The 119,493-nt window shown below is 33.8% G+C and overlaps 13 protein-coding genes, 2 long non-coding RNA genes and 2 other non-coding genes across 29 annotated transcripts; 9 read left to right on the forward strand and 8 right to left on the reverse strand.

Moving 5' to 3' along the window:
* Positions 1-3,525: 3,525 nt before the first annotated feature.
* On the reverse strand, positions 3,526-6,183 carry LOC114179333 (uncharacterized). 2 transcript variants are annotated; one of them, XM_028065648.2, is made up of 8 exons: positions 5,680-6,183; positions 5,427-5,606; positions 5,232-5,297; positions 4,985-5,053; positions 4,813-4,899; positions 4,493-4,690; positions 4,117-4,225; positions 3,526-4,031 (listed from the first exon to the last, which is right to left on the reverse strand). In XM_028065648.2, exons 1-7 carry the CDS (start codon positions 5,959-5,961, stop codon positions 4,136-4,138), a joined length of 972 nt encoding a protein of 323 aa, XP_027921449.2. In that variant the 5' UTR covers positions 5,962-6,183; the 3' UTR covers positions 3,526-4,031; positions 4,117-4,135. The 2 variants fall into 2 exon arrangements, with proteins under 2 accessions (XP_027921449.2, XP_027921448.2); XM_028065647.2 differs by having other exon boundaries at positions 3,526-4,028; positions 5,680-6,125.
* Positions 6,184-20,925: 14,742 nt separating this feature from the next.
* Positions 20,926-26,749, forward strand: LOC114178797 (uncharacterized). 2 transcript variants are annotated; one of them, XM_028064896.2, is made up of 14 exons: positions 20,926-21,118; positions 21,219-21,312; positions 21,414-21,527; positions 22,133-22,230; positions 22,502-22,585; positions 22,728-22,861; positions 23,007-23,079; positions 23,171-23,216; positions 23,313-23,422; positions 23,507-23,614; positions 23,691-23,750; positions 24,305-24,366; positions 25,313-25,625; positions 26,098-26,749. In XM_028064896.2, the coding sequence occupies exons 1-14, from the start codon at positions 21,041-21,043 to the stop codon at positions 26,308-26,310; spliced, it is 1,587 nt and encodes a 528-aa protein (XP_027920697.1). In that variant the 5' UTR covers positions 20,926-21,040; the 3' UTR covers positions 26,311-26,749. The 2 variants fall into 2 exon arrangements, with proteins under 2 accessions (XP_027920697.1, XP_085527623.1); XM_085671497.1 differs by having other exon boundaries at positions 25,313-25,512.
* A 1,312-nt stretch (positions 26,750-28,061) lies between these two features.
* Positions 28,062-30,268, reverse strand: LOC114179904 (mitochondrial phosphate carrier protein 3, mitochondrial-like). The gene is made up of 6 exons (XM_028066400.2): positions 29,842-30,268; positions 29,141-29,502; positions 29,013-29,056; positions 28,654-28,868; positions 28,432-28,556; positions 28,062-28,332 (listed from the first exon to the last, which is right to left on the reverse strand). The coding sequence occupies exons 1-6, from the start codon at positions 30,133-30,135 to the stop codon at positions 28,293-28,295; spliced, it is 1,080 nt and encodes a 359-aa protein (XP_027922201.1). The 5' UTR covers positions 30,136-30,268; the 3' UTR covers positions 28,062-28,292.
* A 2,426-nt stretch (positions 30,269-32,694) lies between these two features.
* Positions 32,695-35,003, forward strand: LOC114177151 (acyl carrier protein 1, chloroplastic-like). Its single transcript, XM_028062407.2, has 4 exons — positions 32,695-32,937; positions 33,160-33,255; positions 33,340-33,468; positions 34,585-35,003. Exons 1-4 carry the CDS (start codon positions 32,869-32,871, stop codon positions 34,738-34,740), a joined length of 450 nt encoding a protein of 149 aa, XP_027918208.1. The 5' UTR covers positions 32,695-32,868; the 3' UTR covers positions 34,741-35,003.
* Positions 35,004-38,105: 3,102 nt separating this feature from the next.
* Positions 38,106-41,639, forward strand: LOC114177262 (serine carboxypeptidase-like 45). 2 transcript variants are annotated; one of them, XM_028062536.2, is made up of 10 exons: positions 38,106-39,002; positions 39,193-39,294; positions 39,374-39,469; positions 39,823-39,915; positions 40,042-40,121; positions 40,217-40,504; positions 40,649-40,773; positions 40,951-41,043; positions 41,183-41,300; positions 41,393-41,639. In XM_028062536.2, exons 1-10 carry the CDS (start codon positions 38,747-38,749, stop codon positions 41,540-41,542), a joined length of 1,401 nt encoding a protein of 466 aa, XP_027918337.1. In that variant the 5' UTR covers positions 38,106-38,746; the 3' UTR covers positions 41,543-41,639. The 2 variants fall into 2 exon arrangements, with proteins under 2 accessions (XP_027918337.1, XP_085527353.1); XM_085671227.1 differs by having other exon boundaries at positions 38,891-39,021.
* Positions 41,640-44,135: 2,496 nt separating this feature from the next.
* On the forward strand, positions 44,136-49,292 carry LOC114176410 (dual specificity protein phosphatase PHS1-like). 3 transcript variants are annotated; one of them, XM_028061451.2, is made up of 11 exons: positions 44,136-44,545; positions 44,844-44,933; positions 45,033-45,175; positions 45,418-45,628; positions 45,819-45,995; positions 46,075-46,235; positions 46,308-47,388; positions 47,526-47,672; positions 47,776-48,003; positions 48,362-48,519; positions 48,656-49,292. In XM_028061451.2, the coding sequence occupies exons 1-11, from the start codon at positions 44,525-44,527 to the stop codon at positions 49,014-49,016; spliced, it is 2,778 nt and encodes a 925-aa protein (XP_027917252.1). In that variant the 5' UTR covers positions 44,136-44,524; the 3' UTR covers positions 49,017-49,292. The 3 variants fall into 3 exon arrangements, with proteins under 3 accessions (XP_027917252.1, XP_027917253.1, XP_027917254.1); XM_028061452.2 differs by lacking the exon at positions 44,136-44,545 and having other exon boundaries at positions 44,559-44,933; positions 45,007-45,175; XM_028061453.2 differs by lacking the exon at positions 44,136-44,545 and having other exon boundaries at positions 44,559-44,933; positions 45,064-45,175.
* Positions 49,293-59,868: 10,576 nt separating this feature from the next.
* LOC114178377 (uncharacterized) lies at positions 59,869-60,086 on the reverse strand. Its single transcript, XM_028064240.1, is given in 2 exon segments — positions 59,869-59,963; positions 59,966-60,086. Coding segments are annotated over 2 exon segments (216 nt in total).
* Positions 60,087-60,422: 336 nt separating this feature from the next.
* On the forward strand, positions 60,423-60,994 carry LOC114174975 (cytochrome c biogenesis CcmF N-terminal-like mitochondrial protein 2). The gene is given in 3 exon segments (XM_028059711.1): positions 60,423-60,481; positions 60,588-60,621; positions 60,623-60,994. Coding segments are annotated over 3 exon segments (465 nt in total).
* Positions 60,995-64,460: 3,466 nt separating this feature from the next.
* Positions 64,461-64,534, forward strand: TRNAP-UGG (transfer RNA proline (anticodon UGG)). Its single transcript has one exon. It is a non-coding gene; the product is annotated as a tRNA-Pro (tRNA).
* Positions 64,535-69,423: 4,889 nt separating this feature from the next.
* On the forward strand, positions 69,424-69,497 carry TRNAP-UGG (transfer RNA proline (anticodon UGG)). The gene has a single exon. It is a non-coding gene; the product is annotated as a tRNA-Pro (tRNA).
* Positions 69,498-70,858: 1,361 nt separating this feature from the next.
* On the reverse strand, positions 70,859-76,375 carry LOC114174976 (chaperone protein ClpC, chloroplastic). The gene is made up of 10 exons (XM_028059712.2): positions 76,218-76,375; positions 75,269-75,850; positions 74,811-74,926; positions 74,589-74,714; positions 74,306-74,491; positions 73,760-73,975; positions 72,839-73,056; positions 72,606-72,681; positions 72,432-72,521; positions 70,859-72,166 (listed from the first exon to the last, which is right to left on the reverse strand). The coding sequence occupies exons 2-10, from the start codon at positions 75,831-75,833 to the stop codon at positions 70,988-70,990; spliced, it is 2,772 nt and encodes a 923-aa protein (XP_027915513.1). The 5' UTR covers positions 75,834-75,850; positions 76,218-76,375; the 3' UTR covers positions 70,859-70,987.
* Positions 76,376-80,381: 4,006 nt separating this feature from the next.
* LOC146887428 (uncharacterized) lies at positions 80,382-83,017 on the reverse strand. 4 transcript variants are annotated; one of them, XR_014993715.1, is made up of 5 exons: positions 82,965-83,017; positions 81,768-81,851; positions 81,510-81,603; positions 80,917-81,144; positions 80,382-80,644 (listed from the first exon to the last, which is right to left on the reverse strand). It is a non-coding gene; the product is annotated as an uncharacterized LOC146887428 (long non-coding RNA). The 4 variants fall into 4 exon arrangements; XR_014993716.1 differs by lacking the exon at positions 82,965-83,017 and adding an exon at positions 82,808-82,845; XR_014993717.1 differs by lacking the exon at positions 82,965-83,017 and adding an exon at positions 82,136-82,702.
* Positions 83,018-85,737: 2,720 nt separating this feature from the next.
* Positions 85,738-99,513, reverse strand: LOC114174979 (chromatin modification-like protein). The gene is given in 8 exon segments (XM_085671346.1): positions 85,738-86,095; positions 86,216-86,337; positions 96,940-97,012; positions 97,082-97,110; positions 97,113-97,210; positions 97,212-97,249; positions 98,530-98,588; positions 99,510-99,513. Coding segments are annotated over 8 exon segments (510 nt in total). The 3' UTR covers positions 85,738-86,008.
* LOC114174978 (chitinase-like protein 1) lies at positions 92,054-95,697 on the reverse strand. 5 transcript variants are annotated; one of them, XM_028059715.2, is made up of 5 exons: positions 95,407-95,689; positions 94,880-94,960; positions 94,506-94,639; positions 93,359-93,768; positions 92,054-92,709 (listed from the first exon to the last, which is right to left on the reverse strand). In XM_028059715.2, the coding sequence occupies exons 4-5, from the start codon at positions 93,586-93,588 to the stop codon at positions 92,295-92,297; spliced, it is 645 nt and encodes a 214-aa protein (XP_027915516.1). In that variant the 5' UTR covers positions 93,589-93,768; positions 94,506-94,639; positions 94,880-94,960; positions 95,407-95,689; the 3' UTR covers positions 92,054-92,294. The 5 variants fall into 5 exon arrangements, 3 of the variants coding, with proteins under 3 accessions (XP_027915516.1, XP_027915515.1, XP_085527583.1); XM_028059714.2 differs by lacking the exon at positions 94,880-94,960 and having other exon boundaries at positions 95,407-95,697; XR_003602790.2 differs by lacking the exons at positions 93,359-93,768; positions 94,880-94,960 and having other exon boundaries at positions 95,407-95,697.
* A 676-nt stretch (positions 99,514-100,189) lies between the features above and the next one.
* On the forward strand, positions 100,190-102,125 carry LOC146887429 (uncharacterized). Its single transcript, XR_014993531.1, has 3 exons — positions 100,190-100,377; positions 100,486-100,556; positions 101,851-102,125. It is a non-coding gene; the product is annotated as an uncharacterized LOC146887429 (long non-coding RNA).
* A 1,181-nt stretch (positions 102,126-103,306) lies between these two features.
* On the forward strand, positions 103,307-106,615 carry LOC114179976 (transcription factor ICE1-like). Its single transcript, XM_028066493.2, has 4 exons — positions 103,307-104,454; positions 104,615-104,836; positions 105,860-106,027; positions 106,314-106,615. Exons 1-4 carry the CDS (start codon positions 103,540-103,542, stop codon positions 106,398-106,400), a joined length of 1,392 nt encoding a protein of 463 aa, XP_027922294.2. The 5' UTR covers positions 103,307-103,539; the 3' UTR covers positions 106,401-106,615.
* A 788-nt stretch (positions 106,616-107,403) lies between these two features.
* On the reverse strand, positions 107,404-112,248 carry ARF2 (auxin response factor 2). The gene is made up of 15 exons (XM_028066492.2): positions 111,769-112,248; positions 111,572-111,684; positions 111,292-111,387; positions 111,140-111,196; positions 110,893-111,048; positions 110,708-110,792; positions 110,520-110,610; positions 110,272-110,436; positions 110,043-110,162; positions 109,836-109,911; positions 109,576-109,747; positions 108,552-109,477; positions 108,264-108,454; positions 107,957-108,163; positions 107,404-107,858 (listed from the first exon to the last, which is right to left on the reverse strand). Exons 1-14 carry the CDS (start codon positions 111,908-111,910, stop codon positions 107,992-107,994), a joined length of 2,562 nt encoding a protein of 853 aa, XP_027922293.1. The 5' UTR covers positions 111,911-112,248; the 3' UTR covers positions 107,404-107,858; positions 107,957-107,991.
* Between the last annotated feature and the right edge of the window lie 7,245 nt (positions 112,249-119,493).

Consider the following 119,493-nt stretch of genomic DNA (forward strand, 5'->3'; position numbering starts at 1 on the left):
TTAAGAGATCTCATTGCCAATCATATATATAAAAGAGTTAAACATATAAACATAATTTCTCATCAATAATTCTGAACTTAACATTTGGATATCTTGGTATGTATGTAGTCCGACACTGTCAGTATACACACACTTTCTTTAAAATATCTCTTTATTGACGCTTTTTAGAGATATAATAGTTATAATTAATAAAAATACATCATGGTTTATGTGTTTGTATATTTGAATTTTCATAGATATTTAAATTAAAATTAATAAAAAATATATAATTAATTTTTAAAATAGTTGTTAAATATAAAATTAAAAAATAATATATGTATATAAAAGAAAATTTTAAAATAATCATTAAAAATAAATAAATAAAATTAAAATAACAATTAAAAATAAATTATTTATAAAATAATTAATTTACAAAATAATAATTAAAGATAAAACTGAAATACATATCTCAAATAATATACAAATGTTGTGTTTCCTAGAGAAATAACAGACCGAGACGTGAGTATTTGGAAATTACTGGAAGTATAATATATATATATATAAGCCTGCACCTTTCTCCTAAAGAAACAGGCAGTACCAGAAGCTACCAATTAAAAAGTAAGAAGCTAAATCATAAACACTGGCTGTTCATCTTTAGGATTTTGACGTGTCATACATTTGCAAAGTGGAAGAGTCTAGGAATATGTACGTGGTTGGTCATGGACTCATGCTCATGTCTTGCAGACTCGAAAGCCTTTGATGATATAATGATGATGAAATGAAATTTACTTTATTTGGAAACAAAGTCGTAAATAACAAGAACTTCTGAGTAGTATGATATGGTTTTGGTGTGAAAGCATTGTTTTTGTTATGTATGGTTGAGTAAAAGTGAAGTAGGGTTTGGACGGTGACATGGTGTGATAGGGTTGTAGACACACGGTTAATAGACGAGTCAAAATTTATTAAATGGATGGATGTGTCTCTGTGTCTTGTGTCTGTTGTGTTGTGACATTTTCTTGTGTTTTTGACAGCAAAACTACATTTGTTTCTGTCACATCACAATTCATATTTTTGATGAAAGATTCCTTTTGGTTTTGGATCGGAGCACTTCCCTTTCCTTCCTTCTATTTCTACAACTTCATTACCACACACACTTTCTACTTCCCACAAACAAAAACTACTGCGTTATTAACCAATAAAATCGATTTATAAACGATTTATGATATACATGGCTGGTGATGATTCAATGAAAAAGTTGAAATTAAAAAAAAAAAAATGTAATCCGTGGAAAAAAAGTGTTGGGTGAGGAGAAAGCAACATGTGGGTGGAGAAATAGATAACACAGAAACACAGGGGACAAAAAATTTCCACATGGACTGTTTATATCCATGACTCCAAAACTAAAAGTGAAAAACAAAAAAAAATTCTTTTGTTCCTCATTGGGGAAGGGTGAAATGCTTTATCATTCCATAAAAACTTTATACCTATATTCACTTTGCTTGTGAAACCTAATCCTAACTGTTAGGGTTACCGTTTGTAATATTACACGAGGAAACGTCTTGGCCATGATTTCTTGAATGTGTTTTTTTGGTTCCAGAAGTTGTTTCCCCAGAAAACAACACTTTTGTTAAAAAGGACACCATTAGGGGCAACCATTGTTGTCTCATACCATTTGGAAAGCAAACAGTGTGAAGGGAAATAAATAAAGGTTGTCGGAAAGAAGATAGGTTCACTGGATCACCCACCATTCCAAACAAAATCTCTCACTAATACATGTAATCTAATAATATCAACCATTGAAATAAGAAAAATTATAATATCCAAAATCATTGTAGTTATTGTAATTTTATTTAACTTTACATAATGGACAACTGTGATATATGATTTTACACCAACCCTACCTTCACGGTCACCGTAACTGTATGACAATTTAAATAAAAATATATCCGAACCTAAAAGTCTATGTTGATTAAAAATAAGCTCAATTTATAATATATAAATATGTAAATCTTACTTTATAAGCTGATTGATTTTGTAGGATTGAATTAAGTTAAAGATCAACCTAATATCATAATCATATGTCAGAGTTTATTATAAAATTTGTTGTTTGTTGCGTCTATTATCCATCTATTATTAAATTACTCATTAATATCTAATTTTATTATTTAAGATGTTTGTGCATCAACGACGCAAAATGGTGCATTGAAAGTACTATATCGACCAGATATAAGATTAATTTATAATATATAAGAGAGTACAAATCTTAACTTACAGACTAATTTTGTAAAATCCGGTAATAAAATCTTTTTCTTAACATTTAATGTCTTTATTTTGTTGGTACATGCTTATATTTTTTAATCATAACTTTATAATATTATTCATGTTTATAATTTATTTATGATAAAAGGATGATACAACTTCTAAGTTTACGAGAATCATTCTTGCTCGTGTTTTGAAAAACCTTTAAGAAAAAGTCTTTATGTACATGTTTGGTTTGATACCGAATTAAATTACATATGGATGTACGATACACACTTAACCTATTTATAGTAGTTTCTATTTTTTTTATGTCTAAAACGTGAAAAGAAAAAAAAGTAAAACCAAATAACTTTTAAAATGATTTGAAAACCATAATAACCCTCTTAAATAAACAATGCAGATTAGTTACTATTTTACATTTTTCCTAATATAAACAAAGTAAAAAACTTATTATCTAAATTAATACTCGTGCATATATATATATATATATATAAAGATTACTCGTGATTCAGAATTATATATTAATTAAATTGAACGTACTATACATTTGGAAATTGGATTGAAATCTTTTTTCATGTAATATTTTAGCTAAAAAATTTAAAGCGAGCATTTTACTTCTCATTAAAACCAAAATATGAGGCAGCGAAATTCAACGTGTTTGCTTACAGGGACATCACAACCACTTTCGATATTTTTCTTTCTTAAGAAACAGTGACATCTTTCCTGAAAAAGACATCACAAAGAACTTGCCTTCACCTGTCCCAAAATAAAGTAACATTAATTTAAGAAACTTCTGAAATGAATTAATTTTCTCTCGTTTTTTTCTTCTATTTCAGTTACATAATTCTGATAAATAATTTACAAACAAAACTAACAATCATTTTGATCCAAAATATAATACTGGAGTACATTATTGTTAGCCAAAGTGAATTAATTAGTAATTAAGAGAGTATCATGTACTGCTAATCCAGTACAAAAGTAGATGTATATCCTTGATAAGGCTTTCTAATAAAATATAACACAAATTTAAAATAAACATGATAAAGGAAAAAAAAAACAAAAAACTCAAGTGATCATAAATTAGCAATTGTTCATTTTTTTTGTGTGTTCAATCTTCATGAGAGCGTTGTGACTAGACCATAGTTAGTGGTACCTAGGATCTGTCTATAATGTCGGAAAATCGAACGGCCCAAATAACTAAATTGGAAAAAAAGAACCATAATGATGCCAAAGCTCAAAAGATTCTGCAAATTTAGATGAAATGAACTACACCAGAAAATGCATGCATTGTCTTGTCAAGGGTGATGAGTAGCATCAGCCTTTCATTTCTCAATAACGGTGAAATTAACTGTATCAACAGAATAACTGCCACCACAAGAATCAATTTTCTTCTAATAACTCACATATAATTAATTTACATGACATAAATTTCAATGTCTGCAGGATTGACATAGAGTCTCTTGGAATTTGTGCATCACATATATGTTGGACAGGAACAGAACAACAGATCTAGCAAAAGATATGGTTTTATTTGGTCGGCATTTTCTGTCCTTAGTGTGTGTTCTTCATCCATTAATTTTGCTTCCACTTTATTCATCGTCTTCAAAGGTCTCTCTTTACTTTGGTGACAAGCCAAGACCCAAGCAAACAAAGTCACCAATTTTCTTCAAAATACGATCATATATTCGTATATATGATGATACTGTGATACCAACCATAGCTTTCATTTTTCATGCATGAGAATATTTCTTTTGCACTGAGATACCCATACTTGTTTTGAATTTGCCAACCTGCTATAGCAACAAACAATAGTTTCTTAAAAAATGATTAAAATATAAGGGTCAGAATTTAAGAAGACCAAAGTTATTGAAAACTTACCACATGAGAAACATAGATATTAATTGAAAGAGCCAGTATTATTGGCATATCCATATGGATGAAGAAACTTTTGTCGCTGGTCTACTTCCCAAATCTGACCACCGTTATACTGAAAATTATGTTTTTGTCAGAATACAGGAAAAGAGAAAACCCTTCTCTCAATTATTTATTATCTTGTAATTATCTGATGCCAGTATGTGTCCAGCAAAAAACAAATGAGAAAAAGTTAAAGACAAGAGAGAAAAAATTGAACTTTTATATATATATTCACACTTAAAGCTAATTTCAGTTTACGTTTAAACAAATTAAAATAAATTATTCTAAATAAAAAATTGGAAGAAGAAAAAAGAAGTGTGGTTTGATTGATCTAAGATACCTCAAAGAAGAGATTTGGCCTGTGGGGTTGAAGAAAAGATGAGGATGAATAATCCAAAAGATAGTCATCATTATTAGCGGTGGGGAAGGTGGTAGTAGTGGTGGTCAGGGTGGTTGTGTCAGCAAAAGCAATGGCCTGGTTTGGTCTGCATTGTTCCACACATGCTAGTAGTGATGGGGATGCTGCATTATTTAACTTCTGAAATTCAGTGGGACAAACTTTCATCATTACTCATATATTTCACACACCAACAACAACTATAATCTATCCTTATTACCACATCAAACAAATCAAAAACCTTAATTTTCTATTTCTCTCACCTCATCAGGTTTAACCGAGAGGCTGTCTAAGTCCGTTGCCAAGTCAAAGAACATGGGATTCACAGAAGCAAGTTTCATTGACAAGAACTGCACAAAAAATCACAGTTGGTTCAGACATTATATATAAGTAATGAACAATGTGGATTGGGTTAAAAATGAACTTCACTGCTACCTCCACTTGATTCTGTAAGGACTGAACATAATTGATTATTTCGTCCAACACAAGGGCCTTTCCAGTTACCTAATAATATTTATGAAGCAAATCAAACGTAGCTGTCAACAAAGGTTGATAGAAATAACAATGAAGATATATATATATATATATATATATATATATATATATATATATATATATATATATATATATACATATGAATAATGCAATTCAAACATGTAAGATCAAAGAAGTGAAACTTCACCTTATCACAGCCTGGCACAAGTCGCTGCAACGTCTTCATCCTTTCACTTATTTTCTCTCTTCTCACCTGAAACAATCAAAATTTTATTATTTACTTTTGCAACATTCAAAATGAAACATGACACCTAATATTGAAACATACATAGACATAGACACAGTGGTTCATAGTTGTTAAAGAGTGATGTATATATTGTACCCTTTCAGCAAGGCTGTGGCTATCTGTTGCTTGACCCCTTCTTGCTCTAACGTGGATATACCCAGTTGGAGGATCTTCTGAACCCTTTTTCTGATCCTTCTTCACTTCTTTTTCCTTGTTTTCTCCTTGATCACCGCCATTGCTGTTCTTTTGTTTCTTGTTTGCTCCTTCTGCTGAGTCCTGTAACAATTAAGCAATTACTAACATGTGTTTGAAGAAAAGTAAAACACGAAAAATGGTCTAAAAAGTTTACCGAGGAAGGTCCATTTTTTGGTCTTCTCTTCTTGTGCAGAGAGGTGACCTTCTGAGTGACCTGTTCACCGTTTTCAAGCTTGTCCACAACCATGGATGTCTGAGGACTATGGTTTTTGATGTCACTGGTAGAGTCTTGATTAGTGAGAGTATTGAGAGATGTTTGGTTGTGAAAAGAAGGAGAAGGGGTGTTTATAAGGGGTTGTTGTTGGTGTTGGTCCCCCAGAGAAGAGATTGAGTGAAGTAGAAAGGGATGGTAGTATTGGGATGAAAAAGCTGCCATTTGATGGTTGGAAAATCAAAGATGAGTTGTGGTGAGGAAAGTGATGGAAGAAGAAAAGCAAGTGTGATACTCAAAGGTTTGCAGAATGCAGGTGTCTCAGAAGTTTGGACTCAGCAAAAGTTGGTCTGTGCAAAACCCAGAAGCCAGGCCTATATATAAAAGATCTTTGCCACATAAAATGCTCAAATCTTTTTATGCAGTAACTCATTCTCATGCAGAGACGGTACATTTGACCGGTCTAATCTTATCGACCAAATCTAATTTTTATTTTCATTTTTTTATAATACTGTCATCAACTCAAACTTTTTCTCTAACGTGATTGTCAACAATAAATGAACCACAATAGTAATTACTATTCATTCATTTTTCATTTTTACGATAATAAAATTACAATCTTCTCCATATGCAAAAGTCGTGTTTCATTTTTATTTTACTTTAAATCATTTATTATTCCATTTTTGTATATTTTACTCGGTCTCCACATTTTCCTCGTACCTCTTCATATTTACCTATATTTGAAAGTTTCTAATATATAACTAATGAGAGTCAATAAGAGTCACTACATAAAACAAATGTTTACCCATTGAGTATTATTGATAGAGATATATCATTAATTTAATCTTTATTTTAAAATAGATAATAAATAATTTTAATGTTTTTTTACAAGATGAGGACTTTTTAATAGAGAAACCGTTGCTCTCATTTTCTTTAACTATTATATATATAAAGTCTCAAATTTGTCAAAAGATTAAATAGTTTTTTTAGTAGTTGATGCATGACTTTTGTTTGACTTACTAATACCATATTAGAGACAGTATAGTTACACTAATTTTTAGCAATAAAGTGCACAGAAAATTCTTTGGCAAAAAAAAAAAAAATATATATATATATATATATATATATTTATATTGAAAACACACACACATAAATAGATTGTGCAGTACTTTTTCCTTGTAAAGTGTCCTTGCCCAAAAAATTAGGGGGTTTATTTACAGGAAAATTCAGCTACTAGAACAGTACTACGAAATAAAGGAGTGCCTATAGCAAATGAGGTACTTCCCAGATGTTTGCTTAGCTTTCAATCTTTTATATATAAAGACTTTCATCACATTACAAAACTTAAATTTGTCTCCCAACTCTTATATAATTAATTAATAACCTACCTTTCATGTACCAGATATAATAATTGTTTAATTTATTATCAGAATTATAAATAATTAAGTTAATTGAACACAACAAAAAATTCTTCAATTATTCCAATCATTAATTTGCCTTGAATTATTCCCATCATTAATATTTCTTTCTTTTTCTTTAAATGTTTTCTGAGCACATTAATTGTGTTTTCTAAACAGAAATTAACGATTAGTGACACGGTTAAGTATAGAATCACATGAAAAGTGTTTGAGAAAGGAACCAACATTTTAGACTTTCCAATGAAGTATGTATGGTTGAGATGTGTTTGGATTGTTATGGAAAAAACTCGTGTAAACAAACAGGAATGTGTAGGGTCGTGATTAAAAGCGATTCATCGAAGAAATTAATAATAAAAACAAATATTGAAAGTCCCACTCATGTATATAACATCTCAACAAATGAAATAATTTATATATATATATATATATATATATATATATATTATTTAAAAAAAATTAAATTGATTGAAATGCCCGTGTCTTTTTATACAAACAAGTATTTTTCATTGACTTAATACTTGTCCATAGGTTATTTTATTTTATTTTTCTTTTTTCAAAAGAATTTGCAGAGAAATTTGTGAAAACATATGGTTAGGCATATTTAATTAGATAAATTGAACATAAACGTGAAAAAAAAAAGAACAATTGTTTTAAAAAGTGGAATATTTACCTTTCTATACCCAGCTTGAAAACATAGCATTAATTATATATACTGCCATATATATGATTTATAATAATATAATAAAAGTTTAACCCTAACATATTACTAATTAATAGAAAGGTTTTTATTTAATTTTGATATGTTGTGTAATAATAATTTTAAATTTTATTTGAAATATTTTTAACATTTCCTGATACACAATTATTTTATATTTTTTTTAATAAGTGAATGAAAGATACACAAGACACCTAAGGTCTTAAAAGGGACACACAAGCTTCGTCCGCGTGAAGCAAAGGTTATAAAAGTGACATATGGATATGAAGTTTGAAAATTATTTAAAGAATACTTTTTATATTGTTAACTACTTAATGATTATTTAAAATAGCTTTTTTAGTTATATAAGAATTAATAATTATAAAACAATATTAAATATCTTTATACTTTAATGTGTTTTAAATTAAATTTTTTAAGGATTAGAGCTTTAGTCAAAAGTTAAATGTATTTTAGTTTATGTTATTCAAAGAATGTTATTTTTTTGTCATATGGCAAAAAAACTTATTTAAGGAACCATCTCTAAAATGTCAAGTAAAAATTAAGAGTAAATTTATTGTTTAAAAATATTTTAGCTATCTTCGTAAAAAAAATTGAATCATTATCTTTACGGTCTTTGACAGTTATATAACAGTATGTTACACTGATTCTTGATATTATTAATTTTAAATAATTAAAAAAAACTAATGTTATAATGTTATATATTCTAATGTACTAAGCTCGTGCCACAAGTATACAAAATTCAATCCAAACACAATATGAGCAAAAAGACAAAGAAAAAAAATATAACAATCAATAAAAATTAAAAACTAATTGAAAATGTTTGGATATTGCTTCAAAATTCTTTTAATAAAAGGGTAATTTGATTCCATTTATAGTTTGAATTTTTAAAATCAACTCAAAATAATTTTAATTGGAATAGATTTTTAATATATTTATTATTATTAGTTATACTTTTCAAGTTAAATTTTGAGTGTGAATTTCTTGATTTTTCTTCACCACGTTGTCAATTGTTTTTTAGGGTAACATCTTCAATTTTACACTATCACTTAACCTATATTTTTATGATTTTTAAGTTGGTATTAGATTATTGCTTCGTATTTATTGATAATAGACTACAAAAATATATTCTTTTAGGTTTAATAATAGTAAATATTTAATCTTACAATTTTATTAATTTATTATTTAATGTATTTATTAGATTTTAAGTAACATATTTTATTATTACATTTGATTTAAAATATGAAAATAGAATTATTTAATAAAAGAAAAAAACAATTAGAACTATAAATTAAAATAGTAAAAATTAATCCGAACTAAACTACACAGATTGGTTTGATTTGATTGATTTTTTAAAAAAACTGAATCACATATATTTTTATATTTGATTTAGATGTTTTTTTTTTTCAAAATCAAACTAAATCACACCGTGAACACTTCTATCTATCACAAAGTTATATGTGAAATTTAAAAAATTGTGCAACTCAAGAAAAAAAAAACAACACTTAGAACAACTTGCAAACACGTTTCTAATTGAAGTGGTTCCTATCATATTCTAACGATAAAGGATATTTGCTTGTAAAAGAAAAGAGTTCCATAACTCATTTCTTACCATCCAAATGTTAAATTTTTATTATTCTAAGCCACACCATCATGCACAACTTTGAAAATTAGATATTTAATTAAACTAGAATTTTATTCCATATAATTTCTTATAAATGATATTTACTTGATAGTAAAAAAATATAAAATAGCTAATTTATTAACGGGTAAGAAAGAATTGAGGTGGATTAATCCTTTTTGAACTTGTTTTAAATTAATATAACAAATAAAAATTATTAGTAATTATAATAATTAATTTAGATATCAATTCATCCAACTAAAAATTATTGGTTACTAAAATAGTCACTATTGTGAATAAACAATTATAATTGGTCACTAAATTAGTCTTTAAAATTAATTACACTAAGGTTTTGGCTACCAAAGAAAATTGGTCACTAAAAATTAACAACTCCAAGATTTTGGCTACCAAATAAATTAGTTTATAAATTGGTCTCTAATTAATTAGTGACAAATTTAGTGACTAATTATAATTTTTTATTTATAATAGTGACAATTTTAGTAATCAATAATTTTTAGTTTCATAAATTAGTATCTAAAATTGGTGACTATAGTGACTAACTATTTTTAGTTTCTAAAATTTGTTTCTAATCAAGGTTTTTTTATAGTGAATGTTTGGTTCATTATTCTAACAATATTTGTATCACTTTTAGATTTTTTATTGATTTGAGTATCAGAGAGTCTTTACTTTTTTAAAATTTATTAGTATTTAAATATAATTTTAAAGAGTTTATATCTTTAAAGTCTAAAATTCAACACAAACAATTTAACACAAAAGTTATAGTATATTAATATTTTGTTCAAATACTTTCTACTTTTAAGTAGGAGTTCAAAGTCGAGCTTATTATATCTAGTTTACTTCTAGAACTTTTTTAGCCCAACTTAATCCCTTGAGCATATCTAACTCCATTCCATATATTGAATATCTCTACTTTGACCTCATACTTTGAATACCTTTAATTTGACTCATTCCTTGAGAATCTCTAACTCAACTACATACCTTAAACATTTATGACTCCACTTCAAAATTTGTATCTCAACTTCGTTCTTTGAACATCTTTATCTTGACTCTACACCTTAATCTTTTGTATCTTCACTAACACATTAAACATCTCTTACTCACCTTTATACCACTAACACTATTATTAACGTTGTGAATACTACTAAAAGAATTCAACTAGATACTTTTAGTCTTAGATAATTAATTTGTAAAGTTTCTTCTAATCATTCTTAAAATACATGAGATGTCATGTTATGTGTTTATTCCTTATATTATGTATTATTTTCTAATGCGTTTCAGAGGGTGGAAGAAGTATTAAACTGCGGACATGATAGAGAGAAAAAAGCACAGTTGACAGCTATAGTCAACAGACTAATACAAAACAAGTCAATGAAAAATGCACAGCACAAAATAATACTTTGGAGACTTGATTCTAAGGGCACTATTAATCTTGTGTGTCTGTTGATCCAGACCTATATATGGACTGCTTTTTTGATATGTACTAGCAGCCAAAAACCTCATGTCATCAATGGAATCAACCCAAATCATATGACAAATTTTTAGAACAATGTCACGTTCCACCAGGAATTCAAATTTGAAAAATCAAATGTTTATCTTAGTATACATGAAATCGATCTTAAATGCTTTATGTGACGTGATATATGATTGATATATGCCGAATTATGAATCCTCTTCATGTGCGCAGAGACTTCCAACACTTTTCAATTTTCCAAACATTTTATGTGCACACACTTTTGAAATCTCACACCTACATCTTACGAACTATATTTGAGAATTCGAACTCATTTTCTGCCCTTAAAAGGCATAAAAAAATGAAATTTAATTCATTCATAATACCAAAACAAGCTAGAACACAGTGTATAGAAATACCTACTTCAATTTGTTTGTGTGATACACATGATAACTTGGTGTTTCTGCTAATCTCACTGTGTAAATTCTTTGTTGAAGTTTCAGTATTGACAAATTTGACTACGGAAGTAATGGTGCATTTAATCACTGTCTATATTTATAAGGTATAACCATTGTTGAACGTGATTTGTTACTGTCCACCCTTTGACCAGTTACAAACACGTTCATCTGTTTAGTACAAAACAAAATAAGTGTTAAAGTTGTTTCTGTCACTATAATCTGTAATGAAAATTATGTTAGTACTATAGTACTGCAGATGTACAACTACAATTAATATATAAATTTTTATGAAAATATTATTGTTTCCCAGCTAATATTATACCAGTAGAAGTTTTCTTTCTTTTTTTTTTCTTAGTAAAGGTTGGAGAGTTAAAATATTGTGTTAGTAATTTTGTGAGTAAATGATCACGATGTTTTGTTGATTTTCGTGAGTCAATTAAAGAAAAAATTTTGTTTTCACCAAAGTTCCATATCTAAGTAATATAAAAAAAATATTATAAAAATGAAGAGTAAATGAAAATTTGGTTTAAGATCAATTATCACAAACTTGTAAGTTTTTGGTTCTATAGAAATTTAGATAGTTGTGTGTTATTAAAGCATTTTTAGTTTTGTCCTTAAATAGAATAATACAAATTATTTTTCTATTGGATATCTCATAATATATTTATTGAGATAAATGTATATGTCAATACAAAAATAATATATATATATATATATATATATATATATATAAATAAAAATAAAAAGTTTACTTGTCGAAATAAATTGAAGAGCATGATATTCATTTCAATACTAATCAATTGTTTAATTTATTTGTTTCTTTCATAACTCGTCAATTTGTTTGTCAATAAATTTATCTCAGTAAAGTTTCTACTTGTTTTGAATTTTAAAATGTACTTAAAGTTTACTAGTTTATGAAAAAAAAAATTGTATAAAAACGTATTTACTTTATTAAAATCACGAATGAAATATATTTTACTCTATATCTAAAAATTCCAACTTTTTAAAAAACTATATATTAAACAATTTTACAGATATAATTTGTTCACCCATTTTATATTTAAATTGAAAACTTCTATAAATTAAAATATTATAATTCTATCAAGTTAATGCATAAAATATTTCAGACATGAACAGAATACTATAGTTAACCTATGTGACCCAAATTGTTATAGCTCTTTGACAAATCAATTAAATATGGACAGATTAACTCACAACATTCAAATATCATGTCATTTGTCTGTAAATCATTAATTCTTAAGAATAAAGGTTATGATGTAAATCAAAACTAGAAAATGTATTTTTTATACGTCCAAATGGAGCCCTTCATATAGGATAACTTGGTCTACTTGAGACCAATCAATATAATAAGAAAACGATATTAAAACAAATCAATTATTTCAAATAAATCACACTTAAAAAGTTGTCGGGAAATCTCATTTCTGTAAAACCAATTTACATTATATATATAGAAATAAATCTCATTTTACTTACGAGTTTAACGAGGTTAAGTTACTTCTAAATTTTACTACTTTGATATGAAATCTATTTCGATTTAAAATTTATATAGCTTCTAATGAGAACATTTAAATGTCATGACTTTGGGCTATTCTTTTATTTATAGCAAATTTGGTTCTTGATGACAGTAAAATAATAAGATTATCTTTCTCAATACTTTATGAGATTTTGCATATATTTCTTATCTGAAGTTGGAATTCTACACAAATATTTTCTTCATGTTCATATTGTCCCAACTATAGTTTGCCTATATAATAAATTAAGACTCTTTTTTCAGCAACACACATCCATCAATAGTTATGTGCGGTGCATCCAATGTCATAACCTAATTTGTATTTTTTATGTATATGTTACGAATTCAGTGTATTGTTTTAAGTCTTTATATAGAAAGTTGTGAAACTTAATAATGTGCATACGTAGATAATAGAGGTATACCGATTTATGTTGTGAAGCGGACCAAACGACCACGCGTGACCACACTCAGCAACCACTTTGTTCACTTATATTTAATTCTCATTACCCTATACTACATATGTGGTTTATAGCTTCTATATCACCTCACACGCTCAATTACTGATATAATTTATAACACATACACTTCATATTTAATTTCACGTATTTCTCTGTAAAACACACAGAGAAGTATACACAGAAGTATACGTAAATTCTGTCATGAAAAGGTTACCGTTAGAAATCCAAGTGTGAGTCTAAGTTTCACATTGGGTAGAAATAAAAAAATAAAACACTATATAAAAATGAAGACCCATAAACCCATTACCTCTTAAGGTTTTGAGTTGAGAGTGGTATCAATGCTTTATATGGTTGGACTCAGCTATTAATATTTGTTATCCCCGATTAAACTCTCTCCTTAAAACCTAACAGTTACATACATGCATGTTGTGTCCCTTTTCTCCACCTTTTGGGTGTTTTACTCCAACGTTTGTCTCGCACTGCGATTTCCACCATGCACGTTGCAATATACTACATGCATGTACCAGTACTGTTAAGGTTCAAAAAGTATATTTTCACGGTTTTTTTAACGTGATGAAAACTTTTAACACATTTCCTTTTCTATCTTTCACAGAATGAGATTGGTTAGGCATGCTTTTTGCCAGCTAAATGTTGCAGTGTATGTGCTTCGTACGAACCAAAATTAATGCATTGAAGTCTTTTGACTCGTAATTGGTATGAGTTTTTCATACACAGCTAGCTACTGCAATAGATCAGTGTTGACTATAGACAATGATTTATATGCTTTCACACAACAATTTCTTAATTCTAATCAACGTATATATCATAAAACTTACACTTGTTAAGTTTTCATTGAAAAATAGTGCCAAAATAACTTTTGAAATAGTGTGCTACTTCTTAAACTTTTGTCCTTCATTTCATTGCCTACCTACACAGCTACTTTGATTTGTCGAACCAGTCATTTATCAGAGATAATGACAAATCAATCACTCTCTAACATTTCATAATTTCTCTTTATCTATCGTTTTTTTACCATAGTATACCACTTATCACACTTATGATGAGTCTTCAATAGCCTTTTTGTTTGTGATGTGATGCATGGAGAAAGCACGTACGATGGCCCCCAAGGCCATAATGAAAAAGGTGGAGGTACCAATGGAGAAATAATCAGTTTCTAAGAGTTTATCCACAAGTCTTTTCTTATAAAACTAAATTTCTTAAAAACTAAAAATAAATAAACTAAAGAATTATATATTGGAGTTTCTACAAATTAATCAAGTTTTTTGAGGAAGTGATTAGAAAAAAGGTTAGCTTAACTACTACATCATGTTTAGAGTGGAGACAAGTGAGGTAAAAAATAACTATCAAGTAATTGTTAATCCATGTATTTCTGTATTTGTTACATTTGTATTAAAATTAAAATTATTTATTTTCGAGGCTTTTAGTACATAAGTGAATGTTTGTTTAATATCCTTAAAATTATACCCTCTTGAAATGTTATTATCACAGCTGTTGATTCGTATTTATGTAACAAAATTATTTGTATTTATTTAATTATAAAATAAGGTATTAAAAAAATAAAGATATGTAAGGTATATCCACTATCCAATAGAAATAAAAATGAGACAAAATTTTTATTCCATTAAATATGAATAAACTTTTATTTGGGTATAAATGTAACATCCCAATTTCAGCAGCTTAAAACTAATAAAAAAAAAAGGGAGTTTCATCATAGTTCCAAAACAGATAATCCAGTGTACCCAATATATTAATACAGTCTTACAAAAGGTATGACTATAAAAATATATCACTTATACACTTTAACTAAACTAATACACTCTGTACTACTGACCACTGCTAAACCTCCTCTTCAACACTAACACGATGACTTTTCATCCTCCAGAAGTGCCTTTGACAACTGCAACCACATCTGCTCCCACCGAATAGGTGATCATTGCAAAAGGAAAACATACAACACGAGACAGACACACAACAAGCAAGGGTAAGCTAATCTGATTAAGGAATCATGCAGTTCATTTATAAACAGAGACCATGCAATCTTTCTCATTATCACCAGAATCATATAGACCACCACAACACATATACATAACTCTAGACTCGATATCCGGATTATGTAAGCGACATTGGATCTCTGGGTGGCTTGCACCTGTGACGGTTCCCAAACTCTGCAGAGTTTGGACACATGGAGTATTCACCCGACCGTTCCCAGGGTAAGTCCCCTCCACGTCTAGACTGGATCAAGTCCAACGACGAGGACCTCCTGCTACTCCTCACGACATAATCCATTATGCTCCATCTGAGCGTGAATGATTATTGGAGTTTCAGGATACCAACCCATACGGAGTCCTTATGTCCTTACATACACTAAAACATTCCTCTTAGAATTTCCCTTGAAATCCTAATTCAACCACATCTTCTCATATTCCAACTTCATGCAATTTCACTCCACATATTACCAGTCATAACAATTCATGCATATCATAACTAAGTTCACATTTTAACATTTAAACATAGCTTCATTCATTAGAAACAGAGAAATAACACTCAGTTGCAGAGGTTCTCGCTCAAGCTAGAAGGTCTCGCCCAGGCGAAAAGGGCTCTCTCGCTTAGGCGAGTCATTCTCGCTTAAGCGAGGCTCGAAACAGAAAACAACCCAAACTCTGGGCGAATTCTCGCTCAGGCTAAGCTGTCTCGCTTAGACGAGAGTGACTCTCGCTCAAGCGAGACTGGCTCGTCTAGGCGAGATCTCGCGCAGAAACAGGAGATGAATTTTTGGTGTTTTCGCTCAGGCGAGAGCTGCTCGCTTAGGCGAAAATACCAGATTCTCAATCTGTTCTCACATGCAACAGTAAAGAAATCTAGCACAATTCAAGCATACACTCAATTACACAGTTCAAGCACTCATACAACAATCAATCATGCAATTCAAAGTCATCAGAATGATTTCTATACGAAATTCAAGTAAAACAGTTAGCTTCCCTTACCTGTTATCCTATTTAGACAACTTTATAAACATCAACGCCTTAAAAACGTCAACACCTCTAACTCCACAGGATGCTCTATCTACACATAGAAACATCACAAGAACGATCAGGACATACCGTTATGATCACTGATCAACAGAGACTCATACTGATGATTAAAACGTCGCATGCAAGCGGAAGAGGGCCTGCATGCAACAGAAACAGAAAAAGACTAAAAAGAGAGCGGAAACTCAACTTACGCGAACGGAGAAACTGATCGGTCCAATTTGAAGAGCTTGCCGAGAGGATCAATCCTACGGTCTCGGTTCTTCAATCAGATGACCAGAGAGACAGAACCTCTAGAGAGAAGTCAGAGAACTCTAGAAAAGTGGTTTCTAGAGAGATGATGTGTTTTAAAATAATGAAACTCGTTTATAACAATTCTATTTGTACTAAAACCTTTTAATATTAAAATAATCGAGTCTCACTATTTTTAAACCACTATCACTTTTAAAACGCCATTTTCTAGGGTCTTACATTCTCCCCAACAAGAAAAATTTTCGTCCCCGAAAATTCACTCGTCAGATAGAAAGAAAACCATGCTATCCTCATGTTCTCTACAACAACCACCTAGACATGACTAACTTAACGATTGCAACAGCTAAACTGACTGAAAACTTTGCCTCTGTGCTAAGCGATATATGTTTAACAGTATAGATTGGATTAGTCACTACTTTCAAAGTAACTTTCCACCTTCCACCTTAAAACTTGAATGATCATTGACACCTAACCAACTCACTTATGTCTGATATGCTGACCCACCTTCCATATGTTCTCCACTACTTCTAGTAGGTGTTTACCAAAATGTAAAGATTTGCAACCGATCTCAACCTAGAACGCGATTGTTATCACTTCTCATTATCTAGTTTCTTCCTTGAGGTACCACTCATCTGACTTGGTCACACACGACTTCATAACATTCTTGACCACCCTATCCACCACCATCCTCATGACATCATGTTTCTCATACTGACTTCGACTAGGGCAACAAAGTCCATAATAATGCTATCCCACTTCCAGAGTAGACTCTTCACTTGCGGCAACAACGACCCCAAATTCTGACACTTTCTCAGCATTTTATTAAACCCTTTAATGTTCAACCATCTCTCTACCAATTCTTACTCTTCATTGTCGAACCAACCACTGCAATTCTCTTTCCGCTTAAAACACATACTAGCACTTTTCCACTTCTACGGTGATAGCACAACTCAATAACTTGATTTTGCTCTCTCGTTTCCTATCCATTTCCCTCTATGCAACTCCATACTTCTAGTTGTTGATGATCACTAAACATCTTTAACAAATCTTCATAACACTGACACATCTGTTGTTTTAGAGAACTCACTACCACATCAACCACCAGGTTAAGAGTAAGATACCCCCTCTTTTTCTGTTTTCCCACTATTGATAAGTATATCCCACCATTATTCCGCTGCGTCACTCTGATCAACAACCATTTTCACATATGATGTGTTTAACCACAATAAACCGCAAAAGAATAATCAATCATTAAAGCGCTGATCATGTTTTTCTTCAACGTCTTGACGACTCTCTTCACACTTGAGAAACTTGTCACGAAACCTTGATAATAATTTGCTTGTAAAACCTTACTTAAAGTCACTTTTAGAATTTCCTTTCCCTCAACACATTTTCCACTCATCTTAACCACTTACAGTCGTAGATCTTAACATATAATTACTTCCCTTTCCAAACTTTGTTAGACTAGATTACTAAAGATGATACACTGCGATTAAACCATTGATATTCCTAATAATATGTTTTTGATGCACATTTTGTATTCCTATATAAATCAATTAATCACTTTTTTTAATATTATAACACACCACAATCAATCCCTTTTATATTATGCATCCACTACTGTCACTTTTTCTTAATTTTATTGTTCTGATACACTTAATAAATTTCACATTATTTAAGGGTCGAGATCAAACACAAGTTAAATATTTCTTTCTCCTTCTATTTTCTAATGTGTCAATAAAACCATGACGAAGTTCCATGTTTCAAAATGAAAATGAACAATATCTTAAGAGATTTTATATAAATCTTAATATGAAACTTATTCACATTTTGAACTGTAAGAGAGTTCCACACTTCAAAATAGACAATATATCAATATATCAAGAGATTTTATTATAAATTAAATCTTAATATCAAACTTATTGAAACTGTAAGCTTTCACCTCGCCTCTCTAATAAATGCATTTTGCAATAACTAAACTCAATTCCTTTTCATGTGTATTACTAACTAAACCATATTCATTCTATCATACTCATCTTAATTATGTCATACAATATAAATTCGTACTAACAATAGTAGTTTTCATAGAAGAAAAACATGCATTAAATTTTCAATTTTTTGCAATAAAGAGGTGAGTATTAAATATACTCTCCTTTTTTTCTTATCACATTAAAATAAAATGACTTTTCTTTCTATAGATATTTTTCCCCAAAGTTTATAGATTTATTTTTTCCTTACATAATGAACCTTTATTATCATTACCCTTATCTAACCCACCAAATAGAAATATACTGATAATTACGTGTATCTAGGAATAAACCCATGTAAAGAGGGTGCGACGGTGAATTTCACTATTTTATTTTCATTCTCATAGTAAAGTCTCATTCTTATTCTTATCTTTATGATGTGTGTGAAACTTTTGTCTGAAATTAATGTATACTTGCACCTATACTGACTTATTTAGTAGTTTTAATATTAATTAAATAAATTTTTATAAGAAAGTAAAAATCACAGAAAACATAATATTATAAAAATTTTAATAGTTAAAATGATATACAATTTTTTCTTTAATGTCAAATTTTAAAAAATAATTATAATTATATAAATATGAGTAAATGTCAAATAATTATAAAAATATATAAATAATGAAATGTGTGCCTTAAATATTAATTACAAAACTAAGGATAAAAAAATAATAAAATTTATGAAACAACTTAAATATTTAAAGATGTTTTAATAATTTAAAATGAAAATGATTACGAGGATAATGACATATGTTGAAAAAAGGACAAATAAGTGAATGAATATGGATACAAGGGTGAGAGGAATATGTATATACTCATTCTAATTTTTATATTCAATATAGAATGTAGTAAAATAATACCTTATACTTATAAAAGAGTATTCAAAGAAAATATATATTATTTCACGGTGAAATTTGATTAATCTAAGTTTAACATATATTTTTACTATTTTATTCAAAAAAAAAATTCTATCTCTTTCAATGTGATTTTTTTTCTTCTACGTCCAAGATAAAAATGTAAGTATTTTTTTTTTACGAATTGTTCGATAATTTCCTCAATAATTGTTGAATTCCACTTAATTAGTCGGATCTCAAAGGTTCTCTCAAGAACAATTTTAAACTACAATTGACTAACCATCGTCTTTGAGGTCTTTGAGGTTTAGAGATGATGTGTGCTCTTAAACTTTTTAAATTATATATATATATAATAAAAATTAGGATGATACTCATCCTAATTTTTGTTGAAATTAAATAAAATAAATTTTTATTTTTTTTATAAAAAACGTCACTTATATTAATAAATAGTAATACATAAAATTTTGTTCATCTTTTTCTTTTATTTTTTATTTCAAGAAAAAAAACACAATTATTTTTTTTACTATCATTTCTCACATATTTTGTTTTATTTTGAAGAAAAAAAAATTCTCTTACCACTTGATATTAAAATATTAATTTCATATTTTTTTATTTCATGAGTTTTTTTATAGTATTTTTTTAAAGTAAAAGAAAAAGTTAAATATACATTTTTTTTTATAATCCGAGTTTTATTGTGACTTGATTATCATCAATTTTTTTTCTTAATAATTACATCATTCAATATATAATTAGATTCTCATAGTTTATTTTTTAGTGTATAATTTTTTTAAAATATGTATAAATAAAAGAATATATTTATTTTCTAAATGTGATAAAAGAAAAGCAAAGATAAAAATAATCCAAATTCAATTTCTACACCTAATTTGAAGTAATATGAAGTATGATGCTAATGATCAAATTGTTTATTTATATTATATTAATAAAAATGATGAAATATATAATTGAGTATATTATTTTAACTCTTCTTCTCATACATCTCCATTTTTTCAAAACAAACTTTTCTTCTTTTTTCTCTTAAAGAATGCAGCGGATATGGAGAATAAAGATGTAATTGGACATAAGAGCTATGGTGGCAAAGGTGACACGGTAGAGCAAGGACGGTATTTAATATCAGTAAGGAAGTGGTATTGATGGGGTTGCAGGGAGAAAAAGCCGAATTGTGAAAAGTGTGAATTTTTTACAACCGGTCCAACCCAAGTAATTGGGCCGGCAAATTCATTGATGAAGATAGGTTTTTGCTTTTTGCATCGTCCTAGTTGCTTCTTACACCTCATATTACAGTGTAATGGAACTCCAATTTCTTATTGCCTTGTAACCGCCTACGGTATGTATGGTTGATGAAAACAACTGCTTATCCTTAAACCCCTAAACCCTATCAACAACGTTGGACCCTAATTGACCAAATCTTTAACCTGCTTGGTTCACCCATTCTCCATGGTCATCGCTACATTAAAATTCGCCTGCAAACCCAATCCCCTTCTTCGCTCTGCTCCCTTCCAATGCGTTCGCAAGGTTTCACCTTTTTTTCTAAAACCTTACCCACCATTCTCATTTTTCTTTATCTTCTTTCCCTTTTTCAATTCTGTCTCAGTGTTCTTTTTTATTTTCCTAGGTTGTGCCAAAATCTCTCCCTGCGCTTCAGGTAGAGGAATGTAAGGCCTCAACTCGTGGACGAAGCAAGGGGACAAGCGAGCAACTCATATTAGGTTTTTCTTTGTTTCAAATGCCTAATTAGATTTTCCTGTATTGATTTAGTGAACCTGGTGGTTCTGAAATCTTCTTTCTCACATGTGTTGAATTGGTAAAGAAAATAATAGCAAGGTCCCGGCATGGAAGAAATTGGATTCCAAAGAGCTTGGACTTCGGAATTCCATGATAGCAGTTCCAACCATGAAGGTTCTGAGTGTGCTGAAGAGAAAGGGTTCGTGCTAATCTAACTCCTCATGTAGCTTTCTCAACCTGGGTTTTGTGTGAAAGAGAGGAAGAGCGTTTTCTTGATTTTGTCTTTTCTTATAAGAGGAAAACGGCTTATTTGCGCGTGTATGTGAGTCGTTTGTTGGGTGCATTATTTTCTCTGAACATCTTACCTTTTACTTGTATGTGAATGATTTCTTACTTTTTTCAATTAATGGCTGTATCGAATGATTCAAACTGAAAAAAGAGCTGGACTATAGTTCGTTCTTCCTGAACATCTCCCTGACCAGTGCATGATCTATGACATAATTAGAAGCCACTTACTTATGACTGCGCAAGACATTGTTTGCTCTACGCTTTTAACAAGTGTAGGGCATTTTTTTGTAGGCGTTGTTTTCTTGAGTTATTTTCTGCCTGCGCCAGGCTATTCGATTGGAGCTATCCATTTTACCAAGTAACTAATAGGGGTCTGGAAATATTAATCTTTACATTTTGTTGTGTTCTTGGTGTCTCTGTGTGCACCCTTTAAGATAAGATTCAATGGTTTCTATGTTTGTCTCTGCAAGGGGAGGTAAGTGCATGACTGGTAGTAACCCCTTTTTCTTATTGTAGGGCATGATGTATACCTTGTAGGAGGCTGTGTTCGAGATCTTATACTAAAGCAAACACCAAAAGACTTTGATATTATAACTTCAGCGGACCTTAGAGAGGTTACCTTTATTTCGACTTTCATCTTCAAATTGTTGATGTGTGTACATGGCAGTTTACTAAACAACTCTGTGGACCAAGAGATAAATTATTTGTAATTAGAAGGGCAACATGTGTTTTTCATGTTGGCATCCTGAGTTTGTAACATGTGCATTTTCTGTAAAAGCTAATTTATACAATCTCATTTCAGTCATTTTAAAGTATACATTTCTATATTGGGATTTGTGTGTTCAGACTTTAACATTGCATGTTGAACATTAACTCAATTTGTAGGTGAGGAAAACATTTCCATGGTGTGATATAGTTGGTAAAAGGTTCCCAATATGTCATGTTCATATGGATGGTACCATTGTTGAGGTTGGTACAGTTCGCTTTTGCTTTAAGCATTCTACATTTTATTTGAACTATCTTCGGTAGGTGATTGCTATGATTTTTCCTTAAGGGCAGTTTTCTTTTCTTTTGCGCTTTTCATGATAGTTTTATTGTCCTTTCTAATTAGGTTTCAAGTTTTAATACTGCTACATGGAAGTTGAGGGTATACTTCACTCATGATATTGAGGCACCTAAGAACTGTGATAAGGGGGACTTACTTCGGTGGAGGAATTGTTTGAATCGTGACTTTACAATTAACGGGTTGTGCACTGGTTCTTGCCACATATAAATGGAATTCTATTCCTTTTTCTCTCTTCATTTGGCCACAAATCTGTTTTCTGTAACATGACATATCCACTTTGTATACAATACAGCTAGTTAGTTAATCAATGTCTTGCTCTTTCAGGTTGATGTTTGATCCATATGCAAGAATTGTCTATGATTACATGGGAGGAATGGAAGATATCATGAAATCTAAAGTATGCATGGATCTCTTTGAAGCTGTTGTTTCTTATATTGCCCTTTCTAATCAGAAATTTGAACTTATGTAACTTAATTTTCTGTGAATAGGTGAGAACAGTGGTTCCTGCAGCTACTTCTTTTCAGGAGGATTGTGGTGAGTCTTTTGTGGAGGGATTAACGATGTTAAAAAAAAAACTATTTCATTCTCATACCTCATGTATGACTATCTGACTCGATTTATTTTCTTCAGCCCGCATTTTACGTGCAATTAGAATTGCTGCTCGCTTGGGGTTTAGTATTTCAAGGGAAACGGCTCAAGCTATTAAAAATCTTTCATCTTCAGTGTTAAGACTAGATAAGGTATTTAAAGGGATCTTCATGTCTGCTTTATTATATGAACATGTAAGAATATTCTGGCTTAGTTACCCCTGTTAATTGTTGTAGAGCAGGCTTCTGATGGAAATCAATTATATGTTGGCTTATGGATCTGGTGAAGCTTCTTTGAGGCTATTATGGAGATTTGGACTTCTAGATATACTTCTTCCATTTCAGGCAGATAATGATTCCCTATTTTATTTTCAGAATCTCAGTCATGGAATGCTAGCCTAATTCAGATTTGATATTACAGGCTGCTTATTTTGTCCGCGGTGGATTTCGAAGACGGGACAAAAGAACCAATTTGCTTTTGGTAACTCCGTCCTTCTTTAGGAACTTCAGACTTTATAACATGCGGCAATTTAAAATTTTTTACTGGCATTAGTCTAGTGGGGATAACATACAGAATATAACTTTGCTAAACTTAGAACATGTATCATATTTATCAAGTTGTGCATTAAAACGTATATATTTGTTTGGAAACTAATAATTTTTATTCTTTGCTTTCGTGGATACTTGGAAATAACAATTAGACTCTAGCATGGAGAATTCCTTGTTTCCACTTCGTTAAAAATGCTTATTTGTATCAAAACTTGTGTATTCTCATCACCAGACGCTCATTGTTATTCAAATATTTTTAGGGTATGAACGTTAAAGACATCCATTTCCTTCTATTAAAAAGAAAAAAGACTTTCAAGTTCTGAACAACTAATGAAGGGTTGGGATTTTTGTTTTCAATATGAATGTGGTTTATTAGATTATCTCAGGATAGTTGCACGTGTTACTTGAGTATTAATTTGAGTTGATAGATTCTTAGCATCGCATTTGAACATATTTTTATTGGATCTGCTTGAATTTTTTCTGCAGTCTTTCTTCTACAATGTGGATAAACTTTTGGCACCAAACCGTCCATGTCATAGCAGTTTATGGTAAGATCTGTGGAACAGTGTGGTCTGTTTATTGCTTTACTTTGTTAGCCACATGTGATAAACGTAATGTATAATGCTGAAAAAACAAGGGAATGACAGCGTTGTACCTATAAAGGAATTTTCTTTTTTGATCTTGTCCTAGGAGGGCGTGGCCTTGAAGACATGAATATCAAATTTAGAAGTCCTTTCTCCTTTTTTATTGTCGGTGAAATTTCTCAGAAAGAATGTTATTCTCCTGACTCTTTTTCCAGAGTTAAGCTCGTAATCCGCATCAGTTTTCTTGTTTTATGAAAGCTTTTCAAGTTATGTAACTATCCCATTGCTTTGTTAAATATTTCCAGTGCCTATGGTTGCCATGAATCCTCTATAATATCTTTGCCCAAAATTATTTTTGGCATGTGTCAATGGGGCTTATAACTTGGAGAGAGTTCTAGAGCAATTGGAACACAGTTTTTTTCCCTCCTAAAAAGATGTCCCAAGTAGGTTCAAGCCCAATATCTCAAACACTACCATGTTCGAAGAGATCATCTTTGACCATTAGGTTAAATGCCCATAATCATCTATTCCATCTTTTGCCTCAGGTGCACCATAGCTATTATCGGACTCTTATATTGAGATTATTTCTTAATGCCATTAGATTAAGTACAAGATGAATGAATTTGCACCTATACCTGGGAAATTTCTTCTCTTCGTTGATGAACCTTTTTAATTTTTCTTTCTAAATGGAGGTTTTGGCTCTTCAAAAATTTATTTTAAAACTGATACTTTGAGAGCTTTTGATTGAACTCAGCTTTATATACTGTAAGTATTGGGTTTTTTCTTCTCATATTTCTTCAATTGTAAGATTAGGTTCTAAAAACTATCTGATAGCATGATTAGAAATCTTTATAGGCTGATTGCTACTTAGGTCCCCAAAGCAAGACTCATAGGGAATCTGTGCTTTCAGGGTTTCTGTCCTAGCATTACACAAGGCGTTGAGTGATAAACCAAGAGATTGCTCGGTCGTTGCTGCATTTAGCCTGGCACTCCATAATGGTGGAAATTTGTCTGAAGCAATAAGCATAGCAAGGAGGATAAACAAACCACATGATACCAGATTTCATGAGTTGTTAGATCCTTCAGGTCTGGATGAAGAGGATTTCGAAGGTGAGATTCTGGATCTTGCTAATTCTGTTAAAGAGTCATTGTCGCAGATGACAAATGGGCATTTGGTCTCTGGGGCTTTGGCTGGCTATCCTCAAGCTCCTTATTCAGATCTGGTGAGCATGTGTGTGTGTGTGTGTGTATATTCATATAGATTTTATACATGCTTCTGGATAATGCCACCCAGTAGATGAACTGAACTAGGATAGAAGCCATTAGTTCATAATCCATAAAAAAGAAACTCATTGTTTCCCTAAAATAGCGCGCACACACACCCTCAAATGCAAGCATGCAAAGAAACAAAAGATAAAAAGTGTAATCCTTGTATAGCACAATTGACATCAATGCGCTGCTAAATAACGAGTAAGAAATTGAATTATATTCTTGGAAAATTAAACTATTTTGTTTGTAATTCCTTGATTGGCAATTTGATGACGTTGGTAGACAAGTCAATTAAACGCATAAACCAGATATTGGATGCTAATTAGATTTTTGGTCAGCAATTTAAGGCTTTCTCTATTTATATTTGGCTAATTGGTCCTGGCTATCATCTTTAGATTATACTGTTAATCGTTCACAATTTGACAGGTGCTTATCCCATTAGCAATGCACCTAAAAGCTCTAAACTTTTTTGACTGTGTGAGAGTAAGTGCTGACGAGAATTATTCGTCAAAGCAAGGTAGAGAAATAGATTATGATTACTTAGCTCGTGGAGACTTGCCAGAAGTAAGGCATGTGTTTGCAAGGATTGTATTTGATACAGTATATCCACTGCACTTAGACCGAAATCAGTCCAAATAAGGCTCTGGATTTTGATGAGGCTAGTTTGAAGTTTTATTTGAAGTTTGAGAAATTTGATGCTCAAGTAATAATCGTTGAAAGTTGGAATAATGTGCGGTGAAGGTGCATTTCACAGGGTAGTTGCAGGAATTATCATGACTTTGTCAAGAGGAAGTCAGCGGATACAAGAGGGACAAACAGTTTCCACCCGCAAAAAGATTTTCGCCCTTTTCTTTTTGTTCCCGAGTGTCTCATTATTTTTTAGTTTTACAGATATCAATCTTACATTTAGTTGTCTTGTGAGGTGTGTGTATATATGACAATTTTAGATTGCCAAAAGTTCAGTAACATTGAATTTATTCATTAAGTTGTCATACGTGTCTTGTCCTGAAAAACAAAATTGCGGGCATCCCTTTTTTGGCTCAACAATGCAAGCCAATACCAAGATAATTGAGGTTGACTTCTTTTCTATTTTTATTTTTTTTCTGATTGATTTTTGAAGCTTCAGGCATAATGGATTGAAATGAGAATTCTTGAACTATTAGGTGTAAACTTTTCTTTATACAATATATCATTCACTGTATATCAATCTGTCTATATATTATTATTACTATTATTCTACGAAGCAATACGGATACAAGAATACGGCTAAACGGTCATATGCGGTTAAATTGTAAAATTTTAGGATATGCTTATGGCTATATATATATATATATATATATATATATATATATATATATATATATATATATTATATTCATAAATTAAAAAAAATTAAGGGAAACATTTATAACAAAAAAACTTGTATAAATCGTAATATATAACTCTCATATTATGAAAGTTATATGTGATATTTTTAATTTAAAAACAAATAAAATAAAAATATATGATTCAAATAAAAAAATACAATATAACAACAATTATATAATTCTATAAATCGTAATATATCATCTTTGGGATTTAAACTTTTGAATAAAAATTAGCTTATCTTTTTATATTATTTGTTACTAATAAAAGTATAATTTATTATTTAAAAAATATATTATGAAAGTTATATTTGATGTTTTTAATTTAAAAAAAAATGATTCAAATAAAAAAATACAATATAACAACAATTATATAATTATATAACAAATTATATTTAAATTTAAATTAAAAAATGTGATAACAGAAATATGATTTAATTTTTAAAATTAAATGAAAAATAATAATTTAACTGAGAAAATTACGTAAATTTTTTAATATTTTGTTTATTTAAAATAAATAAATAAATATTTAAAATGAAAGTGATTTAATTAAAATAAATATAAAAAAACTTTTAAAAGAGCATTGAATTCAAGCGTAAAGGCACAGAAGCTCTGCATTCCCTGCATTTTCCAGAATTTTCAAAGAAGAGTCTTTCCATCACAGAAGATGCTTTGTTATCAGCAATTTACAGCAATAGTAAAAACATGTTGGCTCCTCTTTCTTTTCTTAAATAAACCGGATGTGCTGATGCTTTTATTTATTTATTTATTTTGGATCAAAGAAGAAATAAAGATGATCCATGATGTAGTTTACGGGTAGATGTTCAAGACACGTCGCCTCTTTCTTTTGCTACCATCCATTTATCTTTATTGTAATTGTTTTTTCAAATCCTTTTATGGAAACTAGCTTTCATATTTATAACAAGTTTTAGATGCTGTGGAGTGAAAATATTCTATGATCAAGACAAGTTTCCTTTTTTCTTCTTTTCATAAAACCTTCCTTCATTCGTTGAGATATTTGAGTAGAGCTTTTGTATTGGAGCAGAATGATCCGAAGTTTAAATTAGGAAAAATAGTTGCTACATTCCATAAAACACAATTCTCATGCCCGTGGAAACAAGATTCTCTCTCTCCTTTTCACAACCGAGCTAAGAATCAAATACAATTTGAAGAAAAATAAACGAAGAACAAAATCTGAACATAGATTATTTTTGACAAAAAAAATCCCCTTTCGCATTTCCCTAGTATCTGTGATTTCTACTTAACCGGTGCAGGAGCACTTCCTCCAGTAGTAGGCCTGGAAGAAAAGGAAACAACAAAAAATATCATTTGACATTTTCGGAGAAAGATATGATGTGATAGAAACTAAGGACATAGTACGATAATAGCTACTTACAGTCCTACGAATACTTTAAACGAATCATAGAGTCCCCACTGTGCTCCGGTTAGTGTTCCGATCATAACTATACGAAGAGGAAGGCCACGAGTGAAAAGACCAACCACCCCAATCTTCTTCACAGCCTGAAAATCCAGCAACAGTTTAAAGACAATGAAACATTACATTACATTACATCACAGAATGTGTTATGTGAATGTGGTGTGTTATTTAAGGACTCACATCACCAATCGTGGCTCCCTTGGCATTGTTGAGAAAAGAAACGAGGTTGTCGGCAGGATGTGAGACAACTGCACACAGCACACCTGCTATGTACCCAGCTGCAAAACTCACTCCAAGCTGCTTATTTTTGCTGCACTTCTCCTTCGGGATTGGGATCACGTTTTTGTAAATCATCTCCACAACCGTCTCAAAGGAAGCAAATTTCATCATCGTGTCTGACACCATCACCATGAAATCAAATAAATGCATGCAAGCTTCAAACTTTTGCGTCCCACACAAGTTTAATGTGTGTTTAGATACATGAAAATTGTCATAGACTAATCAACTGGTAACACAAATATGGAATTGTTAAAACTTACATGGAATTTGACGGCCCCAAAGAGGAACTATACCTTTATACAACCTGGATATGAAGTGAAACTCATCAAATTTGAATTCCAAAACCTAAAACTACTGATACAGAATAGTTAAAGAGGAAAACGCATACCCAGAAAAACCCTCAGCCTTGATAAACTTGGGCAACCCATCAGACAAACCTCGAGCAAAGCCAGGCTGAGTTTGTACACGAACTTTGACAGCCTCCATAGGGCAAAGGGCAATATCAGCAATAACTTCAGCTGAAGCAGAACCAGCTAGATATATGATCGTTTTGTACTTCACTGCATTCTCGGCTCCTGCAAGGTCTGAGTAATACTTCTTGAAGAACTCATAAAACCCAAACTTGCATGCTCCTTGAGCACTGTACCCCAGCAGAGTAGGCACCCATCCCCTGAAGAAACCTTTAGCACCCTGCTCCTTCAGTAACACTCCAAATCCTGATGTGATGTTCTTGTACTTTACGGGATCAATCTGAAAATAGCGTCAAACATTAATGTCTACAATACAACTTTTTCTTTCTGCATTACTTTGAAAGCACAAAATCTAAGCAACATATTGCAGAACGTAGAAAGACTCATATACGCGACATTGCAACAACAAATGAAAATTGCTAAATGGATCACAAAGTCTTAACTTGGTTAAAGACCAAGGTTTCGGAGATGTTATTTACAAGAAATTTCTCTTGACAGTGTTTAAGAAAATACAAGCTTCTTATCATTTGGACCAACATTTTTGTTTTCATCCCTGTGATGACATCTTTTGAAATACCGTTGGAATGAAAGAGAGATCCGAAAAAGGAAAGAAAATAACCTGCATGTTGCACTTGACAAGATCGAGAGGAGTGACAGCCATGTGGGTGAGTCCACAACTGAAGACCCCGCCGGCACTGCATGCTCCATAGTAAGCAGGAGAAAACATGCGGATTTTCTCTTTTGGTGAAAGGATCACAGGATTCTTGGCCCCATTTTGCGCTGGCAACGATGATGATGATGATGGTAGCAATGGTAACCCATGATTGGTGTTATTACTCAAATGGGACAGTGTTTTTGATGAGTATAAGAATCCAGGAACAAGAGAGTGGCGAGATTGGTCTGAGGGAGCCATTGAGACCTGACAAGAGAGTTTTTTTTTGTGTTTTTGTGTGACTATGTTTATGTCGATTGTAAACAGAAATGGGAAAATAGAATGTTGTTGCCTGAGATGGGCGACAGAGTGGGAGGGTTTGTGGTTAGAAAGGGTGTGTGAAGGGTGAAAATGAAGTAGAAAAAACGTAAATCATGTGAGTGTGATGCTTTCATGTCCCTTATTTTCGCAGTCTTCTTATACAGAGGCTATTTCTGTTAGCTTTTGACTCTGTAACCTTTCCATTTTTCATGCACCACTTTCATTCTTCACGATTATTATATAAAAAATGTTTTTTTTTTTTACGTAACACATATTTTAGTCATTAAAAAAAATAACTTTTATATATGTACAAAAGGAAAAAAATGATAGATATAAAGTATGTATAAAAATTTATTGTATTACAAAATAATAGTTCCCTTGCTTATATTTCTTTTGTATCAACCACTCACATCTATGTTTTTATACTTAAACAAAGTGTTAGCGAGAGTTTTATCTCCTTATTAACTTTATTTAATTCTACTTAAAATTATTTCAAATGTGGAAGGTCAGCAAAAAAACACTATGTAATTTTAACTCAACCACACTTATATTATAAACTATTTATTTCCATTGAGGATTTTTTATTAAATTATCTACTTATTTTATTAATAAATAAATAAAATAAAGGGTTAAATATGTTTTTGGTCCCTTAACTTTCAGTGAATTTTAGAATTAGTCCATTTTGAAACTTTGGACCAATTTAGTCCTCCATCTTTTGAAATGCGTGAATTTAGTCCTTTTAATCAAATTTTGTTAAGTTTATTTGACATTTCAAGCGCGTTTCATAATAGTATTTGACTTAACATTAAAGCAAAAATGTGTCAAACAGTATAAACAACTCAAATACAATTCTGAAATGCGTACAAAACATCCAATAAACCTACCAAAATTTGATTAAAAGGACTAAATCCACGTATTTCGAAAAATCAAGGACTAAATTGGTCCAAAGTTTCAAAATGGACTAATTCCAAAATTTACTAAAAGTTAAGGGACCAAAAACATATTTAACCCTAAAATAAATTATACTTTGCCATTGATGTACACGTTTCATCAAGTAAGTTTGTCTTATAAACTTAATTATATTTTGTTAGCTCCTTCTCTTCCTAGACATAAGGTAATATATTTGGTTTCAAAATATGAACATCGATAGGTTATGTTTCACACATGCGTTATCATCATCGAAAGATTATATATATATATATATATATATATATATATATATATATATATATATATATATATATATATATATAATCAATTTTTGTTAAGTTTGGTTCACTAAGGAGATACAATATTAATGAGATATAAGTTAAGTAAGGGATTGACACATCTTTTAATCCAAAACCTTAAGACAATAAAATTACGAGTCTTCATTCTTATATGAAGCTCCACTTTCTTATTTCTACCATATGTGGGACTTAGACCCTTCCACATTAGTACAATCATGAGTATCTCGTTTATGTACTGTTGTTCTTCTTAATGGGACACGTTTATCTGAAATTCTTACCAGTAAGATTTTCGATACAGGGATCATACTGCATTTGTTTGAGTCGATCATTAACTATCAACTCTAGTACCACAGATAGGTTTTTCATAAAGGAGACACCGAAAGATTTGGTACCAATAAGTCGTGACCAAACCCATATAAGAGACCAAGACACTAATTCTAACCCAAAACCTTAAGGCAATGAGACACCTCCCTCTCAAACAAGTATCTAGTGCGACTATTATTTGTACTGCATTCTACAATTAGACACGCTTTCCTGAAATAAAAGACTTTTGATGCAAGGAATCCTTAAATATTAGGGTCCTTCACCCACTTTGTACCGTACTCTTCTAAACCGTCCCAGGATGAACTATTGACATTGATACCACTATGAGGTCTTTCAAGTGACAATTGTTAAGGAAAAAATGTTGCAGGTAGTATCAATTGTTCCATGATGGAACTCAAGTGGGTCAAATCACAATCAAATCGTGGTGCTTGGACCATTATACTTAAAAAAAAAATCGTCTTTTACTAATAGTTATAGTTTTTGGTTTAATAATGAACACTTGATCCATCAATTAGTATCAAAATCAAGGTGACAAGTTCGATTTCAATGGACAATTATTAAGAGGGAGATTATTGCATACTAAAATTATAAAATTAAAAAATATTATGGGTATAGTTTTTTTAACTAAGATGAGTTATTTTATTTTGATACAGAGCAACATTTATGTATAAGTTTAAATTTTTATATGAAGTAAAAATGTGCCAGATAAACACGATGTATTGTATAAATTTATTCATAATTATTTTTTGTATGAAATGAAATAACTTGTTCTCTTATAAGACATAAGACATGTAGCATGGAAATTGACTCCAGTATGTTACTTCTTTCCATTTTGCTGCTAAATTAGTAAGATGATGATTCACACAGTATAAAGTAACTGATAACTGCCACCTCAGTTATGGATAGAATCTTCATTGAAAGAGCAACCTCAACCACTCCTTCATTCCCCTCTCTGATTTCATCCACTATACACCAAAACACATGCTTTACTTTCCAACTAAGCACAAACTACACACAAGTTGCCTCAAATATTCAACACTCTCACTTCATAAACCCAAACCCTATCTCTTATCATTTCCCTCTCTCTGCACCCAAAACCTTACCTTCAATCACAAAGGCAATGGCATCTCTTTCAGCCACTTCTCTCACCTTCCAACCCTCTCTCAACTTCTCTACAGCCATCTCACAGGTTCCAAAACTTCAATTTCTTACAACTGCTAACAACAAAACTTATAACATCATATTTCTCTCTCACTCTTTTCAACTCACTTCTTTCATATTTCATTCAATTATTCTAGTATAAAGTACCTTGAAAAACCCAATTCAAATTTCTGAATATCAATGCAAGTGAAAGTTTGAAATGTGTATAAAGGAACATGATTTCATTTGGGTACTGGAAATTAACATGCAGGGGTGCTACAAAACTTCACCTTTTGGTGCAGTTTGTGTGGGATGGAACAGGAGAAGCTTCCCTTCTTTGAGATCCTCCCGTTTTCGCATTTGTGCAGTGAGTTTTGGTCCCTTCTGAGTACTCTTTCCCTCAAAATTTGCAATGACAGAAGTTAAAGGTTGAGTTTTGTTAATTGGGCAGGTGCAGGCACAACCAGAAACATTACAGAAGGTGTGTGATATTGTGAGGAAACAACTTGCTCTCCCCAAAGAATCCGAGCTTACCCCAGACACCAAATTTTCAGATCTTGGTGCTGATTCCCTTGACACGGTAAGACACAAAACTTTCATAAAACATTGTTTTCTGCTACATTTGATTCAGAGGCTTTACTTATAATATTTAGCATGAAAAACAAAACTGTGTGGCTATATGCCGTTGCTAAGATATATTACCTATCTTTTGTTTTTAATTGTAGGGTTAAATATGGTTTTGTCCCTTAACTTTTTGGTGAATTTTTGAATAAGTTCATTTCGAAATTTTGGACCAATTTAGTAATTCATCTTTTGAAATACGTGGATTTAGTCATTTTAATCAAATTTTGTTAAGTTTATTTGACATTTCAAACGCGTTTTATAATAGTATTTGACTTAACATTAAAGCAAAAATATGTCAAATAATATAAACAACTCAAATACAATCCTAAAATGCATACAAAACATTAAATAAACCTAACAAAATTTGATTAAAAATATTAAATCCATGTATTTCGAAAGATGAAGGACTAAATTGGTCCAAAATTTCAAAATGTACTAATTCCAAAATTCACTGAAAGTTAATGGATCAAAAACATATTTAACCCTTAATTTTATTCACAGATATATAATATATTTTATTCTCTTCTATTATTATAAATATTATGTATTATGATGATATTTTATATTTTACTTTTTCTTTTATATCATGAGATATTGTATTTTATATATTCAACAAGTCTCTGATAAATCAATATGAGAAGTAAGAAAGTTCTCTAAGTTTTTTTTCTTTTTCATGGCTTATACATATATCAGAGTTAGGTTAGAGTCTATCCTAACGAGATTTTTTGGATATTTTGTTTCATCCGCTATCGGACCATTAACCGACCATCCACTAATTTCTAGTCCCACGCGAGATGAATATATCTCTGCGTGAGAGAGTGTGTTGGAAGTCCCATATCGACTAGAGATAAGTCCAATTCACAATATATAAGTGAGTGTAATCCTCGCTTTAATAGCTAGTTTTGTGGGATTGAGTTAGGTTTAAAACTCACTTCTAATATATTAGATGAAAAAAAAAACACCTTCCATCTTGTTGGGAAATTTGTTGTGTTGTGATGTGTGAGTGAAAGAGTTGAATTTGTATTATAAGTCGGTAGAATGAATAATTGTTGTTGTTGTAATGTTGTGGTAGGTGGAAATAGTGATGACTTTGGAGGAAGAGTTTAACATCAATGTTGAGGAAGATGGGTCTCAGAACATCTCAACAGTTCAAGAAGCAGCTGATTTAATAGAGAAACTGGTTCAAGAGAAAAAAGTGGACCAGAACAAAGCAACTGAAGCAGCTTAATATCATTTCTTTATTTTTCCATTGTGATTTTCTTCAACTTCATAATTGGTTTGCCCCAAAGCCTTTTATTTTTGTTTCAAAGCATAAGCGTCTCATTTGGTTTTGTAGGTAAAGATGTTAGGTGATGTTACCTTTTTCTCATATTCAAGTGCTTAATTTTCTTTCTGCTTTTCTTTCAAATTGGAAATTAAACAGCAGCATGCTCTAACTTAAATTCTTGTGTCAACAACATTCTTTGTTATGAAATTATAATTATTGTGTTATCTTTTTCTGAATATTATTATTCAGAATATTACATTAAAAGTAAAGTAATGTAATTATAATTATTCAACCAAAATTGTACTCATTGAACCATTAGCTTAGAGACAAAACCTTGAAATATTTCATTATTATAGATTTACTAATAGTTCAACAAACAGTACTGTGTGGTATTGTTTGTAGAGAAATTATGGGGTGATATTCAACCATCACATTTCTATAGTTTCGATCAATATTCATGTAACATATTTAGGTTTAATTGTTTAATTAGTACCGTGATCCTTATGTTTAGACTTTTTAATTCATTTTAGTCAATATATATATATATATATATATATATATATATATATATATTTATTGTGTTTTTGTGTGACTAATACGATGATGTTGAAGTGCTGTTTGAGACATTAGATAAAAGGTGAAGCTATTGCTTTTAATGAATTTTAAGGTTAATTTATGTATGAACTTCAATTATATCATTTTCCTTTTCCCAACGTGTTTTTCTTTTTTCACACCATTCTTTCTCTGATTGAATGCAAAAGGAAGTAAGAATTTTTCACACTGTAGTCGAGTCATATCTCAATTTTAGGATTTAATGTAATTTTGCCTTTGTAGTTACCAACTGAAAACTTAATATGCCAAACCACAAACTATTCCCATCCTATTCAATTAAAAACCTTAAAGACATTTTTCTATCTCTCCTCTTCTTTCTAACTTATTAACATAATTTTATCAAGCTAAAACTACAATGGAAATGGTGGTTAAAACTGAAAGATTTCTTGCTTTATAAAAATTAAGAGTAAATAATTTTTTCATTTACTTAAAACTTAATTTTAGTATGCTTGGTTTGGTTCGAAGGTTTTGGTTTCTATACGTCTTTTTGGAGCATAGGAGGAAACAAATTCCTATAAAAAATTGTAGAAAAGTCATAAGACTATAATCGAGTTCAACTCTATAAGAATTTAACATTACTTCTAACTCAAAATTTGAGGTACTCCTTTATGTCACTCAAAACAAATTCCTATAAAAAATTGTAGAGAAGCCATAAGACTATAATCGAGTCCAACTCTATAAGAATTTAACATTACTTCTAACTCAAAATTTGAGGTACTCCTTTATGTCACCCAAAGATTTCACATCACTTTTTAACTTATGTTTGGACGAGGAATTTCAATAATTTCAAGAAATTAAAATGTCTCATTCGATTCGATTCGACCCAGGCTGACCTAGTTTGACTTTTGTCTCGACCTAGCTTGACTTTCGTCCCGACTTGACCTAACCTAACTCAACTTTCAACCCTACTAGACCTTTGTCCTGACTTTGCTCAATCTTCAGTTTGGCTTGATCTTCGACCCAAATCGACTTATCTTAACCAATTAGCAATTCCACAACTTGAAAAATTTCAATTTCTTTCTTTTTTCGGTGAATTTCAAACTTATTTTAGTTATTTGAAATACTTTCTTTTATATTTCTCAATTTTAATTTCTTTATTAATTTTTTCATCCAAACATGTTATTTTTCTTAAAAAAATTTTAAATTCTTTAAATAAATAAATTATTCTCTTGAATTACCTCGTTCATACGCATCACTAAATCAAATTTTCAAAGATATTTAATTTATAGATTTTTATTCTTTTATGTTGTATAATTTTATTTACCAGCCAGACATGATACTTAAACTCATATTTTAATTATTTTCCAACATTGGATTATTCTCAACATGATAATACTCCGGATATAAAAAAAAAAGGAATTTGCACTTAAAAGTGCATCAGCTTTTTTTTCTCCACTCTTTATCTTTTACGCTTAGAAAACCAAAAGATTGAACAAAGTAATAGCAGTTTCTTTTCTACTCAGCAACACATTATCATGCTCCAAAACACTACCCAACCACTTCCACCGTTTCACGTTATTATAATATTAAGCCATGTTGATGTCACATAAATTTCCCTAAGCATAGAGAACGAACATTGAATCGGGTGGGTGTTAGGTGGGAGTAGAATTTGTGTTTGAGAGTTGAAAGAAAGTTGACAATACACATACACCAGTGACGCTATAGTGCATCTAATCATGAAAAATCTGAAGCCTTCTGCAAAAGCTATGAAGGTAGGGACCATTTTTTTCTCCTTTACCAGTTCTTTGAGCTTCATGCATATACATAAACCCCACCATATGTACATCATATTTGTCTTTTTATACCTTGTTTGTTCTATAATGCTTATAGCCCTTTCTCATCTTTTTTTCTTCCTTAGTTTGGTAAATACAGTGGTTCAGTGACTAGACTTGGTTGCAATTACATTATGATTCGAACATGTTTTTTTTTTCCTAAGTTATAAGTGTACCTGGAATATGTTTTCCAAACCATAAAGATCCATAAATTGATTTAACACAGCTGGTGAAGTGATAAATTGAGGGAGGCCCCCCCTGAAGAATGAAAAAGTTGGCATGTGAGTTTGTATATGAAAAGAAAAAGAGAAGTGATTTATGTTGGAGGGTAGTTGCTTTGTATCAGCAGGACAAAAAGGTTTGGAAGAAAAAGGAAAAGAAAAGAATCAAGGTTTACCCTATTATTATGAGAAAAGCCTTTTCACAACTGGTCAAAGGAAACCAGTTCATCCCCCACATAACAACATAAAGAAAACTCCTTAACCACCTCATTTCATTTTCCCTTTCCACATTCAAGTTTCAAATCGGTAAAATAAGTTCATGTTACACATCACTTTCTGAACTTTGATATCTCGACTATGCTGATATCCTAAAACCTAACACAAATCTTATCATCATTGAGCTTACTATTGCTAAGTACTCAAATATGACATAAAACTCTTTGCATGGAAGACAAGTAGAAAAGAAAATAAGTGGGAAGTATAATCCTTAAAGAAAAAATTGATGGTCAATGATGTATTTGAGAACACTATATCACTAGCTTCTCTGACATCCTACGATATAGTGGTCAATTACAAGAGTAGGATTGTTAAGTTTTTCTTGGAATCTCCATGCTGTAACCACTTTGTAGCTGTGCAAAATCTTGCCCGTACTTTGCATCAAGAAAAAGTTCATCAATCAAACAAGCTTTCGGGAAAACCAAAAACAAACCGTGTATCTCTCTGCATACAACCTGCAATATCCCCAAGCTGCTGAGTACTCATATTCTCTGGTGACTCAGAATGCAGAAAAAATGAGTTACTTTTTTTGTAATCATAAAACATTAGTAATTTTAACACTACCATGTTGGTGTGTGTGGTGAAAAAAACAAAAAAGGTTACAACTTACAAGGTATTTATGCTTGATGCATCAACACTAAAGAGAGGGGGAAAACGCAAAAGTAGAACTAGAAGTCTAAAAGAACATTCACACACTGTAATTCTCAAGGTAGCCCACATTCCAATAGCTAAATTCTTTTTCATAGCAGAAAACTTTATAAACAGACTCTTATTCTAGTATTTGGAGGCCCAACAATGTATACAACTTTTCTTTTTTTGCTTCACAGTATAGACAGACTCGATACACTAAGATTTATACCCCTCATACATCACTTTCAACACCGTTTTCTAGCAAGCCTGCAAGGAAAAAACATGATAAAGCAAGAACTGTAATCATAGAATGAATTTAAAAGCAGCTCCCAATCACTAAGTGGCCCACAATTAACCCTCATGCAGTAAATACTGAGTAACATTGTACCAATTTAAAAGCAACACACACCTCTCTCTCTTTCTGGTGCTGCTCTGCCTCTCTTCATTTTGTGAAAAATGAAGAACTTGCCAACATGGAAAACCATGGCAGTGACTGTGGTGTTGCTTCAATTGAGCTTTTCCTTGGAGATTTTCTGTCTCTCTAATCATGCAGATAGAATTGTTCGGCTTCCTGGACAACCCAACACACGCTTCCAACAGTTCTCAGGATATGTTACAGTGGATGATCTCAAACACAAAGCTCTCTTTTACTATTTTGTTGAATCAGAAACTCATCCATCTTCAAAGCCTCTTGTTCTCTGGCTCAATGGAGGTCTGCAATCTCTATCTTGGTACAACTATATTTATGCAACACAACCTGAAAAAACAGAATAAGTTCAAGACTTTGGATAAGAAAATATATGCATAATCAGTGTAGAATATAGGCCATTTAGTTTCAGAATATGCTTTTAAAATTTTCTAGAAAGACTTTAAATGTATAAGCTAATTTCTGTTTTGTACAGGACCTGGGTGTTCTTCTCTTGGAGTGGGTGCATTCTCTGAAAATGGACCTTTTAGACCAAATGGGAAAGTTTTGATTAAAAACGAGTACAGTTGGAACAGAGGTAATCCATGGAGGCACTGATTATTCCATTATAAGTGCAAGAATTGCTGCAATATGATAAGAGTTGCATTGTAATGCAGAGACAAACATTTTGTATTTGGAGACACCAGTTGGGGTGGGGTTCTCTTATGCTAAAGGTGGCTCTTCCTATGAGACTGTGAATGATGAGACAACAGGTAATCTACCTTCCATTATCAATTGCTTTGGAAGTTTGTTCATTTTATTGTTTTTTTAATCTTTTGAGACAAATAAGCTCTTCTTTAGAAAGCTTCTTTAAATCATATCTTCTGTCAAAAAAGGAACGTACTCTACATATGATGTTTAAGCTTTTAAAAAGTTGAGACAAAACAGCAATTAGTGCTAAAAATGCGACACCACTTTTGCATGCTATGATGTACTCTCTTTGATTATTCATCCCTTGTCCTTACAATAGAATGCTATTGTTCTGATTTCAACATCACAGTCCTTGAATACACACACAGCCATTATTCCTTTCTGTCTCCTGAAGCAGTAATTTTCATTTCTCAAGCCAGGGACAATCTTGTATTCTTGCAACGCTGGTTCAACAAGTTCCCTCAATTCAGGCACAGAGATTTGTTTCTAGCAGGTGAAAGCTATGCAGGTATGCATGCCACGTCACTGTTCAGTCATCATTTCTAGAAAAAACTCAAACTTCGAAATGCCAGTTACACATGAAACAATCGCTATTATCTGTTATCACAAACTTTTCTTTGTCAAAAAACATCAGGGCATTATGTTCCACAACTTGCAAAGCTCATGATTGAAATAAACAAAAAGGAGAAGTTATTCAATCTGAAAGGCATAGCCGTAAGTAACATACACACCATTTATTTATCAACCATGCTTCTTTCTTAGGACATTTCTAACAATGTATAATGCCAAGGTTGTGTCTTTCATTGCAGTTGGGTAATCCAGTTCTAGAATATGCCACTGACTTGAATTCAAGGGCCGAGTTCTTCTGGTCTCACGGTTTGATATCTGATTCAACGTACAAATTGTTCACTACAGGCTGTAACTATTCCCGATACGTCAGTGAATACTACAGAGACTCCATTTCTCCGCTTTGTTCAAAGGTTTTGAGGCAAGTAGCCAGAGAAACCAGTAAGTTTGTGGATAAATATGATGTCACGCTTGATGTTTGCATTTCATCAGTGCTTTCACAATCCAAAGCAATTTGTCCTCAAGGCCAAGTGAGTTTGTTTTTTTTTCTCATTTTTCTTTCCTTATGGATGTTTCTAATATCACTTTTCAGCTATGATACTTCTGGTTATTCCGATTTTCAAATTGTCTTGTTTCATTATATCTTAAAGAACTTTACACCTCTTGCCAAACAGAAAACAAATGAGAGCATAGATGTATGTGTAGATGACAAAGTTACTAATTACTTGAACCGAAAAGATGTACAAGAGGCTCTCCATGCCAAGCTTGTCGGAGTCCAAAAATGGGATGTCTGCAACAAGTAATTTCTTCAAAACTCAACAAATTGGAAAAAGAAAAAGTTTATCATTCATCAATCTAGTTGGTTACCCTAATGGATTTGCTTAATTGGTCATGAAAGATAAGTAATCATAGTAAAATTGCTTTGAAAATATTACCAATCCCAATAACATGCATTGTGACATTGTGTTGGCAACAGCATTTTGGACTATGATATGCTCAACCTGGAGAAACCTACACTCCCTATTGTTGGATCACTCATAAAATCTGGAGTTCGGGTCTTAATTTACAGGTATAATACACCAAAACTATTTCCTTCTCCGTGTTCATTGTAGTTACTTCAGTTACTTGAACTTCAACTTTCATATGTATGCTTTTCAAATTCAAATACCATGTACAAATTAACATAAGCATGTTATTGTTCATCACAGTGGAGATCAAGATTCAGTGATTCCACTGACTGGAAGCCGCACCTTAGTTCAAAAGCTGGCTAGACAACTAGGACTGAATACAACAGTCCCCTACAGAGTCTGGTTTGAAGGCCAGCAGGTACATACTAATACTGCTTAATGAAATATAATCCAACTTTTTTAATATATATAAATCATGAACTAATGAAAGTTTACAATTTTTTTGTTTAGGTTGGTGGATGGACTCAAGTTTATGGCAGTATTCTCTCATTTGCTACTGTGAGAGGTGCCTCTCATGAAGCCCCTTTCTCACAGCCTGAAAGATCTTTTGTTTTGTTCAAGTCATTCTTGGAAGATAGGCCTCTGCCTGAAATCTTCTGACACCACTTAGTTTTTTCTCTAATCTAGTTGAGACATTGTAAGTAAGCCTAAATTTGTACTATATAACTATTAAATTTAATGTAATTTCAAAAGAAAATTAAGGGGAGAGTTGGAAATATGAGTCACATTGCAATTTACTTCCATGATGCAGTGCTTGTTTGTTCATTTGACTGTCAAAATGTAAAATGGATCCTGTAAGAGAATTCAAAATGTCTTTTTTTTTTTTTTTCAGTAAAATGCACATCTAAATCATACTTATTACATTCACATACTGGTGTTTTGCTTTGTCCATAGACAACATTGTGATTTTCAAGAATGAAGAGAAAATGGAGTGTCTGATAAGAAGCTTTCCAACTGTACATACTTTAATCATGGCCCTTAACAGTGCCAAACAGCTTCACCATGGTGATGACCCTAAACTAGGGTTCTATCTATAGCCTCTCAGGCGTTGACTTTTATTCCATCAACCTTTGACTGTCACATAATTTTTACAACCAAATGTTGTATAGATGTAGCAAAATTATCTTTTGACAACCACTTCCTTTTCTGAACTATTATACTGTTCTTAGTAGTATGAAGTATCAGAGTTGTAAAAATATGATAAAACTATGCTTTGTTTGTTCTCTCCCATGGAAATCCATGTCATCTCTGAATTGTTGGTTCAGCTAAAGACAAAATCATTTCTTGAAGAGAGCTTGTAAAAATTCATTGGCCTCACTTCTGATTCTGATCCTATTTCTCTTCTGTGCAAGAAACGTGCGCTGAAATGGTTTGCTTTAATAGCCCTTTATCGTACAAAGATGTAAAAAAAGTAAGACCTATCAATTTAGTATTCGAATTTGATGTTTTTGCATGCTGAAAGCAGCAAAGTGAGTGTCTTGTTTGTGTCTCTCATCCTTTATAGGTATAGCTGGTATTGATGGTTTCTTTAGTCCTTTAATTTGAATTTTTTTTTTCTACATCCAAAGAAAGAAGAAAAAAACTATAAAATAGTGAAAGATTAAACATTTTGAACGAAAAAATCATCTATATATTTTTTGTTTGGGTCCTATTTCCGACAACATTGAGAGAAAAGATTACACTGTCTTGTTAAAATAAGTTGTTGGAGTGACCACATGAGCAGAGGTTGCAAATAAATGTATGTTTAGGCTGCTAAAATTGCTCTGAGTGTGATATTTTCAAATTAACAAACATAGTAGATTAAGATTATTGTAATATTATTTGGAGTTGATATTTCAGGCTTCGTTTATTTAATAAATTATCGTGATTATTTTCGTTTAGTTATTCTTTTTTAAACAATAATTTATTTCCATAGCATTAGTTTCATTTTAAAATGTTGTCTTATTAAGTTTTTCAAATGAGGGGCATTCCTCCTCATTTTAAATTTTAAAATAATGGCTTAAATATTTTTTTGGTCGTCAGTGTTTGTTGCGGATAGTCCTCATTTTGAGAGAATATTTAAAATGGTCCTTATTTTTACCGAATATTTAAAATGGTTCTCATTCTCGCAATTCGTGTTTTATTTGGTCATTTTCTGTGACGCTGTAATCATTAAAGGTTAAAGGAGCATTGTACAGGTGGCACGTAACACACCTTAGTACAATCTGTGTCACATGTACAATGCTCCATTAATGATTCAAACGGTGTCACAGAAAAAAAAACAAAAAAAACACTAATTGCGAGAATGATTGCGAGAATGAGGATCATTTTAAACATTCGGTAAGATTGAGGATCATTTTAAACATTCTGTCAAAATAAAGACCATTTGCATCAAACACTATACCATGAGAACCAAAAAAATATTTAAGCCTAAAATAATTAAACATAATGAAAATTTGACAATTGACATCAATTAAGCAACTTATTTAATATTATAGTCTTTTTAATAGTATCAATGGACTTTTCAAAATATAAAATAAATATATTATGAGTATACTATTTTTATTTTAAACCTTTAAAATACATTAATATATTTTAAAGTGTATTTTAAAAATGTAAGTAAAATAACAACATTAAAAACTATATATATATATATATATATATATATATATATATATAATATTTGTATTATAGGTAGCGGTGAAAGAAAATCTAAAGGAATGACGGTGTAATTCATAAATTTTCTTAATAAAAGGGTGGTGCAAAGAGCAGAAGAACATTCTCTTCTAAATTAGTAAAGTTATGATTTTTGAATATGTTGGCTCCCCACGACCCAAAAAAGAAAAATCACCTTTTGATCTGTACTTTGAAATGAAACTACATCAACACAGATTTTAATTTATAATGATTTAGATAATAATAAAATCCATATTAATATATATACCTTACACTAAAAAAAGAATTGGTCCCTGCAGCACCGAGTTGGGGGGACAAAGAGGACCGTTGGAAGATCTGAACACCGATGATAAAACTTCATCAGTATGTTAAATAATTAAATTTGTTGATTTTTATTATGGGAATTATTTCAACATATGTGAGTTTCAAAACTTTATTATGAAAAAATAATTTATTTTAAAAAGAATGAGGAAAATATAAATTAAAAAAATGAATGTGAAGACATCCCTGTTCTGTTAACTAGATAGTGCAGAGTGGAGTGGTGGCACATGATCTGGTTGCTGAAAACCTTAATCTTCCATTATCAATCCCAACCACACTCAGCTTTTTCTCTGTTCAATTAACTGACCCACCACCACACCACACAACAACCAACTCAAACTTTTCAAAGTTAACAACTTTGTGATTCAAAGTTTGTTGTAGAACAACTTTGTGAAGTGTGTTGAGTCTCAACTCAAAAAGCTATGTGCATGAAGTGCCCATCATCATTATCATAATTCACAACCCTCCCATTTCTCTCTCTGTCTCTCTCTCTCTCTCCTTAAAAAAAGCAGATTACTTTGCCTGCTATTTCGTGCAATTTTTCACTTCTAATTTGACTTTACATTCCCACAAAAACCATCTTTTAATACCCTATACCAATACCATATGGCAAAACAGCAAAACCAGGTTAATACCCTCTTTCATCTACGCAACATCTTCATTCACAATACAAAAATACAATATTTTTGGAAAAATGAAAAATGTTATAACCACCATTGATATAATGTGATTCTTTCTATTCTTCATCATGGCTTTCTTTTAGATCTTACGTTACATTACATGATTGCATCACATGCATGTTTTGCATTTCATTTCATTGTGATTGTGATCTGCACTAATCGGTGGCGGTAGATCCATGATTGGATCTGATTGGTGTTGTTCATGAACATTGTTAACGTTTTGCATGTGGGAGTGGACATTGCAGGGAAAAGGCCAAGAGAGGGAATTGGAACTCGAAAGTGACGATTCTGAGACTGAGATTGAGGCCCCATTGCCTCTAACTGTGACTTCTCGGGTATGATATTTATTTATTTTGTGGGTGTTTTAAATTTGTGTGATTATGATATTTGAAACTGCGAGTGCAACAGCATGGATCGATCATTGTGTAATGCAGGCTTTGTATATGTTGGGAGATATCACTGCAGGGCCTGCGTTTAAGTTCACGCAATGGCTCCAATTGGTTCGTAAGCGAACTGCAAAACATCGTCCTTCTGGCTTCCCTCACCGCAATTCAATCAGAATGTCGTCTAATTCTTGGTTAGTATTGTAACTTTGGAGGGGAAAATTTAGATACAATTTTCTTTAGGTGTTTTTGGTGTTCACCTGTGTTAACTTTAATAGAAACCTTTATTGGGCTGATTACCAAAGTAAAACTCTTAATTTTTTGGAAGACACCACTCAAAATCTAGGGAACTTTTGTTGTTTTCTTTACCTTTTGGTGGGGCGTGGTTAAGAAGTGAAGTCTGTGACTGTTGCTAATGTTCATGATTGTGGTTCAGCGTTATAGAACCATTGGAGGTTGTGGAGGATCCAAAACTGGAGCTGCAACCTGATCAGACAGAAATTAGATTGTGGGAGAGGCTTGGGAAGGCTGCAATGTTGGACATTGAGTCGAGCACTTTTTCTTGGGACATGCTCTCTTCACTGCACCACACTGAACACGGTAGTAGCAATGAACAATCCGAAGATGAGATGAACAAAGCTCTCGAGGTTAATTGCTTTCTATAATTGTTGTGCACAAGCACCAGTACGCTAAATACTTTTTGTGGTCAATTCTTGAGGATCACATACCAAACAGGGTTGACTTCTTGTGGATTGTTAACATAAGTTGTTGCACATGTAAACCAATGTGTATTCTCTTAATTTCTGGATTAATGTCTCCTCAGTTGTGTGCACATAGGTAACTGTAAATTCTGGAGGAGTTGTCTTCTTTGCCTTTTTCAATCTCCCTGGGAATGCTGATATTTGTCCAAAAGAAGCTGCAGCAGTTATAAAGATATCACCATCAAGAATGGCAACACAGTCTGAACGCCTTGGCTACGAATTTGCCAAGTGGTTGGGAGTCCAAACTCCACAGGTTGTTCCCTAAGGTTTCATAACACAAGTAGAGTACACTTCTTCCATATTCATTTTCCTCTATTAATTGGAAGATGCAGGGTAGAGTCATTCACAATACCAGTCTTGAATGGCAACAAATAAAGGAAGCTGGAGAAAGAGCTAGAGAAGCAGCAAATTCTGAGGGTGATGAAATTGGCGAGGTGACATGTTTTGAACTTTTGGAAGCACTCGAGCTAAGCCGGTGTCTCTTCTTTATGAGGTATGATCCAAGTTTTGGAAGCACTTGAACTATTATGATTATTATTTCTCAATGTTCAGCATGTTGTTGCAGTTATGTACACGGTTCACCATTGCTTGAAAGCTCTACTGCATTCAACTCAAAGGAATCTGCAGAAAGAACATCAGAAGGTCTTGGGAGGGTGCTGATGCTGGACCTTGTGATCAGAAATGAAGATAGGTTGCCTTGCCGTGAGCTTAGATGGCGTGGAAATCCAGCGAATTTGTTGTTGGCTGGAAAGACTATATGTGCAAATACAGATATGCTAGAAGCCGCTGTTGATTCTGCAATTGACCGATATAGACCAAAGATGATATCGGCTTTTCAGAAAGAAAGAAGGTCAACTTCAGTAGATTGCAGACTCGATTCTCACGATCCTGGTTTCATATCACATTCCCCTGATCTTTCAGATATCTCAGAATCTCCAATATCTCCTCACATCAAACTTGTAACTCAAACATCCGAAGAATCACTCTCTCCAGACATCAACATAGTAGCCATTGATTCTGGTGTTCCTCGGCGACCACCTGCTGGAAAACGTGCAAATGATCAGGTGAATTACCCCAAGTTGATTGAGTTGTTACTCAACAGTTCTGAATTTGCCTCAAACCTGATATTTGATGTAACTGGAGGGAAACTAGGATGTCCTCCATCAGAAGACACGGACAAAACTGATGTATCTACGAACGACGTAATGTTTGTTGTTCATGCGTTCCGCGCTGGTTTCCGCGCTGCTCTCAGGGATCTGCAGGGATTTCACATATTCCTACTCACACTTCACCAAAGACTTGATACTTTGTTACGATCATTTATGAACATTATGAGCAAAATATCTTTGGGAGAATTTGACAAAGAAGATGCTGTAGTTCCTGACTCACCTTCAGTAGCAGTTGGTGGGCAATTTTGCTCGCCATCATGTAAAGAGAGGGTTGGTAATGACAACCATCATGATTTGGTTGATTCGGAATCACAGAAAACTGCTTCAAAGGCATCACCTTCAGGAAACAGAGATTGCACTGACTTTACTCCTACCCCAAAAGAATCTTGCCATGGAAAGTTCTATAAAGGAAATGGGGAACCACTACGTAGTCTCCGTTTGACTACTAAGCTCCGTGACTTCCATAAATTTGCCAAGGTTGGTCTCCGAACAAAACATGACCTTGTCTCGTAGTCACATTAACACATTGTTTTTGTGCTGTATAAGACTAAAAGCAATGTAATTCGCTGTTTCTTTATTTTCCCACTTTTTTGAAATTGTATCATGTTTTCCAGGTTGATGCTGAATCCAGTAGAGAATTGGAACAATGGAATGAAATGCTTAAAAGCGATGCCATCAAACTATGCCAGGATAACAATTTCAATCCAGGATTTTTTGAGGGTAGTGATAATAACTGTGTTGTTGACGCATATGAACTTAAGGTTATCTTCACTTTATTGCTTTCAAATCTGAAATATAGTAGACTCCTTTCATTTCTGAAGGATTTTATTTCCATTCATGGTGCATTACCCTTTTAACTTTCAGATAAGACTTGAGCATATTCTTGAGAGAATTGCATTGATATCAGATGCTGCAAGTACTGAGAAACCTTCAGCAGTGACAAGTAGTCTGTTCATTGGTGGAGCATTGGCTGCAAGATCTGTTTACACACTACAATACTTGGGAATCACAAATATTTTGTGTTTGTGTACCAATGAAATTGGACAGTCAGAAACTCAGTATCCTGATCTATTTGAGTATAAGAATTTCTCTGTAAGTGTTTACTCGTATATTTTACCTTCACTCACTCTAATGTCTCATTTGCTAAGATTTCTTTTATGGGTGATGATATTTTTACTCTTTTCTTTTCTTTTTTTCTCTTTAAATTGTTAGTTTCTTCTGATCTCCCTTGGCTGATAGCTTATTCTAAACAGAAAAAATGTCAGCCTAGCTCTAAAGAAATAGGTCTAAAATTTTCTTGATTAGAAGTATGATTTGTCATCCAATATGATGTGATGCACTCTAGTTCTTGTGCTTTTTTTAATATTTTTTTCTATTAAAATTTACTTCTAATTTTATGTTCGTTTTGGAATGTCTTCATATTTATTTTATTCATTGCTCCTTTGAGCAGGTATGTGACAGTGATGATTACAACATCAGCGGCATATTTGAAGAAGCATGTGATTTGATAGATCATGTTGAAGAAAGAGGTCAAAAAGTTTTAGTTCACTGCTTTGAGGGGAAAAGCCGAAGTGTAACATTGGTCCTGGCATACTTAATGCTCAGGAAGTAAGTAAAAGTTGAAATTATACATGTAATAGTACAAAATAATACTTAATTCTTCCATGGTTAAATGGTATGAAACAATCTAATTTGGCACCTAACAACCGTAATGTTCTTTGAACTGATTTTTTTGATGGTGCAGGAAGAATACTTTATCAGAAGCATGGCAAGCTTTGAAGCGAGTTCACTGTCGAGCACAACCCAATGACGGTTTTGCAAAGATCTTATTGGACTTGGATCAGAAACTACATGGAAAGGTTTCGATGGAATGGCATCAGCGAAAACCATTGATGAAAATTTGCCCAATATGTGGGAAGAATGCTGGACTAAGCAGTAGCTCACTTAAGCTCCATCTGCAGAAATCACACAGAAAGCTGTCCTCTGGGAGTGTAGATAGCGCCATGACCATGGAAATCGAGAAAGCTTTGACAGCTTTGAAGATTAACCGTGGAGGGAGTGTCAGCCCCACACAAAGACAATCTCATCCAATAATAGATCAATAGAAACTGTAAATCCATAGATCTTATACTACGCAGCCAATTATCAGCAGGTTAGAGTATCGCCCAAAGGGTACCAAGTGCAAGTTCACCAGTTCGTAAATCAGAATCAAGCATATCCCATTGGGAGAATTTGTACTATTGCAATTAAAAAACATAAAACATACATTTGATGATTGATCCTTTGTTGTCATACAATTATTTTAAGTTAAATTAAGCTGTAACACCTTAAGAGTGTGTTTGGATAGAGTATTTTAATGAAGTGTTCCTGCTGAATACAAATGTACCCATGTACCCGAGAACACAAGTTAAATTGGGACCAATGACTAATTAGATGCACGTGTCCACCTACTGGAACCTGAGTGTCTTCTCCCAAGCGCCTGGTGTCTTCTGCCTTTGCCTCTTCGATACTTACCGCAGTTCACTTGGTAGAGGTGTCTTCTGCCCCAAATGCAGAGGTTATTACGGCTCCTTCATTATTCGTGTGCTATAGAATCTCCTGTGCCAGAGTATACTTGGACCTCATATTGGTACACTTCGCATGCTGGGGCATATTCGTCACTTCAAGGTGCCTACTTCAATTAGAAGTATCCCTTCCCCCCAATATGTACACTAGTCCCCCAAGAGTTGAGACTAATATGTCGAGAAATCTTTACACTATTATGCTTTGAGCAGAGGCGACTTCGGCCATAAGAGTTTATGTGGCGTTGGACATACTTGCTTAAGTGGCAGCGGAGAAGTTTTTTGCATGCGCATGCTGATGGCTTCACGTGCCAATGCGCTTTGGGGAGTGGAAAAGGCCGCATTACTTTAATGGGCCTGGGCCTTGTCATGATGTGATGTTGCCTCGGGAATTGTGACAGGCGCTGCCTGTTGGTCGTTGGATTATTTTGATCGAACGGATGTCACGCACGCTGCACTGTGCTCATTGCCCTGCTATAAATAGGGTAATTACGTTTTTGGCACCCTCGTTGATCTCTTTTACTGCTTTAGACGTCTCGTTTGTTTGTGAAGCTTGGCAGGTATGTCCTCGTCCTCATTGTCTGATAAGTCAACCTCTAGGATTCACTCAGATAGGGTAGGGACGTCCTCGGCCCAACCCTCTAGTAATAGCACCTCCTCTGACGAGGAGAGCTTATCGGATATTCCTCTGCGGCTGGGTATGAGTGGCTTGATAGCATTGTGCGAGAGTATTTTTTGAAATACAAATGGTCTTCCTCTATTCGCAGATTTGTCGAGGCATATGCAATTTTAGATGAGGATAGTCCTGACGAAGTCGTGTCCTTAGATCGAGTTGCTCGTGTAGATAATGCTTGCCATGGGCGAGAAGGTTACTCGGATGAGTTTTTTTATATGTATGTTGTGTTGTTTACAAATTTGCATGTTCGATTACCGTTCGACGAGTTCACTGTTGGGGTGTTGAGGATTTTAAACGTGGCTCCGTCGCAGTTACATCCTAATGCGTGGGTTGCTTTACAAGCTTTTAGATTTTTGTGTCGGATTTTAGGTTTGAAACCGTCTCCAGCCGTGTTCTTGCATCACTATAGCACTAGACCTGAGGAACCTGTGAGATGGTTATCGTTGTTTGGACAACCCAGGATAGGTTTACTCGCCCCATATTCGTCCTCTTTCAAAAATTACACGAACACTTTCTTTAGGGTTGTAGTTAACCCTGTTGGTCGCTCTTACTTCTTTGATGGTGACACTCCCAAATTTCCCTTTTATTGGACGCGTAATCCCTTGCACTATGATGAGTGGCCTCGAACTATGATGTCAGTCGAGGACTGCGAGGTTCTTAATTTGCTTGATTCACTTCCTCGGTGGCTTCCTACTAAGCGTATTGTGGCTATACTGAGTTCTCCTCGTCCTCGCGGGGACATGCTGGGTATGTACAAATTTTTCATACACAAACTATGTGTTAACTTGTCTTACTTTTTTTTGTTTGTATCAGCTTTGATGGCGTCGCATGAGGGTGTTGGTGCGGGTCAGAAAAGTCGTTTTCACTTACTTCGCGAAAAACTGAATGAGCGGAAGAAAGGTGGAGACAACGCTCTAGGGACAAGCTCTGCCACCCAACCCAAAGGTGCTACAGGTGTTGGTAGTCCTCGGCCTCCTCCTGCAGCAGAGAAAAAGAAGAGAAAGACTGCTTAAAAGGATGGAGGTTCGTCGCGCCCTCCTTCCCCAAAGCCCAGCCGCGTGTCCGGGGATGCCTCTTACCAACGTTTGATGGGGGCTGAAATGCAAATATATGATGGGATGAGTATTACTATATCCCAAGAGGAGGCTAATTTGATTACGGAGTCGCCATTGCCAACCCTCATGAAAGCCTTCGCAGAGTTTCAGTCTCGGGCTTTAGACATAGGGAGACACATGGGCCACAAGCTGATTAAAGTGGGCCAGACAGAAGATCTTGAAGCCGAAGTTGCTTAGCTGAAAAAGCAACTTCGAGTGGCTAATACGGAGAAAGACAAATTGGCGGGGGAGGTGAGTGATTTCCAGAAGCAGCTCTAGCAGGCTATTGGTGACAGGAAGTCTTGGCGCAATCGCTGTCTTGAAGCTGAGGAGAAGTTGAAGAAAAGTTCTGAAGAAGCATCGGCCTTGAAATGCTCCCTTGATGAGATGAAGACTGCACATGCAGAGTTAGACAAGGAAGTTTGGGAGTTGCGGGAGGGTGTCGTGGAAGAGCACGAGCTTGGCTTCAGGAAGGCCTTGCGTCAAGCAGCCCTCCTTTTTTACATTCCTGCGGATGATGATCATTTCGATGTGGGGAAAGATGTATATCAGAAAGCACTAGTGCGAATTGAGGATATTCCTGTTATCTCAGATAAGGCCGAAGATACCCCGCCTACTCCTACTGCCGAGGACACTGAAAGGTCGAGGGATGGGAATGTAGATGGTGCGGGTGATAGGGAGTGATGGCTGGCCTTTGGCATGCGTATTTTGTTTTGGGTTTGCACTAGTTATATACACCATTTGTGATGCCCCAATAGTTGTAATATTTTTTGAGAAACACTACCTTTCCCTTTTTGCTGCTATATACCCCGACATTACAAAGGTTGTAATATTTTGATGTGCCCTTTAGGCAATCTTTTATTGTTTCGCTTGTGTATAATGCTTCTATGCTTGAGATCGTGCACTTGCTTTCGTTTTATTAAGATTAAGTTAGCTTGTATATTGCATAGTGACTTGGCCTTAAGGCCAGCTTGCGCTAGCTATATAGTCGACCTTAGCTGGCTTATGGTTTCCAACAGGGACTTGCAATAAGTATATGATGTCTTTTTGAAGACATGTCGACCTTGGTTGACTAAGGTTGTCAACAGGGACTTTTTGAGGGTGGAGTGTTCTCTCCATAAAGATCTTGCGTCGACCTTAGTTGATTAGTATTATCAACAGGGACTTAGCTTTTGCTGGAATTATTAACTAATTGGACATAGATATAACTTAATCTTTTTCATTGATATTGAGCCTCGTTAAAACCTTTTCGGCCAAAACCCTCCTTAGGGAAAAAGACCGAAATAGGAAAGAGTACCCTTGATTACATCGTTAGCTGTAGTAAAATTTCAAGTGTGTTACATTCCACGTCCTGGGAACTGGTGTCCCACACAGATGTTGCAGCCTATATGCTCCTTTACCCTCGTCTGCGGTGACTCTAAACGGGTCTTCCCAATTTGCTGAGAATTTCCCCTCTACCTTCCTTGCGTTACTGTTCATCTGCCACACTAAGTCTCCTGGGTGGAACTTTCTAGGTTTTACCTTAGAGTTATATCTTCGCGGCATTCTTACCTTAGCAGCCGCTTCTTGAATTTTAGCATGCTCTCTATGTTCTGGTAGGAGGTCTAGGTTACTCGCTAGACAATGGGCATTGGTAGCCTCTTCATAGTTCTGCTGACGAAGAGACGGCTCGCCTATTTCCACCGGTATCATGGCATCTGTTCCATATGTGAGGCTGTAAGGAGTTTCCTTGGTGGTAGATTGCGGCGTGCAGCGGTATGCCCAAAGTACTTCTAGCAATTGCTCCGGCCACAGTCCTTTTGCTTGGTCCAGCCTTTTCTTTAACTCTTGCAAGATAACTTTGTTGGCTGCTTCTGCTTGACCGTTGCCTTGCGGGTGTTCCACTGAGCTAGTTACATGCTTGATGTGCAATCCCAGGTAGAAGTCTTTGAGTCCAGCATCGGTGAATTGCTTCCCATTGTCAGTAATTATGGTGTGCAGAATTCCAAAGCAACAGATGATATTTCTCCAGACAAACTTTTGCACTTGCTGTGCTGTAATGGTTGCCAATGGGTCAGCTTCAATCCATTTTGTAAAATAATCTACAACGACCAACAGAAACTTGGCTTGCCCCTTTCCAGGGGTAAATGGGCCGATGATGTCCATTCCCCATTTAGCAAAGGGCCATTGGGAGGAGATGTTGTGCAGTTCTTCTTGCTTGACATGGGATATGTTCTCGTGCTTCTGGCATGGTATGCAGCGTTTGACAAAGCTGTTGACGTCTGCCATCATGGTGGACCAGTAGTATCCTGCCCTTAATATCCTTGTTGACATTGTTCTGGCACCGGAATGGTATCCGCAAATGCCTTGGTGTAATTCTTTCATAACATATTCTGCTTACTCTATGCCAAGACATTTCAGTAAAGGGGTGGTGAATCCCCTCTTGAATAATTCATCTCCGACTAGGGTATATCGCGCTACCTTCCTTTCCCAATCCTTTTCTGGGTTGTCAGGTTTGTTTCCAGTTTTTAAAAAATGCACAATGGGGGTTCTCCAATCTGATGATACTTCTACGGTGTGACATTCAGGTGTGCTGGTAGATGGGGGCAATTAATTCCCTTTGTAGGATGGATTTGTACTTCCCTTTACTTTTTGTGCTAGCCAGTTTTGATAAAATATCAACTCTTACGTTACTTGCTTTGGGCACATGCTCAATCTTATATTCCTCGAACCCTTGTAGTATGTTTGTTACTATGTGATAGTACTGGAGTAGAAGTGGGTCTTTAACCTGAAACTCTCCAGTCAAATGTCCAACTGTTAATCTTAAGTCTGTGCGGCATATGATTCTGGTTACCCCCATTTCTCTAGCAAGTGTCAATCTTGCCACCATTGCTTCATACTCCGCCTGATTATTTGAGACTCTGAATTTGAAACGAATAGATTGTTCCAGAACTATCTCGTTAGGTCCTTCCAGTACGATTCCAGCTCCTCCTCCTCGGATGATAGAGGATCCAACGACGTGTAGCGTCCACCAGATGGTTATTGGATCTGCTTCATGTTGTAACTCAGCAGCGAAATCTGCTAAGCATTGGGCCTTGATGGATCCTCTGGGCTTGTACTAAATTTCATATTCTGAGAGCTCTACTGCCCAAGCAGCCATTCTACCGACAAGGTCTGGTTTCCTTAAAATTTTATGGACAGGGTGATCCGTTCGAACAATAATGCGGTGATTATGAAAGTATGGCCTCAAACGTCATGTTGTAATGAGTAAGGATAGTGTCATCTTCTCCACTGTTTGGTATCTAGTCTCTACGTCTTGGAGTGTTTGACTTACGAAGTATATTGGGTGCTGCTCCCGTTGTCTTTCTTGAACTATCGCAGCACTCACAACGTCTTCGGTTGCGGCTAAGTAGATTATTAAAGGGAGTGAGGTGTCGGGGCGTTGGAGGATGGGGGGTGATGTTAAGGATTGCTTGATGCTGTTAAAACTCTCTTCGCATGTCTCATCCCACTGGAATCAAGTCGTTTTCTTTAATAGCGGATATTGCGTGACATTTTTCTGGGTTTGCCTCAATCCCTCTGTGTTAGCATAAACCCGAGAAATTTTCCGCCATCCACCCCAAATACACATTTTTCCGGATTAAGCCTCATATTGTTGTTGTTGTTTAACATGGTGAATACTTCTGCCAGATCCTTGATGTGTTGTTCTACAGAATTGGACTTCACCACCAGATCATCAACATATACTTCCAAATTTCTACCTATCATTCCTTTGAACATACTGTCCATGAACCTTTGGTATGTTGCCCCTGCATTTTTCAGGCCAAAACTTCATAGTAAAAGTTTGCCTCTTCAGTAATGAAAGTTGTCTTTAACTTGTCCCTGGGATCCATTGGGATCTAGTGATATCTGGAGAAAGCATCAAAGAAACTAAGAATTTGATGGCCAGCTGCTCCATCTACCAGTCGATCAATGTTTGGGAGTGGATAGGCATCCTTTGGGCAAGCTTTATTCAGATATGTATAGTCGGTGCACATACGCCACTTGCCGTTGGGTTTTTTGACAATGACTACGTTTGCCAGCCATGTGGTGTATCGCGCCTCCTGGATGAATCCAGCTTGCAGTAGTTTGGCCGACTCATCCCTCACTGCTCTTCTTTTTTCTTCCCCCAGCTTTTGTTTTCTTTGCGCCACAAGCTTTGCTTCCTTAAACGTTGATAACCTATGGCACACGATGTCAGGATGTATGCCTGGTAAGTCCGAAGTGGTCCAGGCAAAAGACATTTTATTGCGTGTTAGCACTGCTGCTATCACTTATTTTTCTGCCTCCTATAGGGTAGACCCTATATGCAAATATTTTCCATCATCAAGAGGTAAGACCTCAGTTCCTCCTATCGGCTTTACGTGCTCCTTGCCCTCCATTCGGGGGTCCAACTCTTGAATGGATGAACTATCTTCTGACGTGACCTTCTCAACATTGTTCGACGAATGCAACTTTCGCGGATTTGGCAGTTGCAGGCTAGCAATGTAGCACTCGCGCACTGTTCGTTGATCGACGTGGATTGTGACTATATCGCCAACCATAGATGGAAATTTCATGGCTAAATATGGGGTGGAAACGATGGCTCCTAATGCGTTCAAGGATGGCCTCCCCAGTAACACGTTGGAAGAGGTATTGGCATCTAACACCAGATACCGGATGGATATAGTTTTGGTGAGTTGTCCTTCACCAAAGGTGGTGTATAAATCCACGTACCCTCGCGTTTGCACCCTTTCTCCTTAAAATCCTACAATTTCATCCACGAACGGAGACATTTGCTGCTCCGGTGTTTGCAACTTCTTAAACGTTTCCCAGTAGAGTATGTCTACCGAGCTTCCCTGGTCGACTAATACCTTCTTCACCGCGAAATTTTCAATTTCGACAGTGATCACCATGGGATCGTCTTGCTTGGGATCGATGGCTTTGAAATCGTCGCTTGTAAAAGTGATGGGGGGCATGTTTCTCCTGACGGGAGCTAATACTGCATTGACGGATTGTATGACTCTTAAATGTTTTTTGCGAGCTGTAGTGGTGTTGCCTCTGCCAGCGAATGCTCCAGAGATTGTATTAATAGTTCATCGCATGGGAGGTCTGTGTCCTTGCTGACGGTCTCTTCTTTCTTCTCCTGATTCACGCCGATCTGGCGCTCTATAATTATCCCGCAAGTTGGGTTCTCTTCGGTTGGTAGTCTCCTTGCGACGGGCTTCATATCTTCTCGTTTCACCTGCTCTGTTCTCATTTCTGCGTACTACAAAGCGCTGAAGGTGTCCAGCTTGGATGAGCTCTTCAATCTTGTCTCGCAGGGTCGTGCATTCCTCAGTTGAATGCTCAAAATTCCCGTGATATCTGCACTGTCACGTGGTGTCAGCGTTTGGAGGTGTATTTGCCCTTCTAGGAGTACTTAAGAGGTTAGTGTGCAGGGCTTCTTCAAGTACCCTTGACCTTAAGGCATTCAAAGGTGTGTACTTAGCAAATCGCTAGGCAAGGGTTTTCCAACCAATAGGCAAGGTTGTCTCCATTATCCCATCGACAAAAGGGTGCTTGCGTGCATTTTTTTGCATTACGGAGGAATTAGCGGTTCCCATAGTTTGGGGGTTCTGCGCACTTTCTTTGACAGTTTCGGTGCGTACTCGCTGGGATGTAGCTTGAGTTTTGCTGGGACACGGTTGCTATCCTTCGCCTTCGTTGTTGCTTTCTAGCTTTCGTTTGATACTGGCATTTTCTGCTCGGAGCTCTGCGAGTTCTTATTGTATGGCTCGCATGATTGCCATCTGACTGCTTTCCGATGCTTGCCCTACTTGTCCGTTGCTTGTCATGTTTCTAGTAGACACCATGTGCATCAATTTTCTTCGGCCCCACGGTGGGCACCAAATGTTCCTGCTGAATACAATTTACTTGAGAACACAAGTTAAACTGGGACCAATGACTAAATAGATGCACGCGTCCACCTACTGGAACCTGAGTGTCTTCTCCCAAGCGCATGAGTGTCTTCTCCCAGGTGCCTGAGTGTCTTCTTTCGATGAAGAGTTCTACTGGCGGGGGGCCTGCAAAGTCACTTTGACGCTCAAGTCAGTGTCAGAGCAATAAATGACTACAATAGTAAAAAATAGCATGATTTCTTTACCTCGTGAATAGTGCCTTTTATACTACTTTAATGGGCCAAACCCTATGGGCCTAGGGTTTCCGCTGCCTGGTAGGTTTAGGTTTCACTAATTGCGTTTAATTATTCTTAATAACTTATCATTCCTAATTTCTTCAGTACTTACCGCAGTTCACTTGGTAGAGGTGTCTTCTGCCTTTGCCTCTTCGGTACTTACCGCAGTTCACTTGGTAGAGGTGTCTTCTGTCCCAAATGACGAGGTTATTACGGCTCCATCATTATTCGTGTGCTATAGAATCTCCTGTGCCGGAGTATACCCGGACCTCATATTGGTACACTTCGCATGCTGGGGAATATTCGTCACTTCAAGGTGCCTACTTCAATTAGAAGTATCCCTTCCCCCCAATATGTACATGAAGTAATTCATCTACGTCGGGCCCGTCCGAGTTGTCGGACTTGTCCATGTCGTCGAACAACAGCACACAGTAAAGGCAACCACGTTACACAGGAAGAGCTTTTGTTAGTGACTCCGGGGCACCACTACTTCCGTTGAGCACAATCACATTACAATTGGAATCAGCATCCACTATAACTGAGTCACCGTGTCGCAACAACCTTTACCAAGTTCGAACGATTGTCGACCACCAGATCCGCTGGTCTGCAATATTCACTCTATCCCACAAGCACAAATCCTCGGCACGGAATATAATCCCAAAGTACTCCAAAGACTCAAATATAGTCAATCAAGAAGGTGGTAAGACCCTTGTAGAGTTCCCCAACAGCATAGAGCTTGGGAAGCTTGGACCCGGTCAAGATCCGAACAACAAGGAGCACTCCACTACTATTCTAGTCATTTTTTTTCTATTAGTTGCGATGCGAACAGGCGTTTACTTATGAGATTCGTTGAGTAGGCTTGCGTGAGTTGTCTGCTATAAGATAGCTAGTTTTGGGGCTTTCGACATGAATAAAAAAGCCTATCTGGCTTGGCTTCGCTATCGCTCATGACTTGTATTGTAGTCGGCCCGAAATGCCTTTGTAGTCTTTTTAATGCTAATGCCTTCTTCCTTCATTAATTTTCTTTTAGTTGGGGCAGCTTCCGCGCCAACAAGATACAGACGGTAAAGCCAAAGCAATACTAAACAAGCGAGAAAAGCCTTATCTATTCTATTAGTCCAGCCTAAACTGATTGAAAATGAAAGTGCTAACGAGCAAGAAAACGGGAAGGTTGGTTCGAGGACCCGTTGGTCAAAGGAAAGGAAAGGGGAGGTCCTTCTTCCGGGACGGAGCCGTATGACGCGAGAGTCTCACGTACGGTTCCTTTGAGAAGGGTGTGATACCACCACCTATCAGGCCCGACGAGCGATCCACGGAGCTGCATCCCTACTCACATGGTCCATGCACATCGCTCTCTCCAGGAGGTTGGCCGCCTAGATCCGCTTATTCTTTGAGATGACAAAGCTCCCCACTAGACGCAAATTGTCGAATCAACATCAGGCAGTATAGGAGTGCTTTCTTTGATCGGCGTTCCCCAGACCAGAACTGAAAGGACATACTAGCCCCCGATTATCGGGCATTCCTTCATGTCGGGAGGAGGTACCGATTGGAGGAGAAGATAAGGACAACTTTCTTCCATTCCACTCTTGCTCCAATCCCAATAGTCTGAGATTGAAGATGATGTCAACAGTTAGCCAAGAAGGTTTATGGCAAACTGGAAGGAGTTTTGAGAGATAAATGATCTATCTTAGGTAATGCTTTGCTTTCAGTGGGAACCGGTGGAGGAGGTGAAGGTCTTGTAGTCTCCGGATTGGTTGGAGTAGAGCTAGAAGATCGGACACCTTCGCCAACTTTAAAAGAATGCTCATCTGAAATGAGAGTCGTTGCAGCGGAGCGATATGAGCATCATTGCTCGGTGTCACGGATTCCCCATGGTTGGCTTCCGGCTCTGCAATCAGAGGTCCTTCTATCCCATCTCGGTTAGGATTCATTTCCTCGGGTTGATGCTCTATTTCTTCTTGGTGCTCAGTTTCTGGAATTGGATCTGCTTCCTCGATTGGTCCCATCTGACTTTCCTCCAAACAAAGGTGGTTGGGGTGCTGCAAGATTCGGTCAAACTTTCTCTCTGATGTATTAGGTGCCTGTGTTAAAGTAGAAAGGTTTAAGACAGCAGTCAGAAAAGGAAAATGGAAGAAAGTAGGTAGTACCTCTCTACTGAGAAAGGCTTTTTTCAAGGTTATTCAAATGGTGAAATAATGACTAGTACCTCTCGAACTTCGTGAAGAACTTCATTCTATCTCTCCCTCATTACGAACAAAAAAGTGGGGTTGCACCCCAGTTGTACACTCCCTTCGTTCTACGAACCCTTGTTGATTCTGAACTTCGTTCGCAAAGGAACCAGACGTTTGACGGGCCAGCCCTTTTTTATGCGCTGCTTTACCCTGAAAGGAAAATTAGCTTAGCTCCTATGGGTGCTAGGCGCTCCCGTGGTTCGCGAGAAGGAAAAAGAAGGACTCATTTTTTGTTGCATCTGGCACGAAATGATAAAGAGAGAGCTTCGTCTATCGATGAACAGCGGATTGACGGAGCTCTTGGCATTGCTTTGTTTTCTCTCCTTTCCTATCAGCGAATTCCGATCTTTTTGTTCGAAATTTCTTCGTTTGTACCGAACCGCTTGCAAAAACAAATCCTGTTCCACAAGATCCTATATCAGCTATACATCCTCCTTGCATTTGTGCCGAAGACGTCGCCAGTGCTATGGGATTTGGATTATGTAGATAAAAAATGATGAATGGGATTGTGGCACTCCACTCGCCGCCAATGCGGAAGGATGCCGCCGAAAAGAAGGGAACATTGCTTCGCTCTGTTGGATGTGTCGAATCCTGTATGACAAGCGAGCTTTTTACCAAAAAATTCAAACATGTGGTCGCAAAATGCTATCCAGCTCTCTTGTTGCGTACAATAGAAGCCTGCTCATGCTGCTTTGGCAGCGCTTTTTCGCCTTCTCTTCGCTCTGGACAAGAGCGCTAGTGGACACGGGGGGTAGCAGGCGAAGCGTGTCGTTCGTAATGAACAGAAAGATACCACTACTTCGCCTCTTTGTTGGAGCACCGACGCAAACACAGTGGTATCTGACCAGGACCAGGAACAGAATCGAATTTGGATCTTGACATGTCAGTGGTTTTTAACCGTGGGCATCATGCCAGGAAGTTGGTTGGCTCATCATGAATTAGGTCGGGGTGGCTGGTGGTTTCGGGATCCCGTAGAAAATGCTTCTTTTATGCCTTGGGTATTAGCCATAGCTCGTATTCATTCCGTAATTATACCCCTTCTTCATTCTTGGATCTCGTTTCTAAATATTGTGACTCTTCCATGTTGTGTCTCAGGAACCTTTTCAATACGGTCCGGATTGCTAGCTTCCGTTCATAGTTTTACTACAGATGATACACGAGGAATCTTTTTATGGCGGTTCTTCCTTCTAATGACCGGCATATCTATGATTCTTTTCTCCCGAATGAAGTAGTAGGCATCGGTCCGTAGAACTTATAAAAAAGAGATAGTTGTGGCGCGAAGTACTTTTGTGCACCTCCGTCACTTGGCTCGGGAGCAACCTTGCCCCGTTATGTTATGGAAGAATTGAACTTATTACCGGGCTAGTTATTCAGAGCCAGCAATTGGCTGCTGGATTTCGTCCCGCAACTATCAGAAGATCACTTCGGGGGTCACTGTGGCGTGGCTAAATGTAGAGCAGTCCGCCACTACTGCGTTTGATCAGTAAATTTTGGATAAGTTCGGAAGATGGTCAAGGTAGCTTGCTTCCAAGCCACTGCACTAGATGCGCATGTAGTTGGCTCAGAATGCCTCTGTTCTATACTAAAAGACTACTTTGGATGAATGGGTCGTTCTCTTACTTGACCATGGCATCGCCAACATGAGTCTGTCTTCGGTGGTTGATAAGCTGCTAGTTGGTTTTTAATTTAGGACTTGTTATTTCCTTTCTCTTTTCCCAACGAGGTGGAGGGCCATCGCAGAAAATCACCTATCCCCGTAGTTCCGAAGACAGGAATTGGGTAGTAGGGGGCGGCACCCTTGGACCCCACCCAAAAAAAGGCTTTGACCTGCTGGCTATTGGAAAGTCTCTGTTTACCGCGAAGTGAATAAAGTTGGGGGGCAGAACGGGATGCCAGGGACAGGTGAAGCCCTTTGACCCAGTGCTATCTATGTTAGGGGACTGGTGGAATGAAACCATATCGAATAGGGAACTCATTCCAGTACCGCTACCACTTCGACTGCGAGAAGGAAGCCTGATGAAGAAGATGAATGACTCGACTCGCGTCTGGGAAAACCTGATCTGGTAGGGAAGACAGACCTTAGATGATAACCTCGATCGGAGATAACCTGATCCTAGACAAGGAAGAAGATAACCTAATCGGACCTTAGTCTGGATTCAAAAACAAAGAAGAAACAACTTTGACATTGGCAAGTCACACATTTTTTCCCTCTGAGTCCCTGTCCCCGAGTCTTAAAAAAGAGATGTACGATTCGATGGGGATAGAAAAGGAAACCCGTAACCACGCTTTCACTTACATTAAAAATTGAAACAACTAACGGAAGAGGGAATGTACCTTTACCATAGGGCAATGGAAAGAATCCGCGTAAAACAAAGCGGTGGCCCATGCCCAAAAAAAAAGGGAGAGAGGTCTCTCGTCAGGTCTTGGGTAGTTTGCCAGAGGTGTGAAAGGTGGGCTTCACCTTTTTCTGTAGCCTTCTAAATAAGGTGAGGCCACCCTATCAGGTATGGGGTGGAGGAGGAGAGCGTGTATGTGGGCTTCTTATACTGGATTACTTTACTGACATTAAAAACCGATAGAGGATTGGAAAGGTTACTAATCTTTCTTTCGAGTGCGGCTCTATGCAAAGGTTATTCATCTTTACCTAGGGTGCTTAGGAGAGATTCTTATGCCCTGCCTACGTCTATTCATGCTTGGTCTTCTGAGAGTTAGGATGAAATGCGATCCATTCAAAGTCTGAGTTTGTACAAAATTCCTTCCTCACAAAGTAGTCTCGTTGGTCTTCAAAAGAAGACAGTCGAGCTAGGGGCGACGAAAGCTTCTTCCGGGAATGCTATTTCCCAGCCTGGGACAGTTGGTTGATTGGATAAGAGGGGAGATCCGCGAAGGGAGTCTAAAATCAGAAAGAAAGTAATAGGAAAAAATAGGGCTCAACCTGAAGATGGACGATCTTTAGGCACACGTCCCTTTATATTAGAGGGGTGGGTTCAAATCATTCTATATGAGGAGCCAGTTGAGATTGAGATATAAAAAAGTGGAGTCTTTCACTTAGAGAGTATCCTCGGCTTCGGCTTCCTAAACCACTTGGTCCCGTTCTATGCGCATCTCGGATTCAACCTGCACATATCACTCTACTTTCTTTCTGGGAGAGCCAATAGAGAACTCAAGGGTATCAACTTTTGACTCGACTCGTTTGAAAGAGTAAAAGCTCCTGACTAGCTTTAGAGCACACGGCAATTAGTACTACTTCGCTATCGGTCACCGCATTGAAAGCGATCTTTATACGTTAGGTAAGTTAGCAGCGTAATAAGACGGCCTTTGAAGAAAGACCGTTCCATCTTGTTCGAAAGCGGTCCACTCCGGAAGTAGTGGTGGCAAATCTTTTGGATGGACTTAAAAAAGAAAACTCTTTCTTTTCATGGAAACGAAAGAATATGAAATGAAGAATGACAGGGCTAGGTAAAAGGTGCATTAGAGCAAGTCACTTATTATCCCCACCCAAAGGAGGTAAGGAACTGGGACGGAATGCGAGCCAGAGGCAGTACATCCTTTCCGGTAAGCAGTACGTGTGGGTGTGCTTATTTGAGAGTCACCAAGGAAGTAGTAGAAATGTTGAAGAGGAGACAACCCGCTCTTGAAAGACTATGCGCGTCGCGTGCTCAATCTAGCACTTTAATTCAACTAAAATCCCACTTACTAGGAAATGACATAATGCCAAATTCCATGATTTGGCAGTTGGTAGGTACTATAGTCCACAAACTGTAAAATACCAACTTCAATTGGTTACACGAAAGTGTAGACATCAAACATCTATTAATGTTGCAACTGCAATTGTTTTCTTTCTAGTCAGACAACATTACTAATTATGCATAAGTATTTTTTCAGTTCAAAACAACAAATTGTATTTTACATCCACTTTCAGATTTAATTAGAGAAAATAGGCTATGTATTGATAATGTAAAGCATATTTACACTATCATTCAATTTGACAAACCACCATGTATGGTAAGTTTGTTGACTTTTACAATAACTACCTTAAAAGCCATACCAACAATGATTTATGATTGGTTGGCAGACGGTGTAAAACATTTATACTAACAGTCCATAGTCATTAAACTCGTTTAATAACACAATTTTGCACCCATATTTACGTTTGGCTGCCGAAGCCCTCTTATTCCCTTCCCAGGTAAGGGAAGCTAGAACCCTCTTAAATGTATGAGATGTTTGTGGTCGTTGGTGTTGGTCTTGCGTTTGATTGCATTTTTTAGCACTGTATGGATGTATAAAATGATTGGATCTTTGTTTGGTTTACTAAGTTGTCCGCTGCAGGAGAAAATATCTGTTAAACTCACCTAAGCGGGCATGTCTCGCCTAGACGAGGTTAACAGGGGCTCGCCTAGGTATTTTGCCACGAAGGGTCGCCCAGGCGACCCACTGTGTCTTTTTGAGCGAGTGAGCATCTCGCCCAGGCGAGAGGCGAGACCCCGCGTGTGCTTCTGCTCCATTTTTTCGAGCCCTCGCTTAGGCGAAGGAGGCTCGCCTGGGCGAGAACGTCTCGCCTGAGCGAGACCCTCCAGCCTGAGCGAGGTGCTGGGCGAGGCAGTGCGATGTTGGATTGTTTTCTTGGCTTTGTATGGATAATGCTTGCACTTACTACTGGTGCCACGGAAAGATATGTTTTTAGGTCTCGCATTTCAAATCCTCCTTTCTTTTTATTATTTAAGTATTTTTTTTCTCTGTTGATATATATCAACAGAGAAAAATGTGGAAAACAAGACAAAGATTCTTTACAATAACACTATAAACAAATGGAAAAGGGATGTAGCGCAGCTTGGTAGCGCGTTTGTTTTGGGTACAAAATGTCACGGGTTCAAATCCTGTCATCCCTATCCCTAACAATTACTTATTCTATGATATTCCGTATTCTATGATATTCCGTATTCTATGATATTTCATATTCTATGAGATGAGCAATAAACCGGGAACCTGTGAAGACGAATTCCAATTGAACATACATACTGAATATCTATATGCAAAATGGATTTGGATCATATAATTTTATAAAAACAAAACGCTCTTAGTTCAGTTCGGCAGAACGCGGGTCTCTAACAGTCCAAATGGGGTCATGATTTGACCTGTATCAATCATTACACATATCAACAACAAATAACCACCTCCTGTGAAGCCAAGTGGCAGTGTATAGGCATAGTTTTTGGAAGCATTATTGGTGTTGAATTTGTCATGGTGTATCATATCATTATTACTGCACAATTTATTTTCAAGGTTTTACCTGACGTGCAAAGTTTTGAAACAATGGCATATGATCGTCATTGTAAATCCCATTTCCGCTACAACGTCAAGGTTTTTGGACTGCAATTGCAATCACAACAACCGTATTTCTCCACATTTTTCTACTACAACAAGAATCGCAAAGAAAACGCACAGCCATAGTGGAAAACCTCACTAACAAGTGTGATCAACTTCTCAAAAATCAAAGTCTAATTGGCCAGTGTAAGGGTTACCCTTTATTTTGCAGAAAAGGGAATTGATTTAAAAAATAAATAAAAATAAAAGAAAGAAAAGAAAAACAAACAGAAGAAGCAAGAAGAAGAAGAAGAAAACACGAATAGCAGTAGCAGCAGAAATGAGGAACAAGAAATGAGTAATTTGAAGGAAAAAAAGTGTAACTAAAATGAAGGAGAAGGGCGTAATCTTACCAATTGATGAATTGGCTTGGCACGAACGCTGGGTGAAGAAAGCATAAACCCTGAGAATGAGAATGAGAATGAGAATGAAAAGAAGAAGTTTATAGAGTAAATGAAGTGAAATATGGGAATTTGTTTGAAATTAAATTCGCTTCATTATTTAAATTAATTAAGCAAACCTTTGTAAAAAAAGCTGTCGTAATTAAAATGAAAACTTTAATTCCAACATTTTCTTATTTAATGTGATTTAGTACATGAAAGTATGTTTACATTTCCTAAAACATTTTATTAGTTCCTGGTTTTTTATTTTTTGAGAAACTTGTTTGATTTTATTAATAGTTAGTACTGGTTGATATTAATAAACAAGTTCATTTATAATATATTTTTGAAGCTTTCCTTCAACCAAATGATTTTTAAACCGTTAGTTTGAGACTTATATCTTTCTATATGTATTTATATATATTTGCATTTTATCAATAAAATATTACGCATTGCATGCAATTTTAAAGTATATTTGGAATTACACAGTTCAAAAACCTCTTTTCATAAAAAATATATTTCTAAATTATACAATTTAAAAACATTTTCGAGACTGTATATAACATTTTATTTTAAGTTCATCCATAACCACATAAAAGTGGATGATGCGATAATTTGGTCTTTTACCCAAGGGCTATTTCTTTATTTACCCCTTATTTTCTTCCTGCACTCCATACCCTAATTTAAATGACTTAAACACCCTTAATGTAAATGACAAAATTATTTTTGTCTTGTTCGGTCTTCTTCATAGTCTGAAGCAAAACATTATCATATTGTACAATAGGGATATTTTTGGTATTTTGAAACGTATGGGAGTGAAAAAAGAAAATATGGAGGTGCAAGAAAACATAACCCTCACTAGGTGCACATTAAAAATATGGAGTGTAGAAAGAAAACGCACAACGCTAATATATGTGTCCAATCTTAAGCTAGCTCACCCATTTTTATCCGTAGGATGTCTTACTTCATCCATTTCGTTTTTACAAATTTTATTTCATTTTCCATGAAATATAAAAAATGGAAAATATGTTCTTTAACACCAATGCACCACTTGACGATCCATTTTAGTAGGGGTGGGCAAAAAATTTAATTTTCTTGATCCAATCCATTTTTGCTCCAATCCACTTCATTTATAATCCATTTTATTAAAAATCTAATCCATTTAAAATCCATTTAATGGATATGGATTCCAATCTAATTTACATTTTATATATCTTATGGATTGGATATTCATCTTATAAATCAAGATTTTTAAATATGGATAATCCAAAAAATCCAATCCAAATTTTCAATTTAAATTTTTAGTTGGGTTAGACTAAAGGTTGAGAGGAACTATACTAAATTCAGACTTGGATGGGCCTTGCTCGACGACCTATACGGATCGAACAGGCCCGACAACCATAAGAGGTTGGGCGGGCCTAAAGATATGAACGAGATAGGCGGGCCCGACAAACCAAACGAGTCGATCAGGCCCAATGACCTGATGAGTCACGCGGACCCGAAAACCCGAACGGACCAGGCAGAACCAATGACGAAAACAGGTCAGGCAGCCCAAAAACTCGAACGAGTCAGGCAGGCCCAAAAACCTGAACAGGCCTGACAACCTGAACGGGCCCGAAGACCCGGATGGGCCGGACGACCTGGCGACCCGGACGGGCACGACGACCCGGATGGGCCTGACGACCCAGACGGCCTTACAACCCGGATGGGCACGACGACACGAACGGGCCGGATGACCCGAATGGGCCCGACGATCCAGACGGACATGACAACTTGGACGACCCTGACGGGCCTGGCGACCCGGATGAGCCTGACGACCTACACGGGCCTTACGACCCGGATGACACGATGACACGAACGAGCCCTACGACCCGGACGGGCCCTACGACCCGGATGGGCCCGACGACTCAGACGGGCCTGATGACCTTGACGTACCTGACGACCTTGACGTACCTGACGACCCAGACGGCCCCACGATTCGAACGTGCCGACTACCCGATTGGGCCCGACTATTTGGACCTGTCCGTTCGGGTCGTCTGGCCCGTCTGGGTCGTTGGTCCCATTCGGGTCGTTTGGCTCGTTCGCGTTGTCGAGCCTGTTTGTGTTTTTGGGCCCATTCGGATTGTCCGGCCCGTTCGGGTTGTCGAGCCCGTTCGGGTCATCGGGTCGGTCTTGATCGTCCGGGTTGTCGGGTCCGTCTGGATCGTCGATCTCATCCGAGTCATTCGGGCCTTAATGACACAAGTTTTAAGAAATTCAATTTAAATTTCTTTTATTAAAAATGGATTCTGGATTTTAAACTTGATCCAAATATTTGGATTGGATTTAAATCTTGATCCAAATATTTGGATCAGGATTCTAAAAAAATCCAAACTACTTTTGCTAAAAAAATGGATTTGGGTCAAAAATCTAATCCAATTATTTGGATATAAAATGGATGTGGATTGGATCATTAAATATCCAATCCATGCCCACCCCTACATTTTAGGAATATTTTAGTCATTACAAAGTGAATTTTTTGTATTAATATAAAAAAAAAATTGAAGAATAAAATAATAAATACAAAATAGATGTAAAATTTGGTTAGATATCAACTTATCGGTGTCCATAAAAAATTGGTCTTCCATCATCGTTACATTGTGTAACATGAATGCAAGAAACTTCTTTAGAAAGTGGTTTGAAGCCATTAAATCAATTTCAAAAATTAAAAGCTAATTAAAGTTCATTAGTAAAATAGTTCTTAAAGTTATCTATCATCAATCAATTTAATGCTTAAAATTATAATGTCAATTAAAGTGAATCTTAAAATAAATAAAATGACCATATAGTTCTTAAAATTTTAAATTATTAATCAATTTAGTCCTTACAATTCAAAAATAAAAAAGTTGTCATTTATTATAGATGTTTGATTGTGTATATTTCATATTTTTAAATAGTTTTTGTGTATTTGATATATCTTTTGAATATACATTATACAAAATGACAAAATTAATTGATGATGTAAGGCCCTATTTTTTTATAACCCTTAATGAAAAGGGATGTCCCAAAATCTGATGGGCCAAAGAGTTGGCCCAAAGGATAAAGCTGGTTCGTAGTTGCCCTAACGCTTCCACTTTCTCATACTCACAGATTCAGCCGTCATCTCTTTTCCCCTCTCACAGAAAGCTCTGCTAGGGTTAGGTTTCTGCCATCTTCAAGCTAGTTCAAAGCTATTTCCTACTCCATGTAAGTACTCTTGCTAGCCCATACTTGTCTCCATTGTTCCTTTTCGTTTCTTTCAGTTTAGGGTTTCCAAGTAACCCATCTCGTGCTTTTGTTTTCCCTATCCTTTCAGCTTCTCTGTTCGTTCCTTGAGCTGCTATGTTCTCACGTTTGGCTGTCGAAGCCCTCTTATTCCCTTCCCAGGTAAGGGAAGCTAGAACCCTCTTAAATGTATGAGATGTTTGTGGTCGTTGGTGTTGGTCTTGCGTTTGATTGCATTTTTTAGCACTGTATGGATGTATAAAATGATTGGATCTTTGTTTGGTTTACTAAGTTGTCCGCTGCAGGAGAAAATATCTGTTAAACTCGCCTAAGCGGGCATGTCTCGCCTAGACGAGGTTAACAGGGGCTCGCCTAGGTATTTTGCCACGAAGGGTCGCCCAGGCGACCCACTGTGTCTTTTTGAGCGAGTGAGCATCTCACCCAGGCGAGAGGCGAGACCCCGCGTGTGCTTCTGCTCCATTTTTTCGAGCCCTCGCTTAGGCGAAGGAGGCTCGCCTGGGCGAGAACGTCTCGCCTGAACGAGACCCTCCAGCATGAGCGAGGTGCTGGGCGAGGCAGTGCGATGTTGGATTGTTTTCTTGGCTTTGTATGGATAATGCTTGCACTTACTACTGGTGCCACGGAAAGATATGTTTTTAGGTCTCGCATTTCAAATCCTCCTTTCTTTTTATTATTTAAGTATTTTTTTTCTCTGTTGATATATATCAACAGAGAAAAATGTGGAAAACAAGACAAAGATTCTTTACAATAACACTATAAACAAATGGAAAAGGGATGTAGCGCAGCTTGGTAGCGCGTTTGTTTTGGGTACAAAATGTCACGGGTTCAAATCCTGTCATCCCTATCCCTAACAATTACTTATTCTATGATATTCCGTATTCTATGATATTCCATATTCTATGAGATGAGCAATAAACCGGGAACCTGTGAAGACGAATTCCAATTGAACATACATACTGAATATCTATATGCAAAATGGATTTGGATCATATAATTTTATAAAAACAAAACGCTCTTAGTTCAGTTCGGCAGAACGCGGGTCTCTAAAACCCGATGTCGTAGGTTCAAATCCTACAGAGCGTGAGTCTAGTATTGTTCGCCTGATAATTACACTAAAATAATTGAACATTCAAAAGAAAGTCTGAATTTTATCCTTGTCGATGAGGATTAAACTAAATAAATAAGGAATCACACAAAAAAAAGACATCAATGAATCAAAGATCCAACTGATCACCTCGTCGGTATTGTAAATATGCAGTTACAAATAATCCAGCCAAAGTAATAGGAATTAAACCTAACACGATTCCAAATAGAAAAACTTCAATCATTTTTATTTGTTCGAAAAGTAAAAAGAAAGGTAATATAATATCTAGCCTTAAACATAAATCTGTATTGATCATAAATCTCAACAATCGAGAATTGTAAATTGACATAGTAAGGAATTCTAGAATGTCTTATACCAAAATTTACAATTCCTCTCAAAATTACAAATCAAATAAGTCGTATTTTACTAAGACCAATAAATAGAGACGAGGTTATAATTAAAACTGATAGTAAAAAACTGAAATAACTAGTGATAGTGGGTTTAGGATTTTGAGTATTGTGCCAAAAGTTTGAGATGAACGAGTATGATTGAGTGATGCAAGTCATAAATTATGAATAATGGGTTGACATGAATTTAGCATGAGATTGTAATGAAATGGTTGGTATTAAAGAGGCATGATAACAACATGATTTGGGAATCCTTGATGCATGGATAGTTTATGACGAGTTGAAATGAGTTGGGCCTGGAACATAAAAGGCTTTAAAGGTTGGTACAATTAACGCATACATGCATGGTGAATATTATTTTGACTGTGTGATTATGTTTATCTGTGTCAGTACATAATTCCTTGAGATCTCTAGGTGAGTCTATTCAAATGCAAAGCATTTCAATTTCTAAACATTGTTGAAATGCTCCATCTAAACACAAGATAAATGTTTAAATTTTAACTTTTTTTTTTCATAAATAAAAATTGATCCCTCACTTAACTATCCAAACATATTCCATTCGAAGGATTTGTTGTACTCTCGTAATTAAAAAAAATACATTTTATAATTGATCCTTTGTTATCAAAGGATTATCTGAAGTTAAGCAAGCTACAAGACCTTCAATGTTTAACTTTTAAATTTTTTTCTAAAAAAAAAAATTGGTCACTAACGATGTTAACCGACAGACATTTAGACTACTAGCATTCAATTAAAAGCTTTATGTCCAATATCAACTAAAACAAACTATGACTATGTTTTTTCTTTAAAAAAAGAGAACAAAAGCACACAGTAAAGACAACCACGTTACACAGGAAGAGCTTCTGTTAGTGACTCCGGAGCACCACTACTTCCGTTGAGCACAATCACATTACCATCGGAATCAGCATCCACTATAACAGAGTCACCCTCTTTAATCTCTCTAGCAAGCATCTTCTCGGCCATACTGTCCTCCAAAAGTCGCATGATGGCTCTTCTTAGAGGCCTAGCCCCATAACTAGGATTATATCCTTCCTCAACCACCCTCTCCCTAAATCTTTCTGTCACTGAGAGATCAATCTCTTTGGCCTTCAGTCTTTCAAACACCTCCTTCAACATTATATCAGCTATCTCCTTTACCTCCAGCTTTGTGAGTTGCCTGAAAACAATCATTTCGTCCAACCTATTCAAGAACTCTGGCCTAAAGTATTGTTTCAGCTCCTCAGTCACCAAGCTCTTGATTCGATTGTAACTGCTATCCTTCTCATCGTAATCGAGGTCAAATCCCATTTTACGTCCTCCTTTCTCAATCACACTGCTTCCAACATTTGATGTCATTATTAGAAGAGTGTTCTTGAAGTCCACAGTTCTCCCTTTGCTGTCGGTTAGTCTTCCATCTTCCAGAATCTGAAGCATCATGTTGAATACATCAGGATGTGCTTTCTCAATCTCATCAAATAGTACAACAGTGTAGGGACGACGCCGAACTGCCTCAGTCAGTTGACCACCTTCGGTGTAACCAACATATCCAGGGGGTGAACCAATGAGTTTAGAGACTGTGTGTCTTTCCATAAATTCACTCATGTCAAGCCTAATCATGGCTTCTTCAGAACCAAAATAGTATGCAGCCAATGCTTTGGCTAATTCAGACTTCCCCACACCAGTTGGACCGGAAAAGATGAAGCTGGCAATTGGTCGATTAGGATTCTTCAATCCCACCCTAGCTCGGCGGATGGCTCGGCTAATTGCTTTTACTGCTTCATCCTGACCTATGACTCGTGTGTGTAAAGTCTCTTCCATCTTTAGGAGGCGATCAGATTCGTCAGTTGAGACTTTCTCTACCGGAATACCAGTCCAGGAGGAGACAATATGTTGTATGTCAACTTCAGTCACCATGGGACCTCCATCTCCTGCCTCACTTTCTGCCTTGCTCATCTCCTTGCCTTTTTCTATAAGTGAGGATATCTGGGTCTTCAGATCCATTTCTTTATCTCGTAGCTCTCCAGCCTATTACAAAATTCATAAATCATCAGCACAATAATACACAATAATTTGAAAATATAATATAGTTGAACAAAGAACAAACCATTGAAAATATAATATAGTTGAACAAAGAACAAACCACTGCAATTTTAGAAATCACTTTACAATAATTTTACTGGGGAAAAGGGTACCCTCCGTTCGGAGTTTACATAAAATAACATTGTCTCGTTTGATTTGTTAGTTGACTACAAATTTTAGAAGTCAAATCTTGGGTTAAAAAGTATATTACCTTTTCAAAGTCTTGATTGCGAACGGCTTCATCTTTTTCTTTCACAATCTGTCTGAGCTCCTTGTCAAGCTCTCTTGCTTCTTCCGGTAACTAGAAGAATGCAAATGTAGCAAAATTAGCTCTGTAACATACAAAAGAACTCCTGGTTATGAGACAGGTAGATGAACTATATACCTGTGCATGTTGAAGCCGCACACGGGAACCTGCTTCATCAATTAAATCTATAGCTTTGTCGGGCAAAAATCGATCACTGCAAGAGATTCAATTATTCATAAGCTAGAAGATACTTATACTTAACATTTGAGAAACCAAAAGGATTTTAGTAAATTCATTCCAACGTACATTTAAATATAAATATAAATATTGTAATACATTTTAAAGAACCAGAGGGTTTAAATATGACAAACCTAATATACTGATGTGACAGCTGGGCAGCAGCTTCAAGTGCTTCATCTGTATATTGGAGCTTGTGATGAATCTCATACCGCTCCCTAAGCCCTTTCAGTATCTGTATGGTTTCATCAACCGTAGGCTCTGGCACCTTAACTGGCTGGAATCGCCTCTCCAGTGCTGGGTCCTTTTCAATGTGCTTCCTATATTCATCCAGCGTTGTGGCTCCAATACACTGCACAAAAAATTTCACACACCTCCTTACAATAGTTCCAAGTTCCACTAAGTGCATATAAGAACTTGAGCATTACAGTAAGTTTAGTATAATCAGTATAATCATAACCCGGTGCCTTCAAATTTCTACAAATACAATATTATTCTGAATTCTTATACTATTTAACCAAAATTTATCTGCTGATCACGCAAATGGAATTTTTTGAAGATAAAAAAATTCAAATACTAATTATTAAAAAGTCCACATTATTTAATTCAACTATACACCAAAAGCAAATGATCATCTATCAGAATTGCTAATTCATATATGAACTTACCAGATCTGTTAGATACAGTCAGTTTTTAACTACTTACAATTTAAAAAGAAATACTGAACAACCAAAAGACTAGGCATTTCTTTATCTAAAACATAGACTTGCAAATATAGCCTATGATTATTGAAGTCAGTAACACAGAATAGAACAAGTCATTTTATCCTTTAGTATTTATGTTTCAATGGCAACACACTCAATTGTTTCTCCCACCCGCTAAACAAATTACAGAAATTGATTTTCATGTCAAAATCAAAATGGCAGGTAGAAAAAATTACACACTAGGTATTCTTTTCTCCAAAACGTATATTTGCAAAAATAGCCTAAATATATGATTATTGACCAGCAGGTATCAAATCGAAATGCATTTTGAACATGATGCAAAAATATTACCTGTAGTTCACCTCTAGCAAGAGCAGGTTTTAGTATGTTTGCAGCATCAATTGCCCCCTCAGCTGCTCCAGCTCCAATTAGAGTGTGTACTTCATCAATAAAAAGTATTATCTCATCACTTTGTTTGATTTCCTCCATTAGTTTTTTCAATCTCTCCTCAAATTCTCCACGATATTTAGTTCCAGCTACCAGTAGACCCATATCAAGGGTTATAACCTAAATCATGCAGAACAAATGTTTCACATCATTCAGAACTCCCCAGAAGTATTTAAACACCCAAAATCAAGAACATTAGTCAGCACCAAATGATAAAAACTGAGGCATCGAATAAGACTATAGAAGTAAGAAAACTCTTCTGCAGTTAACATGTGAAATAAAAATTAAAGAAATAAGAAATTGTTTTAGAATGAATCACTTTACAAAGATTCAGCACGATAAACATGTTGATATACTTTACAACAGTATAGCATTGAAAATGAAATAGTAAATCTACTCGATTACAAACAAGATTTCATAGATCATAGGGATCAAATAATTACAACTAACCTTCTTTCCCTCTATGGTTTCAGGAACATCTCCATTTGCAATCCTCTGGGCAAGCCCTTCAGCAATAGCAGTCTTCCCAACCCCAGGTTCTCCAATAAGACAAGGATTATTTTTGGTACGGCGACCCAAGATTTGAGTGACACGCTCAATTTGTGGCTGCCTACCCACGACAGGATCCAATTTTCCCTATAATTTATGTTTTTTGAGAGGGAGAGGTCAATAAGAAAAGGTCATACCATAACACAGAATGAAAGCATGAAGAAAACTAGAAATTGGCAATTACCTCTTCGGCTAGCTTGGTCAGATTGGTGCCATACTCCTCCAAAGTTGGCATCTTAGTGTTATTACCACCTCCAGGGCCAACAGTAGCACCAACACTGTCAGCACCCTCACCCACCATACGAATAACCTGTAACATCCAGATCCAGTGAGAATACAAGAATGATTTTACACACAAATTAACCCGATATAAGTTAAATAAGTTAAGTTAGAGTACAATACTAACCTGAGCACGAATATTATTTGGATCAGCACCCAAATTTTCAAGAACGCGTGCTGCTACACCCTCACCCTCTCGAAGAAGACCAAGAAGCAAGTGCTCAGATCCAATATAATTGTGACCTAAAAATTGCAGATTAGAGTCCATTCAAAACTGAAACTAGTTCGGATCCTTTCCTTCTTCCCGTAAGAAGCTCTGTGATAGGGTGTTTCTAAGTTTGTTCTTTTATTATAAATAATTAAAATGTAGTTGACTCCACTGATAAAAGCACAGGAATAAATATAACCATACCAAATCACTTTTATCTTCTTTAGTAAAATAAATGGCAAAAGAAACCATAGAAAACTAGGGATAAATAAACAGATTGGAAAAACAAGATGAAAACTCTAGGCAATACAAATACTTTTATTGCAATTAAGTAATAATCATCACAAAAGAACAGACAAAGGAAAAACGGCATTTACCAAGTTGGCGAGCTTCCTCCAGTGAGAGTTCCAAAACACGTTTTGCACGGGGAGTAAATGGAATCTCAACAGCAACAAATCCACTACCCCTTCCAATTATCTTTTCCACTTCCACACGAGCATCCTTCAGGTTAATTCCCATTGACTTCAGCACCTTAGCAGCAATGCCCGTGCCTTCCCCAATAAGACCCAATAAAATTTGTTCAGTTCCAACAAAATTATGTCCCAGCCGTCTGGCTTCCTCCTGGGCTAGCATAATTACTTTGATTGCTTTCTCCGTGAAACGCTCGAACATGGCTTTAGGTACGCATCTTTTAGCCCTTTCACGACGGGAAGAAGTTGAAGTCAACATCTTGGAAGGAAAATTTTGTCGAGGTCTGGAAAGAAGATCCAAAGTGTTCAAAGTACGCAGTCCAGAGAAACTCGACATTCTTGATGCAGGCATTCGTATGGTAGCCATCATTTTGACAGATCTTCTTGATTTTCCTGATGCCTTATGCTGCCCCTGCCTCTGCCCACTAAGTAGGCCAGGCATGCCAATAGACTGAGCCAAAACCCTAGCCATTATTCCTATATTTTTGCCTACATTTATCAACAAAGCAAATCAGCTGACAGAAACATTTGCTGACAGAAAGATGCGCACTGGTTATCATTGGGAAATGAAATAAACCGAGGTGAAGAAACCAAGATAATGAAGTCCTAAATCAAAGAAAAAACATATTGAATAAGAAGAAAGGAGAAGAAAAACATTTGAGCAAACACATGGGGCGCTACTTGTTTAAAAAAAAATCAGCAAGCATCTAGAGCGCAAAAAAAAACAAACCATAAGGGAAGAAAAACTGAACGACAAAAGAAACCAGCAGTGACAGAAGTTGGCAGTTCCAAAACCTAATTGAACAAAGTTTTGCAGAAATAGAACGATAAACATAAAGAAAGGTGATAAACTCACCGTAAGCGAAAAGAATTGACTTGCAGACAGAGAAATACGAATAGAAGAGAAGGGGGAAAAGGGGAAATTTGGAAGATTAGAGAAGAAGATAGAGGAAGTTGATAGATATATAGAGAAGGCGTGGTAACAAGGGCAAAGAGGAAGGAAAAAAACACGAGATATTTGCAAGTGTTAACGCACCTTTAGCTAGACGGATCTTTTCTACGACGTCGTTTTGGTTTCTCGAATGCTCCCGTATCTATCGATATCTTTTGTTCTTTTGGTTGAATTTGGGTTGTGATTTATATATATTTATTTGTGTTTCAATAAAAATAAATTTGCAACTCACATGGTGGGTTTAGAGTTCAAATTTTAATTGGGCTGTGAATTAGAAACTTAACTACTTTGTGACCTTACGCACGGGTCTTTTTTTCTTCTGTTTTATATAAAATATAATATAATATTTATTATATTTAATTAAATAAATTTAAAAAATATATATTTAATAATTAAAAACACTAATAATAATATTATAAATAATTATAAATTATAAATTTTTTAAAAATTCAAAATTTATTTAATAAAATTATGTAGTACAATAACATTTTTTATAATTAAAAAAAATACTTATAATAATAACAATATTATTAATAATAATAATAATAATAATTTTTATGCTGAAATTATTAATATAAATATTAATATTAAGACTAATATGAACAACAATAATTTATAACTATATATAACAAAAGTACATATTTTTGTGTTCTCTTTTCATTTTTTAAATTTATCTTCTTAACTATTATTTTTAAATTGAAATAATCATTTTTATAAAAATATTATCTTTTAGTTTTATCATTTTATTAATTCTAGTAATTAATTTTTTATTTCAAATAATTATTTCAATATTCAGATAAATCATCAACAAAATAAATAAAAAGTGTAAGTAATTGAAATATACCCCTAATAAAAAAACAAAATGTGTGTCTAACTATTATTATTATAATAATAATAATAACTATTATGTCACTGTAATAATATAATAATAATACCACTATAGTAATATAATAATAATTATTATTATAATTGTAATATAATTATTATTATTATTATAAACAAATTAATTTTTAGTTCTTTTAATTTACTGATTTTAGTAATTATTTTTGAGTTCAAAAATTTAAATATAAATTCATAACAACAAGAATAAGTTTAAGCGTAATTAAGATATGATCCCATATTAAATAAAAGTAAGATGTGTATGTCATTATATTAATAATAATAATAATAATAATACCTCGTGATAAAAATAATAATAATAATAATACCTCGTGATAAAAATAATAATAATAATAATACAACAACAATATATATGTAAAAATATATCATCTTTAGTGTCCTCTTTTGTTTTATAATTTTATTCTATTAATTATTATTTTTTAAATTTAAAAAAAAATCATAATAAAAAAATTCTTATCAATTTTATTATTTTACTATTTTAGTAACTACGTATTTGAATTCAAATAATACTCAGATGTATACATAAAAAAAATAACACAATAAATAAAAAATTACAAGTAATTGAGATATGCTCTCATAAAAAACAAAAATAAAATGTGTGTTTAATAATAATAATAATAGTAATAATAATAATATCCCGTAATGATAAAAATACTAATACCAATAATAATAATAATAATAATATCGCATAGTGATAACAACATCGACCATTGCAATAATAATAATAATAGCACTATAGCAATACAATGATAATAATAATAATTATTATTATAAATGTAATATAATAATTATAATAAACAAATTATTTTTCAGTTCTATTAATTTACCAATTTTAGTAACTATTTTTGTAGTTCAAAGACTTAAAGATAAATCAACAACCAAATATGTAAATTGATACACATCTTTAATGTCATCTTTTTGTTTTTAAAATTTTTTCCTCATAATTATTATTTTTTAAATTAAAAATAAATTTTCATAATAAAAACATTATTTCCAATTTTATTATTTTTTACTTTTATAACTACTTATTTTAATTCAAATAATACTCATAGAAAAATAAACAATACAATAAATAAAATTTGCAAGTAATTGAGATATACTCCCGTAGTAAACAAAAGTAAGATGTGTGTCTAAGTATACTAATAATAATAATAATAATAATAATAATAATGACAATAGTAATAATAATATCACTATAGTAATATCCCATAGTGATAAAAATAATAATAACAATAATAATAATAATAATAATAATAATAATATCCCATAGTAATAATAATAACAACAAAAACAATAACAATAACAACAATAATAATAATAATAATAATAATAATATAATAATAATAATATCATTATAGTAATATAATAATTATTATTAAATGTAATATAATTATGATAATAAAAAAATATTTTTTAGTTTTATTAATTTACTAATTTGTGTAACTACTTTTTAAGTTTAAAGATTTAAAGATAAATCAACAAAAAAAAACAAATAAAAAATGCACGTAATTAAGATATGATCTCGTATTAAATAAAAGTAAGATGTGTGTCTCACTATATTACTACAAATAATAATAATAATAATAATAATAATAATAATAATAATAATACCGCAATAATAATATCCCGTGATAAAATAATAATAATAATAATAATAATAAGACAACTATATATATATATATATATAAATACACATATTTAGTGTCCTATTTTGCTTTTAAAATTTTATCCTATTAATTATTATTTTTAAAATTTAAATAAATTTTCATTATAAAAAATTGTCTTAAATTTTATTATTTTAGTACTTTTGTAACTACTTATTTGAATTCAAATAATACATATATGTATAAATAAACAAACACAATAAATAAAAAATTACAAATAATTGAGATATGCTCTCATAATAAACAAAAATAAAATGTGTGTTTAATAATAATAATAATAATAATAATAGTAATAATAATAATAATAATAATAATATAACTATAATAATATCCCACAGTGACAAAAATATTAATACCAATAGTAATAATAATAATAATATCACTATAATAATATCTCATAATAACAACAACAACAATAATAATAATAATAATACCACTATAGTAATATAATAATAATAATTATTATTATTATAAATGCAATATAATTATTATAATAAACAGATTATTTTTCAGTTATATTAGTTTACCAATTTAGTAACTACTTTTTCGGTTCAAATACTTAAAAGATAAATCAACAATAAAATAAATAAAGAATTGTAAGTATTTGAGATATAATCTCATATGAAATAAAAGTAGAATGAGTGACTACTAATAATAATAATATCGCTATAATATCACGTGATGAAAAAAATAATAATAATACATCGATTACGTATATATAAATTGATACACATATCTAATATCCTCTTTTTGTTTTTAGATTGTTTTCCACGTAATTATTATTTTTAAAATTTAAATAATTTTTTATAATAAAAAAATTATTTCAATTTTATTATTTTATTACTTTTGTAACTACTTATAATAGAATTAAATAATTAATATCTAAATATGACACTGACACAATTAATCAGTGAAGCATAATAAAATAAAACGATTATATTATTAAAATTTAGAATTAAATCTTCTACTTATATAATATATTAAATAAAATATATATTTGTATGTTATTATTATATTTAAACGTGGATATATTCTGCAATATATAATCTCGTAAACACAAATTAATTGGTTGTCTTTATGTTTTTTGAAATTCTGTTTTCATTCCATTATAAACAATAAATGTAGACGTTTTTTTTTAATTTGATGTCTTTATTTATTATAACTATTTATAGTTATATGAGAGTGATTTTAGTTTGTTTAACGAAATATTATGTATTATTATTTCTGATTAATTTTCTTAATTACTAATAAATTTAGAGTTCATCTAATTATAATCAAATCATATTTTTTATTTATTTGTGATTTTTTGATTGTATAATTTGGTCATTACTTTTCTTTATTAAAGCTAATGGTCTTTTAGATTAAATAAACTTATGAAATCATATTGATCTCTTTTAACCTACTTGTATAAAATTTATTTGGTGATAATATAAAGAAATCAAAATTCAAACCGGGAAGAATACACCACAACCAACCTTCACATTTAAAGCTTTAATAAAATAAATTTCAAGACAAAAACTTGCATTAATCAAAGGACATTTCAAAGCAATTATCAAAATGTAACGCTTCAGCTTTTCCAAATTTTCGTTGACATGAATGTCCTTAAAGGCAAATATTGCAAAGACTATTCTTATGGATTCATCAAACATCCAAGCATCAACAATAACTTTCTAATGTCAACCATGTGAGAACCAATCAATAAAGCTTCAACATCTGCATTTGCACCATCGACTTGACCATGTACATTTCTCATTTGGTCCACCCAACCTGCAAAGAACAAAAATATCAATCACGTCTTTAGAAAAACTATTTAGAGTTAAAGAAGTTAGAAGGTTGTAACTTCATCGGTGATTGCAGGATCAAGCCTCACATTGTGCTAAAAGTCTATATCAACTTCCAATTCACTATATTTAAACCTCTTTGCAACATTGTAATAAAATCATCAATCAATAATCAAAATACCATATTAACAAAAAAGCCAGAAAATCCAACCCAAAAAGTAATCAAATTTAAAAAATAAATAAGGAACTAATCCTCACCATGTACAATCCATGTTGTCATCGAATACAACAATGTCATTTTCTCTGGACTCATCTAATAATGTTGTTTGTAGGTCACCAAACTCAACATAGCAATATATTGATTCTTGCCTTTGTTGGAAAACATGAATGCTTTTGAAAATATTCATCATTCTCCATTCTTTGCAAGTGAATTATCACGGCTACGAACTCACCATAATTGAGTATTTTGTTCCCATCAACATTGGCCTAAGCAATTGATAGCATATAAAACATCATTGAATCACAAATTTGTTGTTGCAAATCTATATTACATATCATAAGTCTAAGCCTAAGAACATTAAGAACATAAAAAGTATATTACATAGGTAATTCTCAAATATGGAATTAACACACACACACACACACACACACACACACACACACACACACACACACACACACACACACACACACACACACACACACACACACACACACACACACACACACACACACACACACACACACACACACACATATATATATATATATATATATATATATATATATATATATATATATATATATAAAATTAACAACTATGACATTAATTGAAAATAGAGTTTACATGCCTGTCATAGATGGAACACAACCTCTTCCACAAAATCTGCTCATTCCTTTATTTTTAGAACTGGTATTTTGATGTGCCCAATAGTTGAGTAGTACCTGTCAATGCAATTCAAAAGTTTTCATTTGTAAAGAAAAGAATGAGGCACTATTGTAAACAATACAAATTAAGTAGTAAAAGGTAAAAATGGCACTAGTCGTTGTTTTTGGAATTTAGAAAACCAACTAATAATATGTATGAAAAAGTTAGAATAAACACTTACCTTCCAAAGTTATAAGAATATTAATTCCAGAAGCAAAAGCTTTATCCAACGTCCTTCCTTAACATTTTGTCATTCTTTGACCTCCTTCACATCATAAATGTTCATCAAATAAAAAAGGCAAGTTGGACAAATGTGAAATAATATTAAGAATAATGAAGAATTGCATGAGAAAAGATAAAGAAAAAATTGAAACTTTGGCATCCCAACATAAAAAATTTAAACTTTGGCATCCAAAAGAAAAAAAAAATAGAAACTTTGGCATAGAAAAGATAAAAATTGAAACTTTGGCATCTAAAAGAAGGAAAAACAACTTTGGTACAAAAAAGAAATAGATTGAAACTCATCAGTGCAATATCTATGCCAACTACCATTCTCCACGGACCACCATGCCAGCCACCACACTCCACATAACACCAACAAAGTTAAAATAAATAAAAAAGTATTTGTTGGGTTGAAAATTACTTGAAAGCTTTCACATTTTTTCAAAATAGGCGGTACATCGAGAATTGAAAGGAAGGATAAGGAGAGGACGAAATCGAGAGCAGGAAAGGAGGAAAAAAGAAAGAAAAAATGAACCTACTAACTTACAAAAATACTAACCCACGGGTATTAAATCACGGGGACAACATCTTCAACATTAAAATAATAAAAAAAAAATCAAACATTTCACGAAGAAGAAGAAGAACCACATAAGAAGTAATAAAGTAAAAAAATTTAACCTTTCATCAACAACAACAAACACACAATACAAAAATACTTAAAAAAACACAAAAACTTTCATCAACAACATCATCAGAATGTTCAACGGAAAATAAGTAAAAAAAAATTAACATTTCATTAAGAACAACTCCAAAAAACTTATAAAAATCAAACCTTTCATTAAGAACAACATGAAAAATTGTTCAACAGAAAACAAAAAAAAAAAAACAATCTTTGGTCAAGAAGAACAACCATGCATAAAGAAGAAGATGCATGAAGAACAATAAACAGAAAGTAAAAAAAAAAATATTAGCTTTCGATGAAGAAGAAGAAATATGTACGAAGAACAATGATAAACGGATAAGAAGGATGATATATGAAGTTAATAAAATGAAGTTACACAAAGGAAGGATCAATATAGAAAAAAAATGTATGAAGAAATGCTAATCTCGAGAAGAAGGATGTATGAAGTTAGAAAGATGAAGGATCAGGATTTACGAGACAAGCTATCATCGAAACTAACATTGCCTTCGAGAAGAAGATTTAAAAATCTGTCAGGAAACGTCTATCAACCCATAAAGACTCTTTACTGCCAAAACACTACAACATTAAATTGACGAAAATGCCATTGATTTAAGACACGTGTCAACGAAGTAGAATGTCTAGTTCAGTAATTTCATTATACTAACATTTTCTTAGATATATAGTAGATAGTAGACTACTTTAAATTACAAATTCACCCAACTTTGTTGTAATTTTTTTTTATAACTTTTAAGTTGTATTTTTTGTATTGACGTTAGATGAATGTCAGGTGTAGCTCTCACTATTTTTTTATCCTCTTGATTTTTCTGATTCTTTATTTTTTTTTTCATGTTTAAAGAGGCTGCAACATTAGTTATTTTTAGTTATTTTGCTATTTCATGGTGTGTTTATTTCGGATAGTGTATGTATTGTTTGTAAGGAAAGAAATGAAATGAAAATGTGAATTTTAATAAAAATTAATATTAAAATACTGAAAATCATAATTTATCAACCTTTTAAATTTTCTCTGCATTGTTGAAAAGATCTGAAGGAAAGTACTATTCAATAAATTTAATCTAATTACTAAATTTTAAATTCATTTTATTATATACATTTTTAAATTAAAATGTAGGATATAATAATTAAAAACTTATAAATATATTTTATTATTATATGAAATAAACAATAAAAATAATAAATAAAATAAAAGTTATTTATTTTGTAATAATTATTATTATTATTATTATTATGTTTTGCTTTCAATAATTTCATCAATCACAATTTTTTTTTATTTTAAATAATAACTCATGCTATATTATAACATAATTTATACTAACAATATTTTATTTTAAATTACATTTTAAATACTAAAATAAAATTATAAATAGTACAATTTTATCAATTAAAATATTTTTTAATTTATTAAATTAATCACATCACTCATAAATTTTTTTCTCATTTTTTATTATCTTTCTTTTAATACAAACAATCTCATCTATATCTCTTTCTTCTCAAACTTATTCAAATCAATTCTTTTAAATCTGCTCTTCAATCCAAACACAAACTTATAATGCATGAAACATTTTTCCCATCCTTTTCATGTGTATTTTTTCTTCCAATCAATTTTACCTGTCCAATAATCTATTTTAAGTTGATAAACAAGTGGGAGAAGAAGTAGAGCATTTAAAGAGTCTAATATCAACAGTACATGTGAATTTTTTTTTAAAAGATTATTATTTGATAATATTTAATTGTTAGTTGATTTAAAGAACGTGATTGACTAATTCTATTAACTAAAAGTGTTTTTATTTAATAATTTGAGTAATTTGTTGCGTTATGCTGAAATTAACATTTGAGCTTTTACATATTTATAACGATAAAGTACCAACAAATTTTCCCAAAAAGAACACTTGTTAAGATAATGCATTTTTATATATTTTTTGCTCCTGAGTCATCAAGCTTAAAACTTGTGTATATATAAACTCTTTCATCATAAAAAGAGGAAAATTATTGAGACAAGTCCATCATACTATGAGTTTAAGTATATTAAATTTAAATTACCAATGATTTCCTTTAAAATAATGATATTAAAAACACATTAGGTGCCATCATACCTCCATAAATCATAAAAATAAAGAATCAAGATCAAGATGCATCAATAATGGGTATGCAAGTGTCCTCTAACTTTAAAATGTGATAGATTGAAACAATTCCAACAATGTTGAAATAGTATATATAAAGGCAAGTCACAACTTTGAGATCTTCATGGTTACAAGATTAAGCCTTTGGTCTGAACTTTCTTTACATTTTCCGTAAAACTAATCTTTGGTTTTCTTCTATCCCACTATTTGAAATCCTAAATTTTACCGAAATACTTCTATTTGATCTTACCGTAATAAATGACAATAAACACACAACCATAATAGCACAATAATAACATTATCCACAAAGTTATTTGCATTGGAGCTTTTGCAAGTGACAAATAATTTAAAGTAAAATAAACGAGTAATATATGGTTTGACTAGAAATATTTATCTGATTTAGCACTGCTTTAATAATTCCATCGTCGAATTCACTACGTAATAAACTTAATAAACAAATAGAACCAACTATGGCCCCAAGTTATTGTTTAACCATGCCAATTTTTATAACTCCCCATTCCAGAAATTGTTTTTGATGATCAATTACTTACGTCAACACATTGAAGGAAAACTAAGTATATGCAAATTTTCAATATCCTAAAAGGAAGAATATGGTATGGTAGAGAAGGGGAAAGTGCTTAAACTGGTAGAAGCAATTCTAAATGTTAAGGTTGTGGTCAGAGGAACAAGTCTTGCATCAAAGGTGGTGTCGTGTTGGAGCATTTTCAATGGAATCAACTCATGAATTGCTTCTTATATTGGAATATGTGAGTTTTTATCCCTACTATCACACTATTGTAAAGTACCTTATGCTCACATTTGTTTCGATGAAAGAACTTTAAAAAACTCAAAGCAACTCACACTTTATGCTCACATCAGGGTGACTCTAAAACCAAAACCCCCTCCTCACACTTTTGCTTTAAACATACACTTAAATCCTTCCGTCAAATTATTTCAATTTACAGGTAAGAATTTTCTGCAACAGTACTTTTCTATCTATTTATTCAATCAATCAACTTGTACACTTTCCACTACATTTTCCTTATCTCTGTCATTGGTATGATTTAGCAGGAGGATTTGAAAAAAATAAACAGATTAAGGTTGCTCGGTGGATCTAATGTTCTCGAGTCTAAATGCATTATATCCAAATGAGTCTAGCTAGCTAAATACATTATGACAGAAGGTATCCAACTGGATCAGAGTTCCCGGAACTACCGGTGGAACTTAACAGACACGCGATAAGAAGCTCCACTTAACGGGTCTACGTGAACATAATATCCCAAAAACGGGAAGTAGGAAAAGGAATAGATAATCAGCTGTACATATCTAAAGATGAACAATGGTTGAAGAAAAAAATGTGTATACTCCAAAAGTTGTTGTTCAAGGTTCTTCCTTCACAAAGTAACTCTGAGGCAAGCAAAATTCTTCTTCGTGAGTAAGCAAATCAATCTCATCATCATCTGTTTTCTGAGGAAGAAAGATAAACCACTACATTTGATGAGCTCTCAAAATCCATACCACAAGCCCACATCTTATTTGTGGGGTAGCAAGATGAATGGGAAGAACCACAACTTAATGATAACGTACCAGCATTTCTACGTTGTAGAATCGATCCAACAATTGAAGAACCTCCTCAGCAGAAAAGTTTCTGTCAAACTTCCTCTTTAGAAATTCCATCAGACCATAAAGGACAAAGTGGCGATGTACTCCTTCGTGAAAGCAACATTAATTGTAAGCATTAAATTTGATGAATCTTGATCCAACTAGACTTAACTATTTAACAAGGGAATACTATATAAGGATAAAGAGCACATCCTAGACCCATCTTAGCTTAAACCTTGATAAAAATAAGAAATGCAAAGTATCAAACAACAGCTAATCAAGCAGCAATTACATATAATGGGTTCATAAATGAAACTCAAGCAAGTGCAATTCAGTTATCGCTACAAATACTTACTGTTTACTTGAAAGTTTAGTGCAAATACTTGACAAAAGTTTTTTCTCAATCAATGCTAGTAAATAATTTATTTTTAACCATATTACATACTGTTCAAATCTAACTAGATATCACTTACTGCAGAAACGGACAAAATTTTACATTTTCTCAATTACAAATGTCAAAGTAAACAGTACCACCACGGAGCTTAATGCAATATACCTTGGCCTCACTTCTATTAACAAAAAGCATCTTTTCTTTGCGATCCCCTTTGGAGATAATAAATGTCTTAGTAAAGGAACCATGCTTAAGATACAGATATCACTCATTATTTAATTTAAAACTAGTATCAGCTTTATTAAAAAGGATTTCATGTATATTAAAATATATTGTAAATCAATTATCAGGCGTTCCAAATATATGCATTCTATAATTAAAACAAATACATAAGTATCTTAGCCTGGAACAACACAGAAAGACAGTTAGAAGTTGTAATATCACTGAAATAAATTTTTATTGTTTAAAATAAAGTCACAGGCTACAGATTTTTGCTGAATAAAAAATAAGGCCATCACCCTTGATCTCAGGAATCTGTTATGTAGACAAACTGAAATTTCTGTAACCAAATTGCAACTTTTGCAGTTCTTGTAAAAACTATATGTACCAAAATATATCTTAATCAATTTTAGGAATCATTTATAAGGGCTCAAATTGAGAAAATGACCCTCTCCCCAAAGGAAAAAACAATTCAACTAAAATCCCACTTACTAGGAAATGACATAATGCCAAATTCCATGATTTGGCAGTTGGTAGGTACTATAGTCCACAAACTGTAAAATACCAACTTCAATTGGTTACACGAAAGTGTAGACATCAAACATCTATTAATGTTGCAACTGCAATTGTTTTCTTTCTAGTCAGACAACATTACTAATTATGCATAAGTATTTTTCCAGTTCAAAACAACAAATTGTATTTTACATCCACTTTCAGATTTAATTAGAGAAAATAGGCTATGTATTGATAATGTAAAGCATATTTACACTATCATTCAATTGACAAACCACCATGTATTGTAAGTTTGTTGACTTTTACAATAACTACCTTAAAAGCCATACCAACAATGATTTATGATTGGTTGGCAGACGGTGTAAAACATTTATACTAACAGTCCATAGTCATTAAACTCGTTTAATAACACAATTTTGCACCCACATTTACTTTTGGAAAAGCAAAACATTTTTTTCCTTTTCACTAATCAATACCAAAATTGTTACAACAAAAATCATCCACAATCCTCAAAGAATTATGTGTGTGTGCATGTATGTGTACATGCGTGTGTATTACCTTGTAGCCTCATTGGAGGGTAAATCTCAAGAGCTTCCAACAATCTCAGCTCCAATTCAACCTGTGATTGCTCCTGTCACCATAACCAGATGTCAATTCCAAACCAAATTCAAATTTCAAAGAGAGATAGAGAGACAGAAACCTTAGTTAGAGAGGAAGCAGAGGAAGGGGGAGGTTTGCAAGGAGAGTGGACGGACATTGGGAAATGAAATAAACCGAGGTGAAGAAACCAAGATAATGAAGTCCTAAATCAAAGAAAAAACATATTGAATAAGAAGAAAGGAGAAGAAAAACATTTGAGCAAACACATGGGGCGCTACTTGTTTAGAATACAAGTTAATCATTTAAGATTGAAAAAAATAATAATTCAGCAAGCATCTAGAGCGCAAAGAAGCCATAAGGGAAGAAAAACTGAACGACTAAAGGAACCGGCAGTGACAGAAGTTGGCAGTTACAAAACCTAATTGAACAAAGCTTTGCAGAAATAGAACAATAAACATAAAGAAAGGTGATAAACTCACCGTAAGCGAAAAGAATTGACTTGCAGACAGAAAAATACGAATAGAAGAGAAGGGGGAAAAGGGGGAAATTTGGAAGATTAGAGAAGAAGATAGAGGAAGTTGATGGATATATAGAGAGAAGGCGTGGTAATTAGGGCGAAGAGGAAGGAAAAAGAACACGAGATATTTGCAAGTGTTAACGCACCTTTAGCTAGACGGATCTGTTTTCTACGACGTCGTTTTGGTTTCTCGAATGCTCCAGTATCTATAACAATATATAAAGGGGATTCTCCTTTTTGTGTCCACATTTCAAAATACCAAGTTTACCCTTTAAATATAATAATTTATTAAATTTTTTAAAATTGACCATTACTTTTACAAGTTTTTTATAAAATCGGCTATCTATGCTTCTTTTCTTCTTCTTTATTTATCAATGGTTATTTTTTCATCTGTTCTGATATACTTCACTTTATTTTTAATAAATATAATTTTAGTTTATATATTAACTTAATAACATTACAATATTATCATCTACTAATATTATAATTTTAGCTTATATATTAACTTAATAACATTTAAGTTTAAAAGATGCATACACACAGGCGCGATAGCGCCTGTGTTTACACTAGACGGATATTTGCAAGTGTTAACGCACCTTTAGCTAGACGGATCTGTTTTCTACGACGTCGTTTTGGTTTCTCGAATGCTCCAGTATCTATCTATATGTCTTTTGTTTTTTGGTTGAATTTGGGTTGTGATTTATATATATTTATTTGTGTTTCAATAAAAATAAATTTGCAAGTCACATGGTGGGTTTAGAGTTGAAATTTTAATCGGACTGTGAATTAGAAACTTAACTACTTTAAATTACAAATTCACCCAAGTTTGTTGTAATTTTTTTTTATAACTTTTAAGTTGTATTTTTTGTATTGACGTTAGATGAATGCCAGGTGTAGCTCTCACTATTTTTTTATCCTCTTGATTTTTCTGATTCTTTATTTTTTTTTCATGTTTAAAGAGCAACATTAGTTATTTTTAGTTATTTTGCTATTTCATTGTTTATTTCGGACAGTATGTATTGTTTGTAAGGAAAGAAATGAAATGAAAATGTGAATTTTAATAAAAAATAATATTAAAATACTGAAAATCATAATTTATCCACCTTTTAAATTTTCTCTGCATTGTTGAAAAGATTTGAAGGAAAGTACTATTCAATAAATTTAATCTAATTACTAAATTTTAAATTCATTTTATTATATACATTTTTAAATTAAAATCTAGGATATAATAATTAAAAACTTATAAATATATTTTATTATTATATGAAATAAACAATAAAAATAATAAATAAAATAAAAGTTATTTATTTTGTAATAATAATAATTATTATTATTATTATGTTTTGTTTTCAATAATTTCATCAATCATAATTTTTTTTATTTTAAATAATAACTCATGCTGTATTATAACATAATTTATACTAACAATATTTTATTTTAAATTACATTTTAAATACTAAAATAAAATTATAAATAGTACAATTTTATCAATTAAAATATTTTTTAATTTATTAAATTAATCACATCACTCATAAATTTTTTTCTCATTTTTTATTATCTTTCTTTTAATACAAACAATCTCATCTACATCTCTTTCTTCTCAAACTTGTTCAAATCAATTCTTTTAAATATGCTCTTCAATCCAAACACAAACTTATAATGTATGAAACATTTTTTCCATCCTTTTCATGTGTATTTTTTTTTTCCAATCAATTTTACCTGTTCAATAATATATTTTAAGTTTATAAACAAGTGGGAGAAGAAGTAGAACATTTAAAGAGTCTAATATCAACAGTACATGTGAATTTTTGTTGTAAAAGATTATTATTTGATAATACTAGTATGAGACCCGTGCTTACGCACGGTTTTTTTCTTTTTTTTATTTGGCTAAAAAAAATTAATATAATTATTATTGTATTTGAATAAATAATTCATTTATATAATTATATTTTACTATTATATAATTAATATAATTATTGTTATATTAATAATAATAATAATAATAGATTATATTAATAATAATAAAATTAAAAAATAATAATTAAATATGATTTTATTTATTTTAAATCATAAAATTGATAATTAATTAGTAATGCATAATAAAGTTACATGATTAAAGTTTAAATTATACTTTTGAGTTATATACTATATTAAAATAAAATATATATGCACGGTCGTTGTTAAAATAAAATGTAGGTATATTGTATAATAATGTCCTGTACAAAATAAATACAACATGAAATTGATGTTCAAATTTTTAAATAAAAACACATGTAGAAATAAATACATGTATATTATATTAAAATAAAATGCATATACACATGTTGTTGTTAAGGTAGAACGCAAACATAGTATATAATATGGTCTCGTACCAAATAAATACAACATGAAATTGATGTTAAAATTTTTAAAGAGAAACACATGTAAATATATAGATCCTTGTATTATATATTAAAATAAAATGTGTACGCACGGATATGGTCATGTAAAAAATAAAAATAACATGAAATTAATATTAAAATTTATAAATAAAAACACATATATCGACAACATATACAAAAATATTAAATATATTGATATATAAAATCAAAGATAATAGTACTAACATTACTACTACTACTAATAATAATCTCAATAATAATAATGTTACTACTACTATTGCTCATATTAATTCAAATAATAATATGATAATATAAAAAATATGCACATAATCGAGATATGGTCCCGTAGAAAATAAAAATAACATGAAATTAATGTTAAAATTTATAAGTAGAAACACATGTAAATATCGACAAACACATACAAAGATATTAAAATATATTGATATATAAAATCAAAGATAATAGTACTATAACATTACTACTACTACTAATAATAATAATAATAATCTCAATAATAATAATGTTATTACTACTGTCTGCTCATATTAATTCAAATAATAATATGATCATATAAAAAATATGCACATAATTAAAATATGGTCCCGTAAAAAATAAAAATAATATGAAATTAATGTCAAAATTTATAAATAGAAACACATGTACGTTTTTTTAATCTTTTTAATTGGTTCAAAATGTGAACCTTATTCCTTGAATTCACTTTTATAAAAGCTATGAAACTCGATTGATGTTTTAAAAAAAACTATGATTATAACAAAGTTCACGTGAAAGTAAATCCCACAAATTAAATGAATATTATATTATATTTTTTAACTTTCAAGTATTCTTTAGACTTATTTTTCACTATGTTTTTATTAACAAAAGTTCAATCAAGTTCTTTAATTAAAAAAAAAAAAACTTAAAACCAAGTTTCTCAACTTAAAAAATTACGTTAAACTCAAGTTAAAATTGTTAATGTTTATTAGTTAATAGTTTTCGTGCTAATTGGATGAAAAATCATACTAAAAAATTTAAGAACCATATAAAATAAAATAAATGAATAATGAAACTTAAAGAGTAACTAAGCGTAATTAAATTAAATTACACACAAATAGATTAACGGATGCCCAATAGTTTTATTTACTTGTAATTTTAAATAAGTGGCATACATAACATATATGGTTAGCCACTAATGAAGACCAATATGACTTCAAAGAAATGAAGATATTCAAATTTACATTGCAACCAAGGAATGTATATGTAATAATGATATCGACAAAATGCCCCCACAACGTACATATATACCAGATACAATTTTTCCACGACAAAATCCGCACAGTGCCATAGTTCAAAATTGTAGCATACCAATAATTTAAAGAACCCTTATTAACTTACACTTTAAAAGGGATTGACACAACAATATCATCGTATGCTAATAAATGTAATCTAAGTTGATGAGACAGCTTTGGAAGATGGATTGAAAGGAACTTGCTCAACGTATGTAAGTAATTCATGGGGTCCAGCCTCTTCTCTACCAACTCCAAGAAGATCAAGATAGTACATGTAATGGGAAACGATATTGTTCATGGTGTCCACATCACCTTGACCACAAACACCATCCCCATAGAGAATGTTCATTGTAGTGCCAAAACCAGGAACGCAATTCTCCATAGTGTCATTCTTGGTAGGCTTCCAGTTGCCAACGAAGGCATCATGAGCATAGGGTTGATACTTCTTTATTGGTGTCATCCATCTCCATATTGCAGCCTGGAAAGCAAGGGTTGCATTCTGCTCTATGTATTCAGGATGGCTTAGAAGATCCACCTTCAAAGCTTCTCCAACAACACCGTAGTTGTAGTTCCTGAATTCATCATGTCATTAAGTATAACCTCCACATTCAACAATCACAGTGATGGTGATAAAACCTAATGAATCTTTACTATTTATATGTTTCAACTTTCAAATAAAAAATGCTCCAATAAAATATAACCAGAACTGCCTTCATAAAATACAAGTAGCCTTAGATGCTGCTTAATTTGATGAGATGGCCAAATATCTACCTATTCAGACCAAACAGAACTGGTATATCAGAACAATAAAGGTAAGGAATCAAGCTTATGATTGTATTGGTTTCAAATACATACTTAGATTCACCCACCTATTAAGATATCTAAGGCACCATTACTAAAATGTCATTCATATGACTGTTATGTCTGAATGACACTTAAGAGGAATTATTAGATAATCCTATATAACAAAAGCAAGGGAAACTTCAAGGAAGGTTCCCACATAGATTTCAAAAGGTTCATTATAAATACACCCTTAGCTTCTTCTGTTTCACCAACAAAAATACATGCACACGTAGCTATCTATACGAACCGCAAGAAGATACCAGTTTTGGGGTTTGTGCAGTAAAAAGGAAAGGCTTGTTGCATCACATTTTGCACTCCCTGTGTCCTTGTGTTTGTTCTAGCTAAAACCTCACGCAGGTAACAAAAATGGGTTCTCACCAACATGAACCATGGCTACTGGAGAACGGGAATCCGAAGGTTTTGACCAGGGAAATGAGACATGGCCGCACTGCACACAGCAAGTCCTCAAACTCACTTCGCAAGAAGTCTGATCGAACTCTTGTTTCCAAGGTTCCCTGTGCCACTCTCCGAAACGTGCTTCTCAACTTGCAAGAAGTTATTCTTGGCACCAAGCTTTCCATTCTCATCCCTGCCATTCCTGCTACCATTGTTGCTGAGTGCTGTGGCTTTGGAAGAGTGAGTTATTCTCTCTCATTGCTCCATTCAACCTCTCAAACACATGTTTCTTTTATAAGTGTTCTATAGCTATCTAGGGTCATGAATCACAACATGATTCTGGAATGCTCCCAACAATCAAGTGCTTTCTTCCTTCATGAAATCTTTCTCCCCTTCATCAGATAATAAGAATAGAAGATACAATACAACTTTTAAAGTTAAATATAAAGAAAACATATTTAAGCAAAATCACAAATTAGACTCTTGAAAATACCAATAAAGAGAAAAGATAAACAATTGATCCCTTTTGAAATTACAACATAAACATTGTCAACATTCATGGGAGCAAATCAGCACCTGTACACAAACTATGTTTCTAAAGCTCCACTTCATTTTGTGAATAAACATTAACAACATATGACGAAAGCAAATACACGCATGATGATTTCAAATTGAAAAACTAAAATCACCTTTTATTCATATTAGAAAGAAACTACCATAGTGATGTTCTACGGTGCAACCTGGTTTGTTAATGGCTCCAATTAGTCCAGTTAGTTTCTCTTCTAAGAAAACAAATATATAACCAAATTTAAAGGGTATATGCTAATAAACAAAAGATATTTTTATCATGAGTGAGAGCAATAAAATGTAGTCAATCTTCATTAGGGTAGTCTTTTCTGATATCCTCTGCAAATTGCAGCAAATGTTGAATTTGAGGTTCGTCCAAACCATGGCTGTTATCATCCACCACCGCATTATCTTCGTGCACTCGAAATAAAGGAATAAAAAAGGTGTATCCAGAAATACAACTTGAAGGAGTTCAAATATATCTAAGCAAGCATATTTGGCTATATTATATGATTATAAACAGACCCACAACAATCAAAGCATATGACGTAAGATTTGGTACCTAAATCTGGTAGACAGGCTCAAATCACCACTTCCAAGAACATTTAGAGGGGGAAATTCTTAGCGGCTCTCCTCAATGTCCAAAGTCAAAGTAGTTAATTGTCTCAAGGTTTCTAGTAATGAACTCCATTTGTCCTGCATACACAAAGGAACTTCAATCTTAAAAATATAGTTGGGCTTGTTTTTTAAAGTCTATTTAAGGTGCAAAATTTTCATCCACACAAAATATACTTTATCCTCGTATAAATAATCCTAAAGTGAAAAACAACCACCAAGATTCCAAGAACAGACAAACCAACATCGAAACGGGTTGGCTTACAGACAAAAATGATTAAAATCAAACTCAAAAAATATGAAAAAATGATAAAAATTAACCCTTTTTTGTCTTTTTCATGAGAACTTCGTCTTGATCTTCAAAAACCTTCAAAACCTTCGACCTTCTCTTCAACAAGGTTCCTAAAAGTTTTGAAAAGAAGAAATCAAAGAGGAAGAAGAAAATGAAAACCCCCCATCAAATTCCAAGAACACACACAATCCTAGCAACATCGGAACACGTTGGCTCGTAGAACAAAAATGATTAAAATCAAACTAAAAAAATGAAGAAATAATAAAAATTAAACTTTTTTCATCTTTTTTGATTGAGGGCTTCGTCTTGATCTTTAAAAACCTTAGATCTCTCCTAAAAGCTTTGAAAAGAAGAAATCAAAGAGGAAGAAGAAAATGAAAAACCCTAAAGAGAAAAATCACCATCAAATTCCAAGAACACGCATAATCCCAACAACATCGGAACATGTTTGGTTGCAGAACAAAAATTATTCAAATCAAACTAAAAAATGAAGAAATAATAAAAATAAGAAAACTCTAGAACACACAAATGGTACTAACAAAAAAAAAAGGCATACCCTTTTACACGAAAACTTGGAGCCAGCGCCATCACCGGAGCCCGAGCTCGTCCCTGTCGTCATCCGATACAATCAACCAAAGTGAAAGCAACATACATCAACCAAAACAACTAAATCGTTTTTTTTTTCTTGGAACCGAAAAATGGAGGAGGAGCAGAAAGGATATTTAGGAGGGAGGAGGAGCAGAAATGGTGTTTAGGGGGAGAGAAGACGAAAGGTTGTATAAGAAGGAGAGAATATGAAAGAACTTTGAAATTCAAAAGTCATCCTCGTAAGCCACAAAACCTAAATGATGAGTGGGAAGGGTAGCGTAAATGTTAAAAAAGTTAAAAGATTAGAATGACAAAAAAACCAAAAAATTGGACAGATGTCGAAAAATTAAATATGGGTATAAGGGTAACTTCCAGATGTGTTTGTTTTCATATATTTTAGATTTAATTGTTAGTTGATTTAAAGACCGTGATTGACTAATTCTATTAACTAAAAGTGTTTTTATTTAATAATTTGAGTAATTTGTTGCGTTATGTTGAAATTAACATTTGAGCTTTTACATATTTATAACGATAAAGTACCAACAAATTTTCCCAAAAAGAACACTTGTTAAGATAATGCATTTTTATATATTTTTTGCTCCTGAGTCATCAAGCTTAAAACTTGTGTATATATAAACTCTTTCATCATAAAAAGAGGAAAATTATTGAGACAAGTCCATCATACTATGGAGTTTAAGTATATTAAATAAGGCCATCACCCTTGATCTCAAGAATCTGTTATTTAGATAAACTGAAATTTCTGTAACCAAATTGCAACTTTTGCAGTTCTTGTAAAAACTACATGTACCAAAATATATCTTAATCAATTTTAGGAATCATTTATAAGGGCTCAAATTGAGAAAATGACCCTCTCCCCAAAGGAAAAAACAATTCAACTAAAATCCCACTTACTAGGAAATGACATAATGCCAAATTCCATGATTTGGCAGTTGGTAGGTATTATAGTCCACAAACTCTAAAATACCACCTTCAATTGGGTACACGAAAGTGTAGACATCAAACATCTATTAACGTTGCAACTACAATTGTTTTCTTTCTAGTCAGACAACATTACTAATTATGGATAAGTATTTTTCCAGTTCAAAACAACAAATTGTATTTTACATCCACTTTCAGATTTAATTAGAGAAAATAGGGTATGTACTGATAATGTAAAGCATATTTACACTATCATTCAATTGACAAACCACCATGTATGGTAAGTTTGTTGACTTTTACAATAACTACCTTAAAAGCCATACCAACAATGATTTATGATTGGTTGGCAGACGGTGTAAAACATTTATACTAACAGTCCATAGTCATTAAACTCGTTTAATAACACAATTTTGCAACCACATTTACTTTTGGAAAAGCAAAACATTTTTTTCCTTTTCACTAATCAATACCAAAATTGTTACATCAAAAATCATCCACAATCCTCAAAGAATTATGTGTGTGTGTGTATGTGTGCATGTATGTGTACATGCGTGTGTATTACCTTGTAGCCTCATTGGAGGGTAAATCTCAAGAGCTTCCAACAATCTCAGCTCCAATTCAACCTGTGATTGCTCCTGTCACCATAACTAGATGTCAATTCCAAACCAAATTCAAATTTCAAAGAGAGATAGAGAGACAGAAACCTTAGGTAGAGAGGAAGCAGAGGAAGGGGAGGTTTGCAAGGAGAGTGGACGGACATGCCATCTTGTTCCTCCTCTTTGGGTTTACCAACTCTTCCACCACTGCTCATTTGTGTCTTTGTATGCTGATCAACACAGATTACATGAAGATAGGAATATCTCATATTGAAACTGCAACAAATAGAAAAAAAAAAGGTTGGAAAGAGAACATAATTCATAACAACAAAAAGGCAGTTGGACAGTGACAATCATCATGACATTGCACCTTGTGCATTGACGTAGTGTAGCAGGATAGCATGAACAAGTTATTAATATTTCAAGCTTGTTAGTTGTTAATTTCTTAATTATGTGGCTAAGCACATGTTAAACTGAGGAATTTGCAATTTGTTCACTCCATTGCTTGCAATTTGGCAATATGGCAGAACCGGCAGAGCACATCTTGAACTGAGGAATTTTGAATTTTTTCACTCCATTTCTTGCAATCTGGCATACATTTTGAGAATGACAAATTGGCACACATCATATTCACTGTTCTATGAGTTTCACCAACTGGAATAATATTCATCACTTTTTTTATAAGTGCAGAACTCATTATACCATCTCAAAATAAGGTTGGTAAAAGCCAACCCCATAGCAGTTACGATCAAAGCCAAGAAAGAAAATTGAACCAAAATAATTAAATCCTACAATGGCATGCACTGTAGGATAAATTGTAACGGACACATACAACGAACTACAAGCTCTTCCCAGTTTTGTTTGACCAGAAAGGAGGATGTATTATCTAAAATATGGGAAACTGATTCCATTGGACAAAGGGATTAACCTAACCAAAAGTATACATTATGTATTTTGCTCTAACAGTCCAAATGGGGTCATGATTTGACCTGTATCAATCATTACACATATCAACAACAAATAACCACCTCCTGTGAAGCCAAGTGGTAGTGTATAGGCAAGTTTTTGGAAGCATTATTGGTGTTGAATTTGTCATGGTGTATCATATTATTATTACTGCACAATTTATTTTCAAGGTTTTACCTGAAATGCAAAGTTTTGAAACAATGGCATATGATCGTCATTGTAAATCCCATTTCCGCTACAACGTCAAGGTTTTTGGACTGCAATTGCAATCACAACAACCGAAATTCTCCACAATTTTATACTACAACAAGAATCGCAAAGAAAACACACAGTCATAGTGGAAAACCTCAATAACAAGTGTGATCAACTTCTCCAAAATCAAAGTCTAATTGGCCAGTGTAAGGGTTACCCTTTATTTTGCAGAAAAGGGAATTGATTTAAAATATAAATAAAAGTAAAAGAAAGAAAAGAAAAACAAACAAAATAAGCAAGAAGAAGAAGAAGAAAACACGAATAGCAGTAGCAGCAGAAATGAGTAATTTGAAGGCAAAAAACTATAACTAAAATGAAGGAGAAGGGCGTAATCTTACCAATTGATGAATTGGCTTGGCACGAACGCTGGGTGAAGAAATTGAAGAAAGTAAAAACCCTGAGAATGAGAATGAGAATGAGAATGAAAAGAAGAAGTTTATAGAGTAAATAAAGTGAAATATGAGAATTTGTTTGAAATTAAATTGGCTTCATTATTTAAATTAATTGAGCAAACCTTTGTAAAAAACAAGACAGGTGTCGTAATTAAAATGAAAACTTTAATTCCAACATTTTCTTATTTAATGTGATTTAGTACATGAAAGTATGTTTGCATTCCCTAAGACATTGTATTAGTTTCTGGTTTTTTATTTTTTGAGAAACTTGTTTGATTTTATTAGTAGTTAGTACTGGTTGATATTAATAAACAAGTTCATTTATAATATATTTTTGAAGCTTTCCTTCAACCAAATGATTTTTAAACTGTTAATTTGAGACTTATATCTTTCTATATGTATTGATATATATTTGCATTTTATCAATAAAATATTACGCATTGCATGCAATTTTAAAGTATATTTGGAATTATACAGTTCAAAAACCTCTTTTCATAAAAAATATATTTCTAAATTATACAATTTAAAAACATTTTCGAGACTGTATATAACATTTTATTTTAAGTCCATCCATAACCACATAAAAGTGGATGATGCGATAATTTGGTCTTTTACCCAAGTGCTATTTCTTTATTTACCCCTTATTTTCTTCCTGCACTCCATACCCTAATTTAAATGACTTAAACACCCTTAATGTAAATGACAAAATTATTTTTGTCTTGTTCGGTCTTCTTCAGAGTCTGAAGCAAAACATTATCATATTGTACAATAGGGATATTTTTGGTATTTTGAAACGTATGGGAGTGAAAAAAGAAAATATGGAGGTGCAAGAAAACATAACCCTCACTAGGTGCACATTAAAAATATGGAGTGTAGAAAGAAAACGCACAATGCTAATATATGTGTCCAATCTTAAGCTAGCTCACCCATTTTTATCCGTAGGATGTCTTACTTCTTCCATTTCGTTTTTACAAATTTTATTTCATTTTCCTTGAAATATAAAAAATGAAAAATATGTTCTTTAACACCAATGCACCACTTGACGATCCATTTTAGGAATATTTTAGTCATTACAAAGTGAATTTTTTGTATTAATATAAAAAAAAATTGAAGAATAAAATAATAAATACAAAATAGATGTAAAATTTGGTTAGATATCAACTTATCGGTGTCCATAAAAAATTGGTCTTCCATATCATCGTTACATTGTGTAACATGAATGCAAGAAACTTCTTTAGAAAGCGGTTTGAAGCCATTAAATCAATTTCAAAAATTAAAAGCTAATTAAAGTTCATTAGTAAAATAGTTCTTAAAGTTATCTATCATCAATCAATTTAGTGCTTAAAATTATGATGTCAATTAAAGTGAATCTTAAAATAAATAAAATGACCATATAGTTCTTAAAATTTTAAATTATTAATCAATTTATTCCTTACAATTCAAAAATAAAAAAGTTGTCATTTATTATAGATGTTTGATTGTGTATATTTCATATTTTTAAATAGTTTTTGTGTATTTGATATATCTTTTGAGTATACATTATACAAAATGACAAAATTAATTGATGATGCAGGGTCCTATTCTTTTATAACTCTTAATAAAAATGGCTGCCCCAAAATCTGATGGGCCAAAGAACTGGCCCAAAGGATAAAGCTGGTCCATAGTTGCCCTAACGCTTCCACTCTCTCATTCTCACAGATTCAGCCGTCATCTCTTTTCCCCTCTCACAGAAAGCTATGCTAGGATTAGGTTTCTGCCATCTTCAAGCTAGTTCAAAGCTATTTCCTACTCCATGTAAGTACTCTTGCTAGCCCATACTTGTCTCCATTGTTCCTTTTCGTTTTTTTCAGTTAGGGTTTCCAAGTAACCCATCTCGTGCTTTTGTTTTCCCTATCCTTTCAGCTCCTCTGTTCGTTCCTTGAGCTGCTGTGTTCTCACGTTTGGCTGCCGAAACCCTCTTATTCCCTTTCCAGGTAAGGGAAGCTAGAACCCTCTTAAATGTCTGAGATGTTTGTGGTCGTTGGTGTTGGTCTTGTGTTTGATTGCATTTTTTAGCACTGTATGGATGTATAAAATGATTGGATCTTTGTTTGGTTTACTAAGTTGTCCGCTGCAGGAGAAAATATCTGTTAAACTCACCTAAGCGGGCATGTCTCGCCTAGGCGAGGTTAACAGGGGCTCGCCTAGGTATTTTGCCACGAAGGGTCGCCCAAGCGACCTACTGTGTTTTTTTGAGCGAGCGAGAATCTCGCCCAAGTGAGAGGGGTCTCGCCTAAGTGAGATCCCGCGTGTGCTTCTGCTCCATTTTTTCGAGCCCTCGCCTAAGCGAAGGGGGCTCGCCTGGGCGAGAACGTCTTGCCTGAGCGAGACCCTCCAGCCTGAGCGAGGTGCTGGGCGAGGCAATGCGATGTTGGATTGTTTTCTTAGCTTTGTATGGATAATGCTTGCTTGGTTTTGAGTATTGTGCTAAAAGTTTGAGATGAACGAGTATGATTGAGTGATGCAAGTCATGAATTATGAATAATGGGTTTACATGAGTTTAGCATGAGATTGTAATGAAATGGTTGGTATTAAAGAGGCATGATAACGACATGATTTGGGAATCCTTGATGCATGGATAGTTTATGACGAGTTGAAATGAGTTGGGCCTGGAACATGAAAGGCGTTGGCTTTAAAGGTTGGTACAATTAACGCATACATGCATGGTGAATATTATTTTGGCTGTGTGATTATGTTTGTCTGTGTCAATGCATAATTTCTTGAGGTCTCTAGGTGAGACTTTCAGGGTCGCGCTTCAGTGGTCGGGACATAATTCCATGGCCGCTGTTAGTGGGAGTCCATGGTGGTGCCCCATCTGTATAACTAGGTAAGGATTCAAGGTAAGGTTGCATCCTGACACTCTAAGGAGTCAGTTAGTCTCACCTAGGGCGGACTGACTCCTGTGGTGAGAGTAGCAGAAGGCCTAAAACTCATTAAGGGCTAACGTTGTAGTGAGGGAAAATTGATTCATTGAAACACTTGTAACACATAGCTCGGGGGTGAGCAGCTCGGGGGTGAGCAGAGGTATGCACCACAAGTGCGGGCATCCGCTGAATCCGATCAAGTTTTACGTATCCGGATGTGTCGAGTCGTATCGTAGTGTATTGATTGAAAGTCATAACATGCTTGGTTGTTGTATGAATATTGAGATGTGAAAATATATTTGATTGTATGATAAAAATGTTGTTGGCTCTAGCTTACCCTGTTTGTTGTATGGTTGTCTTGTAGGTGGCTCTTCTTTCTTGCAATGATCATCAATGTGATTGATGGGAGCAGATGGGCGAGGTTGTCGTGGTCAGCAAGAAAATGGTGATTCCGCTGCTTAGCCATCTGGGCTGGATTTATTTTCTTCATGATTTCTTTAGGACTATAGCCCATATATCGCTTCATGCATTACTACTCTACTCTTTTTGTTAGACTTGTATCTGGTTTTTCGTTGGCATCGTGGTGTGCCCAGGCTGCAGGGGTTGTGTTCAGGACCCCAAAACTATGCTACTGTACTATCGTTGCGTGACGTTTCTTTTAATTTCGTTTAATAATTAAATGATCCAGAGTTTCAAAAAGTATTTATAAATGACAAATTTGATTAGTTGTTACAATTTCTAACAAACAAAATGATGGTTTAGTCTCAACTAAAATATCAACAATGTAAGAATAGAAAATATAGGTAATTTGTTTTTCCATTATATAAAAATTTTATTAAGAAATTAAGAAGGTCCCACAATACCCCACAAGAGAAAGGGAAAAGGGAAATTAAGAGGCATGTCCCATACTCACGAGGTTAGTAGAGAAACAATAAAGTAAGGAGTATCTTCCTTTTCCATACCTATGTCAATGTCCCTTCACTCTCTCAAACTTATTTAAGATTCTTGTCCCTCTTTGCTTTCTAAACCTATTCTGCATATCTTATGATTTCAATTTTCTATTCATTGCATTCAATTCTGTCCCTCAATCACACATGCAATTTCCCTCACTGGGTCCTCATACTTAGGGTTACATCATTTCCCTCTATCCATCATCACTCTTCAACTATACTTTCACTTTCCAACCATACTCAAACAATCAAATACTTTAGTAGAATTAAAATTAACTTTAGATTCATTCTATAAAAAAACAAAAATAGTTAAAAAAACAAAAGTTTATTTAAGTTATTTTATTTTAAGAAAATTCTAGGATAAAAATAACTCATTTAAGTTTTATTGCATTAAAAATTGTGCTATGTGGTCCATATCACTCGTAATAATAAATAAACTTCAAAAACTACACATTTTTATTATTTTGATCCGATAGAAATTCACTTTAAGAAATAACCTTTTATGATGAAGTAACAATTTTTTTGTACAATATAAGAAGAAGAAGAAACTAATTAAATGGTTCTTTTAAGGGCTATAAACAGAAGTAGTTGGTTTATTAAATCGTGTTGAATAAATTTTGAATGAAAATAAAAAAGAATAGAATGATATTGACGGGGTTATAATAACTTATAATAGATAAGGATAGGGTTAGATTGAGATGAATTAAAGGCTTCACAAGACACATATGATGTTCATACATTACTTTCACCATATTCCATTTCCCTCTCTTTTCTACAATCTTCTCGTACTCAGAATAATATGTATAAAACAAAGACACGACAGCTTTTATAATATTAACAACAGATTTTCGAATTGAAAAGTTACGTACACTGGAATGATTTCTGCAATTTTAGTCTTCTTCCTCGGATTGCTTTATGTTAAATACTAAACAAATTTTATGTTTCTTATGTATTGTGTTTATTTGAGAAGAGAAATGATACACGTATAGCTTCTCTTTCTCACTTCACCAAACTCTATCAACAGCTTCTCTCTTATTCCTTTGTTCTCTTCTTCAAACAAAACACAAGCCATCATCTGTCAAAACAAAAGAAAACAACACCAAATGATGTCTGGTTGGATGCAAGACACAGAAGAACAAAACTCTGCTTCATGGTCAAACCCAAACGCCAACGAGTTAAGCTGCTTCTCACTGTGTGCCTACAAACCCATCTCCGACATCCATCAAGAATGGCACGTGCCAAACAACGCCACCCACAACCACTCACATATTACAGACATGGCTTTCTCCACCAACTTCGCTCAACACCAACCATTACACACTTTCTCTTCTTCCACTACCATTGACGTAGCTCAAGGGCACAACTTTCTCACCCCCAAACCCTACTTTTACCCGTTCGAGCATGCCTCTCGCGCGGCTTCCGATGTGGGATTTCTTGACCCTCAAGCTTTGAACAAGGTTCATCACGGTGGTGTCTTCTTCAGCTCAAATGGTAATAACCAGTTGGCCCTTCCAAATTTAGCAATGCCTCCCCAACAAGATGGTGTTGGATTTTCGGGATTCAAGAATATTGGAGACTCTGATAATGTCGAGGGTTCGAAGGCCTTGTTTCTGAGCACGTCCAACATACTGAAACCCCTTGAATCGTTCCCTCCGTCGGGTGTACAACCAACACTTTTTCAGAAGCGAGCAGCACTCAGGAAAAGCATGGAAGATAACTGCAGAGGCAAGAGTAAAGGGAATAGCGATGGTAGCAAGAGGAAGATGTGTAATAATGGAGAAGGTGTTGAAGGGTCCGGGTTGAACTTTGATTCTGATGAGAGTGGTGAGGTGGAAGAGAGTGGAAGGAACGGCGGAAACAGCTCGAATGCGAACAGCACCGTCACCGGTAGCGTGGATGAAAAGGGCAAGAAGAAGACAGGTATACCTGCGAAGAATTTGATGGCTGAACGCCGCCGGAGGAAGAAGCTCAATGACAGACTCTATATGCTGAGATCAGTTGTTCCCAATATCAGCAAAGTAAGACTAAATTTTCTTTAACACGAAACTTCATTGTTACTTTTTTCTCAGGAACTAGGGTTACTCAATCATGTTATGATTCATAACATTCACAAATAAATGGAAAAATACATAACAACTGATTTGTGAAAGTGTTTGATAAGTTTGGTTTAAAACTAAGATGGACAGAGCTTCAATACTGGGGGATGCTGTGGAGTATTTGAAGGAACTTCTGCAAAGGATTGGTGATCTTCACAATGAATTGGAGTCAACAACAACAACACCAGCTTCTTCTTCATTGACTTCGAGCTTTCTTCATCCATTGACACCCAAATTAGCAACACGTATGCAAGAAGAACTTTGTCTCAGTTCATTACCAAGCCCTAATGGCCAACCTGTGACGGTAATGTATTCCTTTGCTTGCCCTTTTCTGGAACTTCTTCTTTTTCCCATATATATGCTTCAACCCACATACTTTTCTTAATTTCTCTTCCTATATCTGGGTAGAATATCATATATGACACGACAAGAAAGAAAAATTAGGAGGTTAGCTTTTGCTTCTTCTTGTTGGAAGTGCATGATTGCATTAAAAGGAGTATCTTTCTCATTTCCTTTTATATTCTTCGATCTTAAAATAAATTAGAGAACCTGATAGAGTATGTTTGTTTTAAGAGTTTGAATTTTATCCCAAAACTTATGAAGTTGGGAATTTCCCAAACATGTATGAGTCTTAAAGAAGAAACTGAAAGTAGAGTTCACAGTATCATGTCTTCAAAAGATATTTATTTTGGTAGATTATTTTGTTTTTAATATATTCTAAAATATTGATATTAGTATATTTTGAAAACACAACACATAAACAACAACAATAATCTAAATTTATTTATTTTATTTTTGATTTCCATGATGAAAATTGGAAACTTGTGATTCAGGGAGAGCGTGAGAAGTTGTTTGTTATCTCAATTAGAGGTTCAATTTGTATTCTTATTTTATTTTAAATTTTTAGAATATTCTTGAAGTTTTAAGTGAACGTGGTTTAAAATACTTAAAGTAAAATTCGTAATTATAAACCTGACGGTGTGATTTGTAAAAGGATAAAAGTATACACTAAAATAAAGGACTAAAAAGATTCATCTTTACTAAAGTATCACTTTTTTAATTAGGAACGAAAAAAAGTTGAGGATTGAGTAATGTTACTCTTAAGCCAAATTCAAAAAAGCCAAGCCTTTTTATGAATTTCTTTGTACTTGTTAATGAGTAAAAAAATAATGAAGTATGAAACCATATAATATATTAAAAGTCAAAGTTTATTCCTTAACAAATAGATAGGGGTAATAATTAGCATTTGACATGATTGATTAGTATTATTTGAGATAAAGATTTATGATGATGAAAAGTAATAGAAAAGTTTTGGCGGGAAAAATAGGTTGAGGTTGGGTTGAGTGAAGGAGGTGTAAAGATTCAGATGTGTTGTGAGAGGAAACCTGGTCTCTTGCTGTCTACCATGAGGGCTCTCGACAACCTCGGCATAGACATCCACCAAGCAGTCATCACCTATTTCAATGGATTTGCCATGGATATTCTCCGAGCTCAGGTCAACCTTTTTCTATTCTTTAATCCTTGTAAAATCAAAACCATGTGCATCATTACAAATGCACTCACTCTATTCATATCAAAGTTTTTTATACTATTATCATAAATTATGGTTGATATAATATTCTTGAAGACAGAAGTGTTGGTTAATGTTGAAAATGGACTTTCTTCTTCCGAGAGGAACATTCCTTGCTTTGCAATTAAGGTTGTAATTTGTATTGAGATGATACCTAGGAATTAAAAACCATGACTTTTATGAATTGATGTTTTTTTTTTCTCTCAATCAGCTATGTAACGAAGGTGGTCAAGATGTGCATCCAGAGCAAATCAAAGCAGTTCTATTAGATTCAGCTGGCTTCCATGGCATGATCTAGTGGGAAGAAACAAACTACAGGCACTACTACCTTTCCAAATGGTCAATTTAGCAATCCTAATGTTTTTTTGATGTTCAAACTTCAAGTGTACTTTATACACTTGTCTAACTTTTTGCTCAGTTGAACTAGGAGAAAACTTATTTACTAATTAAAAGCACTGCTAAATTTGGGACCTTTTTTATTGTTGAAGTTGAAACGAAATCTTATGATGGTCTTCAGTCGGTGTAGGGACATTCTGAAAATTCATGTTCGTGTCAAGATTGTTTCTGCAATTTCATTTTCTTCCTTGTACAATTATTAGGGACAGAGACTTTAATGCAATGTTTTCTCTCTTTTTTCATCTTCGATTAATCATGCTGGCCAAAAATTAAGTTCTCCTTTTTTGAAAAAATGAAAAGGAGATAAAGATGAAGATTAAGGAGGAAAAAAAGAACTTTTAAGAGACAAAACTGAAAATTGAATGCTGGCTTCTAAAGAGGCCCGGATTAATGGGGTCTCATGCATCTAAGCAAAGAGTAAAGGTTTGGCGAAACAGAGTCCCCACTGTAGGCTACTTTTAGTGTAGATAAATAATGAATTCCATGGGCCAATGTTTATGAGACATAAAGGACAGAACCACGGAAAATAATGAGGTCCACAACGTGGGCATACAGAGTATGTTTCTTGTTCAGAAAAGTACAACCAATTTTATAATTTTGAAAAATTATTATTGGATATTCAGCGATGGTGCTTTCAAGGAATGAAGTTTTATCACGTAACCACGTTACACATATCCCAGATAGGACCACAGCACAAGTAGCAGTGCCGTCACAAATAACCACAAATACATTTCACTACAGAATTTTCAAATCCCTCATCAAAGATTTCCAGACCCAAGTGTCCACTTTCTTCTCTCTTGACATGACTTCGGCTTCGATCCACACCGTCCGTGACATGACGGTAATGGCCGCACTCGCCAAACACCAAGCTCAAAAACAAACTAAGACTTTGAGGCAAAATGAAATTATACATCCCCAAAAGCATATCAATCAATATTTAAATATCCAGTGATTTTCCAAGAGTTCACAATACTGCCACAAACTACCCCACTAAAATAAGAGACAATCATATTTAAAATCAGATCACCGCCCTTGTATATGAAGAACTTAATTACATTAATGAGTTCGGGTTCTAAGGAAGCAGAGAGTAAAACTATGTACAGGGTAGGAAATTACATACTACTATACTAGGAGTTTCTAACAGGGAAGGCATATATACTAATACTACTACTTCAACGACGAGGTCCAAAATTGGATGGATACTCCTCCATGCCATCCATATTCTGATTCCAAACACATGCAGTCACTTTATAAAACAGTCAGATCCAGAATTAGAATTTTCTTCTTCAGGTCATATTCTCCAACTGGGGATGGCTTTATGACAGTCACCTACTACTTTCCACTCACTCCAGTTCGGAATCTGTATCAAGACAACACATTTTATACCGTCAGATTCTTCTAGTAAACTGGATTCAAAATTCACATATGGGGAACACGATCAATTATGAAGTTAGTTACCTGGAAGCTATGGAAATCAAAATCTATACGAATTATCAGGCCTCCGAAGCTGAATGATTCAGCTGACATTTATTTTCTTGTTGACCGTCTGCACCTTCACTACCCGATTGATTGTCTTCGTTCTTTGAACTTAAGGTACCCGGGCTCATTTTCTGAATCTCCTCTTTGGGATAGATATAAATTTTTCGCACCATAGCAACAAATTCCCTGATTTAAATAATTATGCAGCATGACGCGTCATTTTCAAGAAAAAAAAAATAGACCAGCATAGAATAAACCAAAAAGGAGTGCATTTAGAGATTCTTACTGCCACGGATCATCACCAACAAGCATCATATCGCCCTCATTATCAGTGTAGACAATAAGCCAATCTTTTTGAGGAGAGGTTAATTCACCTCCGAATTCAAATAATTCATCCAATTCAGCAATTAATTCATCATATGCACTGAATTTTGTGAGGTCCACCGACCTACCAAGTGCAATCCCTTTCTTGTGAACCTAAAATTAAAAAAAAAAAAAAAGTATTTGATTAAACTTTTCCTGCAAAATTTTTTTATGCTCACAAGTTAAACAGAAATCAGAAAGGGGGGCTTACTTTAGTGCAACTTCTGGCAGAACCACTATTAGATTTGGGTTGAACATCTTTCAGATGTGGCTGAGAAGTTTGCGTAGGCTTTTCATGGTCGTCAATCAGCACACCATCAGCCGGTTTCAATCCCCTTGAATTCTCAGACTTCGGGTCATTGTCATATGTGCGGTGTTGATGTGTAGTATGCATGTGACCAAGTGGCTCGATTGCAACATTCCTTTGTGACACAGAAGGGTCCAGAGCAATGGGGCTACTAAGAAGTGAGATGCCAAATAACTTACAGTCACTGTCCTTCGGTTTTGATACCTCGGAAGGTTTTCCTGATATTGGTTTGGGTAACAGTTCTCTAGAACGAGGACTCTCATATTGAGTTGACAGTGGTGGTGGCATCAAAAAGTTTCCATGTGAATGATCAACTTTGTGTCCATGAAGCACAGTATAGTCACCAAATGCACTGCCAAATCTCCCTCGAACTTGAGAAGTTGTATCACCAACATGAGCAGAGCCTTTTGTATTAGAGTCCAAGAGATTGAGTGATAGACTAGATGGCACTACAGGCCATGGACTGAGAATATTATGTTTGCCTTCGCGGTCGAAAAAATGTTTTCTACTAAGGTTAGCTACAGGACCATTTTGATCAACCAATGATGGATGGGAAGCCTGATCTCCATGAACCCCAAAGCCAGAAAGCAGATCTGGATATGTTGGTTCATGCCTTCCCATTGACATCCAGCTCTCTGATCCATACCTTCTAGAGGTGGAAACAACATCAATCTTTTCATCGTCTGCAGCAGATGACCATGCAGACTTCTCTGCCGTATCAGATTCGTTGCTTTCGGCAAAATTTACTCTCAAGGTCGATAATTCTTGACCTTGCAAGACCCTTTGAAATCCACTTGCTGGCAAAGGGTCTACACTCACTTTGGATGATGCTGTTAATCACCAACAAATATCAGGCTTTACAAACTCAAATGTATAGCAAAGATTAAAATCTTGTATATATCAAATATCAAAAGTGACTTGTCTGTACCTTCACGGGTAAGAACAGAGGAATCAGGGGATGATGGAACCACATTAGATCGAGGCCTTTTAGGCCTGGGCATTGGTAAAGGATTAAGAGCAGGAGGAGCGAGAGCGGGCTCTATTTTCCATTGGGAAACTCTCTCGGGACGACGTACGTTAGAAGTTTCATCCCACCTCACCTGGAAAACCATCACATGAAGAAAACTCCATTATAACATGTCCAACTAAACAGAGATAGCATAGTGACAATGACAGCCGAAATACAACCTTAAGACTTCTCCATTTGGAGTTAGGCCACCTTTTTGGATCAGCATCTTCAATTCCCACAATGGTACCGGTAAATCTACAAAGTAGTCATTTCAAGTCCGGTAATTTCTTTCGTTACAAATATATGTTCAATAATAATACAGCACTGATAAGTTACATAGACAATTACAATTTAATCAGGAAAACAAAAAAGTGATACATTCATACCTTTGCTCGGGAGCCTCTTCACCTTCAAACCTCATTTTGAAGCGCATCCCGATGGTGTAATTATTTTTTAGGGACTCCATGTATTGATCATAAGGAACTATAAATTCCGCTGGACTAGTCCTGTAAATAAATTGGACATTGCTGTAAATGCTGCGCACGGAAACAACGAAAAGAAAATACTCATATTCATTCATGTCCATGCGGCTGTCCAAGGAAACAAGGTACAAACCTAGGTTTGTAATACACGGTAAACATGGTTCCAGTCAATATGGCATGCCAAGCAGTTGCAAGAACACCAAGATGCATACTGTGGCTCGAGATAACCGAGGACGGAACGTTACCCTGCTGCCTCATTGCACGCCTAACACCAACGCGAAGTTCCCCATTCTCACCCCTGAAAGTTCCTAAATTAGTCTGTCTGCCGAGAAAGCAAACTAAACCAGCTGAATCTAAAACCCTATTCATTAATTAACAAACCTTAGAAATATAAACGCATCCCCAGCAACCAGCCTCTTGGAGCTGACAAAAACACTCCAACCACTTTGAAGCAAGTGTCTACGCGGTTGACCTGAAATTAAATCCACTCATCAGTCACGGGAAAAACACAAAAAACGTAAGAACACGAACTTAAAAAACAAGATCCGTAGTTAATAATTAATAATCACCCCGAAAAATATGCCTGAATCGCCACTCGTTCCCGTGCAGATCCTTGGCCACCAACTCCTGGGTAGGTGGCTGCTTTGACATGTCCTGCCAACAAACACGAAACAGGGGAAGACACCCCCAACTTCAGCACACAAAACAAACAAAGCACGTGGAAGGGTAAAATGGTAAAAAAAAGTAAACCAACCAGCGGGGGAAGGCATTCATCAGCATGTCGTCTCAACACCGAAAATCCACCGTGTGTACTCGTATCAGAAGCCGTAAGCGTTTTACAAAACGAATGGACGTGAAACCGAGGAGGCGGTGCCGGGGGACCCTCCTTCTCCACCGCATTCTCGTCTTGCTATCATCCAGATCCACAAAGAAACATAAGGACGACGGCGTTGGCGAAATTACTCCACACCCAGAAACTAAAAAGAAATTAACTAACTTACATTTGGCTCGGGAAGTAAGGTTACTTGAGCAAACACCTCGTCTGTGTCTGGCTCCGCCTGAAAATTTTCGCCAAAAAGGAAATAAGTACCATGTTATTTATAACTTCATCCACCAACTCAGTTCAAAAGCCGGAAAAATTAACCATTGCTACCTTGAGCATGACGTTGATGACCCGACAAAGGATCTTCGGTGGTAGATCGTAAACCGGCATATGCTGTTCCGCTACCTGATTTGTCGACGCTTCCACCTAATGTGCGTGTGCGCCATAAAAACAAACACTCGTGTTCACAACCAAATATAGAAAACACAAGTACACCAAATTTCACTGTGGAAACCAAGTCCACTTGCGAGAGACAGCGTCAGAAGCGGAACTCTGCCGAGTAGCGCCGCATCTGAACTCCCTCTCACCGAACCGGTGGAAGAACACTTACCTGCTCAATATGTCCTTGAGGAAAATAGAACACGCGCTCTCCTTCTCTAGGCACCGTCACCAGCGGACCCGCGCACGCGTGCCATAGCTCCCGGTAAAGCGCTGTTTCTGCGTCTGAAACCAAAAACATGTTATCGTCACGCCAAACACGACACAAGGCACGAAGTAACGGTTTCGCGGAAAAAAAAGCCGCGTTACCTCTGGCGGATGGTGAGGAAGAAGCATTCTGAAGCTCTCCTGCAGCGTTCCTAACATCGTTGCCACCGTTGAAGCCACCGGAACTGTTCTCTCCTTTACCGTTCACCGAATTTCCCTTGATCGATACCTCCGACGACGCCATTTTTTTTCCGTTGAGTTCCTCACAGATCTCTCGCACACCACATGGCAAGATCGGAGCCTCCGCTTCTCTTCACTGTTGCAGAATCCAACCACAAAATCCTCAAACCGTGCGAGCAAATTAACGCACACGAAGAAGCAACACCAATTCCCAAAACCTCTCTCTCTCTCTCTCTGTATCTCTCTCTACCTTGGAAGGACCCTTTCAACCAATCTCTCTTCTCTTTCTTGGTTTCTCTCTCTATCTCCTTCTATCTCTCTTTTTATATTTTATTTAATTTTATTTGTTCTCTCTGAGTTGATAAATGGCTCGCATTGCAGCACCAGAACCAGTGTCGGAGGGGGAGACTTAACCAGAGTGGTCAAAACAGCGTGCAATCATTTAAACCGCGGTCAATTCTTAACCACTCTAAACAACCGGCTTTTACCGGTTGAGCCCCGTTGGGAACCGGCTACACCCGGTGGGAGTGTTTTCCCTGGCAGGGCAGCGCGATCTCCTTGGCGGCTCCTGGGACAGTGAAAGACGTCTGTTCTAACGGCGTTAACACACGCGGACGGGTTATTGGACGAGGCATCTAACACCGTTTGTCTTGACGGTGGCGGGAAAGTTGCACTGTTTTTATTGGGAAATGGCGTTGTCTTGCTGTGAACGGGCAGCGATATGCATTTGCAATGAGGGCGCATTTAACACCACCCGCGCAACTTAACCATAGTTTGCTTTTTTTTCTTTTTTTTTAACCATTGAATTAAATAATAAATAAATTGGCAGTGGTATTATTTAGCTGTTTTATTTAATTTTTTTTATTATTATCTATTTTAGAATGGTGATAAGAAGTTTGATGCGGCAGGACGGTAGGGCACCACACAACTGTGAAGACTGAACAGCAGTTGTCGCCCCATTTGCGTCTTTCTCATCTTTCTCTTATCCCATCCATCTTAATGCCCATTGCATTTATGCATTTTTTTCATATCGCAATCTAAACCCTCTTTCCATCTACCATTTTCTCTTTATCCATTTTGCGTTAACCACTCAACTTCTTTCTTTCTTCTTACCATATCCAAATCACCCAAACCCTCTTTTTATTATTATTATAATTTAATCCTTTTCTAAAATCATTTCATTTTCTCGTTCAAACTAGGAAACCCCCACTAATAGAATATCCCTTTAAAATTCTCTCTTGCTTTTCTAAAATTTCTTCCCTTTTATAATTTTACCTCATTTGATTTAGTCCACAAACTCTCTAGTCAAAAGCCAGATAAAACCAGGTCAAGTTCAAGAAAGTCCATGAAGAATATATGAACACACACACATACAATTGTGTATACTCGTCAGCACACAGTTCAACTCTTGTATTTCCTTTTTTATTACGCAACCTTTTTCTATTTTTAACCATCTCACACAAAGATATTTAATATACTTTACTATTATTATTATTTTATTTCTCAAATTATTTCACAACTCGTAGATATAGATACGTGCGCGATCTTCAAATATTAATTTCTCCTCCTCCACTATGCCCCGGACCACATTCGACTTTGTGAGCGACACATGTAAATATATCCGATGAGATCGTAATAAACCAAACAGCGTTATTCATTTCTTCTGATGTTGGAAGCAGGAAATGAATGGAGGATTACAAGTGTACAAAAAGACATGTTCTTGTTCTTGTTGAGTTGAAAAAAGAATTGATGAACTCATGCCAGCCACGATTCATACATGTATAGAATAGAATTTTCTGGCTTAAACTAATTACAACACGACACGTCTTCTTGCAATTACACACGTATTAAATACACATAAATACCGTGAGAGACATGTATATATTAGGGGGACAAGTGATTATTATTGCAATATTACATTACATGCCAAACACTTCACACCCTACCAAATTCATCTTTCTTTCCTACTCTTTTAAACTTTCTTAACTCTTCTTTAATTAGAGTGGGAATGTGGAGTTTAGCAGTATGACAAAGTTGAAAATATTTGCATTGTTATTATAGTTTAATAGTTTCTTTGCAGGGACATCTTTTCTCTTGTCTCTCCCTTGAAAACAACTTGTATTTTATTTTCTTAATTCTCTCTTCTAATACAATTCAAAATCTATTTGTTTCTTCTACGTACACGATTGCTGAAAATATTAATATATTATTTGGTCAATGTATAATTTTATATTAAGTGAGTTTAGCCACCTACAAGTGTCTTTATTTGTTAACAGATTTTCCATCAATGTCTAGTTATGTACTATTCAAATCATGCATTAAAAAAAATAAGCAAGCAAACATGTACCTTTCAACACACACAGAAAATATGCAGTTACAAAACAACATTATATTTGGTCTCCCTTTGTATAAAGTTAAGCTTCTTTTCTTTGAAAAATAATTAAATATTTTGTACATGTGTTGTTTTCTTTAAATATTTATTTATATATAAAAAACACACAAAATACTTGTTCGACTGTCTTCAATTTTTTATTTTTTATTTTGATGATAAACGAGATAAAAACTCTTTATTGATGTTTTAAGAATTTTACTCTCGCGACACGTTATTTCTCGTTTCTTATGACTTTAAATTTATGCGAAACTCGTTAAGTATAAACTTTTATTTCGCTTTCAATAAAGTCTGTTCTTAGATTAGCATCAATCATATAAATTTTTGACTAATATTAAAATATATATAAAATAGAAGAAATGTGCTCACATAAAATATCTTCTTGTTTCCACCTCATATTATATGTAATGTCATAAATATTTTTTATAAGGTTAATATTCTCATGCTTTGGTTTACATGCAGCTCTTTATTATAACATTACATTTAAAAGACTTATTGTCTCATTTATGAGCTGAAGGTAGAGATTATTTATGTCTACGCTTTTTGTTAACTTATAAGGTAAGAGTAAAATGATCATAACAAGAAATTTCAAACAAGAACAAAAACTTTATATCATTATTTTTTTTCACTGAGTAATTAATTAACATAATTGGTGGGAAAGAAAAGTAATAAAAATGAAAACAGTAATAGTTGAGTTGAGGGATGTGAAAACATGGAGACATTATTTGAATTTCGATTTTTAACGGTTGGTTGGGCGACCAATCTGACAGAACAAAAGGACAGTGATGGAGAAACAAAAGGATATTTTTTTAATTTTAACTTCCAATAAATTAGGTAGTTAAAGTTAAATGAATATTATTTTAGGTTAATTAATTAAAATGAAAAAAGAAAAGAAAAGGGGATTTGTGGGAAGAAAAGAGAGCATGCTGCCAGAATACGATACAAGACACAGTAAAAGAAAGTGAAGGTAAAGGCATGTCACGTGGAGACACGGACTAGAGAGTAGAGGTGGGGCCCACCCCCATTGGAACAGCACCGCAGAGCAGAAGTGTATTATATTTGTATGGTCCAAACCAACAAGGAGACGAATATTCCTTCGTTTTTGTGTCTCAAAAACACTTTCAAATATATCAAAATGTCAAAAGAGCATAGCTGCACCCACTACTGCAATTTCCCAACCTCCTTAACTTTTTTACCCTTTCAACCCTAATTTCTTCCATTTTACACTTTCTTTTCCTAACAAAAATTGTATGAGTTAAAAATAAATATTATTGTTTTACTACAGGGAAGTGGCAGAGAAGATCACATGCCAAAAACAGTGTTGGTGTCATTCATTTCTACGTTGTTCTTCTGCAAATTGCAGAACGTGGGACCTCTTTATTTTGAAAAATAATTCACACAACTTCGACTGGTCCAAACAATGGAACTTCCCAGCTTTTCACTCACCTCCCTCCTCCTCCTCCACAAATTCTCTCTATTTATATCTATCCCACATAACATAAAACTTTTCATATTTTTCTTTTTAGATCTTAATTTTTCACTTCGATTATCTTTTGAAGAAAAATATATAATTTGATTATAATTTGTAAATGATGATGTATGTTATCTCGGCATATCTTTACATAAAATATAGGAAGTATAAAAGTAAAGAGTTAAGTATAGTTTATCTATTTGATACTAAATTGGATTTCATTATCCTCTAACATTTTGATATATTTTGATCATCAAACTTTATAAATAAATAAATATAATTCTTTTAATTCAATTACATCAAATATTTTTATATGTTAAACGTATTTTATGTAGATATTGGAGCGGGAACGTGTGAGACAGTACAAAGAACTTGTTCTTAAAATATATTTTTGAAGACTCAAACTTCAAGCACACCTACTTCTAAACTCAAGATACTTAACTTTTTCCAGCCGAATAGGGGTTGTGAATGTAGAAGATACTTCAACCCTCAAGTCAGTCGAGTGTGTCAGAAGTAATAAGTTATGTATTTAATGACATAATCAATGTACCTCGTACACTGTATTATTTATAATGTGTTTTGAGTTTTTTACCTAATATGTGTGGTTAATTACCTTAATTAGTCTTGAGTTAATCAATTTACTTAATCATATCATAATCACAATCTTAATTAAGTCAAGTCGATCAATGTTTTCCAAATGCTAGTTTTGATTGACCGACATGTATTCGACTAAGTTGTCATGACATTAGATCATACCATAAAGATATAGTACATATAGGCATGGGTGGCCAAGATGTATTCAGACGTGTGATGAGTACACCTAGGTGCAAGTGGCCTATATGTCCTCAAACATGAATGGTACACTAGCCCCTAGGCTTAAAACACATGTACTTGAGTCTTAAGCCTACCACTACGGTGTTGATCTTTGGTGTCGAGCAATTGCAATCAACATTTAGCCAAGTTTTGCTATACCCATAGGGCCAAATAACTAATGAAACACAAATTTTAGTAAATCACAAAACATGTATACATACATTCAAAAATCTCCACATTATCATTGAATATTTCATAAAATCATCATCTTCATAAAATGTCAAGACTAACAATATAAATACATTCATATCTTACTTCAATAAAGGTCCAAAAAATTACATCATCATCATCACTAATTTCTTTTGTCAATAAAGGATTAATGAACCACATCATACATTATTCTTTACTTCAACAATGGAACAAGGAACTACAATATATTCTAAAATACATATAGTGAGAGTTTCAATAAAAAATATACCTAATCTATATAGAACATTGCTATCACATTCTCCATAACTCAATAAAGTTGAGTAGTTCATTATTAGATATGTTCAATGAAACCTAATATATGAACATTATTGCAAAGAAACATTGATATCAAAGAAATTGCAGCAAAATGTTTTTTGCCATTATTTTTCTCTTCCATTATTTTTTATATGTTGGTGATTTAATTTTTTATTCTAAAAATAAGCCATCGTACTATTATTATTTACGTAAAAGCAAACAGTAGACTAACTTAACTATGACATTAATTGTAAACACGAAATATTAATAATTAATTATTATACCATATTTTATATTACAAGTATTATACCATCTAAAGAAAAGAAAAAAACTTATACTTTGTAAGTATAGTCTGTGTGTGTATGTGTGTTGGGTCATTGATGAAGGAGTTTTTTGAAAATCGAAACCGTTTGAAACCACTAATCTGATATCACGAGTTTATGATCAATTTTAGGAAAAACACATATCTATACCAACTACTTAACTTTACCATTATTTATGTGATGAGAGAGAGAGATTATGACGCTAATCATGGTTCCTCTCACAAACCTTGATTACTTAGGATATCTATTATGTCAAGTCATGATTAGTATAATAATAATTCTATCGTCCGAAACATGCCTCTCATAATTGTGAGTTAAGATCATTTTTTTATTACTTAATTGCTTCCTCATAAATTTCTTAAGCCTCCCGAGTCTTAAGTATAAAACTTAACACCACCTTAAAGTGAGAATTCTATGAAAATGAGTCAATTAGTTGGTGCTTAGTAGGTTTATAATCCCTTCAATTCCAAGTTTAGGATAAGGGTAGGGTTTTTTTTTTTTTTTGTCTGTGAGTATGTTGCAATTGGTTGGTCTGGGTGAGCTTATCATTAACTTAATTTAATGATGGTACTAATTATTCATTAACTTTGTTTAATCAAAATAATGTTGCGTGTACAAAGGCTAAGGAGCGTCATTAATATGTTCCGTCTAATACTTTTTTCTTAAATATTGATAAAAATTTATTAACAGATCGATATATAAAAAAACCATTAGTAAGTTTCATTAAGTAAAAAATTATTTTTGATTGTTTGTATTTTTTTAATACATTTTATTAAATAAAATAATTATAAGAAAATGTGTTAAACATCATTCCTTCCAAATAATAAACAAGTTAAAAGACTTGGTAAACCAAACTGTATTTAAGTTTAGGATAAAATTGTATTGCATTGTTTTTGTGAAAATTATTTATGCCATTGCATATTTACGAAACACCATGAAGGTTTGTTAAGTATTTGAATGAGATGACAACTATGAGTAGTATGAGTATGAATTGTAAATTTTGTGTTGTATTTATGACACGTGATGAAAAAAAAGACTTGAATATCTATTTATGAGAATTATTGGTATGATTCCTAAGAGAATGAGTTATTGGAAAATAACCCTACTTCATGCGAGTATAAAGTAAGTATTAAGTTATAAAACTTATAAACGAGATATCTAAATTTTATTGATAACCTTAATCATATAACTAAGTAGTGAAAAATTGATGAAAATTTCTACTAAAAACTAAAGAGATACACAAGAAGTTACCTATTATATGTTAGCTATGATATGAGTTTAATTGTTTCTAAATGACATGTTAATTTTAAAATTATGAGGAATTTTATGTCTAAACACTTGTTTTAAGTTCCGGTTAAACTTGTTTAATATTAAATAATACTCTATATTTTTTTGAAGTAGATCTTATAAATATTTTTATCTTAATTAAACAATAAATATATTTTATCTATTTCTTTTTATGATGTGATTTGAAGTAGATCTTATAAATATTTTTTATCTTAATTAAACAATAAATACATTTTATCTATTTCTTTTTATGATGTGAAGTGTTGTATAACTATTAAACAAGTTAGTATATAGTGTTTTAAAGGCTTCAAATTTTACTATCATCTTTTTAAATATTTTATTAATTATATTATTTTATTTGATTTTGTAGTTTATATGTATTAAATAATTTTATATATATATATATATATATATATATATATATATATATATATATATATATAATTCGAATATCATCATCCTTACATCATCTTTTACATCTCTTTCCTTAATTATCATCGTTATGTTTGTTATTGTCTCGTTGTCATCGTCGTGTTAGTCATCTCTGACTCCTCTTCATTCTTTTTTTCTCTTCCTCTCTTCTTCCAACTAAGATCTCAACTCTTATTGTTATTGTGTCTTCACCATTCTTGTCACCACCATCTACTTTGACTTCTTCTCCCCCTCTTCATTCTCTTTTTTTTCTCATCCTTTTCTTTGTATAAGAATTTTTATCAAATTAGGTGAAAAATTTGTTGCTCATTTTACCCATAAATTTATTAATAGATAAATTATTTATTTAGTAAAAAGAATTATAAATTATCAATGTAATTTATTAATAAAATCAATTGTTCGATACATCGATGCCGAAAAAAATATTC

The sequence above is a fragment of the Vigna unguiculata genome, chromosome 3 (assembly GCF_037176805.1).
Source record: "Vigna unguiculata cultivar grain cowpea cultivar isolate G323 ecotype 2 chromosome 3, ASM3717680v1, whole genome shotgun sequence".
In the NCBI taxonomy this organism is placed as follows: domain Eukaryota; kingdom Viridiplantae; phylum Streptophyta; class Magnoliopsida; order Fabales; family Fabaceae; genus Vigna; species Vigna unguiculata.

Bases quoted from the DNA above. Each gene is read 5' to 3' on its own strand.
- LOC114179333 (XM_028065648.2), bottom strand. From the start codon at position 5,961: ATGGCAGCTTTTTCATCCCAATACTACCATCCCTTTCTACTTCACTCA. The intron at 5,298-5,426 runs GTACAATATATA...TGATTGTTTCAG, and splicing joins GCCACAGCCTTGCTGAAAGG to GTGAGAAGAGAGAAAATAAG. The intron at 4,691-4,812 runs GTGAGAGAAATA...ACTGAATTTCAG, and splicing joins TCTCGGTTAAACCTGATGAG to AAGTTAAATAATGCAGCATC.
- LOC114178797 (XM_028064896.2), top strand. From the start codon at position 21,041: ATGGTCATCGCTACATTAAAATTCGCCTGCAAACCCAATCCCCTTCTT. The intron at 21,313-21,413 runs GTTTTTCTTTGT...GAATTGGTAAAG, and splicing joins AAGCGAGCAACTCATATTAG to AAAATAATAGCAAGGTCCCG. The intron at 21,528-22,132 runs GTTCGTGCTAAT...TTCTTATTGTAG, and splicing joins GAGTGTGCTGAAGAGAAAGG to GGCATGATGTATACCTTGTA.
- LOC114179904 (XM_028066400.2), bottom strand. From the start codon at position 30,135: ATGGCTCCCTCAGACCAATCTCGCCACTCTCTTGTTCCTGGATTCTTA. The intron at 29,503-29,841 runs GTTATTTTCTTT...CGCTATTTTCAG, and splicing joins TTGTCAAGTGCAACATGCAG to ATTGATCCCGTAAAGTACAA. The intron at 28,333-28,431 runs GTAAGTAGCTAT...CTTTTCTTCCAG, and splicing joins TTTAAAGTATTCGTAGGACT to GCCTACTACTGGAGGAAGTG.
- LOC114177151 (XM_028062407.2), top strand. From the start codon at position 32,869: ATGGCATCTCTTTCAGCCACTTCTCTCACCTTCCAACCCTCTCTCAAC. The intron at 33,256-33,339 runs GTGAGTTTTGGT...TTAATTGGGCAG, and splicing joins CCCGTTTTCGCATTTGTGCA to GTGCAGGCACAACCAGAAAC. The intron at 33,469-34,584 runs GTAAGACACAAA...ATGTTGTGGTAG, and splicing joins GTGCTGATTCCCTTGACACG to GTGGAAATAGTGATGACTTT.
- LOC114177262 (XM_028062536.2), top strand. From the start codon at position 38,747: ATGAAGAACTTGCCAACATGGAAAACCATGGCAGTGACTGTGGTGTTG. The intron at 39,295-39,373 runs GTAATCCATGGA...ATTGTAATGCAG, and splicing joins CGAGTACAGTTGGAACAGAG to AGACAAACATTTTGTATTTG. The intron at 39,916-40,041 runs GTATGCATGCCA...AAAAAACATCAG, and splicing joins AGCAGGTGAAAGCTATGCAG to GGCATTATGTTCCACAACTT.
- LOC114176410 (XM_028061451.2), top strand. From the start codon at position 44,525: ATGGCAAAACAGCAAAACCAG. The intron at 45,176-45,417 runs GTTAGTATTGTA...ATTGTGGTTCAG, and splicing joins AGAATGTCGTCTAATTCTTG to CGTTATAGAACCATTGGAGG. The intron at 46,236-46,307 runs GTATGATCCAAG...ATGTTGTTGCAG, and splicing joins CGGTGTCTCTTCTTTATGAG to TTATGTACACGGTTCACCAT.
- LOC114174976 (XM_028059712.2), bottom strand. From the start codon at position 75,833: ATGGCTAGGGTTTTGGCTCAGTCTATTGGCATGCCTGGCCTACTTAGT. The intron at 73,057-73,759 runs GTAATATTTTTG...TTTTTTGTGCAG, and splicing joins TTGCTAGAGGTGAACTACAG to TGTATTGGAGCCACAACGCT. The intron at 72,167-72,431 runs GTAATATACTTT...ATTTTGTAATAG, and splicing joins GCAATCAAGACTTTGAAAAG to GCTGGAGAGCTACGAGATAA.
- LOC114174978 (XM_028059714.2), bottom strand. From the start codon at position 93,588: ATGGTAGCAGGAATGGCAGGGATGAGAATGGAAAGCTTGGTGCCAAGA. The intron at 92,710-93,358 runs GTGAGAACCCAT...TGATGAATTCAG, and splicing joins AGTAGCCATGGTTCATGTTG to GAACTACAACTACGGTGTTG.
- LOC114179976 (XM_028066493.2), top strand. From the start codon at position 103,540: ATGATGTCTGGTTGGATGCAAGACACAGAAGAACAAAACTCTGCTTCA. The intron at 104,455-104,614 runs GTAAGACTAAAT...TTTAAAACTAAG, and splicing joins TTGTTCCCAATATCAGCAAA to ATGGACAGAGCTTCAATACT. The intron at 106,028-106,313 runs GTCAACCTTTTT...TCTCTCAATCAG, and splicing joins TGGATATTCTCCGAGCTCAG to CTATGTAACGAAGGTGGTCA.
- ARF2 (XM_028066492.2), bottom strand. From the start codon at position 111,910: ATGGCGTCGTCGGAGGTATCGATCAAGGGAAATTCGGTGAACGGTAAA. The intron at 111,388-111,571 runs GTAAGTGTTCTT...CACGCACATTAG, and splicing joins CTCAAGGACATATTGAGCAG to GTGGAAGCGTCGACAAATCA. The intron at 108,455-108,551 runs GTAAGCCCCCCT...TTTTAATTTTAG, and splicing joins CTGCCAGAAGTTGCACTAAA to GTTCACAAGAAAGGGATTGC.